The 144179-nt window shown below is 41.1% G+C and overlaps 1 protein-coding gene and 1 non-coding gene across 2 annotated transcripts; both read right to left on the reverse strand.

Annotated features, from left to right (window-relative positions):
• Positions 1 to 46207: 46207 nt before the first annotated feature.
• Positions 46208 to 97406, reverse strand: RRP4 (ribosomal RNA processing 4). The gene is made up of 7 exons (XM_010249610.3): positions 97227 to 97406; positions 96922 to 97023; positions 96667 to 96712; positions 63110 to 63199; positions 48852 to 48917; positions 47764 to 47832; positions 46208 to 46842 (listed from the first exon to the last, which is right to left on the reverse strand). Exons 1-7 carry the CDS (start codon positions 97364 to 97366, stop codon positions 46384 to 46386), a joined length of 972 nt encoding a protein of 323 aa, XP_010247912.1. The 5' UTR covers positions 97367 to 97406; the 3' UTR covers positions 46208 to 46383.
• A 24923-nt stretch (positions 97407 to 122329) lies between these two features.
• Positions 122330 to 122436, reverse strand: LOC148803138 (small nucleolar RNA R71). The gene has a single exon (XR_016081672.1). It is a non-coding gene; the product is annotated as a small nucleolar RNA R71 (small nucleolar RNA).
• Between the last annotated feature and the right edge of the window lie 21743 nt (positions 122437 to 144179).

The raw sequence follows: 144179 nt of genomic DNA on the forward strand, positions 1-144179 counted from the left end.
GTTGCTACATAAGTCCTCGTGGGAAACGATACTCTATTCATCACTTTATTACTTGAGTGTCTAGTGCACTTGCTAGTGTAGCAAATACGCATCAATATCAGTTTTTGGTGAAAACTGATATGAAGTCATGCTCACTCACCCTCCATCGAATTCTTGCTGAAGAGTTTGGTTCTTGCTGAAGAACCACCTGCTGATTCTACTCCACCCTACGTTGTGTCATCTTTAGTGGGAGCAGTCTTTGGCATTTTCCTTGGGCATGAACACCCAGTTATTGTTACTCCGCATCAGGTACATCCCTCTCCTACCTTTTGGTTTCAGATATGGTCTGGTTTAGGATTCAAGATTGATCCTTGAAAATGCAGTTTTCTAAAACAGGGAATGTGATTCCCATATGGGAGAGAGAGAAATTTTTTGAAAATTTTCCCTACCAACCTGCAGGGTTTGGCTATCCATATGATGGATCTCTCATCCCTTCAGTGGTACTAGAGCTAGGTTCAAATCTTGAACCAAAATTGATCAGATTTGAAACTGCGCAAATGGGTAGAAGGCGTTCTACCTGATTTGCGCAGATAATGGTTTTCTTGGGAAATCGGTTCCCAGATTAAGGGTGATTGATCTGAAATTAAATCTTTTTTAAATCTGATATATATTTAGAATTGTTCTTTTTATTTATCTTGATTTATGGGCTGTTCGTATGGTGGAGATCGCATTCTTTAAATGGCACAGGAAAACTGTGATTTGCAGTTCTTTACATTATGGTCTGTAATTATTTTTTTTTTAATTTTCTAGGCTGAATGTATAATAATTCGATTTGATGTAATATTAATAGAAAATAAGGGTTTTTATATTTTATTTTATTCAAGATCGAAGCTAATTGCGCAGAAGGAGGAGATTTCACAGATTAAGGTTTCGCTATCTGCTATTTGCAGTTTGTGAAATTGTAAACTGTAATCTAACATCTATTTTGCAAGTAGCAGATCTGCGAACAACCCTAGTAATGATTCTTGATTGTCTTTAATCAGTAATTTAATTTCAAATCAATTATTGAATTAATTCTTGAATTAAAAATCAAACCCTAGACCCATTCGAACCAGATTGGACCAAACTGGTTAGACCGAATCTGTGGTTCGATGGGGGCTGTTCACAGCCCTAATTTTTCACTCTTGGGTCAACGAATTGATAGTTAATTGCAAGACCTAATTCAGCCCACACCTGTAAAGCCCAGTTTTAATGTGTTAAAACTACTTAAGCCCATTAACTGCATGAAAGCTATATGGGCCGAACTGCTATTTGCTATTCAGCCCATAAACCTAGATAATATTAATCAGTACTATTATGAATTATTTTGGGCTTTAATAATGGTCTTTATAGATATTAATTGATTGGATCAATTTTATCCCTGCATGTGATGTATGGATGTGTGATGTGTAATGTACATGGGCCATAAGTACTTGGCCCATGCTGATACGATAGTGAATCTTGCGCACACCATGGCTGAATGCACATCATTGCCATGGTGTCCTTAAGATCATTGGATGGTCCTCCCTTTGTGGTGGGACCCACACCTCCCCTAAAGAGGAACCGTGTGGAACCCTAGCCGTTTAAGGCCCACCGAAATCTGGCTTTATGAAAATCAGTGAGAGCCACTTTGGTTTGACCAAAATTAAACTAGGGCATAACTTTTGTTCCCTCCTGAAATATGAGTGCATGTGATAGGGAGATTCATATGATGAACTCTCTAAAGGCCTTCCAACATTAGCATGAAGATGGGTCATTCAGTAATGAGGAAACGCACCATAAAATTGGGTTATCCACTTGCTGCTGGATCTGTTGGAATGTTTCATAAGATGATAGGGGCGTCATAGACCGATGTGGGAGGAGCCTATCCTAAAACGGAAGACTCTCTCACGGTACCTTGGCGTTCACGAATATGATGGGTGAGCACTCACTGGATAGAAAGGTTTAACCTAAAATGGTAATGAACCTTGTCTGACAGAGGCCAAAGGGAAAGCTCATACAATGAGTGGATATGATCCTTCACAGAATGGTGGTGGGGTTATGCAGCTGAAACAGTTGGCTCCATGCACCCTATGTGATTTCTCACATATCCAAAGACATAATTCGTAGTCTCCGTCACTGAGATAGGAGGGAAATCTCAAAGATGAATAAATGGAAATGGAACATAGATTAAAAGCCATATCTATGTTGATAACATGAATCAATTTAGGTTGTGGACTAATGTTTGCTTTTTATTAGAAATGGCAAACAGACAATTTGCTAAGCTGTTGGACAACAACAAACTTAAGGGCCCAAACTATGATGACTGGTACCGTAATCTTATGTTGGTTCTGACCTTTGAAAAACTAGATAAAGTAGCTAAAAATCCTGCCCCAGAACGTCCGGGTGATAAGGCTTCTAAGGCCCGTAGGAGGGACTACCAGGAATGGGAAGAGAAAAATTCCCTAGCCCGCTACTATATCATTGCCACCTTAGATAATCCGGTACAGTGATAGTTCGATTAGATCGAATTGTCCAAGGATATCTTGGATAGTTTGAGGATGATGTACGAAGAGCAGAATCGTTCTACTCGACAGAAGGTCTTGAAGCAGTTCATGAACGCGTAGATGTCCAAGAACCAACAGGTTCATGACCATTGTCTTCGGATGATGGGTTACATCAATGAACTTGAGGCTCTTGGATTCGGGTTTGACCATGTCACCAAGGTGGATGCCATCCTAAATTCCTTGCCTCCTTCCTTCAATCAGTTCATCATGAACTACAACATGAATAAGCTAAATGCTAGCATTCAGGAACTCAACAATATGTTGCAGAGGGCCAAGGAACTGATTATGAAGGATGAGCCCATTGCTATGCTTGTTGAAAACAACAAATCGAGCAAAACGAAGAGGAAGGCAAAGAGAAAGCCTCAGAAGAAAGCTGCTAAGTCTAAGAAGCAGAAGAAAGACAAGGCATCAGATGCTTGTCACTTTACCGGCCACTGGAAGAGGAACTGTCCTCAGTACCTGGAATCCAAGAAACAAGGTAATTTCGAATCCTGTGTCATAGAAACCAATATGTTGGTAACTTCTGCTTCCTGGTGTATTGACTTTGGGGCTTTGACTCATGCGTGTAACTCACTGCAAGGGTTCAGGATAAGCAGAAGACTGAGTGACGGAGAAGTAACTCTTTACTTGGGGACTTCTGCAAGTGTTGCAGCTATGACTATAGGAACCGTAGAGTTAATTTTTAGAGAAGGAATAAATGTATTGAAAGATAGTCTTTATGTACAGAATTTGAGAAGAAATTTGATTTCTATTTCAAAATTGTGTGCGAATGGATATTCTGTTCTTTTTAGTAATATGATTACTATTAAAAGAAATAACAAATTCCTCGCATATGGAGAACTTGAAAATGGTCTCTATGTTCTTCATCCATCTCTAGAAACTAACATAGCCGAAACTACATCGGATGACATCCCCAAGAAAAGAACCCGTGATACAGTTAATCACACATGCTTGTGGCATTACCGACTTGGCCATATTAACATAGATCGTATCACAATGTTGGTAAAGGATGGTCCTTTGGATTTTCTAACTGTAGAAGATCTTCCGACTTGTGAACCTTGCCTTCAGGGTAAGATGACGAAATGGCCATTTAACGGTAAGCCTGAAAGATGTACAGACACGCTTGACCTTATACATACTGATGTATGTGGTCCCATGAGTGTTAAGACACGTAACCAACATGTTTATTCTATAACATTCACCGATGACTACTCTTGGTATGGTTACGTGTACCTAATGAGACACAAGTCTGAATCATTTGAAAAGTTTAAAGAGTTCAGACAAGAGGTCAAGAAACAATTAGGGAGAGAAATTAAGACCCTTCGATCGGATTGATGTGGTGAGTATCTCTTTGACGAATTCAGGGACTACTTAAAGGTCAACGAGATAGTATCACAACTAGCTCCTCCTGCTACACCACAACTAAACGGTGTGTCAGAGAGGAGGAACAGGACTTTATTGGTAATGGTCCGATCACTTCTCGTACACTAACAGTTGCCCACATCCTTTTGGGGTTTTGCATTAGAGACTGCGATATACGTGCTGAACCAGGTTCCAACCAAATCAGTTCCGAAGACTCCCTATGAGCTTTAGACCGGAAAGAAACCAAGTGTAAGACACTTGAAGATTTAGGGTTGTTCAGCACATGTTAAAAGAACGAGTGCGGACAAATTGGAATCCAAGACCAGCCATTGCCTATTCGTAGGCTTCCCCAAGGGCTCTGTGGGTTACCTATTCTATGACCCAGGAGAACAGAATGTGTTCTGTAGTCGAAATGCCCATTTCTTGGAGGATGATTACATCCTGAACAATCATCGTCAAGAAGTTGTTCTAGATGAGGAGAGCTTAGGGTCAGTGGGAGATGTCCCACAAGTTCCAGCTAATGACCAACCTAGAAGATCTACCCGGGTTTCCAGGCCTCCAATTCATTTCGGCTATGACCAAGATAATTACCTGGTGGAAGCTATGACCAGTGAGGAGGATCTCGTGACTTATACGGAAGCTATGCTGGACATAGATTCCTTGAAGTGGGTAGAGGTCATGAGAGCTGAGATGGACTTGATGGAGACCAATAGAGTTTGGACTATAGTAGATCCGCCCCTGGGGTAAAAGCAATTGGTTGCAAATGGATTTATAAAAGGAAAAGGGCCCCGATGGTAAGGTTGAGACCTACAAGGTTCATCTTGTGGTGAAAGGGTACACTTAGAAAGAGGGAATCGATTATGAGGAAACCTTTTTCTAGTGGTCATGCTTAAATCCATTAGGATCCTGCTAGCCGTAACAACATACCATGATTATAAGATTTGGCAAATGGATGTCAAAACTGCATTCCTGAATGGATATCTTAGTGAAGATATCTACATAAAGCAACCGCAAGGTTCCATAGCTGTGGGTCAAGAACACATGGTATGTAAATTAAATAGATCCATATATGGACTTAAGCAAGCTTCTAGGAGTTGGAATATTCGGTTTGACTCTACTGTCAAAAAGTTTGACTTTGAGCTGAACCAGGATGAGCCCTATGTTTATAGAAAAGCCAGTGGTGATAAGATTACGTTTCTGATTATGTATGTAGATGACATTCTACTCATTGGGAATGATGTAGGAATGTTGACTACGATGAAAGTGTGGCTTTCACAGCAATTTTCCATGAAAGATCTTGGAGAAGCCTCCTATATACTTCAACTCTATAGAGACAGATCGAAGAGGATAATAGGATTATCCCAATCTGCTTACATTGACAAAATAATCAAGAGATACAACATGGAGAACTACAAGAAAGGAAATGTTCCTTTCAGGCAGGGAGTCACTCTCTCCAAGGGCATGTTTACCGAGACTCCCGAGGAGATTGAGGGCATGAAGGACGTTCCCTATGCCTCAGTCGTAGAGAGCATCATATATGCCATGCTGCGCACTCGTCCTGACATCGCTCAGGCAGTGAGTGTGGTAAGCAGATTTCACGCCAACCTAGGGCAGGAGCATTGAACTGCGGTGAAAAACATACTAAAGTACCTTCGAAGGACAAAAGAGTTTTGTCTGGTATTCGATGGTAGCTCACTACAGATCCAAGGGTATAATGATGCCGACTACCAGTCAGATCTGGATGGTAGAATGTCTACATCTGGTTATATCTTCATGATAGGATCGTGTGTTGTTTGCTGATCAGTAAATAGGGGTCCTAAGTAGTAAGAATAATAGTCCACAACCCGAGCTGAACACATTGCCGTAAGTGAGGCTGCCTAATGAATGAAGGTGTTCATTCTGAAATTTGGAATTCAGCACATCACCCATTCCACTTTTGTGTGACAACACTGGATCTATGAAAGATTGATGTTAAAAGGTAGCATCAGCAAAGAATGTTGCAGACCCATTGACTAAGCCACTGACATAGAAAGTGTTTGAGAAACATGTGGAAAGTCAGAGACTCTGGCTTGTACCAGATTGGACCTAAGTGCAAGTGGGAGCAGTTGGATAGTGTATGCCCTTAGCTCCAATCAGAATGATGTTACTTATGATGTTTAATGTAAATGAATAAAGTACATATTTGATTCATATTATTATGGTGTGTTTCTGTGTAATACTCTTAAACTGGACACATATGAGACTCATGTTAGTTTAAAATCTTCACAGCCGTTGGATAGATCTGGGGAGATTTATCCTGCCAAGGCTAACACTGATGTGCCGCCAAGTTGGTTGGGGTGGCTTGTCTCAGCTTCCAGGGTGAGACCTGAGGTACATGCAGTGTGGGTTTTCTTGAAACCCTGTACAAGACCAGAATTCCAGTATTGCCCTGGACCTTGGAGATTGATGGGCAAAACTGAAATGTTACACCTGACCCCTAGACTCGATTATGATACTACACTAGGTGTCGGATTGGGCTGTCTTTGATACGCCAATAAGTGAGATCCTTAGAGGGGGTCAAAACCTGGGTATGTTGGGGCAGTCTGAGAATTCATCTAAGTGGGTGATCATAGTGACAGGACCAGCCCCTTTGTCGGACAAAGGTAATGATCGGGGATGCACTCTCTCTGATGGAAACCAAAGTTGCCGGCAGCCGATTTCAATCGTTGAAATTTGTTTTGCAAAATATATTTATATAGAGATATACATATATATATATATTAATCTTGCATCTGCCCACAGTCCCTAGATTTTTATAAGGTGGCTTGGCCCAGGAACCACTTAGTGTAAGTGTTGGGCCCATTAAGAGCCCATGGTGATGGGCTCAGGGGTTCACTGTCCATAACAATGAATTCGGCTAGGCCTTGTAACAGAGGCTAGGTTGAACCCATGTGGCTAATGTGTAGATCAATGTTTGGGTCCCACGCCATACAAGGATACCCAACTGGGCAGCAGTTTGGAAGCTGAATGAGCACATGGACTTAATGGGCCTAAAGCCCAAATCGAACTGGTTTAATTTGATTAATTAAAGAGGGTTGGTTCTGGGATTTAGATCAACAGATAGGATAGGGTGTTATCCCTATCCACTCAGAGAGTCCAAATCCAAATAAAGATTTGGATTAGGAAGCTCCTAATAAGATTAGGAGGGCTGATCTTTATCTGTCGATAAGATAAGGGTCTATCCTTATCTCTTAAAGAGAGTCCATATCCAAATGAGATTTGGATTAGGAAACTCCTAATAGGATTAGGAGGAGCTCTCCTTAAGGCTGTAAATAGAGGAGGAGGGTGAACCCCAATTAACCCAAGCTGATTACAGAAACAAGAGAGAAGATAGCCCCAGTAAGACTGACGCCATCTTCTTCTGCTCTTTCCTCCTTCTATTGTTGCCGTCCTTGCCAGTTCGATCTCCACCTGTAGGAGCGATCAAGAAGCGTTCTTGATTTCAGTTTTTGGTGAAGACTGATCTGAAGTCGTGCTCACTCACCCTCCATCGAATTCTTGCTGAAGAGTTCGGTTTTTGCTAAAGAACCACCTGCTGATTCTGCTCCACCCTACGCTATGTCATCTTCAGTGAGAGCAGTCTTTGGCGTTTTCCTTGGGTGTGAACACCTTCATTGGGAGTTACTGTTACTCCGTATTAGGTACATCCCTCTCCTACCTTTTGGTTTCAGATCTGGTCTGGTTTAGGGTTCAAGATTGATCATTGAAAATGCAATTTTCTAAAATAGGGAATGTGATTCCCATATGGGAGAGAGATAAACTTTTTGAAATTTCACCCTACCAACCTTAGGGTTCGGATATCCATATAATGGATCTCTCATCCCTTCAAAACCCACCATAAAATCAACCTCTAAGCTTCCACCAATATGACAAGAAACCTAAGGAATGCTTAGAACTTGGTCACAATGGACCAATTTCAAGCGATCCTCGACCGGCTCGACAACATCACAAAGAGGCTAGACGAGATGTGGCACCCAGTAGGAGGCTTCCCCATTGGGAGCCTGGGGCACCATAATGGATGATAATCTCTAGATCTGCTAGCTTTACTCCTAATCACACCCAACAGGGTCGACCCCTCAAAGTCCAATAGCAACCAACACGCTAGTCAGCCACCAAGGGCCTCCCGACCCCTTAGCCGACGAAGGGCTGAGGATGAAGGCAAGTGATCGGGCCACCACAACTCACCTCTGAGAGCTAAGGGCTGACGTCATGCCTCTCCCTCTCGTGTCTCGGACCACCGAGAGCTCTTGAATGATCGATGGGCCAAAAGGAACCGAAATGCGCCCATGTCGTTATACTTAGGTAACAAGGCCGACCCGTTCCACGTCCAGGAGGACCAGGACGAGGCCCAGGTTTTAATCGACCAAAAGATCATCAACTTATAGGCACAACTCGGCTCCATCAAAGATGAACTCAGCTTGGTTAGGGAGAGGCAAGCCGATGCCTCTGCAAGTCAAAACCTTTCGTCTGGGAAAACGGATGCCTTCACTGCCTATATCACCTCAGAGCCTCTCCCGTTGCATTTCAAAGCATCGACGCTTGAGATGTATGATGGAACTAGTGACCCAGACGACCACCTGGAAAGCTTCAGGGCGCTCATGCTCCTCTATGGGTACTCTGACTTCTTGACGTACCAGGCTTTCTAGGTGACCTTTAAGGGGGTGGCCCACTGATGGTTTTTCGGGCTCCACCCTCGATCCATAAGCTTATGGGATCTATTCGCTAGTCTTTTCCTCACCCACATCATCAGTAGCCAATGGTGCCAGAAGAGCGTCATCTCACTCATGACCGTGCGACAAAAACGTGGCGAGAACCTGCGGTCCTACATCAACCACTTCAAGAAGGAGAAACTCGAGGTCTAGGACCTCAACCCCATGGTCTCCATGCACGCAGCCATCAACGGCCTCCTGTTGGGCTCAACCCTCAAATGCTCCGTTGCCAAGACATCGCCCAAATCCATGGCAGAGTTTTTGAAGAAAGCCCAAAAGTACATTGCTACCGAGGAGGCCTCAGCTGGCGAATGCCAGGAAGGAAGAGGCCAACCATCATCACGGAGGCCCAGAGAAGAAGAGGAGAAATGGAGATAGCCGAAATGACAACAACAACAAGAAGAAAAAGCCACCGGCCTTGGCCTGGCTTATAACAAATACACGCCACTCAACTCCACCCAAACGCAAATCCTCATGCAAGTAGGGAAGGAGGAGTACATGAAGTGGCCTGAGAAGATGAAGAGGAACCCCAAGAGGGGCAACCCGAAGAAGTAATGCAAGTACCACCGTGACACCAACCATGACACCGAGGACTGCTATGACTTGAAGAACGAGATCGAATCCCTCATCCATTGTGGCCACCAGAAAGAGTACATGGGTGGCGAGGCCGGTGCCTCATCCTCGCAACAATAGTAGTAGCTGCAGTAGTTAGCCGATGTCATTGACATCGTCATCAGGGGCACAGCCTTGGGTGGCACCTCAGCCTCGGCTTGAAAAGCCTACTCCAAGCAGCTAAACATCCAAGGGTCGACTCCCAAGAAGTCGAAGCATAATGAAGCCCTCACCTTTACGGATGAGGACTTGAAGGGGATCTCAGTCCCCCAAGACAATGCTGAAGGGATGAGAGATCCATCATATGGATAGCCAAACCATGCAGGAAGGTAGGGCGAAATTTAAAATCTTTCTCTCTCTCCTATGTGGGAATCACATTCCCTGTTTTAGAAAATCTGCATTTTCAATGATCAATCTTGAACCAAAACCGAACCAGATCTGAAACCAAAAGGTAGGAGAGGGATAAAACTGATACGAAGTAATAGTAACTCCCAACGAAGGTGTTCACACCCAAGGAAAACTGCAAAGATTGCTCCCACTGAAGATGACACAGCGTAGGGTGGAGCAGAATCAACAGGTGGTTCTTCACAAGAACCGAATCCTTCAGCAAGAATTTGATGGAGGGTATGTGAGCACGACTTCAGATCAGCTTTTCTCCAAAAACATATATCAAGAACCCTTCTTGATCGCTCCTACAGTGAAGAACGAACTGGCAATGGCGGCAGTAGGAGGAGGGCGCAAGAGCAGAAGATGGCGCAGTCTTACTGTGGCTGTCTTCTCTCTTTCTGTGATCTGAGATCTGAATGTTTTGTTGAATGGTTCACTCCCTCCTCCTTTTATAGCCTTAAAGAGATCAGCTCCGAATCCCATTAGGAGTTTTTTTATTCAAATCCTAATTTGAATCTAAACTCTCTTTAAGATATAAGGATAAGCCCTTATCTTATCTGCAGATTAGATCAACCCTCCTAATCTTATTAGGAGTTTCCAAATCCAAATCTGTATTTGTATCTAGACTCTTTGAGTGGATAAGGATAATCCCTTATCCTATCTACTGATCCAAAATCCCAGATCCGCCCCTCTTTAATTAATCTAATTAAACCAGTTTGAATTGGGCTTTAGGCCCATTAAGTCCATGTGCTCACTGTCCTTCCAAACTCCTGCCCAGTTGGGTTCATTGTATGGTGTGGGACCCAAACATTGATCTACACATCAGCCACATGGTTTCAACCTAGCCTCTGTTACAAGGTCTGGCTGAATTCACTGTTATGGACAATGAACCCCTAAGCCCATCACCATTGGCTCTTAATGGGCCCAACACTTACACTAAGTGGTCTCTGGGCCAAGCCACCTTATAAAAACCCAAGGACTGTGAGCAGATGCAAGATTAGCCCATCAGGTATTACCCTCAGTGGTCTTACACTTAACATCACAGCCCATAATGATCAAACACTGCCCAACAAGAGAGGACCTCTCCCTCGGCTGTAAGGAACAGTGATGCACTCTCTACTCACATGGATCCCGAGAATTAAAACCTTTTGCAAACATTTTGAAACCGTAATATATATATATATATATATATATATATATATCTTTATATAAATATATTTTGCAAAAACAAATTTCAACGATTGAAATCGGCTGTCGGCAGCTTTGGTTTCCATCAGAGAGAGTGCATCCCCGATCATTACCTTTGTCTGACAAAGGGGTTCATCCTGTCACTATGATCACCCACTTAGATGAATTCTCAGACTGTCCCAACATACCCAAGTTTTGACCCCCTCTAAGGATCTCACTGATTGGCATATCAAAGACAACCCAACATCTAGTGTAGTATCATAATCGAGTCTAGGGGTCAGGTGTAACATTCTAGTTTTGCCCATCAATCTCCAAGGTCCAGGGCAATACTGGAATTCTTGTCCGGTTCAAGGTTTCAAGAAAACCAACACTGCCTATACCTCAGGTCTCACCCTGGCAGCTGAGACAAGCCACCCCAACCAACTTGGCGGCACATCAGTGTCAGCCTTGGCAGGATAAATCTTCCCAGATCTATCCAACGGTTGTGAAGATTCTAAACTAACACGAGTCTCATATGTGTCCAGTTTAAGGGTATTACACAGAAACACACCATAATAACATGAATCAAATATGTACTTTATTCATTTACAATAAATGTCATAATGTATATCGTTCTGATTGGAGCTAAGGGCATAAACTGTCTAACAGCTCCCACTTGCACTTAGGTCCAATCTGGTACAAGCTGGAGTCCCAGACTTTCCACGTGTTTCTCAAACACTTTCTATGTCAGTGGCTTAGTCAATGGGTCTACCACATTCTCTATTGATGCTACCTTTTAACATCAATCTCCCATAGATTCAGTGTTGTCACACAATAGCGGAATGGGTGATGTGCGGAATTCCAAATTCCAGAATGAACACCTTCATTCGTTAGGTAGCCTCACTTACGGCAATGTGTTTGGCTTGGGTTGTGAACTATTATTCTTACTACTTTAAATCCCTATTTGCTGCTTTTCCAGCAAACAACACAAGATCCTATCATGTAAACATACCTAGATGTAGACATTCTATCATCTGGATCTGATTGGAAGTCGGCATCAGTACCTAAGCAATGTCAGGTACTTAAGTATGTTTTTCACAGTAGTCCAATGCTCCTGCCCTGGGTTGGCCTGAAATCTGCTTACTACACTCACTGCCTGAGCAATGTCAGGACGAGTGCACAGCATGGCATACATGATGCTCCCTACGGCAGAGGCATAAGGAACGTCTTTCATGCCATCAATCTCCTCAAAAGTCTTGGGAGACATCTTCTTGGAGAGAGTGACTCCGTGCCTGAAAGGAACATTTCCTTTCTTGGAGTTTTCCATGTTGTATCTTTAGACTATTTTGTCAATGTAAGCAGATTGGGATAATCCTATTATCCGCTTCGATCTATCTCTATAGAGTCGAAGACCCAGTATATAGGAGGCTTCTCCAAGATCTTTCATGGAGAATTGCTGCGAAAGCCATACTTTCACCGATGTTAACATTCCTACATCATTCCCAATGAGTAGAATGTCATCTACATACAGAACCAAGAAGGTAACCTTATCCCCACTGTACTTCCTGTAGACACAGGGTTCATCCGGATTTTGCTCGAAGTCAAACGATTTGACAGCAGAGTTAAAACGGATGTTCCAACTTCTAGAAGCTTGCTTAAGCCCATAAATGGATCTGTTAAGTTTACATACCATGTTTTCCTGACCTACAGCAATGAAGCCTTGCGGCTGCTGCATATAGATATCTTCAGTAAGATCTCCATTCAGGAATGCAGTTTTGACATCCATCTGCCAAATCTCATAATCATGGTATGCTGCTACAGCTAGCAGGATCCTAATGGATTTAAGCATGGCCACAGGCGAAAAGGTTTCCTCATAATCGATGCCTTCTTTCTGAGTGTACCCTTTCGCCACTAGACGAGCCTTGAAGGTCTCAATCCTGCCATCGGGGCCCTTCTTCCTCTTGTAAATCCATTTGCAACCGATTGCTTTTACCCCGGAGGGTGGATCTACTAGAGTCCAGACTCCATTGGCCTCCATTGAGTCCATCTCTGCTCTCATGGCCTCCACCCACTTCTGGGAATCTATGTCCAACATAGCTTCCGTGTAAGTCACGGGATCCTCCTCACTAGTCAAGGTTTCCACCAGGTAACTATCCTATTCATAACCATAACGGACTGGTGGCCTGGATGCCCGAGTGGATCTTCTAAGTTGGTCACTACCTGGAACTTGTGGGACATCTCCCACTGCTCCTGAGTTCTCCTCATCAAGAACAACTTCCTGACGATGGGTGTCCAGGATATAGTTGGTTTCCAAGAATTGCGCATTTCGACTGCAGAACACTTTCTGCTCACTTGGGTCATAGAAAAGGTAACCTACAGAGCCTTTTGGGTAGCCTAGAAATAGGCAACGACTGGTCTTGGATTCCAACTTGTCTGCACTCGTTCTTTTAACGTGTGTTGGACAACCCCAAATCTTCAAGTGTCTGACACTTGGTTTCTTTCCGGTCCAAAGTTCATATGGAGTATTCGGAACCGATTTGGTTGGAACCCGATTCAGCACGTAAATCGCAGTCTCTAATGCGTAACCCCAAAAGGATGTGGGTAACTCTGAGTGTATGAGAAGCGACCGGACCATATCTAATAAGGTCCTATTCCTCCTCTCTGAAACACCATTAAGTTGTGGTGTAGCAGGAGGAGCTAATTGTGATACTATCCCATTGTCCTTTAAGTAGTCCCTAAATTCGTCAGAGAGATATTTGCCACCTCGATCTGATCGAAGGGCTTTAATTTCTCTCCCTAACTGTTTCTCGACCTCTTGTCTAAACTCTTTGAACTTTTCAAAGGATTCAGACTTGTGTCTAATTAGGTACACGTAACCATATCGTGAAAAATCATCTATGAAGGTGATGAAATACACGTGTTGATTTCGTGTCCTAACACTCAGGGGACCACATACATCAGTATGTATTAGGTCAAGTGTGCCTGTACATTTTTCATGCTTACCGTTAAATGGCCGTTTCGTCATCTTGCCTTGTAGGCAAGGCTCACAAGTGGGAAGATCTTCTACAGCTAGAAAATCCAAAGGACCATCCTTTACCAACCTTGTGATTCGGTCAACACCGATGTGGCCAAGTCAGTAATGCCACAGACACGTGGGATTAACTGTATCACGGGCTCTCTTCTTGGGGATTTCAGCCGGCGTAGTTTCGGTTATATTAGTTTCTAGAGAAGGATGTAGAACATAGAGACCGTTCTCCAGTTCCCCGTATGCAATGAATCTGTTGTTTCTTTTAATAGTAATCGTATTACTAAAGAAGACAGAATAACCATCTGCACACAGTTTTGAGACAGAAATCAAATTTCTTCTTAAATTTTGTACATAAAGACAATCTTTCAGTACAATTATTCCTTCTCTAAAATATAATTCCATGGTTCCTATGGCCGCGGCTGCAACAGTTGCAGTAGTCCCCAAGTAGAGTGTGACTTCTCCTTCACTCAGCCTTCTGCTTACCTTGAACCCCTGCAGTGAGTTACACGCATGAGTTGAAGCCCTAGAGTCAATACACCAGGACGCAGAAGCTACCAACAAATTGGTTTCTATAACACAAGTTTCGAAATTACCTTTCTTGGATTCCAGGTAGGCAGGACAATTCCTTTTCCAGTGGCCGGTCTTTTTGCAAAAATGGCAGGCATCTGATGCCTTGTCCTTCCTCTGTTTCTTGGGTTTGGCAGCCTTTTTCTGGGGCTTTCTCTTCGCCTTCCTTTTCTTGCCCGATTTGCCAGTTTCAACAAGCATGGCAATGGGCTCATCCTTTTTAATCAATTCTTCGGCCCTCTGCAACATATTGCTGAGTTCCTGCAAGCTGACGTTCAGCTTGTTCATGTTATATTTCATGATGAATGGATTAAAGGATGGAGGCAGAGAGTTGAGAATAGCATCGATTTGACTTGCTAGATCCACCCCGGATCCAAGAGCCTCTAGTTCGTTGATATAGCCCATCATCCGGAGACAATGGTCGTGAACTTGTTGGCCCTTGGTCATTTGCGCGGTCATGAACTGTTTCAAGACCTTCTGCCGAGTAGAACGATTCTGCTCTTCGTACATTGTCCTAAGACTGTCCAATACGTCCTTAGCAAGTTCGATCTGATCGAACTGCCTCTGAATTGGATTGTCTAAGGAGGCAATGATATAGCAGCGGGCAAGGGAGTTTTTCTCCTCCCATTCTTGGTATTCTCTTCTTCGAGCCTCAGAAGCCCTATCCCCCGGACGATCTGGGGCAGGATTCTTGGCTACCTTGTCCAATTTCTCAGAGGTTAAGACCAACATAAGGTTCCTGTACCAGTCAGCATAGTTTGGGCCTTTCAACTTGTTGTCATCAAGTAGCTTTGCAAATGATCCGTTTGCCATTTTCTGATAAAAGAGCAAACATCAGTCCACAACCTAATTTGATTCATGTTCATTTCATAGATATGGATTTTAATCTACGATCCATTTCCATTTATTCGTCTCTGAGATTTCCCTCCTTTCTCAGTGACAGAGACAACGGGTTGTCTCTGGAAATGTGGGAAATCACATAGGGTGCCTGAGGCCAACTGTTTCAGCTGCATAACCCCACCACCTTTCTGTGAAGGATCATATCCACTCATCATATGAGTTTTCCCTTTGGCCTCTGTCAGACAAGTTTCAGAGCCATTTTCAGGTAAACATTTCTGTCCAGTGAGTGCTTACCCATCATATTCGTGAACGCCAAGGTATCGTGAGAGAGTTCCCATTTTCTGGTGAAGCCCCTCCCACATCGGTCTATGATGAAGGGGAGGAGAGATCCATCCTATGGACGCCCAAAGATTGCGGAATAAGGGGCGAATTTCAAAATTTTTTCTCTCCCTTCAACTAGGAATCGTATTCCCTATTTAGAAAATCGTATTTTCAAGGATCAATCTTGAACCATAAACTGAACCAGATCTGAACCAAAAATAATGGGAGAGGATTATACCTGATACAGAGAAGTAATATCTCCCAATGGAGGTGTTCACGCCCAAGGAAGGATCCAAAGACTGCTCCCACTGAAGATGGCGCAGTGCAGGGTGGAGCAGAATCAGCAACGTTCTTCAAAAGAACTTGACCCTTCGTAAGGATCAACTGGACGACTTGAGTACAGCTCCAACCAATCTTTTCACAAAAGATTGAAATCAAGATCCAATCTTGATTGCTCCCTAGAACTAGAGATCGAACTGAAGGAATGGCAATAGCAGGAAGGTGGCGGCAGGAGAGAATTCGCAGTATATAGAATTCTCTCAATCTCTCTTTCTTCAAAGAGAAGAATGCTGTTGATCTTGTTGTGTTTTTAGGCTGCCGCCCCCTTCCCCTTTTATAATCTTAAAGGGATCAGCTCCTAATCAGATTAGGAGCTGCTAATCCAAATCATATTTGGGTTAGAAGTCCCTAAGGGATAACCCTTATCTTATCTGCAGATCAGATCAGCTGTCTCCTAATCTAATTAGGAGGTTTCCAGATCTAAATCTCATTTAGATCTTGGACTCTCTGAGTGGATAGGGTCTAAGCCCAATCCTTTCAGCTGACCCTCTTAAGAATTCGCCCCCTTTAAAAGACTGATCAAATCAGCCTAGTTCGAAATGGGCTTAAGGCCCATTTAAGGTTATGTACTCAAAAGGCTTCCAAATTGCTGCCCAGTTGGGCTTCCTTGTATGGCGTGGGACCCAAGCATTGATCTACACATCAGCCACATGAGTTCGGCCCAGCCTTTGTTACAAGGCCTGGCCGAATACACTGTTAATGACAGTGCACCCCCTGAAACCCATCAAATGGGCTCTATGGGCCCAACACTTACACTAAGTGGTCCCTGGGCCAAGCCACCTTGTAACACCCAGGGACTGTGGGCAGATGCAAGATTAGCCCATCAGGTATTATCCTCAATGGTCTTACACTTAACCTCTCAGCCCATAATGATCATACACTGCCCGACAAGAGATGACCTCTTCCTCGGCTGCAAGGAACAGTGTTGCACTCTCCACTTATATGGATCCCGGGAATTAAAACCTTCTTGCAAACAATTTAGAAACCGTACATATATACTTTTATATCTTATATAAAATATATTTTGCAAAACAAATCTCAACGGTTGAAATCGACTGCCGGCAGTCTTGGTTTCCATCAGTGAGAGTGCATCCCCGATCATTACCTTTGTCCGACAAAGGGGCTGATCCTGTCACTATGATCACCCACTCAGATGAATTCTCGGACTGTCCCAACATACCCAGGTTTTGACCCCCGCTAAGGATCTCACTGATTGGTACATCAAAGACAGCCCAATCCGACACCTAGTGTAGTATCATAATCGAGTCTAGGGGTCGGGTGTAACTTTCCAGTTTTGCCCATCAATCTCCAAGGTCCAGGGCAATACTGGAAATCTGGTCTAGTTCAAAGATTCAATTAATCCTACACTGTATGTGCCTAGGGTCTCACCCTGGCAGCTGAGACAAGCCACCCCAATCGATTTGGTGGCACTACAGTGTCAGCCTTGTCAGGATAGATCTCCCCAGACCGACCCACTGGCTGTGAACATTCTAAACTAACACGAGTCTCATTAAGTGTCCAGTTTAAGGGTATTACACAGAAACATACCAAGGGAACATGAATCAAATATGTATCTTTATTCATTTACAATAAACTCATAAAGTACATCATTCTGAATGAAGCTAAGGGCACACAAAACTGTCTAACATATGACGCCCCTATCATCTTATGAAACACTTAGACAAGCCCAACAGCAAATGGATAGCCGATTTTCTGGTGCGTTTCCTCATTACTGGAGGACCCATCCTCGTGCTAATGATGGAAGGCCTTTAGAGAGTTCATCATATGAATCTCCCTATCACATGCACTCATATCATGTGGAGGGAACAGATAATTACGCCCTAGTTCTATCTTTAGGTCAAACCAAAGTGGCTCCCACTGACTTTCATAAAGCCAGATTTTGGTGGGCCTGAATCGGCTAGGGTTCCGTTCGAGACCTCATGATGAGGTGTGGGGCCCACCACTGAGGGAGGTCATCCAATGACCAAAAGGGACACAATGGCAATGATGTGCATTTAGCCATGGTGTGCGAAAGAGCCACTATCGATTGAGCATGGGCCAAGTACTTATGGCCCATGTACGTAGCACATCACACATCCATACATCACATGCAGGGATAAATTGATCCAATCAATTAATTATCTGTAAAGCCCATTTGAAGCCCATTTTAAATCCATAATATTAACCATTAACATTATCTAGGTATATGGGCCGAATGGTTCAACCCATATAGCTTTTAAGGGTTAGGTGGGCTTTTAGCAGTTTTAACTGTTTAAAACTGGGCCTTTACAGGTTGGGCCGAATTAACCATTTAATTAAATATCAATCCTTAGATCCATTAGTGGGAAAATTAGGGCTGACTTTCAGCCTTGATTAAACCCTAGATTTGGTCCAAACAGTTTGAACCAATCTTGGTTCGAATGGGTCTAGGGTTTGATTTTTAATTAAATCTTTAATTCAAGAAAATAATCTGAAATTAATTACTGATAAAAGAAAAACAAGAATCAGTAAATCAGGGCTGTTCGCACAATCCATCATGCAAAACGGAGGTTAGATCACAGAATGCAGTTTCACAAACTGCAAATCGCAGATCGCGATTCTCCCATCTGCGAAATCTTCTTCTCTGCGAAATCTCCCTTTCTGCACCGCCATCTTCGATCCTATTTCTATTAATAATTACAACAGATCGAATACCTATACATTGAGTCTAGAAAATAAAAAAAATATTTACAGAACAAATGTAATAAATAAATCAAGAAACTGCAAATCTTGCAGGTTCCCCGCGCAAACCAAGATTTCGATCTCCTCTTGTACGAACAGCCAATAAATCAAGAAAATCATAAAGAACAATTCTAAATAATAATCAGATTTATATAAAATTAATTTTAGATTATTCGCCCATTAATTTTGGGAACAAATTTCCCAAAACCCATATCTGCGCAAATCGGGTAGAACACCTTCTGCCATTTGCGCAGGTTTAGATCTGAAACAAACTGGTTCAAGATTTGAATCATAGCTCTGATACCACTGAAGGGATGAGAGATCCATCCTATGGACACCCAAAGATTGCGGAATAAGGGGCGAATTTCAAAAATTTTTCTCTCCCTTCAACTGGGAATCGTATTCCCTATTTAGAAAATCATATTTTCAAGGATCAATCTTGAACCATAAACTGAACCAGATCTGAACCAAAAGGAGTGGGAAGGATTATACCTGATACGGAGAAGTAATATCTCCCAACGAAGGTGTTCATGCCCAAGGAAGGATCCAAAGACTGCTCCCACTGAAGATGGCGCAGTGCAGGTGGAGCAGAATCAGCAGTGTTCTTGTCCAAGAACTCTGTCCTTCGCAAGAATCAGCAAGATGGTACGTGAGCACAGCTTCCTTTCAATCCTTTCTCAAAGGACTGATGTCAAGATCCAATCTTGACTTCTCCCACAAGTGGAGATCGAACTGGCAAACAGGGCGGCAAGAACAGGGAGGTGGCAAGAGAGTATTTGCAGGGAGCAGATTCTCTCTTCTTGATTTCAGCACTAAAGAAAACCTGATGATCTGTGTGTCTAGTGTATCTCTAAAGGCTGCCGCCCCCTTCTTCTTTTATAATCTTAAACGGATCAGCTCCTAATCAGATTAGGAGTTGCTAATCCAAATCATATTTGGGTTAGAAGTCCCTTTAAGTGATAAGGGATAATCCTTATCTTATATGGAGATCAGATCAGCCATCTCCTAATCTGATTAGGAGGTTTCCAGATCTAAATCTTATTTAGATCTTGGACTCTCTAAGTGGATAGGGTCTAAGCCCAATCCTATTAGCTGATCCACTTCAGATTTCGCCCCTTTATTAACTAAATAAACAGCCCTGTTTGAAATGGGCTTTAGGCCCATTAAGCTTATGTGCTCACTTAACCCTCTTAACTGCTGCCCAGTTGGGCTTCCTTGTATGGCGTGGGACCCAAGCATTGATCTACACATCAGCCACATGGGTTCGGCCCAGCCTTTGTTACAAGGCCTGGCCGAATACACTGTTAAAGACAGTGCACCCCCTGAAACCCATCAAATGGGCTCTACGGGCCCAACACTTACCCTAAGAGGTCCCTGGGCCAAGCCACCTTGTAACACCCAGGGACTGTGGGCAGATGCAAGATTAGCCCATCAGGTATTATCCTCAATGGTCTTACACTTAACCTCTCAGCCCATAATGATCATACACTGCCCGACAAGAGAGGACCTCTCCCTCGGCTGCAAGGAACAGTGTTGCACTCTCTACTCATATGGATCCTGGGAATTAAAACCTTCTTGCAAACAATTTAGAAACCATATATATATACTTTTATATCTTATATAAAATATATTTTGCAAAAAAAATCTCAACGGTTGAAATCGGCTGCCGGCAGTCTTGGTTTCCATTAGTGAGAGTGCATCCCCGATCATTACCTTTGTCCGACAAAGGGGCTGATCCTGTCACTATGATCACCCACTCAGATGAATTCTTGGACTGTCCCAACATACCCAGGTTTTGACCCCCGCTAAGGATCTCACTGATTGGTACATCAAAGATAGCCCAATCCGACACCTAGTGCAGTATCATAATCGAGTCTAGGGGTCGGGGTGTAACTTTCCAATTTTGCCCATCAATCTCCAAGGTCCAGGGCAATACTGGAAATCTGGTCTAGTTCAAAGATTCAATTAATCCTACACTGTATGTGCCTAGGGTCTCACCCTGGCAGCTGAGACAAGCCACCCCAACCGACTTGGTGGCACTACAGTGTCAGCCTTGTCAGGATAGGTCTCCCCAGACCGACCCACTGGCTGTGAACATTCTAAACTAACACGAGTCTCATTAAGTGTCCAGTTTAAGGGTATTACACAGAAACATACCAAGGGAACATGAATCAAATATGTATCTTTATTCATTTACAATAAACTCATAAAGTACATCATTCTGATTGAAGCTAAGGGCATACAAAACTGTCTAACAGCTCCCACTTGCACTTAGGTCCAATCAGGTACTAGCCGGAGTCCCATGCTTTCCACGTGTTTCCCAAACACTTTCTGTGATAATGGCTTTGTCAATGGGTCTGCTACATTTTCCGCTGATGCTACCTTCTGAATCAGGACGTCCCCTCTTCCAACAATCTCCCACAGTACGTGGTACTTCCTCTCGATGAGCTTCGACTTCGAGTGGGCTCGTGGCTCCTTAGCCTGAGCAATGGCTCCATTGTTGTCACACAACAATGGGATGGGTGATGTGCTGGACGGAACAACTCCCAACTCGTGAACGAACTTCTTCATCCACACAGCTTCTTTGGCAGCCTCACTTGCGGCAATGTATTCGGCCTCGGTTGTGGAGTCTACAGTGGACCCCTGTTTGCTGCTTTTCCAGCAAACAGCACACGATCCTATCGTGAAAACATATCTAGATGTAGACTTTCTATCATCTGGGTCTGACTAGAAATCGACATCTGTATACCCTTGGATCTGTAGTGAGCTACCGTCGAACACCAGACAAAACTCTTTTGTCCTTCGAAGGTACTTAAGTATGTTTTTCACAGAAGTCCAATGCTCCTGCCCTGGGTTGGCCTGAAATCTGCTTACTACACTCACTGCCTAAGCAATGTCAGGACGAGTGCACAGCATGGCATACATGATGCTCCCTACGGCAGAGGCATAGGGAACGTCTTTCATGCCATCAATCTCCTCAGAAGTCTTGGGAGACATCTTCTTGGAGAGAGTGACTCCGTGCCTGAAAGGAACATTTCCTTTGTTGGAGTTTTCCATGTTGTATCTTTTGACTATTTTGTCAATGTAAGCAGATTGGGATAATCCTATTATCTGCTTCGATCTATCTCTATAGAGTCGAAGACCCAGTATATAGGAGGCTTCTCCAAGATCTTTCATGGAGAATTGCTGCGAAAGCCATACTTTCACCGATGTTAACATTCCTACATCATTCCCAATGAGTAGAATGTCATCTACATACAGACCCAAGAAGGTAACCTTATCCCCACTGTACTTCCTGTAGACACAGGTTTCATCCAGATTTTGCTCGAAGTCAAACGATTTGACAGCAGAGTTAAAACGGATGTTCCAACTTTTAGAAGCTTGCTTAAGCCCATAAATGGATCTGTTAAGTTTACATACCATGTTTTCCTGACCTGCAGCAATGAAGCCTTGCGACTGCTGCATATAGATATCTTCAGTAAGATCTCCATTCAGGAATGCAGTTTTGACATCCATCTGCCAAATCTCATAATCATGGTATGCTGCTACAGCTAGCAGGAAGGTGGCGAACTGCTATTTTCTTCTCTAGGGTTATCTGAGATCCTATCTCAAGAGTGCATAGTCATCTACTAAAACTCCTAGGGTTCGAATTCAAGTAATTCGAAATTAGGGTTTCCTCCTCTTTCTTGGTGATTAAGAAACCTCCAAATCATATTAGGAGTAGCCCTTATCCAAATCTATATTTGGATCAGGACTCCTATTAATCCTATTTACAGATTAGATCAACTTTTGGGCTTAACCAAATCTCGAATCCGCCCCTTTAAGTGACTGATCAAATCAGCCCAGATCAAAATGGGCTTTAGGCCCAATACGTATTAAGTGCTCAATAATCTTCCAACCTGCTGCCCAGTTGGGCTTCTTTGTATGGCGTGGGACCCAAGCATTGGTCTACACATCAGCCACATGGATTTGGCCTAGACTCTGTTACAAGGCCTAGCCGAATTCACTGGAAAGCCCAGTGAACCCCCTGAGCCCATCACATGGAACCTATGGGCCCAACACTTACACTTAGTGATCCCTGGGCCAAGCCATCTTATAAAAACCTAGGGACTGTAGGCAGATGCAAGATTAGCCCATCAGGTATTATCTTAAATGGCCTTACACTTAACCTCTCAGACCATAATGATCAAACACTGCCCGGCAAGAGAGGACCTCTCCCTCGGCTGCAAGGAACAGTGTTGCACTCTCTACTCACATGGATCCCGGGAATTAAAACCATTTGCAAACATTTTGAAAGCATATATAAGTATATATCATATATATAAATTTTGCAAAACAAAATTCCAACGATTGAAATCAACTGCCGGCAGTTTGGTTTCCATCAGAGAGAGTGCATCCCCGATCATTACCTTTGTCCGACAAAGGGGCCGATCCCGTCATTATGATCACCCACTCAGATGAATTCTCAGACTGTCCCAACATACCCAGGTTTTGACCCCCGGTAAGGATCTCATTGATTGGCATATCAAAGACAGCACAATCCGACACCTAGTACAGTACCATAATCGGGTCTAGGGGTCAGGTGTAACTTTCCAAGTTTGCCGATCAATCTCCAAGGTCTAGGGCAATACTGGAAATCTGGTCCGGTTCAAGGGTTCAAGTAATCCTACACTGCGTGTGCCTTGGGTCTCACCCTGGCGGCTGAGACAAGCCACCCCAACATTTGGCAGCACACCAGTGTCAGCCTTGGCAGGATAAATCTGAAGGGATGGGATATCCGTCGCATGGACGCCCAAGTCTTGCGGAATAGACTGGGCGAATTTCGAAAATTTCTCCCATCTTTGCAGAGAATCGATTTCCCTATTTTAGAAAAACATATTTTTCAATGATCAATCTTGAACCATGAACCAAACCAGATCTGAACCAAAAGGAGTAGGAGGGAGGATGTACCTGATACAGAGAATCAGCAATGTTCTTCAAAAGATGGCACAGTGCAGGACGGATCCAAAGACTACTCCCACTAAAGATGGCACAGTGCAGGATGGAGGTGTTCACGTCCAAGGAAGGATCCAAAGACTACTCCCACTAAAGATGGCACAGTGCAGGATGGAGGTGTTCACGTCCAAGGAAGGATCCAAAGACTACTCCCACTAAAGATGGCACAGTGCAGGACGGAGTAGAATCAGCAATGTTCTTCAAAAGAACTTGACCCTTCGCAAGAATCAACTGGATGGCTTGTGAGTACAGCTCCAATTAATCTTTTCCCAAAAGATTGGTATCAAGATCAGATCTTGATTTCTCCCAAGAACTGGAGATCGAACTGAAGGTAATGGCGGCAACAGTAAGGAGGCGGCAAGAGAGTATTCGCAGGGTGCAGAATTCTCTTTTCTTATGATTTCAGCTCTGAAGAGAATTGAACATCAATCAATAAAAGCTGTTGCCCCTTTCTCCTTTCATAATCTTAAAGGGATCAGCTCCAAATCCTATTAGGAGTTGCTGATCCAAATCATATTTGGATTAGAAGTCCCTTTAAGTGATAAGGGAGAACCCTTATCTTATCTGCAGATCAGATCAGCCATCTCCTAATACAATTAGGAGGCTTCCATATCTAAATCTCATTTAGATCTTGGACTCTCTAAGTGTATAGGGTCTAGGCCCAATCCTATCAGCTGATCCATCTCAGAATTCGCCCCCTTAATTGACTGATCAAATCAGCCCATTTCAAAATGGGCTTAAGGCCCATTTAAGGTTATGTACTCACTTAGCCTTCCAAACTGCTGCCCAGTTGGGCTTCCTTGTATGGCGTGGGACCCAAACATTGATCTACACATCAGCCACATGGGTTCAGCCCAGCCTTTGTTACAAGGCCTGGCCGAATACACTATTATGGACAGTGCACCCCGTGAAACCCATCTTATGGGCTCTATGGGCCCAACACTTACCCTAAGTGGTCCCTGGGCCAAGCCACCTTATAACACCCAGGGACTGTGGGCAGATGCAATATTAGCCCATCAGGTATTATCCTCAATGGTCTTACACTTAACCTCTCAGCCCATAATGATCAAACACTACCCGACAAGGGAGGACCTCTCCCTCGACTACAAGGAAAAGTGTTGCACTCTCTGCTTACATGGATCCCAGGAATTAAAACCTTTTGCAAATCATTTCGAAACCATAACATATATATATATATATCTATATATCTTTATATAAATATATTTTACAAAACAAAATCTCAACATTTGAAATCGGCTGCTGGCAGTCTTGGTTTCCATCAGAGAGAGTGCATCCCCGATCATTACCTTTGTTCGACAAAGGGGCTGATCCTGTCACTATGATCACCCACTTAGATGAATTCTCGGACTGTCCCAACATACCCAGGTTTTGACCCCCGCTAAGGAGCTCACTGATTGGTACATCAAAGACAGCCCAATCCGACACCTAGTGTGGTATCATAATCGAGTCTAGGGGTTAGGTGTAACTTTCCAGTTTTGCCCATCTATCTCCAAGGTCCAGGGCAATACTGGAAATCTGGTCCGGTTCAAAGGTTCTATTAATCCTACACTGCATGTGCTTCGGGTCTCACCCTGGTAGCTGAGACAAGCCACCCCAACAGTTGGCAGCACACCAGTGTCAGCCTTGGTAGGATAAATCTCCCCAGACTGACCCAATGGCTGTGAACATTCTAAACTAACACAAGTCTCATTAAGTGTCCAATTTAAGGGTATTACACAGAAACACACCACAGGAACATGAATCAAATGTGTACGTTATTCATTTATAATAAATTCATAATGTACATATTTCTGATTGAAGCTAAGGGCATACAATTGTCTAATGCTCCTGCCCTGGGTTGGCCTGGAACCTGCTTACGACACTCACCGCCTGAGCAATGTCAGGGTGAGTGCATAGCATGGCATACACGATGCTCCCTACGGCTGAGGCATAGGGAACGTCTTTCATGCCCTCAATCTCCTCAGACATCTTGGGGGACATCTTCTTGGAGAGAGTGACTCCATGCCTGAAAGGAACGTTTGTTTTCTTGGAGTTCTCCATGCTGTACCTTTTGACAATTTTGACAATGTAAGCAGCATGGGATGATCCAATTATTCGCTTCGATCTATCTCTATAGAGTTGAAGACCCAGTATATAGGAGGCTTCTTCAAGATCTTTCATGGAGAATTGCTGCGAAAGCCATACCTTGACCGAAGTCAATATTCCTATATCATTCTCAATGACTAGGATATCGTCCACATACAAAACCAAAAGGGTGACCTTATCCCCACTGGCCTTCCTGTAAACACAGGGTTCATCCGGATTCTGCTCAAAATCAAACGATTTGACGGCAGAGTCAAAACGGATGTTCCAACTCCTAGAAGCCTGCTTAAGTCCATATATGGATCTATTAAGTTTACATACCATGTGTTCCTGACCAGCAGCAATGAAGCCTTACGACTGCTGCATGTAGATATCTTCTCCAAGATCTCCATTCAAGAACGCGGTTTTGACATCCATTTGCCAATTCTCGTAGTCATGGTATGCTGCTACAGCTAGTAGGATCCTAATGGATTTAAGCATGGCCACGGGCGAAAAGGTTTCCTCATAGTCAATGCCTTCTTTCTAAGTATACCCTTTCACCACCAAACGAGCTTTGTAGGTCTCAATCTTGCCATCGGGGCCCTTTCGCCAGCATGGCCACATGGGTTCGGCCCAGCCTCTAATACAAGACCTAGCCGAATTCACTGGAAAGCCCAGTGAACCCCCTGAGCCCGTCACATGGACCCTATGGGCCCAACACTTATACTAAGTGGTCCCTAGGCGAAGCCATTTTATAAAAACCCAAGGACTGTGGGCAGATGCAAGATTAGCCCATCAGGTATTATCCTAAATGGCCTTACACTTAATCTCTCAGCCCATAATGATCAAACACTGCCCGACAAGAGAGGACCTCTCCCTCGGCTGCTGCAAGGAACAGTGTTGCATTCTCTACTCACATGGATCCTGGGAATTAAAACCATTTGCAAACATTTTGAAAGCATATAGAAGTATATATCATATATATAAATTTTGCAAAACAAAATTCCAACGATTGAAATCAACTGCCGGCAGTTTGGTTTCCATCAGAGAGAGTGCATCCCCGATCATTACCTTTGTCCGACAAAGGGGTTGATTCCGTCACTATGATCACCCACTCAGATGAATTCTTAGACTATCTCAACATACCCAGGTTTTGACCCCCGCTAAGGATCTCACTGATTGGCATATCAAAGACAGCCCAATCCGACACTTAGTGCAGTACCATAATCGGGTCTAGGGGTCAGGTGTAACTTTCCAATTTTGCCCATCAATCTCCAAGGTCCAGGGCAATACTGGAAATCTGATATAGTTCAAAGGTTCAAGTAATCCTACACTGCGTGTGCCTTGAGTCTTACCCTGGCGGCTGAGACAAGCCACCCTAACATTTGGCAGCACACCAGTGTCAGCCTTGGCAGGATAAATCTCCCCAGACTTATCCAACTACTGTGAACATTTAAAACTAACACGAATCTCATTAAGTGTCCAATTTTAGGGTCTTAAACAGAAGCATACCACACAACATGAATCAAACATGTACTTTATTTATTTACACTAAATATCAAAAGTACATCAAGACTGATTGGAGTTAAGGGCATACAAAACTATCTAACATTCCTGGATGCTAACATTTAGCTTATTCATGTTGTAGTTCATGATGAACTGATTGAAGGAAGGAGGCAGAGAATTCAAGATGGCGTCTACCTTCGTGACATGGTCAAGCCCGCATCCAAGAGCCTCAAGTTCATTAATGTAACCCATCATCCAAAGACAAAGGTCATGAACTTGTTGGTTCTTGGACATCTGTGTAGTCATGAATTGTTTCAGGACCTTCTGATGAGTAGAATGATTCTACTCCTCATACATTGTCCTTAGACTATCCAATATGTTCTTCGACAATTCAATCTAATCGAACTACCTCTGTATTGGATTATCCAAGGAGGCTATGATGTAGCAACGGGCTAGGGAATTCTTTTCTTCCCATTCCTGGTAGTTCCTCTTTCGGGCCTTAGAAGCCCTATCACCCGGATGCTCCATGGCAGGATTCTTTGCTACTTTGTCCAATTTTTCAGAAGTTAAGACCAACATAAGATTATGGTACCAGTCAACATAGTTTGGGCCCTTTAGTTTATTGTCGTCCAACAGTTTAGCGAATTGTCCGTTTGGCATTTCTGGTAAAATCAAACATTAGTCCACAACCTAATTTGATTCATGTTATCTACATAGATATGGCTTTTAATCTATGTTCCATTCCCATTTATTCATCTTCGAGATTTCCCTCCTATCTCGGTGACGGAGGCTGCGATTATGTCTCTGGAAATGTGGGAAATCACATAGTGTGCATGGAGCCAACTGTTTTAGCTGCATAACCCCACCACCTTTCTATGAAGGATCATATCCACTCATCATATGAGATTTCCCTTTGGCCTCTGTCAGACAAGGTTCATTGTCATTTTAGGTTAGACCTTTCTGTCCAGTGAGTGCTCACCCATCATATTCGTGAACTCCAAGGTACCGTGAGAGAGTCTTCCATTTTAGGATAGGCCCCTCCCACATCAGTCTATGACGCCCCTATCATCTTATGAAACATTCCAACAGATCCAGCAGCACTTGGATAGCCCAATGTTATGGTGCGTCTCCTAACAGATGGACTCATCTTCATGCTAATGACGGAAGGCCTTTAGAGATTTCATCATATGAATCTCCCTATCACATGCACTCATATTTCAGTAGGGAACAAAAGTTACGCCCTAGTTTAATTTAGGTCAAACCAAAGTGGCTCCCATTGATTTTCATAAAGCCAGATTTAGGTGGGCCCTAAACGGCTAGGGTTCCGCACGGTTCCTCTTAGGGGAGGTGTGGGGCCCACCACGAAGGGAGATCATCCAATGATCTTTAGGACACCATGGCAATGATGTGCATTCAACCATGGTGTGCGTAAGAGCCATTATCGTATTTGCATGGGCCAAGTCCTTATGGCCCATGTACGTTGCACATCACACATCCATACATCACAATGCAAGGATAGAATTGATTCAGTCAATTAATATCTGTAAAGCCCATAATTATCCATAATATTACTAATTAATATTGTCTAGGTATATGGGATGAATAGCAGTTAGCAGTTCGGCCCATATAGCTTTTCTGCAGTTAGTGGGCTTTAGCAGTTTTAACTCCTTAAAACTAGGCCTTACACGTGTGAGCCGAATTAAGTCTTACAATTAAACATCAATCCCTTGACCCAAGAGTGGGAAATTAGGGCTGAAAACAGCCCCATCGAACCATAGATTTGGTCCAACCAGTTTGGTCCAATCTGGTTCAAATGGGTCTAGGGTTTGATTTTTAATTCAAGAAATTGATTTGAAATTAAATTACTGATTAAAGACAATCAAAAATCAGTGCTAGGGCTGTTCACACATCTTCTACCTGTAAAACAGATGTTAGATCTCAGTTTGTAGTTTCACAAACTGCAAATCGTAGATAGCGATTTCTCCATCTACGAAATCTCCTTCTCCTGCGCATCCAGCTTCGATCTTGAATAAAATAAAATAGAAAAACCCTAATTTTCTATTAATATTACATCAGATCAAATTCCTATACATTTAGTCTAGAAATTAAAAAAAAAATAATTACAGACCAAAAGTTAAAGAACTGCAAAATCGCAGATTTGTTGCGCCAATAAAGACTTTGATCTCCGCCATATGAACAACCCATAAATCAAGACAAATATAAAGAACTATTCTAAATATGATTCAGATTTATAAAGATTTAATTTCAGATCAACAGCCCTTAATCAGGGAACCGATTTCCCAGAAAAATAATTATCTGCGCAAATCGGGTAGAACGCCTTCTGCCCATTTGCGTAGGTTCAGATCTGATCTATTTCGGTTCAAGATTTGAACCATGGCTATGATACCACTGAAGGGATGAGAGATCCATCATATGGATAGCCGAACCCTACAGGAAGGTAGGGCAAAATTTCAAAAATTTCTCTCTCCCATGTGGGAATCACATTCCCTGTTTTAGAAAATCTGCATTTTCAAGGATCAATCTTGAACCAAAACCGAACCAGATCTGAAACCAAAAGGTAGGAGAGGGATAAACCTGATACGAAGTAATAGTAACTCCCAACGAAGATGTTCACACCCAAGGAAAACTGCAAAGACTGCTCCCACTGAATATGACACAGCATAGGGTGGAGCAGAATCAGTAGGTGGTTCTTCACAAGAACTGAATCCTTCAACAAGAATTCGATGGAGGGTATGTGAGCACGACTTCAGATCAGTTTTTCTCCAAAAACTGATATCAAAAACCCTTTTTGATCGCTCCAACAGTGGAGAACGAACTGGCAATGGTGGCACCAGGAGGGCGCAAGAGTAGAAGATGTCACAGTCTTACTGTAGTTGTTTTCTCTCTTTCTGTGATCTGAGATCTGAATGTTTTGTTGAATGGTTTGCCACCTCCTCCTTTTATAGCCTTAAAAAGATCAACTCCTATTTCCCATTAGGAGTTTCCTGGTTCAAATCCTTATTTGAATCTGGACTCTTTTTAAGAGATAAGGATAAGCCCTTATCTTATCTACAGATTAGATCAGCCCTCCTAATCTTATTAGGAGTTTCCAAATCCAAATCTGTATTTGGATCTATACTCTTTGAGTGGAGAAGGATAATCCCTTATCCTATCTGCTAATCCAAAATCCCAGATCCGCCCCTCTTTAATTAATCTAATTAAACTAGTTCGAATTGGGCTTTAGGTCCATTAAGTCCATGTGCTCACTGTCCTTCCAAACTGCTGCCTAGTTGGGTTTCCTTGTATGGTGTGGGACCCAAACATTGATCACATGGGTTTAGCGTTGTCTCTGTTACAAGGCCTGGCCGAATTCACTGTTATGGAACCCCTAAGCCCACCACCATGGACTCTTCATGGGCCCAACACTTGCACTAAGTGGTCCCTGGGCCAAACCACCTTATAAAAACCCAGGGACTGTGGGCAGATGCAAGATTAGCCCATCAGGTATTACCCTCAATGGTCTTACACTATACCTCTTAGTCCATAATGATCAAGCATTGCCTGACAAGAGAGGACCTCTCCCTCGGCTGTAAGGAACAGTGTTGCACTCTCTACTCACTGGATCCCGGGAATTAAAACCTTTTGCAAACATTTTGAAACTGTATAGATATATATATACATCTTTATATAAATATATTTTGCAAAAACAAATTTCAACGATTGAAATCGGTTGCCGGCAGCTTTGGTTTCCATCAGAGAGAGTGCATCCCCAATCATTACCTTTGTCCGACAAAGGGGCTGATCCTGTCACTATGATCACCCACTCAGATGAATTCTCGGACTGTCCCAACATACCCAGGTTTTGACCCCCTCTAAGGATCTCATTGATTGGCATATCAAATACAACCCAATTCAACACCTAGTGCAATATCATAATCGAGTCTAGGGGTCAGGTGTAACATTCCAGTTTTGCCCATCAATCTCCAAGGTCCAGGGCAATACTGGAATTCTGGTCCAGTTCAGGGTTTCAAGAAAACCCACACTGCCTGTACCTCAGGTCTCACCCTGGCAGCTGAGACAAGCCACCCCAACCAACTTGGCAGGATAAATCTCCCCAGATCTATCCAACAGTTGTGAAGATTCTAAACTAACACGAGTCTTATATGTGTCCAGTTTAAGGGTATTACACAGAAACACACCATAATAACATGAATCAAATATATACTTTATTCATTTACAATAAATGTCATAATGTACATCATTCTGATTGGAGCTAAGGGCATACACTATCTAACAAATGCACTGGTAGTATCAATCATCGTCGCAAACTTCATGGTGAAGAGGATACTGGTCAATAGCAGCTCCTCTGTTGTCATCATCTTCTATGACGCCTTTGAGAAGATGAAGCTGGCACCTAAACGCCTCTAGCCCTCTGATGTGCTACTCATCGGCTTCTTCGGGAATGTTGTCAGACTAGAGGGAAGAATCACCTTACTAGTCATAGTAGGGACGAAATTTCAGAGGGAAGAATCCCTCTAAAACACTATCATTGGGCGGACGACCATCCACACACTCGAGACAGCCATTTCCTCCTACCACCTCGCCCTCAAGTTTCTAATTGACGGTGATAGAAGCATCAATACCATTTAGTATGATCACTTGCGAAGCTATGAACTGTTGCTTTCCATGGGACTTGGGCCTAGGTCCAACATGATTTAATCTCAGAGAAAATTGAATGCAAAATCAAAATGAGCGGGTCTTCTGCTCTTCCTTCATTTTTCTTCTCTTTTTTCATTTTTGTTGTCTATTACTATTAGTGATGAAGCTTCTCGATACTCTAACAATGGCGATCTCCATCTCAATTATCTCTTTTTTCTTCACAATTTCTTTTTCACTGCCTTTTGTTTTGAATTACTGGGGTGGAGTTTTCTATTCTGTTAAATTTCCTGATTTCTACAATGGACTTGAGTTCATTTGTCATTGCATGCAATAATTTAGCGAGGATATGCAAATGGCGAGATTGGCGATTGTTTTTCTGTAATATTAGCAGTGAATCCAGTAGGATTATACATGCTATTCTTTGATGGAATGTCTATTTATGTGAAGAGGATTGTTGGCCCATTTGCGAACTTATTTGCTTTGCTAGGGCATTTGCAATTCTTTCTATTCCTTTCTTCTTCCTCATTTATGCAGGATTTTTTACTGCGCATAGTGTGTGAAATAGTTACAACACAAAAGGAAGGGAGTAATCATGGAAGAGGAGGTTTATAACATTTTTTACTTATTTACATTCATGATTTCAGTCTTGCAGGGATGAATTAAGAGCTATATGATTATATATACTCTTTTGAATCTTTGAATTAATCACAGAACAATAAACTTGCAAGTCATTGTGCTAGCGAATGGATCCAATGAACAAGTTTCAGATATATAGTGTTTCTTCCTGTGGAGAGAAGTGTTTGTTGTTCTAAAGGGGAGTCCCCAACACTCTACCTGGACGTAGGCCAAAGGCCTCATAACGTAAATCTGTGCATGCTTTGCTCTTCTTTTCTTCCCTCGCATCATCTTTGGACATTGGTTTGCGTTGTTTTGTGCCATTCGATTCTGTTAGCTTCATGTTTTGTGTAACAAACATCGTGCTTAGTATCATCTCCATGGATGACCCTCATCAAGTCTAGCATTCTATGGTAGGATCTCTGAATTGGATTTCCATGTACAAGAGCGTATGCCCCGACTCTTACATGCCCTATTAGAGTCTGCCATTAAATTAATGCCAAAGTTGTCACGTTTTTCTCTTAATCACAACCCATTGTTATATTATTTACTACACTAATTATTGATTTCACCTATTAATGAGCTAAGTCGGTATCTTCCTTGGTTGACCCCTTTATATGTTGCAGCTCTGGAATGCAAATGGGATGAGGAATTATAGGTGCTAGTAGTAATATCTCGTCCACTAGTGAAAGTGTTAGTAATTACTGTTAGACAGTGTATGCCCTTAGCTCCAATCAAATTGATGTACTTATTGTCATTTATAGTAAATGAATAAAAGTGCATAATTGATTCATGTGATTTGGTGTGTTTCTGTGTAATACCCTTAAGCTGGACACTTATGAGACTTGTGTTAGTTTAGAATCTTTACAGTCATTTGATAGATCTGGGGAGATTTATCCTGCCAAGGTTGACATTGATGTGCCACCAAGTTGGTTGCTGTAGCTTGTCTCAGCTGCCAGGGTGAGACCTGAGGTACATGTAGTGTGGGTTTTCTTGAAACCCTGAACCGGACCAAATTCCAATATTGTTGTGGACCTTAGAGATAGATGGGCAAAACTGGAATGTTACACTTGACCCCTAGACTCGATTATAGTACTGCACTAGGTATCAGATTGTGCTGTCTTTGACATGCCAATCAATGAGATCCTTAGAGGGGGTCAAAACTTGGTATGTTGGGATAATCTGAGAATTCACCTGAGTGGGTGATCATAGTGACAAGATCAACCCCTTTGTTAGACAAAGTGAATGATCAGGGAATGCACTCTCTCGGATGGAAACCTAAACTACTAGCAGTGGATTTTAAATGTGTTTGAAATTTGTTTTGCAAAATATATTTATATAGAGATATACTTACATGATATGGTTTCACAAAATGTTTGCAAAAGGTTTTAATTTTCAGGATCCATGTGAGTAGAGAGTGCAGCATTGTACCTTGTAGCCGAGGGAGATGACCTCTCTTGTCGGGCAGTGCTTGATCATTAAGGGCTAAGAGGTTAAGTGTAAGACAATTTGGGGATAATAAACCTGATGGACTAATCTTACATAAGTCCATAGTCCCTGAGCCTTCATAAGGTGGCTGGACTCAGGGACCATCTAGTGTAGATGTTGGGCCCACTAAGAGCCCATATTGATGGGTTTAGGGGTTTATTCGGCCATACCTTATAACAGCGACTGGGCTGAACCCATGTGGCTTTTGTGGAGATCAATGTTAGGGTCCCACGCCATACAAAAAGAACCAAGTTAGCCAACGGTTAAAGGAAGTGAGCCTGAAAGCTTAATGAGCCTTGTTAGTGTCAAGTATGTAGGTGTTGATGTGTAAGTTTATGTTAGATCTAATGTCCCTAACTTAAGTAGGGGCACATGTGACTTTTCCATAATATTTAAGTAATATAAAACAAATCTAACCGAATGGGAGGGTTGACTTTTCTCTCATTCGAACTAGAGATTTTCCTCCTTGTCCTCTCTTCTACTCTTCTCCTTTTTCTATTTCTCTCTTTCTCTCTTCTCTCTTGTCCTAGATTGTTATCAGTCTAACAGGCAGGCCAAACTCTAATATGGTATCAGAACTAAACTGAGCAAATCAGATCTGCCCAGAATTTTGTTCTCTATGCACCTAGTCTAGGGTTTTCTCTTACTTTCTTCACCATCAGCTAGAGATAAGGGAAAGGGCTGAAAAGGAGTGATTACCCTCTTCCCTTGGAGGTTTCTATGCCTTCTGTTGTGGTGTTCGTGGTCGGTTGCTGCAATTTCTAAGAAGCCCTCCCCTAATCGAAGAATAGAAGAGGGCTGATTCATGTGGTGCAATGGGTGCTTTGGTCTAATTTTCGGGTGTTCAGGTATGAGGTTCTATGCATTTTCTTGGTGTGAATTAAATGATAAGTCTGTTTTAGATGGTGTAGTGGGATTTCAGATTGTACTGTGCTAGGGTTTATAAAGTTTTTAGTGTGATTCGAAGGGGAAGTGTTCCTCAAACAATGTGGTGAATTTCAGGAAGTCGTAAGGTTGGGCTTGTGGGGTAAAGAATGCAGTTTACAACAATAGCAAGTGTTGAAATTAGTGTGTATGTGGTTTAGTGTGCCGAATTTAGCAATACCAGAATTCAGCAATGGGAGAGTGGTGATAGCAAGACTAGTGTGATGTTCCTACTAACTACCTGAATGTTCAAATGACGTCCATTAATCTGAATGGAGAAAACTATGTACCTTGGGGTAAATTTGTAGACGTCTTTCTTAAGGCAAAGAAGAAGGTGAAACATAAGGGATGAATTCATTGTTATGGACAGTGAACCCCTGAGCCCATCACCATGGGCTCTTAATGGGCCCAACACTTACACTAAGTGGTCCCTAGGTCAAGCCACCTTATAAAACCCAGGGACTGTAGGCAAATGCAAGATTACCCCATCAGGTCTTACACTTAACCTCTCAGCCCATAATGATCAAACACTGCCCGACAAGAGAGGACCTCTCCCTCGGCTGCAAGGAACAGTGCTACACTCTCTACTCACATGGATCCTGGGAATTAAAACCTTTTGCAAACATTTTGAAACCATAATAAATATGTATATTTTTATAAAAATATATTTTGCAAAAACAAATTTCAACGATTAAAATCGGTCTTACACTTAACCTCTCAGCCCATAATGATCAAACACTGCCCGACAAGAGATGACCTCTCCCTCGGCTGCAAGGAACAGTGCTACACTCTCTACTCACATGGATCACGGGAATTAAAACATTTTGCAAACATTTTGAAACTGTAATATATATGTATATCTTTATATAAATATATTTTGCAAAAACAAATTTCAACGATTAAAATCGGTTGCCGGTAGCTTTGGTTTCCTTTAGAGAAAGTGCATCCCCGATCATTACCTTTGTCCAACAAAGGGGCTGATCTTGTCACTATGAACACCCACTCAGATGAATTCTCAGACTGTCCCAACATACCCAGGTTTTGACCCTCTCTAAGGATCATACTAATTGGCATATCAAAGACAACCCAATCTGACACCTGGTGCAGTATCATAATCGAGTCTAGGGGTCAGGTGTAACATTCCAGTTTTGCCCATCAATCTCCAAGGTCCAAGGCAATACTAGAATTCTGGTCTGGTTTAGGGTTTCAAGAAAACCCACACTGCATGTACCTCAGGTCTCACCCTGGCAGCTGAGACAAACCACCCCAACCAACTTGGTGACACATCAGTATTAGCCTTGGCAGGATAAATCTCCCCAGATTTATCCAACAGCTGTGAAGATTCTAAACTAACACGAGTTTCATATGTGTCCAGTTGAAGGGTAATACACAGAAACACACCATAATAACATGAATCAAATATGTACTTTATTCATTTACAATAAATGTCATAATGTACATCATTCTGATTGGAGCTAAGGGCATACACTGTCTAATTAATTTAGGGTTTTACAGATGTTTAGATTGATTGGATCAATTTATTTCCTACATCTGATGTATGGATGTGTGATGTGTTGCGTACATGGGCCATAAGCACTTGGCCCATGTTAATTCGATAGTGGCTCTTTCGCACACCATTGCTGAATGCACATCATTGTCATGGTGTCCATAAGATCATTGGATGATCTCCCTACTTGATAGGCCCCACATCAGCTTCCTCCCCAAGAGGAACCGTGCGGAACCCTATCCATTTAGGGCCCATTTAAATCTAACTTTGAGAAAGCCAGTGAGAGACATTTTGGTTTGACCTAAATCAGAACTAGGGCGTAATATTTCGTTTTCTCCAGTAAAATATAAATGCATGTGATAGGGAGATTCATATGATGAACTCTCTAAAGGCCTTCCATCATTAGCATAAAGATGGGTACTTTAGTAATGAGGAGATGCACTATAAAATTGGGTTATCGATTTGTTGTTGGGTCTATTGGATTGTTTCATAAGATGATAGGGGCGTCATAGACTGATGTGGGAGGGGCCTATCCTAAAATGGAAGACTCTCTCACGGTACCTTAGCGTTCACGAATGTGATAGGTAAGCACTTATTGGACAGAAAGGTTTAACCTAAAATGGCAATGAACCTTGCCTGATAGAGGCCAAAGGGAAAGCTCAAAAGATGAGTGGATATGATCCTTCACAGAAGATGGTGGGGTTATGTAGCTAAAATAGTTCGCTCCATGCATTGTATGTGATTTCCCACATTTCCAGAGACATACTTCGGAGTCTCTGTTGTTGAGATGGGAAGGAAATTTCAGAGATGAACAAATGGAAATGAAACATAGATTAAAAGTCATATCTATGTAGTAAACATGAATCAGTTTATGTTGTGGACTAATAATTTGCCTTGCCTTTTATCAAAAATGGCAACGGGTAATTCGCCAAGTTGTAGGACGATAACATACTTAAGGGCCCAAATTATGCTGACTGGTTTCGTAACCATATGCTGGTGTTAACGTCTGATAAATTAGAAACGGTTGCTAAGAACCCTGCTCTGGATCGTCCGGGTGATAGGGCTTCTGAGGCACGTAGGAGAGAGTATCAAGAATGGGAAGATAAGAATTCTCTTGCCCGGTGCTACATCATAGCCTCCTTAGATAACCAGATACAGTGACAGTTCGATCAGATCGAAGTGTCCAAGGATATCTTGGATAGTCTAAGGACCAAGTACTAAGAGCAGAATCGTTCTACTCGCCAAAAGGTCCTAAAGTATTTTATGACCACTCAAATGTCCAAGATTCAGCTAGTTCATGACCATTGTCTTAAGATGATGGGATACATTAATGAATTGGAGGCTCTTGGATCTGGGCTAGATCATATCACCAAAGTTGATGCCATCCTAAACTCTTTGCCTCCTTCCTTCAATCAGTTCATTATGAACTATAATTTGAACAAGCTAAATGTTAGCCTTCAGTAACTCAGTAATATGTTGCAGATGGCCGAAGAGCTGATAAAGAATGATGAGCCCATTGCCATGCTTGTTGAAGGTGGCAAATCGGGCAAGAAGAAGAGGAAGGCAAAGAAGAAACCTTAGAAGAAATTTAGCAAGCCTAAAAAGCAGAAGAAGGACAAGACATCAAATGCCTACCACTTCTGCAAGCAAACCTGCCATTGGAAGAGGAATTGTCCTCAGTACCTGGAGACCAAGAAACAAGGTAATTTCGAATCATTTGTCATAGAGACCAATATGTAGGTCACTTCTGCTTCCTGGTGTATTGACTCCAGGGCTTCTACTCATGCATGTAATACATTGTAGGGGTTCAAGATAAGCAGAAGACTGAGTGACGGAGAAGTGATTTTTTACTTGGGAACTTCTGCAAGTGTTGAAGCAACAACCATAGGAACTATAGAATTGTATTTCAGAGAATGAATTATTACTTTAAAAGATTGTCTATATGTACCCAATTTGAGAAGCTGTTTGATTTTTGTTTCAAAACTGTGTGTGGATGGTTATTCTGTTCTTTTTAGTAATATGATTACTGTCAAAAGAAATAACAAATTCCTCGCATATGAAGAACTTAAGAATGGTCTCTATGTTCTCCATCATTCTCTAGAAACAAACATAACCGAAACTCTGTCGGATAATATCCACAAAAAAAAACTCGTGATACATTTAATCCCATGTGCCTATGGCATTACCGACTTGGCCACATTAACATAGATCGTATCACAAGGTTGGTAAAGGGTGGTCCTTTGGATTTTCTAACTGTAGAAGATCTTTCAACCTGTGAACCTTGCCTTCAGGGTAAGATGACGAAACGGCCATTTACCGGTAAGCCTGAAAGATCAACAAGCACACTTGACCTTATACATACTGATGTATATGGTCCCATGAATGTTAGGACACGTAACCAGCAAGTTTATTTCATAAGATTTACCGATGATCACTCACAATATGATTACGTATACCTAATGAGACACAAGTCTAAATACTTTGAAAAGTTCAAAGAGTTCAAACAAGAGGTCGAGAAAAAGTTAGGGAGACGCACTAAGGCCCTTCGATCAGATCGATGACTGGATCCTCTTGCTACACCACAATTAAATGATGTATCAGAGAGGAGGAACTGGATGTTATTGGATATGGTCCGATTACTTCTCGTCCACTCGAAATTACCTACATCCTTTTGGGGATACGCATTAGAAACTGCAATATACGTGTTGAACCGGGTTCCAACCAAATCCATTTCGAAGACTCCCTATGAGCTTTCGACCAGTAAGAAACCAAGTATGAGACACTTGAAGATTTGGGGTTGTCAAGCACATGTTAAAAGAACAAGTGCTGACAAATTGGAATCCAAAACCAGCCGTTGCCTATTTGTAGGTTACCCTAAAGGCTTTGTAGGGTATTTATTCTATGACCCAAGAGAGTAGAAAGTGTTCTGTAGTCGAAATGCCAATTTCTTAGAGGAAAATTACATCCTAAACAATCATCGTTAGGAAATTGTTCTTAATGAGGAGAGCTCAGGGGTAGTGGGAAATACCTTTGAAGGACAAAGAGCATTGGACCGCTGTGAAAAACATAATGAAATACCTTCAAAGCACAAAAGAGTTTTGTCTGGTATTCGATGATAGTTCACTACAGATCCTTGGGTATACTGATGCCGATTTCCAGTCATACCAAAATGATAGAAAGTCTACATTGGGATACATCTTTACGATGGAGTCCTATGTAGTTAGTTGGAAAAGCAACAAAGAAGGGTCCATTGCAGATTCATCAACCAGCTTTCAACAACCTTGATTTCCCATTTGGAGTTAGGTGATTAAAATCTGAATTAATAGACAAGCAGTTCAGAGTGTTTAAAAGTGAAGACCCTCTTTGTTGTTAGTGGCCTAAAATTCTATGCATATGTTGTTTATGATGAGAGTAGAATTTATCATATTTTTATCCCCAATTATTCTGTATTTTATACTAAATTAGCATCTAATTGGACTCATATCTCTTGTATTTTGGTCTAGGGTATGAAAGAAGGCATCAAGAGCAAAGAAAGACAAATCGGATGATTTTTCACAGTTTCGACATCGTTCAGTGATCTGGGCCTAACTTGCGTTTCCGAACTCCGAATGGGCTGATTCAAGATCCACTGGAAAGATAAGAGAAAAATCCACAACTTTCATGTTTTGGGCTTTCACTGATTCGGCCTGTATCGAAGTCAATTCCCGAAGTCGCGGAAAATTCACAGGAAGGCCCAATCCGCAGCTGAAGCCCAACTCGCAGAAAAGCCTAGCTAAAGCCCAATTCGCAGATGAGGTCTATTACGAATCCAAGAACAAGAAACTAAGAAGAATCCTTCTAGATTTAAATTCTTGATGTAATCTTAGAGTGATAAAAGGATTGAGTTCAAGAGATAAAGAGATAAGATTAAAATTAGGATAAGACTTTCTATTTCTTGTAAAGATCAACTTCAAGAGAAAGTAGGAGACCACCCCCTCCCCTTTAATCTATATACAGGAGGGGACGGACCAGCTTTAGGGATCACTTGATCACTGAATCATTCAATCATTCAACTTCTGATTTGAATCAAGAAGCAAGGAGCAATCAGTCAAGAAGGGTTCAAGAAAGGTTCAAGAATTCAAGAAACTTCAAGAAGAGGAGATCTCAGCACCATGGGCGAATTCAAGAGTTCTTTCTTCCCCTTTGTTTGTTTTAATTCTTCCATCATGAACTGATTTGTTTCTTGTTAGGGCTATGGAAATCCTAACCATGTTAGTGAATATATTTTTATCTTCTTGATTCATCCAAGATTGTGATTTCCATATAGTCTATGAATTATTGTGCTTAATGCAATTAAGAGCTTGGCCACCTCTTAATTGATTTGGGTTATGTGAATGAATTGAGAGAGGAATTCACATAACTGACAGAATAATTCATAGTGTGAATTGAATGGTATATAGAGATATATATACATGATTCATCTGAATTTAATGGTTTTCTTGGACTTAATGCACTTCCATCTTGAGAGCTCTACTCGAGAGATCGAAGGGTTACTTGATGGGTGTAGGTTTAGTATATCTCGAGAAAGAATATTAAATAAATTTATGAAAATCTCAGCTTATGGGAATAACAATTAATCTTGGATAATTGGACCCATCAATATTCATTGCATTGGTTAGGTGAACCAAAAGTCCTAGCGATTCCATCATTTGCATATTCGATTAGTGATTACCCTTGTTTTTATTTTCTTTGTTCTAGTTTTTATTTTCAGTAGTTCTTGTTTCCTTAAATCTAAATTTCGACTGTCCAAATAATTAGGGAAGACTGTGATTCTAATACTTATTTTGTTAAATCCCTGTGGGAATGATATTATTATACTACTTGATAACTAGTGCACTTGCTAGGGTTATATATTTATAGCTATCAGCTTACAGGATTATATGATATGACTGGTTCACATCCTGCAAACTGCAGCTAAGTTGAAGTTCTATTTTTGGGATGATGACTGCTTCCATACACCAAAAGATGAATTGTGATTTATTGTGCCACCTTGTCGAATTGTTTTAGCTGATCTAAAACTTGTGCCATGCACTATTAGATACGGAATGCCATAGACAAAACCCAACATATGAAAATGGACAGGGTGTTCATAGTGAAAAAAGGATAAGAAGAGATGACTAAGATTGCATGATTGGAAGAATCCTACATGAACAAAGTATGTGGAAATGAAAAGAGACCTAAAAGTTTCTTTTTTTTCAATTCCATGCATCTTTTGTTTTGATGTACATACTTAAACTGAAAATTTGATGGCACACTGGCACCTGAATCTTGGGCTTCAATGTGTGTCACCTCATTGTATTACTCTTGACCATTTCCACTTGTTTCCATTTTGGAGCATCTTGTGTTTTATTATGTACTCAAAACAAAGGTCCCTTTTAAGCACAAATCTAGGTAGTGTTACACAATGCATCAGGTTTGTTGTCATCCTATAGTTGGGTTGTTACATTGGTCAAGCTAAAAGCCTAAAACAATTGGGTTGGAAATTTCAGCTGGTGGAACCCTTTCATGGTTTATAGGGCTATAACCCGGTATTGGAAGTATGAAAGTCTTGGTTTTGCAACACAGTAGAGCCTTTTCCTGAAGTTGACATGACAGAGAAGAGGAACACCAAAGTCCTCAAGGAACTTTCCTCGATACCCAGTGACAGTGAGTTTATACATCGTGGCGGGTCTCTCTCACAAAAAGCCTAGCTAGACATACATAACTGCCACCATACCGGGTCCTCAACCAGTGATCCATCCTCAGCCTGTCTCAGGTAAATATGCTTCCACAATGTTCTGCTATTTGTGTTAACGACAATACAGAAGAATCACTGACATTCTTTCACCATTGAATGTTCTTTTCTGGAACTACAATGCAACCGACAACGATAGACATTCACTTGGGAGGCAGCCAGAAAGCATCTATGCTCTGTACTGATGCACGCTTGCACCCCCAAAAATTTATCCACCAAAAGCAAAGCGCCCAACTCAACTATTTGTCATCTTATCCTGTCCTTCCATTTTCCAAGTCAAGATGCTTGTCTGGCCTTAGTCATGCTCTCTCAGCAAACAACTAGATAGCAATGGCGTTTTAATTTGATAAATATAAGAAAACGTTTCAAAATCTGAAATTTGCATCAATCACAGACATGCCCAGCAATAAATAATATAGGATTTAAGAACAGCAAGCTGCTTCAGACGGAGTTCTGCATTACCCCCATCTTTTTGTCCTTTGTTGACATTACAAGCTCAGTCCGAGCCCATGGCGAAGCAACATATCATGAATAAGCGAGTGGGTAGAGGCATCATGCAAGTTTTGGCCCAACTTCCAAATTAGTCCTTTTTGATACAACCTGATATATGAGAACTCACCCCTAAAAACTAGCTGTTAGAGGGAGGGAACCCAAGCACATATATACCTAACAGCATCCCATTCTACCAATGTGGGATACCTCACATTAACATTCCATACTACCAACATGTGGATGGCCGAACCCTGCAAGAAGGTTGGGCGAAATTTCAAAAATTTCTCTCTCCTATTTGGGAATCACATTCCCTATTTTAGAAAACTGCATTGTCAATGATCAATCTTGAAACAAACTGGACCAGACCTAAAACCAAAAGAGAGGAGAGGGATATACTTGATACGGAGTAACAGTAACTCCCAATGAAGGTGTTCACGCCCAAGGAGAAAACCAAAATCTGCTCCCACTGAAGATGACACAGTGTGAGGTAAAGCAGAATCAACAGGACGGCTCTTCAGCAAGAACCGAATTCTTCAGCAAGAATGTAGTAAAGGGCTGATGAGCACAACTTCAGATTGCCTCTTCTAGCAAAAAGCAATATAAAGAACGATTCTTGGTCACTCCCACAGGTGGAGATCAAACTGGGTAGATGCGGCAAGAACAGGAAGAAAAGAGCAGAAGACAGGAGCAGTCAAACTGTGTGTTGTCTTCTCTTTTAATTCAGCAGACTGTGAGTCTGTTTGGATGTCCGCCCTGCTCTCCTATTTATAGCCTTAAAGAGATGTTCTCCTAATTTTATTAGGACTTTCCTAATCCAAATTTTATATTTGGATCTGCACTCTCTTTAAGAGATAAGAATAATCCCTTATCTTATCTGCAAATAAAGAACAACCTTCCTAATCAAATTAGGAGTTTCCTGATCCAAACATTTATTTGGATTTGGACTCTTTGAGTGGATATTGATAATCCCTTATCCTATCAGCTGATCCAAATCCCAGAACCGCCCCTTATTTAATTAATCTCATTAAGCCAGTTCGAATGGGCATTAGGCCCATTAAATCTATGTGCTCACTTAACCTCTTAACCACCTACCCAGTTGGCTATCCTTGTATGGCGTTGGACCCAAACATTAATCTACACATCAGTCACATGGGTTCAGCCCAGCCTTTATTACAAGACCTGGTCGAATTCACTGTAGGAGATAGTGAACCCCTGAGTCCATCACCATGGGCTCTTAACGGGCCCAACATTTATACTAAATGGTCTTTGGGTCCAGCCACCTTATGAAAATCCAAGGACTGTGGGCAAATGCAAGATTAGTCCATCAATTATTACCCCCAATAGTCTTACACTTAACCTCTCAACCCATAATGATCAAACACTATCCGACAAGAGATGACCTCTCCCTCAGCTGCAAGGTGTAGTGCTGCACTCTCTACTCGCAAGGATCCCGAGAATTAAAACATTTTGCAAACATTTTGAAACCATAATATATATATGTATATCTTTATATAAATATATTTTGCAAAACAAATTTCAAGAGTTGAAATCAACTGCCAGCAGTTTAGGTTTCCATCAGAGAGAGTGCATCCCTAATCATTCACTTTGTCCAACAAAGGGGGGCTGATCTTATCACTATGATCACCCACTCAGATGAATTCTCAGATTGTCCCAACATACCCAGGTTTTGACCCCCCTTTGAGGATCTCACTGATTGGCATATCAAAGACAGCCCAATCCGACACATAGTGCAGTATCATAATCGAGTCTAGGGGTTAGGTGTAACATTCCAGTTTTGTCCATCTATCTCCAAGGTCAAGGGTAATACTAGAATTTTGGTTTGATTCAGGGTTTCAAGAAAACTCACACCACATGTACCTCAGGTCTCACCCTAGCAGCTAAGACAAGCTACCCTAACCAACTTGGCGGCACATCAGTGTCAGTCTTGACAAGATAAATCTCCCCAGATCTATCCAATGGCTGTGAAGATTCTAAACTAACACGAATCTCATTAAATGTCTAGTTTAAGGGTATTACACAGAAACACACCACAATGACATGCATCAATTATGTACTTTATTCTTTTACAATAAATGTCAAAAAGGTACATCAATATTATTGGAGCTAAAGGGCATAACTGTCTAACAGCTCCCACTTGCACTTAGGTCCAATTGGGTACGAGCTGGAGTCACATACTTTCCACGTGTTTCTCAAACACTTTCTGTGTTAGTGGCTTAGTCAATGGGTCTACTACATTTTCCGTTGATGCTACCTTCTAAATTAGGACGTCTCATCTTCCAACTCTCTCCCGCAATACATGGTACTTCCTCTCGATGTGGTTCGACTTCGAGTGGGCTCGTGGCTCCTTAGCCTGAGCAATGGCTCCAATGTTGTCACACAACAATGAAATGGGTGATATGCTGGATGGAACTACTCATAATTCCTGAATGAACTTCATTAAAACGGCTTCCTTGGCAGCTTCACTTACGACAATGTATTCGAATTTGGTTGTGGAATCTGCGATGGACCCCTATTTGCTATTTTTCCAACAAACAACACACAATCCTATCGTGAATATATAACCAGACACCTAGTGCAGTATTATAATCGAGTCTAGGGGTCAGGTGTAACATTTCAATTTTGTCCATGTATCTCCAAGGTCCAAGACAATATTTGGCCCGGTTCAGGGTTTCAAGAAAACCCACACTGCATGTACCTCAAATCTCACCCTAGCAGTTGAGACAAACCACTCCAACCAACTTGGCGGCACATCAATGTTAGCTTTGACAAGATAAATCTCCCCAAGTCTATCCAACGGCTGTGAAGATTATAAACTAACACGAGTCTCATTAAGTGTCTAGTTTAAGTGTATTACACAGAAATACACCACAATGACATGAATCAATTATATACTTTATTCATTTACAATAATTGCCAAAAAGGTACATCAATCTGATTGGATCTAAAGGGCATATCTGTCTAACACATGCTTCTGTAGTCCCGATGCCCACGCAGGCTGGCTTTACACAAGACCATCTAGTATCGGCCGAACACTACAATACCACGTCACCACCTGCACCGCACGATTGCAACTAGGAGGCATAGCTTTTAGGGGTGAGTTCTCCTAAGGCACATAACAAATGGTCTCAGAGCCAGACATTCCATCTGGAGAGGAGATATCGAATCTAGAAGAAAGGATAAACTTCCTACAAAGAAACCAGGAGGGAATCATGGCCAAACTGGCAAAGATTTTGGAACGTCTGGGTCCTCCACCTCCGGTAGGAGGGAATCCAAAACTGAACATCAATCAATCTATCTCAGAAGGTGCGGGTGACAGAGGCAAGGAAACGGAAGCTTCTAATAGGACTGGGGAATCGATCGGCATAGGAACATGGAGACCAAAGTTGGAACTCCTCAAGTTCAATAGGAAAAATCTCGATTGTTGGTTGGTGCTATTGCAACAATACTTTTCTCTCCTAAGGCACATATCACAACCCAAATTCCAAAGTCTCAAGAAAAGAAATCTTTTTTTTTTTAACATTTTATGGCATTTTCTCGTAAAAAACAAATCCCATTTGCTAGTTTCCCTAAAAATTTCTCAATCACCTCCGATACAGGAAGTATAAAAACAAACAAAAATACAAATTAGGGCAAGTAACCATACAAAAACCAAATTCTACCAAAGATCATTTCTTTTTTGATATTGAGCTCCTCCGTTTAACCTCTTTCTCTGCAATCTGAACGCAAAACTCTGCTCCAAGCATCTCATGCATATCAAGATTCAGTGAAGTACTAAAATCAACTGTGTCCGAGATCACTTCAACAGTCAGATTGAAGCCCAACGTAGACAAAACTCTAACAGCATTTGCAAACCTACATATGTTCTGCCTTGTTGCCAAAGGAGTGTAAATGCTTTCTTGTTCTTCAAGATTCATGGATCTTTGATTCGACTGGCTTATCTGTTGTTCAGGTTTGTTCTCTTGATCTTCTACCATATTATCCCTGGCTTCTACATGTTCACCTACCCAGATAAATCCATTACATCCAAGAATCAAATCAATTCCGTACTGTTCAAGGTGGTGGAAATGCTGCTTGCGTCTCTTCACTAAATATGGAGGGACAGTCAACAATTGACCCCTTCCCAACTGCATCATCAATCATAGTCGCATTATAAGAAATAAAAAAAAAGAAGAGTTAAAAGCTTTAGATTGCAGAAAAAATACATGTTATCTTTAGGAAACAACTTTTAGAGCTTACTGCTTTAAAGGTGCAAATTTACACCCGAGCCGCAAGGCAAGTGCCTTGTTGAAGCAAAAATACCAAAAAAATCAAAAAATTAAAAAAAAATGCAAAAAATATTAAACATTATATTAATAAAAATATAAACTTGAATTTTAAAATTAATGTTTTAAAAAACTTATTATCTAAAATTAAAATACATAAACATAACATGTAAAGCATATTCAAATGAAAATTTAAAAATAAAATCAAGCATATAAAACATTTTCAAGCATGTAAAACCCACAATCTCTTTTTTACCTTAATCGCATTACTTCAAGTAGCTAATGTGATATAAAACATATTACATTCCCAATTCTATGAGCCACCTCTGTGCCACGCCCCTCGAGGCAAACCCAAACAAGTCCATGTTATGTTCTTAAATTCTTAATTTTTGCACAAGAAATAATGATTTTATAATTTTAATTGCCTTTTAATAAGATATTTTATTAAAATAAATGAATGAACAACATTAGAAAATAGGGGGTTCTCGGCGCTTCAGTGAAAGAGTGAGGCGTGTGCCTAGGACCTGGGCAAGGCACCTACCCAAAAATACACCTCGCCTGTGCGCCTAGGCATGCCTTTAAATCAGTGTTAGAGCTGTAAAAGAGCAAAGCTATTTCTACTCGTTCTTGAGATCAGTTTACATCATCCAAGTGCAAGTCCCACTTTAAGCCTCTTGTTAATTTTCTTTTCTTTTAATATAGAAAAGTTGCAAGTCTCATTTTAACCCCTTCCCTGATGACCTGTAAATTCTTGGTCTGTGCATGTGTACAAACATTAGATACCTTTCCATACTTCTGACTTCTTGCCTGTAGGTGTAAACTGCCATCATGCTGGAAACCACGAACCTCTGCCTGAAAAATGAAAATTGATTGAAGCATTAATTAGTTTTCTGCCTGGTATTAAACAGAATGTAAGGGTGAAACATGATTAGGTTTGGATGATAATGAAGATCAATTAGTTTTCTGCCATTCTACCATGTCATAGACACGTGTAAGCTAAAAAGCGAAGTATCTTTGCTAGAAGTAGTGGCACAATTACCCTGTTTGCCACTTGCCACTGGTTGCAAGATGCAAGTATACACCTTCATGGTTCATGTACTCATCAACATTTTGTTCACATGCTTTTTTCTTAAGAAACTAGTCTTGTTCAAGATTAAGTCTGTATATCAGACTTCATTGGAGTAACCATAAAATCGGGCTGACAAGTCTGGAAATGGCCCACTCTGTGTGGAATAAAAAAGAGCCTTAAGGTTAGGTCAGTATCCAGTCCACCCCTCCAGATTCCAAAGAACCCAGATTAGAGGTGATCATTTCTTGGATTGGGCCCAAAACTTACAGGCCTGGCCTAGCCTGTAGCACTCACATCCAAGGCTTCCAATCCTTATCCCAAAACATAGGCCCAAAGCTCAAACCGGGTCCATACAGATCCAGGCCCAGGGTCCAGACCAGGCCTGGGCTATCTCTCATCATAATTCATAGGTACTAAACCTGGCCCCATCCTGGCCTTTCTGAGTCTCAAAGTTTACAAAACTAAACATAGATATAAACATGTGGTACACTTGTTCTGGTTTGGAAAATAGTTTTAAGTTCAAGATTATGGAACTAAAAGACAAAACCGAGTTGGTTTTGAACTTATGTGGCCATAAGAAAACTTCTTCTGACCCAAACTGAGCCAACCAAATATTTATGACCGAATTGACTTGTCTGGAGATTCAAATAATTACAAACTACAAGAATCAAAGCTTCTGATATTTCAAGGCATTTCATTTGCATCTTAGTGGACATGAATCATCCACTAATTGAACCAAATCTCTGATATGACATCATTCTCTTTATGTTCTTTATTACAGAGAGAGAATCAGTGGACTTACACATATGACATCATTCTCTTCAAAAATACTGCGCATGTTCAGTTCATCAACAGCAGTCCGCCGCCTCTAGCAATCAAAAAGCGAGTGAAACCATGAATAATGAATACAGATAATAGCTTTCATTCACATTAGAAACTTAACCAAGGAATAAGTGAAATTCCAATTCTCCAATACCGAAAATTTAATGCAAAACAATATACAGAAGCTTTTCTGAAGTGGCATTAGGTTCTACTCCCTGGCTAGATTCATGCAGAAAAAAAAAAGTATGAAAATTTGGTTTGTGATCTACTGAAGAACTGGCTCAACATCTAAAGCTATAATTATTTATCAAAAAAAAAAAAATCTAAGTGCTATGATGCCTCAATGCTGGTAAATTAACCAGGATGATAAACATTCACAGCATTAATAATAAATCCATAAAACTCCAGCAAGCTAGCTCCACTATTAAGTAATCAATTCCTGGTTCAAACCAAAGTATTTGAATATGCATTTTCGTTGAATACACTAGCTTCCTGTAAAGGTCACTTTGCTTAACCATTTTTTAATCAGCAATGTGCAAAAATTTTATTGATGTTAGAGGGAATATACAGTTATAAAAGAGGAAATATACAGAAGTTTTATTGATTTGATCAGTATCTTTGACGTTCATCAAATTCTAATAGGAGAGAACATGAAAGATGTGTCAGTAGATTCTATTGTTAGAGGCAGGCAGGTTACTGCAAAGTCTCCACTCCATAGATAGACTGTCTATTCGGGATCAGGTTCCCTTGGATCAATGGACTATTAAACTTAACTTCGATGGTTGTGTGTTTTATATTGCTTAATTGCAAACTTGAGACCCTTGGGAGTTAGTTTGAGTATATAGATGCTAGGGGGAGAGATCATTCCAGTTTATATCTGAACCTATTGACACTGGGAATTCCATTATAGAAAGAAAAGGTAAATTACAAAGGCCCACATGAACTTTCATTTGCAACAAAGACCCCCCTGAATTTTCACTTTTGACAAATACCCCCTTCATTAGAGTTCCATCAGTTAACTTTGAAAAAGATTCTCATTCAGCTGTTTAATATTTTTTAAATCCCAAACCATCCTTTTCTTATTTATTTGAATGATTTATGATTCAATTAGTTTTCTAAATATAATATTGAAGTCCTCTCAGTTGCTCTAATAGATCCTTGCAGATTTCTGGCTGAATTCAATATTCAGATAAAATGGTAGAGGTTTTTATCTGATAGGTATAAATTTAAGGTTTCATTTAGTTTTTCTTGGTTTATTGGAGGTAGGAGTGGATGATTTTTATATTTTAAGATGAAGAGTGGCATTCATGTCAGTGAAATGAAACAAGAATTTAAAGAAACTTGTTTTTCTGTTAATGAAATGACCCTTGTTATTTTAGCTGGTTTCATTTTGAGAAAATGGAGGTATTTTTGGGGTCACTTGGGGTTTAAGAGAAAAGGGTAGGAAAAGAAAATAAGGAAAGTTCAGGTGGGTATTTTGGTAATTTAATGCATTCTGCCATCTGACTTAATGGCCAGGGGTATTTCTTATAATGTGAAAGTTCAGGGGGTCTTTGTCACTGACCCCGTAGAAGAAATGTTGTCCCAACCTCAAAGCCTCAGGTTGACGTGCTCCATGGCATTGTTTTGAGACAGGCTTTGATGATGATGATGATGACAACAACTAATGCTTTTAATTTTCTTAGAACATCTGCAATTTCAAAAAATTTTGTTCTAGTATGTCCAAATGAAAAGGGCAAATTTGATGCAAAACACCCCTAGAGCGAAATTTTATTGGGTGAGTGAAGATGGTTCAAATCACTCTTAATGGTTGGATGATTTGATGCAGTATGATCAGAGAATAGGGTGATAAACAAGAATGGTAGGATATGGAAAGAATTTAGAGTACAAAGAAAGAATGAGCTGAGTCAAACAGCCTTAAACTAGTCTTTGATGCCTCATCTTAAAGCTCCAATTTGAGATTGGAATCTCATTCAGAGTTATTACATCTCTGAGATAGTTGGAGTCAACCACCAAGAAAGTGCATAAAGAAGTTCAAATTCTATTTTCTTAATTGACTACTAAAAGAACTAACAAATTTATATAGCCTAAGCTTTCTTGCTAGTTAATGGAATTAGTATTGAATCTCAATTACAACTTCCAAGCTAATCTTCGTAGAATACAATTTTAATTCCCAAGACATTTCATTTTTTTTTTGAAATCTTAGCTAATTTTTCTCATTTAATATCAGTGTTTTAAAAGCACAAGGCGCAAAAAAAAGCGCAAGGGCCAATTTGCGCCTGAGGCACAAGGCGAGGCGCGCGCCTTTTTAAGAAAGGTGAAAACTACAAAAAAAAAAGCTAAAAAATAAAAAAAAATGTCAAAATTCAAAAAAAAATGCCAAAATTTAAAAAATGCAAAAAAAAATATTAAACATAATGTTAATAACAAGTATAAACATAAATTTTAAAATAAATGTTTTAAAAAACCAATACATAAAAATAACATGCAAAGCGTATTCAAATGAAAATTTAAAAATAAAAGCAAACATATAAAGCATTTTCAAGCATGTAAAATCTCTTTTTTTCCTTAATTGCATTGCTTCAAGTAGCTAATGTGATGTAAAACATATTGCATTCTTGATTCTATGAGTCACCTTTGTACCACGCCCCTCGAGGCAAGCCTGAACAAGTCTATGTTAGGGTTTGAAATTCTTATTTCTCACATGAAAAATAATGATTTTATAACTTTAATTGCCTTTTAAGAAGATATTTTATTGCAATGAATGATTTTACAACTTCGCTTGCTTCGGTGAGCGAGTGAACTGGAGCTTCGAGAACCCCCTATTTGCTAATGTTGTTTGTTCATTCATTGCAATAAAATATCTACTAAAAAGGCAATTAAAGTTATAAAATCATTGTTTTTCATGTGAGAAATAAGAATTTCAAACCCTAACATAGACTTGTTCGGGCTTGCCTCAAGGGGAGTGGTTGGGGGTCCAGGGGGTAGAGCCCCCAACCTAGCCGTTGGCTCAAAAAAAGGCAAAAAGCGCAAAATTTTAAAAAGGTGCACACCTGGGCTGAGGCGCAAGGCACATTAGGCGCACGCCTAGGTGCACCAGGCGTGTGCCTTTTGAAAGGGGTGCGCCTAGGACCTGGGCGAGGCGCATACCCCAAAATGTGCCTCGCCTGTGCGCCTAAGCGCGCCTTTTAAATCATATCTCATTGATTCTTTTCAAACAATTGCCCATGAAAGATACATAATCTCATCCATGAAATGAGAACAGACAAGAACAAGCATCACATATCATCCATATTAACAGATACCCATAAGAGACACACAAAGCAACAAAAGAAAATAAGCCCAACATCCATGGTAGTGACGGTCTCTTGAGAGCATAGACGACATCCATGGCAATGACGGCCTTCTGGCGATTGTGCTCAGTGTAGCTAACGGCATCACGAATGACATTTTCAAGGACTATCTTGAGAACCCCATGAGTCTCCTCATAGATGAGACCACTGATAAGCATGAAACCACCATGTCAAGCCAACCGCCGAATGGTAGGCTTGGTGATACCTTGGATGCTATCCCTCAACACTTAGCAATGCCTCTTCACTCCTCCCTTTGCCAATCCTTTACCTCCTTCCCCTCTTCTTGACATTTTCTCCCTTTGCAAATCTTCTCTCCCAAGACATATCTTAGTAGCTAAGTACTTATCTTTGTAATCTCTAGGTTGGATCTTGTCATCTTCCAAGCTTCATTCAATTCCAAGAAAAACCAATAACAAGGTCCATGCAAGATGCATTCAATTCTTTGTTCAAATTTTTATGATTAATTGGTTGGCTGGTCATGGATCTAAGTTTTGAGTATGGTTCACGGAAGATTTGAACATTGTTATATGGATTATGGGTTTGGATTTGCAGATGGTCATGAAAATGTGCTTGGAATTTGGTACTAGCACAAGCTCGAGTATGGTCATGGGTTTGCACCTGTGGCTTTAGACTTTCATCTTCTTATATTCTTCTCCATCATATTAGAAAGGTTCTAGAGCCTTGACTTCCAAAATAGGCTTTAGAGCCTTGACTTCTTGCACCTGTGGTTTACCTCCCTCCACTTATTTGTAATTTTTCTTAATTGAATTCGATAAAGATTTCATTTATTGATCAACAAAAAAAATCCTAAGGTCTGCTAGCTTCCAGATGGTCTTCTTAGGGGTGGGTTGGGGGAATGATTTGTATTTCTCCAAAACAGTTAGTTATCTTGTCCATTATCTCCTTGTTATTTCTACTTGCTCCATTAAGGTTTCTTAGTTATTCTTTCTGAAGAATAAAAGAAAATATTTATTGATAAAAATAAAAAACCAGATTACAGCACTAACAAGGATTTTAAGATAACACCCGAACCCACTATCAACAACAGCAAGCCTTACAATGATGAAAGACTAACCAAAAGAAAGACCGAGAACACACCCCCCCCCCTTCATACATTCGCTAGTCTTCAGGATCAAACATCTCATCCTGCCCATCATCGTCCTCATCCCAAACTTTTTCTTCTTTTTGTCCCATATTCTTCTTCGTTTTCTCTTCCCTTTTACTCATTTCAAAAGTTCTTCTAGCAAACTCTTCACCTCCCCATAAGAATAGCCCTAAACTCTTGCCAATTCTTACCTCCCCGTCCACCAAGGTCTTAATCTCCACTTTCTCCCCCTCCTCGTCAGCTTGTTGAGACAAGGTAAGACTACTATCACCAGCATGGTCTCCCTCGTCCTTCTTATCCCTTGACTCTTGTCTAACCTCCAGCTCTTCTTTTGTCAGGGTCGACGTTATTTCCCCTTTGGCAACATGAACCCCCCCCCCCTCATCACCCTTTTTCTTAGTTACCCTACATGATTCATTGCAAGGGGTTTGTCTTCTTTTCCTAGTAATAAACTCCTTTTAAGATAACACCCACTATCAACAATAGCTAGGCTTACAATGACGCAAGCAATGATTTAAAAGGCATGCCTAGGCACACAGGCGAAGCGCATTTTAGGGTAGGCGCCTCGCCTAGGTCCTAGGCGCAACCCTTTCAAAAGGCGTGCGCCTAGTGCGCCTTGCGCCTCAGCCCAAGCGTGAGCCTTTTGAAAATTTGATGCTTTTTCCTTTTTTTGAGTCTAGCGGCTAGGCCAAGGGCTCCACCCCCGTGCCACGCCCCTCGAGGCCAGCCCAAACGAGTCCATGTTAGGGTCTTAAATTCTTAGTTTTCACACAAAAAAATAATGATTTTATAGCTTTAATTGCTTTTTAAGAAGATATTTTATTAGGATGAATGAATGGACAACATTACCAAATAGGGGATTCTCGAAGCTCCGGTGAGTGAGTAAAAAGCAATTAAAGCCATAAAATCATTATTTTTTGTGTGAACATGGACTTGGTTGGGCTTCCTCGAAGGGTGTAGCACAAAGGCGGCTCATAGAATTAGGAATGTAATATGTCACATTAGCTACATGAAGTAATGTAATTGAGAAAAAAAGAGATTGTGGGTTTTATATGCTTGAAAATGTTTTATATGTTTGATTTCATTTTTAAATTCTCATTTGATTATGCTTTACATATTATGTTTATGTATTTTAATTTTAGATAAAAGATTTTTTAAAACATTTATTTTAAAATTTAAGTTTATATTTTTATTAATATTATGTTTTATTTTTTTGCATTTCTTTTGATTTTTTTTGGCATATTAGGTTAATGTATTTTTTTTATCAATAACTTTGAAAGAATTTCATTAATTAAGATGCTTTAGGATATAACAAGAAGTTGCAAAAGAAATCAGCTTAGTAAGCTGACCCAGGACAAAATTACAAATGTGCCCAAAACATAAATGTTCTTTGAACCCCTTGCTTTGCTAAGCTATCTGCCAAATTGTTGGCAGATCTCCTAACCCCTCCCACCTGAATTGACATGTTCCTTGACATCCATTTAAATCTTCTGAAATCATTCTTCAACTACCATGTCACCCCTTCCCCTTTCTGCAACCTTTTTATCACAGTTTTTGAGTTTCCCTCGATGATCCGTCTATTAATCCCCAACTCTTTAGCCTTCTCAACCCCATATGTTGTAGCTAGAAACTCTGCCCTTGCCACATCACACTCCTCCATAGGACCGGAGAACGGAGCAATAATGAATCCATTTTCATCTCTAATGGGCCCCCCAATACCTGAAGGGCCTGGGTTACCCACACAACTCCCATCAAAGTTCAGCTTCTTCCAACCATCTGTTAGAGGGGAGTAAGTCTCAAAAAACTATCATCTTGTAGATGATGAAGCAGCAATTAGTCCCCAAACCCTGAAAAAGTCTTTGACCATTAAAAGCTGAAAACAGCTTCAAGCTTTTTACCCAATGTGCCACCCCCAATGTTATTGTTTCAACTAAAGCTTCCTTGCATTTTTCTTTACTTTGAAATATTCTATCATTTCTTTCCTTCCAAATGGTCCAAAGTATTGCTGCTCTAGTACACCTCCAAAAAATCCTTCCCCTCCTTGTCTTACCACTAATATCATTAGGGTTGAATAAACCTTCCACCCTATCAAGAGAGGACCACCTGCACCCAAAAAGGGAAGTAAACCAATTCCAAATAAAACTGACAAAAGGGCAAGATATAAGGTGGAAAACAGTCTCACCACTCAATTTACACAAGACACACCAATTAGGGGACAAGCACCAATTTGGTCTTTTCCTTTGAAGTACACAAAGGTATTAATACAACCATGAAAAACTTCCCAACAAAAAGTACTGATTTTAGGGGGAATAGGAGGGCACTAAATTTCTTTAACCGGAAAATGAAGAGAAGATTGTGTGGCAACCATCGAATGTAGAACGGATTTACAAGAAAAAGACCCATCAGAATTAGGACCCCAAATTCTAGAATCTGATCCACCTTCCCCCAAGAAAACTGAATTCAGCAATCCTAACAACTTGGACACTGCAAGAAATTCAGACTCTCTAAGGTTCCTGTTAAATCCAAAGTTTCAATTCAACCCTGGAAGGTAAGAAGGTTGACTTAGGAAATCTGAAATAGGTTTACCCTTGAATTTGGACAGATTACAAAGAGAAGGAAATTTCTCAACTAAAGGAGTATCTCCAATCCACACATCCTCCCAAAAACTGATTTTGCTACCAGAAGACAAGTCATACCTAATAAAATTTAGGATTTTAGGGAGAATGTCATGGATGGCCCTTGAGGGAGTAGCCATGTTAGTCCTATGGAGACATCCAGCATCCCATCCGTTGCTCGACATGCCATGAATGCATGCAACCACTCGGTGCCATAGTTTCTCATTTTCATTTGAAAACCTCCAAAGCCATTTGCTAAGCAAAGCCTGATTCTTCAGTCTAACATTACCTATTCCCAAGCCCCCTTCCTCTTTCAATTTCCTCACCTTTTCCCATCTAACCAAATGATCCTTCTTTTTTTCCCTGGCTCCCAGAGAAAATCCCTCATGATTATATCAATTTTCCTCACTATCCCTTGTGGCATCCTAAACACTGACATGTAGACACTGGGAGATTTTCTAAAGTGGATTTAATTAGGGTTATTCTCCCCCCCAATGAGATATAGTTCCTTTTCCACGTCACCAAGCGTTTCTCTATCCTTTCCACCATTGGAGACCAAAAACTAGAAGATCTAGGGTTCTCTCCAAGGGGTAAACCCAAGTATTTCATTGGCCACTCACCTTTCTCATAGCCTCGGGAATTTGCCAGAAATCTCACTTCATCCTCTTCAATGCTGACTCCAGCCAATAAGCTCTTTGACCAATTAATCCTCAAATTAGACATCCTTTCAAAGAGTTTCACAACCAACCTCAGATTTTCCACTCCCTCCCTACTTTCTCCATCACAAAAAATAAGAATATCATCTGCAAACTGTAGATGAGTGACTAAAACATTATCCCTCCCAACTGACCAACCCCTAAATAATTGCACACCATTTGCTCTTGAAATCAATTTAAGTAGGGCTTCAACAATCAGAGTAAATAGAAAAAGAGAAAGGGGGTCACCCTGCCTAAGCCCACGGAATCCTTCAAAAAAATCATATATTGTCCCATTAACTATTACTGAAAAGTGACTAGTTTGTAGGCATCCCATGATCCATTTACACCACAAGTTTCCAAATCCAAATCTTCTCATAATTTCAATCAAGAAGTTTCAATCCACCAAGTCATAGGCTTTTTCCAAATCTAGTTTGATAGCCATTTCCTTCCTCTTTAATCTCTTTTGAACCTCCATGCATCCATTGGCAATTAAGATTTGACCAATAATCTGCCTATCCTGCACAAAGGCCCCTTAAGCTTGAGAAACGATTGAGGATATCACCTTTTTAATCCTCAAAGACAGCACCTTGGCTATCACCTTGTAAATATTGGTGACTAGACTTATTGGCCTGAAATCCCCTGGTTGGTTGGCATTATTCTTCTTAGGGATCAGTGCTAAAAAGTAGAGTTCATCCCTGGACTTATCACCCCTCTCCTATAGAATTCATTAAACACTCTAATTAGATCTCCTTTAATTATGTCCCAAAAATCTTGATAGAATGCCATTGTGAAACCATCGGGTCCTGGTGATTTTGATCTATTCATAGAAAAGACTACTTCCTTAATCTCTCCCTCTTCAAACCTTTTTTTTTCCAGAAATTGGACTTGAGCCTCCTCCTATGTCTCCCAATCAATGCCTTCAATCCTCCACCTCTCAATTAGTGGTCTTCTATAAATTGACCTAAAATTGCTCTGAGAATGTTTTAGCAATCTTATCTTGATTCGTGATCTCATTTTCCCCCACCACTAAAGAGGTAATCATGCACTTCCTTCTCCTTCCATTTGCAATGGCATGGAAAAATTTTGTATTTCCATCACCTTCTTTGATCCATCTCTCTCGACTTTTGCTTCTAGCACATTTCCTCTTCGCTATCTATTGCCTCTATCTGAGAAATCAAATCAACTTTCTTCTCCTCCAATCTCCCAAACTTCTCCCTATTCCACTCCTCCAATCTCTCTCAATAAGGTCTCCCCTAGTTCTTTCTTCAAGTTCCATCTCAGCTCCTTTTCACCTTCACCTAAAGTTCCTTCTACCTCTTTGCTATCTATTCCCTTTATCTGAGAAATCAAATCAACTTTCTTCTCCTCCAATCTCCCAAACTTCTCCCAATTCCACTCCTTGATCTCCTTTTTCAACAATTGAAGCTTCTTTAGGAACTTTTGGCCTTCCCACATTGCAGGTGCGGCCAAACTATTCCACCAAACCTTAACTTTCTCTTTAAAATCCAGGTGAGTGAGCCACATATTTTCAAATCTGAATGGACTTGAGCCACCATCACTAATTCACTCAAACAAACAGATGGGCCAATGGTCTGAGGTGATTCTTGGTAGATTTCTCCCAGCAAACCCTGGCCAATGCTCTTCCCAATCAGGTGAAACTAAAAACCTAACAAGCTTGGATAGGATAGGGGATGTTTGAAGGTTTGACCAAGTATAGCAGGATTTCCCTAGAGGAATATCTCTTAGCTCAAAAGCTTCAATAAAGGAGTTGAACTTTCTCATACTCAATGTAGTTTTTTGCCTACCCCCGGTTGTCTCACTCACAAACCTAACTACATTGAAATCTCCCCCTAAACACCAAGGTCCACCCCAGAGTCCCCTAATATCCCCAAGCTCCTCCCACAATTTCTTCCTTTCTTTATATAAGTTTGGCCCATAGACATTCGTGAGAACCCATTCAAATCTTTCCTACACACCCTTCAACTTAATAGAAACTGAGAATCTACCTACCAGTTCTTCCAAACATTGGACTACTTCTCTCCAATTAATATTCCTCTCTCCCCACAAGCTTCTTATCCAATCTTGTCAACTTCCTGAATTTTGGATTCTTGAATTAGAACAAAATCCGGTCTCTCCTTCCTCAATACCTCTTTGACTACTCTTTTTGTGGCACTTCCTTATCCCCTTACATTCCAACTAATAATCTTCATGATCACATCAAATACTGACCCCAGCCCTCATCTAGCCTATAGACCCCCTCTCCTCCCTCCCCTAGCACTGAACTCCTTATCCCCTTCCACATCACTAATGAGCTTTTTTTTTCTCAATAACACAGTTCATTAATTATCAACAATTAGAATTACAAAGAGGAAGACAAACTTTCTTATCTTCTAACTTCAGCTTAAGCCCCAAGAAATGAACAAGAGAGAAGAGAAAAGGGAAAAGGGAAAAGGAAAAAGGAAAAGGAAAAGGAAAAAAAAAAGAAAAAGAAAAAAACAGATTTAAATTACAACTGTGCCCAGAACATTGACTCCTTGTCAACCCCTTGTTTAGCTAACCCATCAGCAAAAGAATTAGCTGATCTTTTTACCCAACTAATTTTAACTTCCATTTCTCAAACCAGCCATATGAATTTCCTTCTCATATTGCTATATCTCCATAAACCACTATCGTCTTTCTTCAGCCACCCTACCACCACCTCCGAGTCCCCTCCAATTATGAGTTTTCTGAGATTCACCTCTCTAGCTTTCTAGACTCCTTCCAAGACTGCATGGATCTCAGCTCTAAGGGAGCCACCCACTCCAATGGGGCCTGAGAACGTGGCAGAAACAACCCCTTTCTCATCCCTAAAAACACCCCCAATCCCTGATTGTCCAGGGTTCCCTTTGCTACTTCCATCAAAGTTTAGTTTTATGAAACCCGTAGGTGGGGGAGTCCAAGACACACTCATTACTGCTTTAGTCTAGGTACAGCTAGCAATCTCACCCCATTTCCTCAGCATGTCATCCACGGTATAGTCTGTGAATAGCTCTAAGGATTTCATCCACTATACAACCCTTGTATGGATCAAGGCCCTCAGATCTTCAGCACTTCTTCTTCAGAGAAGATTCTGGAGTTTCTCTCTTCCCATAAAGATACATCACTAATGAGTTTTTCAACTTCATTTAGCTTCCTTCTCCTCTTGCCCCCTTTTCTTTACTTACTTTCTTTTGAGGTTCCTTTTCTTTGATTTTTTTTCCACTTTCAACCCCATTTTATCAACCAAATCCACCACCGGTCCTTTGCACTCTGATCTTCTTGGCTTCTTTTACTTTCTCCCGCCTCCTTTTCTTTCTTCCCCTTAACTAAATCCCTCCCAACCTCCTCATCACTCTCACCTTCTTGGGATTGAATCCTTTTAGTGGTTCTTTTTCCCCATCTGTATCCATCCCCCTATCAGCCCCTGCTCCTTCCTCAAACTTCTGCCTCCTTTCACCCCCAGCCTCAGACACACCCACCCCTCCTTTCTCTCTGATTATCTCTCTCGCACCAACTTCATTCCCTAATCCCCTACTCATCTCTCCTTCTTCTAGCAGATTCATGGGCAAATCGTGGCCTTGGATAGGATCTGAAGAGACAGTAGGACCAACAAAATACATATTAGCATCAAAACCTAAACCAACAGAGTTGTCGAGGTTACTAGAAGGCTGAGAAGAAAGTATGACATGTGTTTTAGTAACAGGAGTTTCGGTGCCTCTCCAAACCCCCAACTTCAGTTCTAACTAGTTGGGAAGGCTTCGAAGGAGTATTTGACTTGGCCATCTCAGAACTTGTACCCCCACCCAGAATATCCTTTGTAACCTCCTGGTTCCCCTGCTAAAATGCAAACTTATCATCTTGCTCCTGTCTCTCACCTGGAATGAGTTCCCTTGGATACCTCTAATCCCCTCCTGATAAATTGGAAGATCCTTCAAACCACTAACTGGTGTTAGTCACAAATCACCATCTCTGTTCGTAGTTGAGTGAAATACATCTCCACTTTGTGATCTCCTCTTATTAATTGCGGCCTCCTTTTCATCAAAAACGGAGACAATGTGAAGGTCATCCCAACTCTCCACGCTGACCTAAACAGTGTCTTCAGAACTTCTGCTGCTAGAATCATCTTCAGAAGAAAAGTCATTGTCTGATGCTTCACAGTCAACCCACTAATCCTCTACATCGCTGTCCTTCCAATCTGCCTTAGTCCTTTCATAGGGAGGGCTAGGCCTGTTGCGACTTTGCCCACTGCAACTGCGAAGACTCCGAACCAGTTCGACTATCTTGGGTCGATGGGGAAGATGATAGATCGTGAGTACAGTCCCCCATCGCCTTACTAAAGACCTCGCATTAAGTCATCACATGGGAGAGAATTAAAAACTGGTTCAACTTGCTGGTTCGACCCAGGAACAGCATTTGGCCCATCCTTTTTAACCCTGCTTTTTAAGACTTGGTTTAATCTTCAGGCTGACCGACCGGTGAAACTCAAAAACATTTGAATAGCCCATTTTTAATGGAAAATTGGAGCCAAACAGATTAAAGTCCGAAGGTCCACCTTCTAAAACAGAGCCGACATAGCACTACTGGTCTTCCATAATTTCTTGTCCATCTGGCAATCTTTTGGACATGTCACTATCGTCTCCTACCTCCTTATCTTTCTCCCACAGCAACGTTTCAACTTCCATCACTAACCAAACTCTCTGCCACCGCCCGCCGGAGAAGATCTCGACTGATCTTGGTACCGGCTGCAGATTAGAGCCCTTTACCTTGATCTTTGCAACTTAAAGAGAAGACAGGTTCACTGCTATAAGCGACCCTCCACAAAGTACTGCCACTTGGGAGAAAACCTCCTGCTTCCACAGATTGAACGGAAGCCCAATCAGTTTTATTTGAATGGCCTCCACTTCCTCCAACACAAACTCATTGCAGGAAGGGTTCCAGTTCTGCAACAAGGCCCAACCTTCCTGTGTCTGTATTTTTGTTGTGACCTCAAGAGAGCAGCCAAGATCCAAAATGGCTGCCTTCTTCTCAAATGGAATCAGGAATGCTTGTTCTATCTCCGGAAGCGTCTTCATGACATAACTAGAACACCATTCCAGTCTACCACTTCCTCTTTGAATATTATGTTTATGTATTTTAATTTTAGATAGTAGGTTTTTTAAAACATTTAATTTATAATTTAAGTTTATATTTTTTATTAATATTATGTTTAAAATTTTTTTTTTGAATTTTTTGAATTTTTCACTTTTTTTTTGTATTTTTGCGCCTTGCTTAAAATGGCGTGTGCCTCACCTTGCGCCTCAGGTGCAAATTGACCTCTGTGCCTTTTTGGCACCTTGTGCTTTTAAAACACTGGACGCAAGACCAACCAAAAGAAAGACTGAGAACACCACCCCTTCATACATTGGCTAGTCTTCAGGATCAAGCATCTCGTCCTACCCACCATTGTCCTCATCCCAAACTTTTTCCTCTTTTCGTCTCATATTCTTCTTCATTTTCTCCTCCCTTTTACTCATTTCAAATTTTTCAAAAGCTCTTCTAGTGAACTCTCCACCTCCCCATAAGAATAGCCCTAAACTCCCACTAGCATGATCTCCCTCGTCCTTCTTATCCCCCGACCCTGGTCTAACCTCTATCTCTTCTTTTGTCAAGGTCAACATTATTTCCCCTTTGACAACTTGAACCCCACCCCCTCATCACCCTTTTCTTAGTTACCCTGCATGACTCATTGCAAGGGGTTTGTCTTCTTTTCCTAGTAATAAACTCCTTTTTGCTGATCAGGGCACGTGATTATCATCAAATACCATGTAGAATAACATTTGAATATAGTATGGACATTATTTATGGGTAAAGTTTCAGGAACAAATATGCAAGTAACACAAAAGAAGAGCCCCCCCCCCTCCTCCATTCTCTCCTTTTCCACAATTAATCACTTGGAACTATGATGGGAAACCTTCTTATGGTGGTAGTGTTATTGATAGATGAATAGAGGAGCAGAAAGTGTTTATGAAAAGGACAACCACGTGAATAATTAATTTGGAGCAATTGAGGCTTTGATTGATTCCATGTTGATAATTTAAAATCAATAGGAGTTGCCTATGCCTTTTCCATCAGGTAACATGCCCAATTACTTTTTGTGCAAATGGCAATTCTTACGGGTAATATATTTGTGCACAAGTTCTGAAGTATGAAATGATGGTGCAATTATGATAACATAATCCTTCACAAAGATGCTGTCATTTTTTTCTCACTCCCCATCTTGTCAACAAAAAATATGTTCTTTACCAAGCAATAATAGTACAATAACTAGTGCATCTAAGCATGTTCAAGAGTATTATTTGAGTGCCCATTGGCCCTATCCTTTACCAGATGTTTGAGAAGATAGTAAGCAAGACAGAACTATCAGTTGTCACCAGCAATATTACCAAAGAATATGAAAAAGATGTCCTTACCTGGATCCCATCGGGTAGGTTCATCGAAGAAAGCATCAATACTGCATCTTGACTAAAATTTATCTCTATTCTCCATCGCTTTGGAGCAATCTGCATGACAAAGTAATGCACAATCTGATAATAAGATGTAGAATGACATTGCATTTGTTATTCATCTTTTTCTTTTCATATTTTTCTTGTTCTTTTTTTCTCCTTTCTGTTTAAACTTTATTCCAAGTAGAAATTTAAATGTCTAATGCCAACTGTAACTTCATAAAAAGATCAAGTAATAGAAAATGTTAGAATCTATACCCAACAGAAGAACAAATTATTAGCCACCATTTCAAGCCACGGATGATAACACTACCAACTAGGCAATAAGGTGAAATCACTATGGATTATGAGATAGAGGACTCGACAAGATCCTAGATGAATTTTCTGAATGAGTAAGAGAACAGCATACAGAACATAAGCATAAAATTGGGCATTGATAACCAAGATAATGTCCCAGACCATTTACTGCTAAGAAAATGAACAAAAATCAAAAAACAATAGACCAAGATGCACTATCTGGACAACAATCCAAAGAAAAAAATCACTGTTATTAAGATATGCAGCAGTAGGATAATTACACAATAAACTATTTCAGTAACTGAAACTTAGAAACTAGAAAATATCATATTAAAACATGTGCAATGACATAAGGATCCTTTGTCATTTAATATCATAGTGGAAAAGATACTGGTGGTTATGATCTACTGAAGGTACGATTAATCTGCTTTGGCATTTTTGCTGCCTAGCTGTCAGTCCAGACTGGTACTTCTATGGCTCTATGTTTAGTTGTTTACAGAAAACATCAATAGAGATTTGAGATTTCATTGCTACAAGTTACAAGATCTCAAACCAATGCACACACTAGGCTTTGAGAAGGATAAAGGTGGAGGATTCCCATGCTATCATAAACTAGATGCAAGATGGCACAGATGGCTCATGGTAGGGATTATCATGGGCCGGTCCTGGTAGGCCAGACTTAGCACCTATTTTAAGGGTATAGCCTAGGCCCGGGCCCGGCCCAGGCTGGACTGTGGGGCCTATGGCATTAAATGACAATTTAATTATTTATGAAATTTTAAACTATATGATATGTAATACATGAAAAAATCAGTGTTTTAAAAGGCATGGGAGGGCCTCCAGGCGAGGCGCTCCCAAAACGCACCTGAGGCGTACGCCTCTTGCGCTTTTTTTTCTGTACACCTCATGCACATCTTATATAAAAAGACAGAAAAAAAAGTAAAGGAAAGGAAAGGAAAAGAAAGGGAAGGGAAAGAAAAAGAAAGAGAAGGAAAAAAAGAGAAAAGAAAGAAAAGAAAAGGAGATCCCCCCTTACTCTTCATCCTCCTCCTAACCCCCCTCCTCTTAAGGAGGTGTGCCTCCTTGTGTTCGGGAGGCTTACGCCTCTTGCGTTATGAACTACGCCTCACGCCTCTAGGTAGTGGACCACTTCACATAACGCCTCCGCTTTTTAAAACATTGGAAAAAATATTACATAGGCCCAAGTTGGGCTTGGCTTGGCTTAGTTTTGGGCCTAAGACACAAAAAAATAGGGTATTTGCTTCAACATATGGTTGTCTCTCCTTATATAGGTGAAGGCAAGGCCACTTCACATTCAACTTTGATTTTAGCAGCCTAGGCAATCCGGGACCCTCCAGTATTGGGGGAGTGTTTAGAAATGCAAAGGGATTCATCACTTTTTTCTCTGGCCCTATAGCAGTAGGGGATTCAGTTAATGCAGAAATTCAGGCAGTGTTACAAGGAGCTCAATTTTCCAAAGAACTGAACTGTGCAGCTCTTAATTGAAGGTGATTCCAAGCTGGTGATCCAGTGGTTAAAAGAGCCAGAAACAGCAGCCTGGTCCTACGAGGGGATTTTATGAAGATTCAGATGGCTAACGACAAACATGTCTGTCTAATTCCAACGTTAAAGAAAATCTGCAAATGGATCAGCAGACTCACTAGCTAAACAAGGAGTGCATAGGAAGCAGATGTTTCGGGCCAAGCTGTAATTCTCTACTTCGATCTGGCTGCATCTCACGCCTCCTTTTGGGAACCTTCTCTGTTTATCTCTTATAACTCTATTAATAAAACTTCTCAGTATTCATCAAAAAAAAAATAGTGAGTGTAGTTCCAAGTGCCACATTGCTTAGGATTTAGAATGAAGGCCTTGCCTTCATCTATATAAGGAGAGACAACCCTAGAGAACAAGTTATTCTCTCATGTGTGAGCTGACTCGTGAGTTGATTCACATGTCAATTCATAAATGTTTATATTATATATTAAAATTTTTATATAAAATATTTAACATAAGATAAAATAAAATGTGTAAATATATAATAGTAAAAATGATATGTATATTATAATATAAATGTATGTATGCACTGTGGGACAGATCAGGCCTGGCTAGGCTTCAAGTGTTGGGCCCAAGCTCAGCCTAGGTCAAGAATGATTGCTCCTTGCCCATTGAGTCTGAGGTATCAGTAAAAATCACCGAAGTTTTAGATAAATTCCTTGTGAAGAGAAAGAAGTAGGTGAAGAGCTTCAGTAGTAAAGAAGAAGATAGGAGAAGAAAAGGAGTGGGATGTCGCCCATAATTGAATTAGTTCTGGCCGCCAACCCCTCTTTGTATTATATACTCAAGTTAAAAGAATAAGAGATTACAAGAATGCCCTTAGTAGGGCGGCTACTAAAGTAGTTGAACAGTCACAACTTAAAAAACATAAACAAATGGGCCTAAAGCCCAATAACTTCCTAACTTAACAACTTAAAAATAAAAGATAAATAGCTGAGCCCAATAACTAGAATTCGGCCCAACTCAACACTCCCCCTCAAGTTGGGAGTAAATGTCACACATTCCCAACTTGCGTAGGTCATGCTCCAACTTGTTCTTTGTAACACCTTTTGTGAGAACATCGGCAAGTTGCAAGTCGGAAGCAATGTATGAGAGACAAACTTCCCCAGAAGTCACCCTTTCTCTGATGAAATGTCTATCAACTTCAATGTGCTTTGTCCAGTCATGTTGAACTGGATTATGGGCAACATTAATTGCTGCCTGATTATCATAGTACAGCATCATAGGTTCTTTTGCCTTTACACCAATCTCTCCTAACAAGGAACGGATCCAGAGAAGTTCTAAAACTCCATGTGCCATAGCCCTATATTCAGCTTCTGCACTTGATCTTGCCACCACTATCTGTTTCTTACTTTTCCACGAGACTAGGTTACCCCCAACAAGGTGCAAACTCCTGAAGTAGATCTCCTGTCGTCAAAGCATCCTAGCCAATCAGCATCTATATAAGCCTCTAGCTTCAAATGTCCATGGTCAGCAAATAGTATGCCTCTGCCTGGGTGTCCCTTCAGATAAGCAAGAATCCTGTCAACAGCCTCCCAATGTTGGACTCGCGGGGCATGCATGTATTGACTCACCACACTCACTGCATAGGAGATGTCTAGTCTTGTCATACACAAATATAGCAGCCGCTCCACAAGTCTCTGATATCTGCCAATGTCCTTTACCAGCTCACCTTCTGATGCATTAATTCTGTGATTCTGATCAATAAGAGTATTGATTGCCTTTGTTCCAAGCTTCCATGTTTCTTGTAGAAGATCCAAAACATACTTCCTCTGAGAAATAAAGATTTCATGTTTTGATCTTGCAACTTCAATGCCCAAGAAGTAACTAAGCTCCCCAAGATCCTTAATTTCAAATTCTCTGTGAAGATTCTTCTTCAAACGGTCAATCTCACTTAGGTCATTTCTTGAGACAACAATATCATCCACATAAACAATTAGGACTAACACCAAGGATCCCCTCTGCTTCACAAATAATTATGGTCAGATTGAGTCTAAGTGTAGCCAAAAGCAACCAAGACCTTCCTGAACCTGTCAAACCATGCTTTGGGAGAATGCTTTAAACCATAAAGTGACTTCTTGAGTTTGCATACCTTCCCCTTTTCAGCATCACTGTAGAAACCAACAGGAAGATCCATATACACTTCCCCTTTGCACATCAGGTTGAAACAGGGGCCAAGAGTATATAGCAGCAAGAGAAAGAGGTATCCGAACAGAAGTCATCTTTGCAACTAGTGCAAAGGTCTCTAAGTAATCAATGTCATAAGTCTATGTGTACCCTTTTGCAACAAGTCTGGCCTTATACCTTTCTATACTTTCATCTGCCTTATATTTGACTGTATAAACCCATCTGCATCCAACAGTCTCCTTGCCCTCTAGTAGATCCACAATCTCCCATGTCTGATTCTTAATTAAGGTTTTCATCTCTTCTTACATAGTTGTCTTCCACTCAGGTTTGGAGAGAGCCTCAATGACACTCTTGGGTATAGACACAGAGTCAAGAGAGGAAAGGAAAGCATAGTAGGAAGGAAAAAGTCCACTGTAGGATAGGTACTGTGAAATACAATGAGCAATACACTTTCTCTTCCCTTTTCTGAGAGCAATAGGAAGGTCCAGGTTATCTGTAATGGGGTTAATAGAATCAATGGGAACTGAAACAGTAGAGGGATCAAGAGGAATACCTTTATTCGTATCCCAAACTGTGTTAGCACCATCTAATGAAATTGTTGAACCAATAATGGTACTTCATCTCAAGATCTCATTAAGTAAATCCAGGAATATCGAAAAAATCATCCATAAATAAGAGAAAATATCAATAGCCACCTATAGAAGGAACATGATATGGTCCCCACACATCAGAATGAATAACATCAAAAGGAGATGAACATCTTTTATTACTAACTTTAAAGGAATTTCTACAATGCTTTCCAAGCTGGCAACCTTCACACTCCAGACTGGACAAATTAACAGACTCAAAAAACTTTGGAAATAAGAAACTCAAAGAAGAAAAAGACAAATGACCCAAATGCCAAAGCATAATCTGACTCACAGACCTTGACTCACTATCCCTACTGACATGATAACCCTGATGATGAGGAGGCACATCCAGGAGGTAGATTCCATTCACTTCACGACCACTCCCAATCGTCCTCTTTGAATCCAGATCCTACAAGACACAATGACCAGGAGAAAAAATTATTGAGCAATTCAAATTCTTTGTCGAACTACTAATAGATAACAGGTTAGTACTCAATCTGGGAACATGAAGGACAGAGGGAAGGGAAATGGAATCATTAATCTTGACAGACCCTTTTCTAGCAATGGGAACATGAGATCCATCAGCTGTGGAGACTGTCTCTGCCAGAACAGAGCTAGTAAGAAGAAAAAATAGTGGAACTCTGGGTCATGTGTTTTGAGGCTCCATAATCTATAATGCAAGGTCCCTCCTTACCTATAGTAGAGACATAATTTATAGTGGCATGTGAACTAACTGTGTGAACATAGGAAGTTGAATGTGTTCCACCAGAACCACCTGTTACTGAATTAGGACTGATTGTATCCTACTGATTCAGGAACTGCCCATATCTCTCAAGTTCGGCCCTCACTGCAGTAGTTGTAGTAGGAGGGGTCGATATGTCACCTGTGATTGCCATGTGAGCATTTCCCTTCTTGTTTTTTAGTCTATTCAGCACAAGATGAGGATGAAGCTTCCAGCAGGTATCTCTTGTGTGTTTAGGCTTCCTACAGTGGTCACAAATCAAGTCATTGTCTTCCTTCCTAATTTCACTGCCACCCGGGTCTCCACCTTGTTTAGGTTTCACAATGCTAACCATGGTTGATTGATCAAAACCAAAATTTTTCATCATCCCATTTCTCTTGCTCTCTTCCCTTGATACAAAGGCATATGCTTGAGAGAGAGTAACACTGTCCCTAGAAAGTATGTGTTGTCTTGGAATATCATACTCGAGATTAAGGCCAGCAAGAAATTCAAAAACCATATACTTCTCTAGGAGCTTCTGGTAGGCAACTACATCCTTAGTGGTTTCCCACACAACTGTCTCTAGATGGTCAATCTCCTGCCACAGGGTTTTAAGGGCTGAAAAATAAACAACAATAGGTCTATCTCCCTGCCTTGTAGCAATAATCTGATTCCTCAACTGATAGGTCCTAACAACATTCTCACTTTGTGAGGTTTCTGCAACCCCATCCCATATTTCCTTAGTTGTATTTGCCCACAAAAAATTTTTACTTATATGGGGCAACATCGAATTATAGCCAAGTCATCACCATATAATTTTCCTGTACCCACCGGGAGCTGTTAGTTTCGGGTTTCACTTCCTTACCAGTGATATACCCCAACTTCCCGCGAGCACCAATGGCCATCTTTGCAGCTTGTGACCATTCTAAGTAATTTGAACCATCCAACTTAACTGTAGTAATGGTCCCAACCCCGAAAAAGTCTCTGACACCTCCTCTCACTGGTCTCATTTCACTCTTGGGTTTGTTTTCAACTCCGTTACCCTCCAAAATTCTCAAAAAAGGGTTAGAAAGTTACGATAAGATGAAAGAATGTCAAATAAATCACTTATGCTACCACCGACAACCTTCTGATGTCCTAGATGATCCTTTTACAAAAGATTCCTTTTCTATGAAACGAAAGAAAAGAGAGAAGAGGCAGCCGCTCTCTCCAAAAACCTCCAAAACAGGCAAAACTTGAACCGCCCCTTCAGAAAACTCCAAGGAACCCTAAAAAATTAGGGTGCCACTTCCTAGGTCAAAATTGAAGAGTCCAACAAAAACAGGACTCTCCCCCTTTCACCAGTTTTTCCTGAATTTGATGGGAAACCCTAGACCAGCTACAGGGCAAAAAAGATCCACCAAAAAATCCAAAAACTTGGCTTACCTAAGATCTTCGATCAGCCTCTCAAATCACCATACAGTCGGCCGATCTAGGGCTGCATGATAGAACAACTCAAGGAACCTTAAGCCTGCTCTGATATCAAGTAGAAATCACTAATTGCAGTTTTAAATGAATTCCTTGTAAAGAGAAAGAAGGTGAAGAGCTTCAGAAGTAGAGAAGAAGAGAGGAGAAGAAAAGGAGTGGGATGTCGCCCATAATTGAATTAGTTCTGGCCACCAACCCATTTGATATACTCAAGTTAAAAGAATAAGAGATTACAAGAATGCCCTTAGTAGGGCGGCTACTAAAGTAGCTGAACAGTCACAACTTAAAAAACATAAACAATTGGGCCTAAAGCCCAATAACTTCCTAACTTAACAACCTAAAAATAACAGATAAATAACTGGGCCCAATAACTAGAATTCGGCCCAACTCAACAGTATCGTAGTAGCAATGAAACAGCTTTGGCAATCCAAAGTAAACATCTTATTTAGATGGATCCCAAGGTCTGCCCAATCGTAAACAAACTAGCAAAGGAGGGTTTAAGGGGTCTACCTTTTTTTGAATAAAAGGTAACTTTAAATGCAAGGCAAAAAGGGCGGAAGGGATGTATATGAGAGGATGTACAATCAATTTCAAAAAACAAAAAGCACCCAGAATTTACTAAGGCAAAAAATTGGCACTGTATAAAAAATGTACTATAAAAAAGACCCCATCCACCCCAAATTTAGCTAAAGCATCTGCCAAAAAATTCAGCTCTTGAGGAATCTATCCGAAAGACAGTTCAAGGAGTCCACAATCTCATGGATCTCATTAAGGAAGTGAGCAAATCTCCAAGGGCTAGAACCTCTATTAGAAGCCCATCCTATTGCATCTTAGTGTCCCCTTGAAAAGCAAGAGATCTGGCTTGGATAGAGATAGCAATCCTCGAGCCAGTCAAAATGCAAAAGTGCTCTAACTTCATCCTCCGAGGCGTCAACCAACTTTCTGGCCCATTGAATGCCCAAATAACACTGCCATCACCTCTAAGGATCAAACCCCCTATACCAGCTAGCCCCAAATGATCTGAAACACTTCTGCAGCTGCCATCAAACTCCAAAATGAAATCAGAGGCTGGCCTTGGGTGAAGGACAGAACTGGCATGGGGAACAGAATAGGATAAGTGAAGCACCTCCAAGAGATTTCTATCCAAATTACCATAGGTTATCCCTTTGAACTGCTTGCAAGATAGAATCCAAAAATATAAACATGACAAAACTCTCCCTCTAAGACCTTCCAAGGAGATGGATCTATTCTCAAAAATTCTCCTATTGCACTATTCCAAACGCACCACATTACTGAATGGGGAACAGTTTTCAGAAATACTCTTCCCCTAGATCCCAGCTTGCATGCCGGCCTTTGAATAAAATAATCAGCAATGGAATTAAGGGGGACCAAATAAAATCCGCCTTGATAGATGAGATTTAAGGAAGTCAGGTCAACTGGTTAAGAAGATCTGCAAACCATTTGGCAGATGGGCTGGTTAAGCAAGGGGTTCAGAGACAGTCTATGTATTGGGTTCACTTGTAATTTTCTGGGTTAAATATGTATTCTTGAGTCTGTTATATCTTTTTCACAACTTCTTGTTGCACCTAAGTTATCTAATTTTAATGAATCCTTTGCCGTGTTGCTGATAAAAAAAAAAAAAAAAAGATGAGATTTAAGGAAGAATTGCCATAAGTGATGAGCAATCCTACAATTAATAAGGAGATGGCTAATGGATTCCCCATCCTTCATGCAAGACCTTTTCTTTTCCTTTCTGTAAAATTTCACAAGTATTTATTCAACCCCAAGCTGCCTCCCAAATAAAAAAGTTTACCTTAAGAGGGAATTGAGAAAAGCCAAAGTCCTCTTCAGAAGATGATACAGTGCAGGAGGAAGTTAACAAGTTCTATGAAAGATGGGACTGACCACTCCAAGATACATAAGAAGTGGATGACATCACAACCTATCTGAGTATGCAGTTACAAAGTTGGCTCTGATAACCCATCTCAGCAAGCATTTACCAAGTTGACTCCAATGACCCATCTTAGTCGCATTTACCAATTAAGTATGGTAGCAAAATTTCTGAATTTGGTTGTAAATAGAACTGTCTTTTTTGTAGAGATTTAGTTGGTTTCTAACAAGGAGTAACAAGCTAGATTATGAAACTTTCTTATAAGAGGCATAAGGGTGTAAACGTAGTCTATATAAGGAGTAGATAATTGCTAGAAAAGTTGTTGAATTGAATTTCTCTTAGTAATTATTCAGTGAAGCATATGGATTTGTTTGAGATTCAGTTCTGCTTTCCAAAAAATTTGGAAGATATACTTTGGTGTTGGCAGCTAAAAGGCTTAACAAAAGGGGGAAAGGGTGGTATGGAGAGTTGCACCAGGAACAGTGAAATGGACTATTTGGACGGAAGAAACAAAAGACTTTTTGAAGATAAGTATGGTGCAGAAGAGAATCTATTGAAAGGTTTTTGGGGCAGATTATATTCTTGGGTAGGAATACACAAATGTTTCAAGGATAAACCATATCATTCTTTTTTTTTTGTTTCTAACTCGGTTTTTGCACCTATGCATACAGGAATCGATGTATAGAAAGGGCATGGGCATGGGCTTGCACAGTGTCTTGTTGTGCAGGGTTTTTGCACATCTTATTTGATACATTGAACTCAATACTTTACCCTTGTTCTCAAAAAAAAAAAGTAATTATTCAGTGAAGAACTATTCTTCTTCTTATTTTGGCTTAAGTTCTTTTCTTTGTAATTTCTCTAAATGTGAATTGTTTTAAAACCTACACCAGTTGGTATTACAACACAACTTTGATCCGTCCTATGGGCTATGTCTCCTAAGAAGAGACAACCACAAGACACAAGAAGAAGTGGTAATGTTGAAAAGACAAGTTGATGCACCTTGCTCAAGACAAATTGAGTTGAATTTCTCTTAGTAATTATTCAGTGAAGAACTATTCTTCTTATTCTGACTTAAGCTCTTTTCTTTCTAACTTCTTTAAAGATGAGTTGTTTTTGACCTACACCAATTGGTATCAAAGCAGAAATTTGATCCCTTCCTTGGACTATGCCTCCTAAGAAGGGACAAGTAAGAAGTAACTTGCATCATGAAACAGGAAACCAACAAGACACAAGAATTGGTGATGTTGAGAAAACAAGTTGATGCACCTACTCAAGAGCTGAAATCGCTATATTCTCTCTTTGGAATATGAGCTAGCAACTCCAATGCAAATGTCCCCTCATTCCTTATAATCATGAAGGCAAGCAACCAAAATCAGCTGTAGTTGTGAGTTGTGACTAGAGATGGTGGGAAACATGTCTCAAGATTCAGATCCCAAAGTTCTATGGAGGCATGACCTCAGAAGAATTCATAGATTGGTTGTTTGTGATTGAGAAAGTCCTTGAATACAAAGAATTTCCTGAAAACACCACTGTTGTTGATTGCTCCAAATACAAGATGATCACTCTTATTGAAGAGGACATAGAAGATGAGGTCATGGAAGAATCACAATCTTCAAGGAGTTGGCAATTCCAAAGTTTAAAGGTAAAACCAAATCTAATAAGTTTATTGATTAGTTTAAGACTATTGAGGATTGCAATGAAAATCTTATGTGGTCATTTCCATCAACAATATATGTTGAAGAAAAATATGTTGTTTGGAATAGTCTTCCAATCATTGATGAAGAGCCCATTGCTTATGGAGATAATACTTATCATATTGGAGGTTTTGACCACATTGTCTTCATACAAGTTTACAAGGATTTTTATTAGTAAACATTTTCGCAAAGTTTAGAATGGTCATTAAAGGAAACTTTTAGCTTATTTGAAGTGCAAGAAATATCTTTCAAAAGCTAGGAGATGAGATGGTTTTTCAGAAGCTAGGCCATCCAAGTGTATTTTTTGAATTTAGTTTTCTGTTTGTAAGGAATGGATAGTTTTTTGTTTTTGTTTGGGGGGATTAAGGCTATATTGGGATGAGATGGTTTATTGTATATCCTTTGTTCATTTCTCTGTGTGGGGGATTTCTGTAGTTGATTTTATTAATGAATCACTTTACTTTACAGTTTTCAAAAAAAAAAAAAAATTATCATATTGGAGATAATAATTATCATATTTGAAGTGCAAGAAATGTCTTCCAAAAGCTAGGACATAATACTTATCATATTGGAGGTTTTGACCACATTGTCTTCATACAAGTTTACAACGATCTTTATTGGAAAACATTTTTGCAAAGTTTAGAATGGTCATTAAAGGAATTTTTGGCTCATTTGAAGTGCAAGAAATATCTTTCAAAAGCTAGGAGATATAACGAAGAAAGTCAAATTCATGTTGGAGGTTTACACCACCAATTATCTATAAAAAAAAAAGTTAGAAACAGAGAAGCACAACAGAAATGTGGTACCATATGTTGACAACCTCTTAAACAATGACATGTATCCGAGGTCAGATCTCTCCAACCCAAAGAGGATGATGCAGAACAGGAGGAATCTAGCAAATTCTATGAAAGAGGGGACTACTCCGAGACTTATAAGAAGTGGGGATGAGACCACCGACCCATCTGAGTACACATTTACCAAGTTGGCTCTGATGACTCATCTTAGTATGCATTTACCAAACTGGCTCCGATGACCTGTCTTAACTACACACTTAACAATTTACTGTGGTAGAGGGATCTCTGAATTTGATTTTAAATAGGATTATCCTTTTTGTAGAGATTTAGTTGGTTTCTAATGAGTAGCAAGTTAGATTAGGATACTTTGTTATAGGAGGCATAAGGGTGTAAACGTAGGCTATATAAGGAGTAGACCATTGCTAGAAAAGTTGCTGAATTGAATTTCTCTTAGTAATTATTTAGTAAAGAACTATTCTTCTTCTTACTTTGGCTTATGTTCTTTTTTTTTTTTTTGTAGATTCTCTGAACATGAATTGTTTTCAACCTATGCCAGAAGGGCAAGAGATGTGTGGATCCAACTATGAGATGAAGGAATTAAGATTTAGTGGACAAAAACCATGAGATGTTAAGGACCAGATGTGCTTATCAAGAAAATTCGGGAAGAAAAAAGCATTATTAAGGACCAATTTTGGGAGGACCCCTGGATAGGTTAATATCAACTGAAGGTCCAATTTCCTATGCTTTATCCACTCTCCAACTACAAATCTAAACCCATCTCTAAATTTGTGGGTTTCTCTGCATCAGGCTTAAATTGGGATTTTGATTTCAGAGGGGGATTTTAGATAAATGTAATGTGAATCTCTCTATTCATCTTTTGGCCTTACTCGACTCGGTCTTTTTGGACCAGAAAGTAGAAGACACTAGGGTTTGGCCAATCACCTCGAATGGCTATTTTACCTGTGCTTCTTTCTTTAATATTTCAATACAGCCTACTACCTTGGGGGTGAACTTCCCAATGAAGGAGATTTGGAGTAAGCCAATACCTCCTAAAATTCAAGCACTTTGTTGGGAGGACTTCCTTGGAAAGCTTAATGTGCTATAGAAAAGAAGGCCAAACAAGTGTCTATCCCTTCAAATTTGCTTCCTTTGCAAAGATAGTAGTGAATCTTTTCTCATAATTTTATATCCTGTTCTTTTGTTATTTGTATTTAGGAGCATCTTTGTTCTCTCTCTGGGCGCAGGTGGACTCCTCCTCAAGATGTATTGGATCCCTTTGACCCAAACTTCTTGAGACAACCAAAGAAGAGGGGAAGGTTACTATGGAAAGCAACAAGGATGGCTTTGATTTGGACTATTTGGGAAGAAAGAAATGGTGCTAAGCAATTTGGATGAAATTAGAGGTGGAAGGGAATTCTTAAGTGGTCATTTCTTGGACAAATTACAGTAAACAAATCTTTGGATCTATAGACATGCCCTTGGGAAATTGAAAACATAATAAGGGAACTAACAGCTACTCTTAAATGGGTGAGAAGAACATCAAATGGGATGGTGGATACTCTAGCCAGAAACTTCAAGCAAATGACCTAATCACAATCTTCTTCCCTTCTTAGATGAGCAGACGACCCTCCAATTAACCAAAAGATCCCTTCTCTCACCACCACCCTCCCAAAGAAAATCATGTTGCAACTTCTCTATATGATTCTCACCTTAAATAAAGAAAGGAAGTAAGTAGGCAAGTTGGAGAAGGTTGCCTTCATGAGAGTGAGAATTCCACCTTTAGAGAAATAGTTCCTCTTCCATGGATTCAATCTTCTCTAACGTAGAATCCCAGAAAATAATAGTATTGGGATTTCTACCCAAGGGAGACCAAAATACTTACAAGCCACTTTTCCACCTTACACCCCAAGACTTCTTTAGATCCTTCAATTTCCTCTGAGGGATGTAAACACCCACATTACTGCTTTAAACTAGTTTAATTTTCAAACCCATAATAGCTTCAAATTTACAAGGTATTTTTCTCCCCTTAAGAAAGAGAATAGTGTTACTCCATGAAGATAATATGAGCATTATCTCTATCCACCATAAACCCCCTAATGTGATTAATATTTAAGGCTTCCAAGATGAATTCAAGGATGTCAACAATCACAGCAAAGAGAAGGGGGAGAGAGGACATGTTTAGACTTATAGTACTCTAGAAGCTTTAAAAACCCCATAGGAAGAGCCATTTAATTAAAATTGAGAACCAGGCTGATTTGATAAATCTTTGCATCCCCATAATCCAACAATCACCAAAGCCTTTTTTTAATGAATAACAAACACCAAAGCCTTTAAGCTTTAGAATATTCCACAAGCAGTTCCAATCAACTCTATGGTAGGCTTTTTTGAGATCCATTGGGGCCCATCTTTTTAGGGCCTCATGCAATTGTTTTGCATTTTCCTATTATTTAATTTCTGCTTTGATTTCTAGCTGAAAACGTATCCCACTTACCTGACTTATGTAGCACTGTAGCAGGTACTAGTACTCCCTTTCCCATTCATTATCAATGAAGTTTGTTACTGATTCTAGAGAAATGAGAAAAGAAACAAAATTTGGCATGTTTATTGACGAGGATAATTTAGGGCATGCATCACACAGACAAAAAAAAAGGTTCATGGGAAAACATCATGACACCCATCAAAGGGCAAGAAACAGACTGAGTTACTAGGGGCAAACTTACTCACAGTCTACAAGATATTAAATTAGATACAAGCCTATAACCAACCACTTAAAACAGTTGGCTCCATCAAAAGAGTTCCTTTATAATAGGTTTCACCATCGATACAAAATAATGAAATATCCACTTTTCACCAAACCTGATATAGAGGGTGTTAGGGAGATCTCTCCCACGTCATCAACCATTACATAACTAGTTCTGTCATGCAACATTTATGTAACTTCACAAACCAATACCTATATCGTGTATCTACAAAGAATAACTGCTTTACAACTGTATATATATATATATATATATATATTTTACAACAGAATACAATAACAATTTGCGTTTGTTTTTGATCCAGTTGATTTCTTTTCTGTGAGTTAACGTGGTATCAGAACCATGGCGCAGGACTATGAAATTTCCGATCAAAAATTTCCAATTCTTAGTGAAGAGCCCCCTCCCATTACACTTCTCTGGCAATATATCCCATCATTTTCCAATCGAATTGTCTAGACCTAATTATATGGTCTGGAGAGCTCAATTTTTACCTATTTTTCGAGCCCATGGTCTTATTGGTTTTATTGATGGAACCAAAAAGCCTCCACCAAAATTTCTTTCTGAAGTAGATCATGAGGATGAAGAAGATGATTTCATTGCATTTGCTCCAGTCAACAAGACTTGTCAAGCATGGTATCAACAGGATCAGATTATTCTCAGTTGGATTATTGCCTCACTTATAGAAGCTGTCCTTTCACACATGGTTAGTGCTACTACTTCACATGAGGCTTGGACCATTCTACAAAGAACTTTCTCATCAAATTCTCATATGCGAGTTCAACAACTTCAAAATCAGTTAAGTACACTCAAGAAAGGCTCTTCCTCCATCACAAAGTATATTCAACACATTTGCCCTATAGCGGATTCTTTGGCTACCATCGACAAACCACTGTCCAATGATGACCTTGTTCTTGCTGCTCTAACTGGTTTAGGATCTGAATACACTCCTTTTGTTACAGTTATAAATACCAAAACTAAGGCGGTCTCTTTTGAGGATTTTCATGGCTTACTATTAAGCCAAGAAATTCATCTCATAGATGTTTCTCCTCCCTCAGAATTGCAAGCTCTTGTTGCAAATGTTGCAACTAAACATGACTCTTCACAAGGCAGAGGTTCCCATCAAAACAAAGGCAATTATAACTTTGTTCACAGAGGTGGATCTTCAAACAGAGGTACTTTCTTCCATAGGACGTGGACGCGGTAAAGGACCCACTCATTCCAACAACAACGAGAATTCACATTTTCAGCCTCAAATTTCCTGTCAGTTATGTTCACAGCCCAGTCACAAAGCCATTCAGTGCCCACAACATTTCAATCACTCCTTTACAGGTTCTATGACTGCTAACCATAGTTTTCAAGGCGTCAAGGTGAGGCTAGGCAACAGGGGGGTGCCTTGTTGCCTAGTCGCCTAGGCGATGGATTTTTTATGTTAAAAACATAGATCCTGGGGTAGTTCCCTGGGTACCATAACCATATTTCCTTAATAATTATTCATAATTTTCATAAGAAAAGTATAAAGTTCATATTAAAGTATAGAAAATCAACAAATTCATGAGAAGAAAAAGAAGGAAAATATAATTCAAAAAATATAGGGGCTGAACCCTTATTTTTGTTATAGGAAAAGAAGAAAAGAAAAGGTATTGGTTGTGGTAGTAATAGTAGTAGAAGAAGTGAAGAATATATGGAAGAAGAAAATGTGCTGATTAGATAAAATTAAATTATTCCTTACTTATTGGTTCAGGTTTTGAAGTCTTTGAGGGCTCAATACAGCATTTAGCAATGTTTGTGTTGATTAAACCCTAATGAATAAGAAAATAATAAAAAGAAATTAGTATATAAACACACAAAATGATTATTTTAGTTTAATAATGTCTTTTATAATTATAATCTCAAAAAAGAATGAACAAAAAAGTATTTTATAATAGGAAGTAAAAAACTACTTGGCAATTAGGTGAGGCAAGCCTCAAAAGGCACCTTGTCACCTAGGCGTCGCCTTGACAACTATGCTGCTAACGTGGCTAATTCACACCCACCTTAATTTCAGCACAGTATCTAGTATCCTGATTCTGGTGCATCCAATCATTTGACAGTAGACCTCTCTAACTTGTCTCTTTATTCTGAATACACCAGACCAAAACAAATTATTGTTGTTGAAGGCATAGGTTTGCCAATTTCCCACATTGGATCCTCTACATTTCTTGTTAACAGTTCTCCTCTACAGATGAATGATATATTACATGTTCCAGCAATTAAAATGAATTTATTGTCTATTCACCAACTAACTCGAGACAATAACATCTTTGTAGAATTATTTCCCGATTGTTTTCTTGTGAAGGACCAAAAGACCAGAATTCCTCTATTTCACAGCCGGAGTAGACATGGCCTCTATGAGATGTTCGTAGATAGAGTGCTTGCAAAGACTGAACAACCTGCATATGCATATGTTGGAGAGCGCACCAACATACATGGTTGGCACCATAGACTGGGACATCCAAATATGTGATTAGTTCAACAAGTGCTCATGCATCATAATTTACTAATGTCCACTACTAGATCTTCTACCTTACTTTGTGATGCATGTCAACAAGGAAAGATGCAATGCCTCTCATTGCCTACTTCAACTTTTATCAGTCAAGCACCACTTGATCTTCTCTTTGTTGATGTGTGGGGTCCATCTTCATCTCCATCACTTGAAGTTGAAGGTTTTCGATATTATGTACTGTTCCTTGATGATTTTAGTAAAGTTATTTCCTATGACTCTCAAATCTGATGTGGGGTCCATCTTCAACTTCATTGATTTCAAGCACACAATTGAAACATATTTTGGGAGGCAAATTAAGTTCATTCAATCTAATTGGGGAGGGGAATTCCAGACTCTCTCCAAAACTGTTAACAACATATGGGGTATTACACATAGGGTGTCATGTGCTCACACTCATGAACAAAATGGCACTGTTGAGAGACACTATCGTCATGGCTTTTTTTTGATAAATAAATGAACCTTTTATTAATTTGGAAATATTAGCACATACAAGCAGTCCTTGGAGAGGTGCGAGCTATGATCTCTCCACTACAGAAGAAAACAAAAGCAATAAGTTACAGTTGTGCCCAATACAAAACTTCCCTAGTTGCCCCTTGCTTGGCTAGAAAGTCCACCATAGCATTTGCTGATCTCCCCGCCCATTGTATTCTTAGGTCCATATTGAAGGGATGAGAGATCCATCCTATGGACGCCCAAAGATTGCGGAATAAGGGGCGAATTTCAAAAATTTTATCTCTCCCTTCAACTAGGAATCGTATTCCCCATTTAGAAAATCATATTTTCAAGGATCAATCTTGAACCATAAACTGAACCAGATCTGAACCAAAAGGAGTGGGAGAGGATTATACCTGATACGGAGAAATACTATCTCCCAATGGAGGTGTTCACGCCCAAGGAAGGATCCAAAATCTGCTCCCACTGAAGATGGCGCAGTGCAGGGTGGAGCAGAATCAGCAACGTTCTTCAAAAGAACTTGATCCTTCGTAAGGATCAACTGGACGACTTGAGTACAGCTCCAACCAATATTTTCCCTAAAAGATTGAAATCAAGATCCAATCTTGATTGCTCCCAAGAACTGGAGATCGAACTGAAGGAATGGCAAAAGCAGGAAGGTGGCGGCAGGAGAGAATTCGCAGTATGCAGGAAATCTCTCAATCTCTCTTTCTTCAAAGAGAAGAATGCTATGGATGTAGTTGTCTAGTAGGCTGCCGCCCCCTTCCCCTTTTATAATCTCAAAAGGGATCAGCTCCTAATCAGATTAGGAGCTGCTAATCCAAATCATATTTGGGTTAGAAGTCCCTTAGTGATAAGGGATAACCCTTATCTTATCTGCAGATAAGATCAGCTGTCTCCTAATCTAATTAGGAGGTTTCCAGATCTAAATCCCATTTAGATCTTGGACTCTCTGAGTGGATAGGGTCTAAGCCCAATCCTTTTCAGCTGACCCTCTTTAGAGTTCGCCCCCTTTAAATGACTGATCAAATCAGCCCAGTTCGAAATGGGCTTAAGGCCCATTTAAGGTTATGTACTCAAAAGGCTTCCAAATTGCTGCCCAGTTGGGCTTCCTTGTATGGCGTGGGACCCAAGCATTGATCTACACATCAGCCACATGGGTTCGGCCCAGCCTTTGTTGCAAGGCCTGGCCGAATACACTGTTAATGACAGTGCACCCCCTGAAACCCATCAAATGGGCTCTATGGGCCCAACACTTACACTAAGTGGTCCCTGGGCCAAGCCACCTTGTAACACCTAGGGACTGTGGGCAGATGCAAGATTAGCCCATCAGGTATTATCCTCAATGGTCTTACACTTAACCTCTCAGCCCATAATGATCATACACTGCCCGACAAGAGAGGACCTCTCCCTCGGCTACAAGGAACAGTGTTGCACTCTCCACTTATATGGATCCCGGGAATTAAAACCTTCTTGCAAACAATTTAGAAACCATACATATATACTTTTATATCTTATATAAAATATGTTTTGCAAAACAAATCTCAACGGTTGAAATCGGCTGCCGGCAGTCTTGGTTTCCATCAGTGAGAGTGCATCCCCAATCATTACCTTTGTCCGACAAAGGGGCTGATCCTGTCACTATGATCACCCACTCAGATGAATTCTCGGACTGTCCCAACATACCCAGGTTTTGACCCCCGCTAAGGATCTCACTGATTGGCACATCAAAGACAGCCCAATCCGACACCTAGTGTAGTATCATAATCGAGTCTAGGGGTCGGGTGTAACTTTCCAGTTTTGCCCATCAATCTCCAAGGTCCAGGGCAATACTGGAAATCTGGTCCAGTTCAAAGATTCAATTAATCCTACACTATATGTGCCTAGGGTCTCACCCTGGCAGCTGAGACAGGCCACCCCAACCGACTTGGTGGCACCACAGTGTCAGCCTTGTCAGGATAGGTCTCCCCAGACCGACCCACTGGCTGTGAACATTCTAAACTAACACGAGTCTCATTAAGTGTCCAGTTTAAGGGTATTACACAGAAACATACCAAGGGAACATGAATCAAATATGTATCTTTATTCATTTACAATAAACTCATAAAGTACATCATTCTGATTGAAGCTAAGGGCATACAAAACTGTCTAACACATATTTCTTGTCAGCATCTTAAACTTTTTAGTTTCATTCCTGAAGCACCAAACTACTGACTCTGGGTCTTACAACCAGCTTATTACAACCTTTGAGTCACCTTCAACTATTAGTTGTTCCACCCCTAATTGAGCTGCAAACTGTACACCTTGCAGGGCAGCAAGCATTTCTGCTCTAGTAGAGTCTCCCACTCCTAAAGGACCTAAGAAGATAAGTATCACATTCCCAACTTCATTCCTCAATACCCACCTAACCCAGAAGGGCTTGGGTTTCCTAGACTGCTTCCATCAAAATTCAACTTCAAGAAATATGCAGGAGGTGATGACCAGCTTGTTCTCACTTTAGTCTTGGAAGTGGAACAACTTGCCACTGCTGCCCAATTCTTCCAAATGTCATTAAAGGAGAATTGGTGGAACAAGTCCAAAAATTTCAGCCAATGAATCACCCTAGCCAAGACAGTCCTTAATCTCTTGAAGGTTCCTTTCCTTCTCCAAAAAAGTTCTAGCATTACTTTCTTCCCAAATTGTCCATATCAATGCAACTCTTGCAGACCTCCACATGATTTTACCCCTTTTCTGCTGCCAAACAAAAGTAGAGGGATCAAAAGGCAATCTTAAATCTGCTGGCAAGTTCCAACTGCTCCCAAACAAAGTGAGAAGCCAATCCCATAAGTCTGCAGTAAAGGGACAAGAAATTAGCAAATGATAACAGTCCTTGCTCTGAGATCTACAAAGGATGCACCAGTTGGGGGAAATACAAAGAAAAGGTCTTCTCTTTTGCAGATTGTCCAAGGTATTTACTTTCCCATAGCACACTTGCCAGCAAAAAGCCAAAATCTTCGGGGGAACAAGTCTACACCAAACTTCCTTAACAGGGAAGACCTGCTGAGGGTTGGAACAGCAAAGGGATTTGAAAAAAGAAGCACAAGAGAAAAATCCTTTCGAACGAGGTGTCCAGATTCTTTTGTCAGGTAAAAAGGGGTTGAAACAAACTTTCTCGAGAAGGCAAAGTAAACTGACTAAGTGCCCAATCTCTTCATCCCTTCAGCCTCCTCTACGGAACCCAAAATCCCAAGTAGGAGCCCAAGGGGTTTCCAATGAGGAGCAAAATTTGGAAACAACTTCTTGGTACCAAGAAACAGAGAACGAGGGGAAAAGGGTTTTCAAGGGGACATCTCCAGCCCAAATGTCCTCCCAAAAGAGGACAGAGTTGCCCTTACACACATCATACCTAATATGACTGAGGAACTGAGGAAGAATATTGTGCACTGCCTTCTAGGGGGTTGCCAAAGTTGCCATCCTTGATACACCAGCATCCCATCTATTCTCTAAGCATCCATGTATGCTTCCAATCACCTTGTGCCACAATCTGACTCTCTCTAAAGGCCACCTCCACAGCCACATCCCTAGTAAGGCTGTATTTTTCTGAATTAAGCTCCATAATCCCAAGCCCCCTTCCTCTTTACTCCTACACACCACCTCCCACTTAATTAAATGATCTTTCCTATTTTCTCCCAGTTCCCGAAGAAAGTATCTCATTAATTTTTCCAACTTCTTAGCTTCCCTAGTTGGGATCCTAAAGACAGAGAGATAGTATGTTGGAAGGTTTGCAAGTGTAGTTCTTAATAAGGTGATTCTTCCCCCCAAAAAAATGTAGTTCTTTTTCCATGAAGCCAATCCCTTCTCAAACTTCTCTACAACTGGGCACCAGAACCTACTCTCCTAAGCATTTGCTCCTAGAGGAAGCCCTAAATAGGTCAAAGGACAAGTAGAGAGCACTCTAAGCATTCTGCAGACTGCAATAGCCTCCACTATTAAATCCAAATTAACCCCTACAATGCAACTCTTTTTTTTTATCAGTGAATGATTTTATTAAAAAAGAGAATATTAGTACAGAGAATGGGTAGCCTCGGCTACCCCAATGTCCAAAGACATTCCACCTAAAATTTGCTTTTAGACTTACAACAGAGCCCAAAAACAATGTTCCCTGTTAGCCCCTTGCTTTGCTAGCTGATCCGCAAACCCATTTGCTGCTCTTGGAGTCCACTGAAATAAAACCTGCATATCCTTTGTGGAGTGATTAATTTTCTTAATCTCATTTCTGAATACCCATGGAGCTTTTCCATCCTGCTTCAGCCAGCTTATCACCACTTTGGAGTCGCCTTCTACAACCAACTTCCTTACACCTATTTCCAAGGCCTTTTGTATACCAAAAACCAGATCTTTTAGTTCAGCTGTAATGGAGTCTCCCCACCCATAGGGCCGGAAAACAGCCCCACTACATTCCCCCTGTAATCTCTAATGACCCCACCAATACCAGCCATGCCCTGGTTGCCAAAACTGCTCCCATCAAAGTTTAATTTGAGGAATCCCGTTTCAGGAGGATTCCAGCTTCTTACTACCTTCTTTTTAGCAGATGACGAGGAAGCTACAGTCCTCCAGCTCCTGATTATATCATTCACAGTAAAGTTTGAGAATGACTCCATTGATTTTACCCATGAAGTCACTTTTAACATAATCCCCTCTATCAGTAATTCCTTACACCTTTTCTTCCCTTAAAAAATCCTCAGATTTCTTTCCTCCCATAGCATCCAAAGTATTGCTGCCCGTGTGCATCTCCATAAGGTTTTCCCCCTTCTCTTTGGCCACCTGAAAGTGGAGGATTCAAGCAAACTCCCCAGGCTCGCCGGGGTATCCCACCTGCAACCAAAGAGAGAAAAGAACCACTCCCATATGCTGGCTACAAAACAGAAAACAAAAATATGAAGAGCAGTTTCACCATTAGATTCACACAAACAACACCAATTAGGTGAAAGGCACCAGCCAAGCCTCCTCCTCTGCATCAGATCACAAGTGTTAATTGCACCATGGTAAACTTCCCAACAAAAGGCACCCACTTTAGGGGGAATAGGGCGACATCAGACTTCAAGGAATGGAAAATGGACCCCAGGTTGAAAAGAAGTCAAAGCTTTGAAGGACGCACAACTGAACTCACCATGGGGGTTACGAATCCAAATTCTAGTGTCTTGCTTGGTAGAATCTATACAAATTCCATCAAGCAACTGAATAATAGCAGACACCAAATCCAACTTCGAGTGACACATTTCTGCGGAGACCCAGGTTCCAAGCATACCCAAATTGCAAGGGAGAGGGGACAGGAAATCAGCAACCAATTTTCCTTTAAAGTGGGACAGAGCAAAAACTGAAGGGAATAAAGTCTTTAAAGAAGAGTCACCCACCCAACATCTTCCCAAAATTTGACTTTGTTACCTGAGTTGAGATCAAACATGACATGATTGAGGAACAATGGGAGGAGTTTGTGAATCGCTTTCCACGTTAAGCAATGGAAACCCTGTAAGACACTCCAGCATCCCAACCATTTTCAAAGAGCCCATGAATACTAGTCACAATTTTGTGCCACAACCTATTTGTTTCTTGTGGGAACCTCCATAACCACTTTCCTAGTAGAGCCTCATTCTTTTCCTTCAACCTTCCTAACCCCAATCCTCCAAATTCTTTCCTCCTAGTTACAAGATCCCATCTTACTAAATGATCTTTCTTCTTCTCACCCGGTTCCCACGAGAAATCCCTCATTATTCTCTCTAATTTCTTTCTCACAGTTTGAGGCAAACTAAACACCGAGAGGTAGTAAACTAGAAGGTTTGCTAGGATAGACTTGATAACCCCCCAGCGAGATATAATTCATCTTCCACACTGCAAGTTTCTTTTCAAACCTCTCCACAACTGGATTCCAAAAATCTATGCTTTTGGGATTTGCACCAAGGGGGATACCTAAATACTTGAGTGGCCACTCACTACTTAAACATCCTAGTTCCTCGGCCCAAACATTAATCTCTTATGTTGCTAAATTGATCCTTGCCACCTGGCTCTTGTGGAGATTCACTCTTAGATTTGTCACTTTTTCAAAGAGTTTTACCAACATTCTCGGATTTCTTGCCCCTAACTCATCACCAGCCTCACAGAAGATAATGATGTCATCCGCAAATTGTAGATGAGTTAGCACCACCCTCTCCCTTCCTACTTTCCAACCCCTTAACAATCCTACCTCCGTTGCCTTTGAGATTAATTTGCTAAAGACCTCAGCTAAAATGGTGAAGAGGAAAGGGGACAAAGGGTCCCCTTGTCTCACACCTCTTAGTGCACCAAAGAAGTCCTTAACTGCACCATTCACCAACACCGAAAAATGGGAAGATTGAAGACATCCTTTAATCCATTTACACCATCTTGCCCCAAAACCACACATCCTCAAAGCTTCAACTAAGAACTCCCAATCCACCAAGTCATAGGCTTTCTCTAGATACAGCTTACACACAATGACCTTCCTTCTTGCTACCTTGAAATCCTCCACACACTCATTGGCAATGAGTATTTGATCTGAAATTTGTCTATCTTGGATGAAGGCCCCTTGAAAATGAGATATGATTGACGGGAGGGCCTTTTTTAACTGAATAGAGAGGGCTTTTCCAAGGATTTTATAATGACTTGTCACCAGGCTGATTGGCCTAAAATCCTTGGGGTGGCAGGCACCAGATTTCATGGGAACCAACACAATAAAAGTGGCATTTACCCCTTTACTAACAATCCCGCTATCATAAAACTCCACAAAGACTCGCATCAAATCATCCTTTAGCCATTCCCAACAATCCTAGTAGAAAGCCATAGTGAATCCATCGGGCTCGGGAGCTTTAGAGCAGTCCATGGAAAAAACTGCTTCCTTCACCTTATCTAATTCAAATTTTCTCTCCAGACTCCTACTAACGGCAGCTTCTAGGACTGGCCAATCAAAACCTTCTAGCGTCCATCTTTCTGAGATAGGCCTTCTTAAGATTGATTTAAAATGATCCACCAAAGCCTCTGCAATCTCGTCATGATTAGTTAAAGTGTGACCCTCCAATTCTAACATAGAGATCAAATTCTTCCTTTTTCTCCCATTCACAACCATGTGAAAATATTTTGTATTCCCATCCCATTCTTTGATCCAGCGCACTCTTGATTTCTGCCTCCAAGTCATTTCTTCTCTAAGGAGTGTAGAATCCAGCTCTTTTCTTAAATTAAATCTCTCCTCTCTTTCCCCTACACCCAATGAGCCGAATACCTCTTTTTTATTTAATTCTTCAATCATGTTTATAAGAGCAGCCTTCCTCTCTTCTATCCTCTTGAACTTATTCAGATTCCACTCCTTGAATTTTGCTTTTAAATTCCGAAGCTTCCTTCGGAATCTAATCCCTTCCCACAGAACTTGGGGGTTATCTTCCTTCCACCACTCCTCAACCTTAAGCATAAACTCCAAGACCGTTAACCACATGTTCTCAAATCTAAAAGGCGTCGGCCCTTCGCCGTTCAACCCTTGTCCAATACATATCGGTCAGTGATCTAAGGTGACCCTAGGCAGCGTCCTGCCCACCATGTTACTCCAATGTTCCTCCCAGTCCAAAGACACAAGAAACCTATCCAGCTTTGAGCACATCGGGTTCTCTTGACAGTTAGTCCAGGTATCTATATTGTCCAGTCCCGCTTTCCTTCAGTTCAAATGTGTCTATAAAATTATTAAATATTTTCATACTAGTGGTTATCCTTTGTCTCGAATTGTTCAACTCGGAAATATGTCTTATCACATTAAAATCCCCCCACCAAGCACCACGGGCCTTGCCACAAACCTCTCACATCTGCCAATTCTTCCCACATCTCATTCCTTTCCCTATACGAATTACGCCCATAAAAATTCGTCAACACCCAGTTAAAATTATCAACTAAATTCTGCAATTTTAGCGACACTGAGAACCTACCTATTAGTTCCTCCAAACATTCCACCGTATTCTCATTCCACATAGCGACTATTCCTCCTAATGCACCACACGACGAGGCCATTGTCCAACCTACCTCCCCAAACACTTCTTACCCACCTTCTATCAATCTCTTGTGCCTTAGACTCTTGGAACATCACCACATTTGGTTTTTCTCTCCTTAACACTTCCTTTACGATTCTTCTTTTCGCTACCCTCCCCAACCCTCTAACATTCCAGCTTAAGATCTTCATATCATCATCACAGCATTTACCCCAACTTGTCTTTAATCTTCATCCTGTCCTTCCACCTATCCCACCACCCCTCACCCTCTTACCACACCCTCCTCTCTGTTTTTTCAAATCCCTTACCCGCCTCTTGTCTAGTTTTTCCTTTTCAATCAGCCCCTTCTTCTGAGACTTGTCTAGGCCTAAATGCGAAATTTTCAACCCCAACTTCTCAGCCCACTTCCTTAGCGTTAACTCCTCATCATATTCACCCTCCCCCTGATCCTCAACTTCTTTCTCTCTATCTTCTACCATCCTTGTTTTCCTGCCATCATCCTCTCTGCTATCCCCCACAACATCAGTTGTTGCAACCTCCCCCACCACATCCCTAGCTCCCCCGGCAGCCTGGGCACCTACAATGCAACTCTTTTCAAAATTGATTTTCAAATTAGAAACACTTTCAAAATTTCTAATCAGCACCTTTAACCTTCTCACCTTCTCAATCTCCACCCTCTAACTACACCTTCTCTATCAGCCTTAGAGATTAAACGACTAAGCACATCAGCAACTAAGGTGAAAAGAAAAGGTGAGAGAGGGTCCCCCTGCCTAATACCCTTGGTAGCTGAGAAGAAATCCTTCACCACTTCGTTCACCAGGATTGAATAGTGATAGGAACTAACACAACCTAAGGTCCAATTACACCACTTTTCACCAAACCCACAGTTTCTAAAGACTTCACCAAGGAACTTCCGGTCCACCATGTCATAAGCCTTTTCAATATCCAACTTACACACAAAGCCTTTCCTATTAGATCTCCGCAAATCCTCCACACTTTCATTGGCAATCAAAATTTGGTCAATTATTTGTCTTCCTTGTACAAAGGCCCCTTGGGCTTGGCTGACTAAGGAGGGGATAACTTCTTTAAGCCTCAGAGATAAAACCTTAGCTAGAATTTTGTAGACGCTCGTCACCAAGCTAATTGGTCTGAAATCCTTCAGATGACTAGCATCAACTTTCTTAGGGACTAGGGCCAAGAAAGTGGCATTGACACCCCTGCTAACTATGTGATTGTCTACAAATTCCTTAAAAAACCTCAACCAAATCATTCTTCAGTACTTCCCAACAATCTTGGTAAAATGCCATTGTAAATCCATCCAATCCGGGTGCCTTAGATCTATCCACCCGAAACACTGCCTTCTTGATTTCAGCTTCTTTAAATGTTCTTTCCAACCACCTCACCTTCTCCTCTCCCAAAGATGGCTAATCCAACCTTTCCATAGACAACCCTTCATTCAAAGACCTTCTATAAATGGATTTAAAGTGGGTCACAAAGGTTGTGGCTATTTCATAAAGTTTTTCCACATTCCTCCACTTGCCAAATCATGGAAGAATTTAGTGTTTCCATCACCTTCCTTAATTCACTGGTGTCTTGACTTTTGTCTCCAACAAATCTCCTCTCTAAGTAAGACATCATCGTCATGTTGTAAAAACGAGACTCTCTTTAATGGCTGATGCAAGTGCTCCTATCTCCTTTTGGGCTCATGCCTTTTAAACGGCAGTGTATCTCCTTAATCGGCATCCAAGGGCTCATCATAACTATGAATCGCCATACTCTTACCTCTTTCATGAAGTACCTGATTACACCTTTTTATGAGCTTTTGGAAGTGTCTGCTACCCATGGATACACCCATACAATAAGCACAAAATCCAATACCGTTCAAAATGTTGCATATTTATTGGGTATGGCACCTGTCACAAAGGGCATCTATGGTTTTTTCTTATAAGTTTTTGAAAAATGTACTTAATAATTTGGAAGTAACAACCACCAGATCTCCCCAATGCCAAAAACCAAGTTGATAATGAGTTAATGACCATAACCATCTGATGGAGGGATTGTTTCAAACTGTAAAACAGGTTTAAGCAACCCTCTAAAGGAAGAATCAGAGAGATTTCAATGATTACAATCATCCTTTGATGTAGATGATCACATTGATGGGACCAAAGTAGCAACCAGTCCCACATCCCTCACACAATTGAAAATGTCTAAAATGCTTTTATGTTTCTCATCGGAAGCCATGAACCACCCTAGGTCCTGAGACCCTAAGCAACCAGGGCTAGGTTATAGGAGCATGTGTGATATTAAAGTAGGCATGAAGCCATAATCTAAGGGTATGTTTGGTTTGCAGGAATAGGGGCCCGGAACCGGAATCGGAATGGTTGGGTGGAATCAGAATCCGCTTCCCATTTCGGGCAGAAAGGCAATCCCCCATTTGAGGGAATGGCCATTCCCGACCCACCCCCCCAAAATCAGAATCTCATTCCCGCTATTTAATATAAGAAAAAACCAAAATGACAAAAAACCCCTCAAATCTCTATCTACTCGAATCCAACTTTATAACCCTCACTCATCCTTTCGTCACTCCCTCCTCCGGCAGAAGTTCGAATACTGATCTGAATCGAAACTCCGGCGACAGTGACGACGAGGTAAATCACCGTTATTTTTTTTCTCTCCTCTTTCCTATTCTTCTTCTTCCTCCTCCTCTCCTTCTCTCTCTCACTTTATTTTTTCATTCCTCTCTAGTTTTTCTGCTGCAGACCAGGCCAGACCAAACCACAACAAGGTATGCTTTCCTTGATTTTCCTTTGTATGAAATGCATGTTAAATTTAGCATCTCTTCTTTCAAATATTTAAATGTGCTTTAATTTTTTTCCCAATTTCAGTTTGGAATGCATCCTTATGTGAGTAGAGTTATTTGGTTGTTAGTTTTGTATGGTGTTAGAATTTTTCTACGTTTATTTTGTTGTTTGCCTGATTTAGCTCTATCTTTGTAGCTAATAAGTCTTAAAGATCTCTATCAAGTTGATTAGAGTACAATAACATTCTAATCTAATTTCAAATTAGATAGAAGTCTGATTAAACATGAATAGTGACAATAGAAAGCAAGAGTTTGAAATCAACAAATCAGAAACAATAGCAAGAGTTTTATAAACAAAATCTCATGTACTAGAGTCCAGTAATGAGCTTTCTTCAGAGAAAATATCAAAGAAAAAAAACAAAGAAAAAGAAATCAGGACCTTTTAGACTATGCTCATGCTGTGCATTGCCAATGGCAAGCAAGCACAGATCGGAGGGGATCATGTCAAATTGGGTGTTGGTTGAAAAAATTCTGCCAAATCCCTTCATATAAGTGCTGATTTGGAGTTTGAAATCCAAGCAAACTCAGTAGTCTTATGTTGCCAACCCTAAAGAGTTGTTAGAAGGTACTAGTGAGAATGACAAGAAAGATGACCAGCAGTCATCTGAGAGAAATATAAAAAAGAACAAGAAAAAAAAAAATCCATTACCACCCACTTGCACCTCCACTCTTTAGATCAACACACACCAACAACCAATTATAGCAACCATTTGAAAGCAAAACCCAAACTCCACTCCAAGTCCCAGCATTATAACATTCTTTCAAAATCTGTTAGTAGTTATTACATCCATCAACAAGATTGAAATTGATACAACCAATAGAATAGTTGATTCTTACCACAAACCAACAACTCGGGAGTTGGGTCAAATTACAGATAGTGAGTATCTGAGTGATATGTTTCTTTGCATGCATTAAAGCCCAAATAAGCTTTTAGTTCAGATCACAGAAGTTAATTGGGCCTTCAACCAACAAAGGTGATCTGTTTCTTTTGTGCCTCCCCAATATTTTCTAAGGATGGTAGGATCCTTAGAACTAGTGTTTATAGATTCAGGTGTTGAACATTGAATATGCAAAGAGCATTTGTGCCATCAAAGATCTAGGCATACCCATGATTTCCCATTATTGTGGTCATGCTGCTTTGATATGATGGATCACCTTATTTGCTATAAATTTTCATTTGAGGGCCTGCATTTTCAATCTACAGTATGGTGGGTTGACTACTTGGATGAAAGAGTTTCCATGTTTTCAGACATTTCTGCCAAGGCTTATATTGCTTTCTTGGCATTGGGATTTCTCTCAACTTTATCTGAAGTGGCAAAAATAGAGGAGCAGGACAAAAGGTAGAAATCCAAACTTTGTATCAGGTAGGAAGGGATGCAAATTTTAAAGTTGTCATGACAATCATGATTAGGCATCACAAACCATAAATTTTTGGAACAATTGCTCTTGAGCCTTGGTTTTTTCTGACCAATCCTCTAAACCAACCCAAGCCTAACTAACCAACTCCAGTTCCAAGGCTTCAACCTAAATCAAATCAGCTTGTAGTGGTTATAGTGATTTTACCTGAAACTTGAGTTTACTTGGCTTAGCAGGGCTTATCTAGATTGCTTCCTTCCCTCTACCGAAATTCTCATATATGCACATGTCTAAGGACAATAAATCAACATTATTTAAGATTTTTTTCAGTAAATCAACATAGTTGATATAAGAGACACTCAAAAAACATTAGCTCAAAATGAGTGACTGTAGTTTTCAGGATATAGCATTTCTAATAGAAAACCAAGCTAGGCTCTTCCTCTCTTGAGAGGCTCCTCAGTGCTTGGTTCAAATTCCAGTCTTTTACATTTTCTCCACTTCCACCTGTATGGTTTTACTTTCCACCAATGGGTCCTCTAATTGAAAGAACCTCACAAATTGACAGGTGTCAATGGAGACATACTTAAATTTTGATTCAATTTTTGTATAAATGTTTGTGCCATATTTCTTATCAGGTTTCTACATATTATTGGTGCAACTGAATTAATAAAAAATGCTACTACAATTAAAGATGAGATGTTGTAACTAGAGGAAGTCAGAAGGTTTCACATTTCCTTGTATTCACAAGTAAGAACTTGTACCTTCTTTGCCAATTGAAACCTAGCCTCTTTTTTATTCACTAGAAAGTAAGTACATTTACCATTACAGGGTAATCAAGTATCAGCTAGAGTGCATTTACTATTTACCAATGTTTTCATGTAGTTCACATTATTGGCATTCAGTGAAAGTTAATATCTTTTGACTTTAAATGGACATGCTGCTAATATGTAGGTCTGTATCGTTTATTGGACTTTGAGGTGATCTCTCTTTTTATTGTTCTCTTGTTCAAAATAGTTCTTCTGACTGATTACACATCACTCGGATCCTATAACTTTCCTATTAGTTCTATCCTATATTGTAGCTTCCAGCGGAAAGGATTTTTCAGTTCTAGTCTCCAAGACCAAGGACACAACAGTAGCAGAAACAATGGACTACACTGACCTTCCACACTCTCAGATAAGAAAAGTAATCACCTTAGCTTATTTATTGCATATGTTAATAGGAATACAGAGACCTAACATGGTGAAATGGAAACTTTATCATCTCTTTTACCCTGTTTTTGACAGGTCACAGTCACAGCTTCACGCTTGCTACTTTCAAAACAAACTATTCCTCATTACTAATTGACAGTGGACACATGTGTTGACAAACTTATGGAGTAAGTTGTTATCTTCCACTTCTTGAAATATAAAATAATTATGATCTCAATGTTTCTGATAAGAAAAAGAAATTGGTCTGAACTGCTTGTGATGGTAATCTTCACGTACAACTTATGGAGGGATCTCTACAATTTTCTGGACCTATACAAGTAGAGCTGGCCTCTATAATTCAAGACATGAAACTATGCTTTGCTTTGTGATTGGAAAATGTACAAGTTGTGAGGATGAACTTGGGTGCATAGGGCACACCATTAGAGAAGTAGGGTACCAGGTGTACGGAATAAACTGCTTGTTCATCTGGTTTTCAAGGTCTGCCAATGCCTTAATGCCCTTGACAGAAATATAGAAATCCTAGTTATTGAATAGGGAGCCATATATCTTTGGGGGAACCATCGAGTTTGGCTGACTGTTCTCTTTGATCTATTGCTGATATCAATAGGCCTTCATCCAAATGTTGACATGGATTATGGGTAAGATTTAATGAAGGTTGACTTGGAAGAGTCAGTGTGACTTGTGTAGGAGTCAAAGGAATCGTTGGAATCAAACACTTGATTGATTCAGGTACAAACCGTATGCTTGAGACTGGAATCAACTAGGGAGGGAGTTGCACAACACAGACAAATAAGACTGGCATATTCCAACTTTTTTCTAACATACAACTTCATTTACCTATTATGCAGGTTCATCCAAGTGTGTGCAAGGGAGCTTATGTGTCCAGCTTATCATGAACTATGTAACTCCATATCAGAACCATATCTTGAATTATGTAAGTTCAGTCCTTATTTCTTCTTTTTTTTTAATTTCTGCAAAATATTTGAACCATTAATCCAATAATTATATAGTAGATTAAAAACATGAAACATCAATTTTTCCTTTTTAAGTTGAGATGGGGTTTGAAACTATCTAACTCTAAAATTTTTCTAGTCAACTAATACATGTCTTATATCTATCTCATAGGGACCATTATAAATGGAAGCAATTAATCCCTGCAATTGGCTCCTATACCAATATGTCTCATATCCAAGCAACAGTTATTTGTTCTAGAAAAGCAGGCCTACAACTTAGTGTCCGAAGTGGTGGCCACGACTAAGAGGGACTTTCATATGCATCTGAAGTTCCATTCATCATTGTTGACCTGCTAAATTTTTTATCTATTGGCGTTGATATAGAAGATAACAGTGCATGGATTCAAGTTGGATCAATTCTTGGGGATGTTTATTATAGAGTTGCAGAGATTTTTGTTTGTTCATGTATTTTTCTTTTCATTTTTTATGGTGGAGAATGATTTTTTTATTGTGATTTTTGTTTGTTTATGTGTTTTTCTTTTCATTTTTTTTCATGTTTTCTCCATATATGCACTTCTTAGCAGGTTGCCAATGTGTGTATATGTTGAAAATATGTAATGAGCGGCTGTTTTTGAGGTTTTTTTAATAAGGGCAGAATTGGAAATTTTAGCTGATTCCGATTCTAGCTTATAGTTGAACCAAACAGTAACAATCAGAATCTGATTCCGATTCCTGACTGAACCAAACAGGTGCCAGAAATAGGTGATTCCGATTCCAATTCCTGGGGATTCTGATTCCGATTCCAATTCCGATCCTGTTCATGAACCAAACGCACCCTAAATGTAGCACCTTCTGAATTAGGTAGTCATCTGAACATGATTTTCAACCAGGTAGTCACCTAGTTTGGAATCATATAAAGAAGCTAATGAGTAGCTAATTTTCCAAGTTGATACTACTTGCATATTACCATGTTATGGGAAATAAAATATGCAAGTATATAAATAGTGTTTTTTATATGTAATTTAAGAAAAAAAAATTCAAAAGACTTGAATGAGGAAAACGAGGACCAAAAAATGAAAACAGGAGTAGCCCACTGCCTGATCTCCACAATATTATGCATCCCTCTAAGTACCATTATCGTCTAGGGATTCCATGTCTCCACCAAATCAATTGTTGACCATGACACAAGGGAGAAGTAGATGTTCATAGGTATGGTCAAGTTGGAGATTTTTCTATTGATCCAAGAAAACTTCAATGAGCAACTGATGCTTAATTGATAACATTGCATGAATCACTCTCAACCACAAATTTCCAAATTCAAACCCCTAGTAAAAACAAATGATTGAAAAATTAATATACTTATCATTACCAAGGAAAAAAAATAATACATTCATATGCATACGCACATTGTCACCATGATAGCTATTACATGCTTGCATCATTCCTGTAAAGAGTGTATTTGCTGGAGCATAATTTCTATTACATGGCTCAAAGATGTTTGTCTAGAGTAATCCATTTGAAAGCATGCAAATGTCATATTGTTGCAGATAACTCTATTTGGCTTGAAGAACAATCCATATTTTCAAAGGAGAACTTAAACCTAACAAACTGACCATTATTTAGATTCCTTCTTCAAGTATGCCAATGTGTGAAAAAATGATGCAATAATTTTAGAAATAAAGCATCCAAATTGGGTACCAAAAAAATTTAAAAAAAGAAGCATCCAAATTAACTTATGGGTTGTAATTTGTATTCTTTAGGAGGAAAGTTAGGTCACCTTTCTAAAATTTTTGTCCTGAAATTTCTAGTTGAGAGGCTACTAAAATAAAACCAGTTTTGCAGCTAAATATATGGGCCTATTTCTGTACACCATTCTTAGATTCATCTAGCTGCATTCATATGAAATACAAATCTAGCAATGGAACCTCGAGGCATGCCATCAACCCTGTGGCATTAATGTCTCAATCAAATATTTACTTCATGGAAGTGACCATCATGCTCAACTTAAACTAGCCTAACACATATAGGTTCATAACCCGGTTCATATATCACAGTTTTGAAAAAGAAAAAGAGAAGAGAAGGTCACTTTGCCATTCGAAGTAGCATTCCAGTAACAAACAGTATGGCATTTTCCACAGCTACATCGAAGTCAAGCATTATATGAACTAAAAGTTAGTTAAACATTTGGCTTGTACCTCGATGACACGCCCAACAATAATGTCTCCAACTTCTGGCTTGTACCTGAGATTATTTCATTTTTATAATTCCAGACGAGAGTGAAGAAAGACAGGAAAATCAAATTTTTATAAGCACCATTTATGTATGAAATTTCTTCTTTAGTTGTACAGTAATACACCACACAACCTCTGTCGTGTTCAGGCGGGAAGAAACAAAACAGGAATAAGAAAAAAGAAATGAGAAATAGTGCCGAGCAAGGAATAAAAATTCACCTAGCCCTTAAAGTACGGACATAGACCAGCTTGTTAACGCGCTCGACTACTCCACATAGAGTCGCAACCACTTCACCATCAAGCTCAATAGTTCCATGCCCCCTTAATCAAATAACATAAAATGTTAACTCGGAGACTATTTATGGTTGAAAAAACAATTAGAGAAGAGTTCACAATTACCGGGATGAGATCAAACAGATAAATAACAAGCATAGGAGGAATAGAAATGAGGATTTGGAATTTGAAAGAAAATGGAGTTGGATATTGCAATTAAGAAAGAAAAATTAGGGTTTATTGGTTGATACTTGAGAACGCCGTCTTCCTGGTTTACAGGGATGGTGTCAGAAACTGTAACAGAAGCAGCAGAGGAGTCCTGAAGTTGTTGCAGAGCCGCCTGTAGTCTAACCTTCTGTGTCTGATTCAGTGGAAGCTGCACCTCTCTCATCTTTCTCCTCTTTCTCTCGGAGGGGGGAAGGAACAGCAGAGCAGGGAGCAAAAAATTGAAGTATAAACCAATGTTCTGAGAACCGGACCGGACATCGACCCGGTAAAGGCAGAGGTTCACAGGTTAGAGGTTCGACCGGGGTTGAACTGTAGGTCAAACCGTGCTGATGTAATAAACAATATATATAATTCAAAAAATACTGATATAAAGTAAAATTAATCCAGAATAATCCAATATAGAAATAAAATAGCAATTCAAACTTTCGAAGTTTAAGACAATATGTCCACAATGAAAACAAATAGATCAACAAACAAAGTTTAAGACTCAACTCTAACAAATTAAATAGTATAAAATTATAAATTAAACACAATTATTTATCCTAATTCCTAAATCATAATATTTAATTATTTAATTTATTTTTACAAAATTCAAAACTATGATATCAATTTACTGAAGTTTAAATTTCACTATTTCAGTGATTCTGTTCCAAGCTTTGAAAGTGGCTAAGGCTAACCTAGAACTGAACAAGTAGGTGGGTTGTGTTGTTTATTGTGTAAGAATTTGGTGGACTGAAAGCCTAAAACAAAGATCAATCGAATTTGAGCAAACCTGTAAACAAAACTTATGAATGTTAACAAATTTTCAAATTCAGAAATTAAAAAATAAATATTTAAAAATTAAAATAAAATAAATTGTTGGAGATTGCAAAAACAAGCGTCAGGTGGTGGGAGGAGGAGGGGAAGAAGGAGAAGAGGGGAACCACTGTCACGTAAGTGGCGGTGAACACACCACCATCGAAGAAGAAAAAGGAGGAGGAGAAAGAGAAAGAGGAGGAGAACAAACGACCAACGGAGTTGAAGGGACATGGTGAACAGACCACCGGCGGGAAGAAGAAGAAGAAGAAGAAGAAGAAGAAGAAGAAGAAGAAGAAGAAGAAGAAGGAGGAGGAGGAAGCGGAGGAAGATGAGCAGAGAGAATACCTAGCGTCGTCAGCTATTGCTTGAGGCGGTCGACAGCAATGCAACGAGTCGCGACTATTGCTAGCGGTGGAGGAGGCGATGTTCGGTGATGGCTGGAGTTCGAACGGAAGAGAAAGAGGTTACGAGGGTTTTGAGGATTTTGATTTGACTTGGTGGGTGTTTGGCATCTATGCGGTTCTCTCACTTTTCTGAGAAAACGACACCAAAATGGTGTTTCAGACAATGCCATGTTGTTTGATATCATTTTTTAGAAAAAAATGTTGTTTCATATAAAGTATTTATGGAGCAATGCCAAATTCAATATTTCCTCAAAAAATATGCACTGCTACCAATGGTGCTAGTACCACATCATTAGATAATATAGATCAATGCTGAAAACGTTATTGCCAGTGGTACCAAACAAAACTAATACTATTTTATTAAAAAACGCCTATGTGGCAACACCGATTCCAAACAAAAAATAATCATTATTTTCTCATAAAACAATGCTTACAATTCCACATCCCAACATCATCTTTATGAGAAAACAATGTGATGTTCCCAGCACCGATGCTAAACACCTACTTAGGTTAGTAAATTAAGACTTAAGTTTTGTTTGGTTCAACTATGCATTATTTTTGTCTCTATGTGATAAAAGTTGGGGTGTAACAAGACCAGCCAATTATGCAAAACCAAGACTAGTTCACCATTTCCTAGGTTGAACTGGATGGTTCCTAGGTTGAACCAGTGAGAGGTCTAAAGGGAAGGGAGATCCATCATATGGACCGAACCATGCAGGGTGGATGGTTAAAATTTCAAAAATTTATTTCTCTCTTCCGAGAATCATATTCCTTGATTTAGAAAAATTGCATTTTTCAAGGTTCGTTCATTAAACAAACTGGACCAAATCTGAAACCAAGAATAAGGGAGGGTTATACCTGATATTGAATCCATGCAAGTAGCTCCCAACATAGGTGTTCATGCCCAAAGAGGGTACTGTTCGGGTCATGGCTGAGCTGGCTCTACGAGACACATGGCTGCTTAACTATCGCCCTGCCACATCATTCCAACTCGGCCACGTTGGGCTAGCTCGGCCAAGCTACGCTATTACTGTGGCACCCCATCTTATCCTTCTAGCCACATCAACTACACGTTATATGGATGAGCACGACTACAGATAAAGAGGAATAAGGAAGACGACTCCACTGGGGAATGGGACTCTATCCCGAATACCTCGACAGCTAACTCCATCCCAACAACCCCGGAAGCCCAATCCGATCAGGACACGGATCTTTGGTTATAAAAAGGTACTCCGTGCTCAAGGTAAGGGATCCAACTTCTGAGACCGACACCGCTACTTAGCTCGAACCGGCATCCTTATAGCTCGGACCGACCATCCTACCACCTCCAACTGACTTGAGCGTCAGAGTTCTTACCTGGGGATAACTCCTCAGGCCTCTAGCTTCTGTTTCCTTGATCATAGGTCTTGAAGCGTAGACTCATCCTTGTAACTCGGCCCCGCCCTACCAGCAAGGACTATCTAGTTGCTCTCCTTAGTTCGTGCACCACCTCGGATTGAACAGCATCAGATTGGCATCATCTGTGGGAATGACACAGAATGCCTTTCTCAAAAATCTTCATCGCCACGCAATCAAGGAAGCGATTAAGATGCCTAAAAACCAGTCTAAGCGAGCAACTGTCCATACCCCATCTTGGGAGAACCAAGAAGTTCCGCAACCTTCAGCCGTAGTTGATCCAACGCAATTCCGAGCCATGCAGGAAAAGGTTGATAAGATCTTTGAATTCATGCAAACACTAGGGTCTGCCGCGCCACCCAACTGGGCTGACCCCCCTCATGCCCCGATGTGCACGAAGGACGATCATCAGACCGAGGACCCCAAAGTGCGCCGGTCAAACGCAAGGGGAGAGCGGTCTGAGCGCAAGAGGCAAGACACGACCTGAAGGCCTGCCGCCACTGCCCATTCCCGATGACAGGACTACCATAACCAAACATACCAATCAGCGCACATCCTCGCCAAAGAAAGGCTCGACAAAAGGATGCCTTCCTTCGTAGTCTTAGTCGCCGAGTCAAGCTTGGTCAAGGATCTACCCCACATGACCCAAAAGGAAGGCCATAAATACTACAACCCCAGACAATAAAGATGTCGAAATTAAAGAGCTCCGGCAACGTTTGGAAGAGTTTGAGCGCAATTCACATCGTAAACCAACCTGTGCAAGCCACCACACATATCACTAAGGAGCCACCCTTCATCCAGAACATAGTGGACGAGGTACCCCCTGTCGAATGGCGAGCCCCCCAATTCGACAAGTACAACAGGAACTCCGACCCTTTCGACCAGTCACGGCACTCAAAGCCCAGATGATGCTACATGGTGCGTCAGAGGGACGGATGTGCAAAGCCCTTGTAACCACGCTACAAGGCCCAGCCTTGGCATGGTACTCCTCCCTGCTACCGAGAGTATCTAAAATTATTAGTGGGAATGGAGTCCTATTGAAACCAAGAAATATAGGCCTGCCTGCCATCCACACCAGAATAGATGGAGTTTTCCGAAAAAACCTGCTAGTGGAGGAAGACCTCCTAGGGATAAGAGACATAGGGCTGAAGAGAGAGCCAAAAAAGGATCTTTCCTTGCTCAAACCAATAAATAGAGCTGAGGTTATAGTTGAAGCTGCCAGTAGAAAACCGAAATAACTAGTTAGAGTAGGCATGAAGGAACTAAATGAGATGCGTTCTTTTTCTACATATGTTTATAAAACACTTACCTAAGTTTCTATTTTTCAAGATACGGGGATAAGGAAAATTACCAATTGATAGAATAAGTTCAAATTGAAAGTTTTTGATTCATCAGTCATTACATTATCATTATAGACGCACTAACAAAGATAGAGCAGCAGAAGTAGATCTAGTCCGAATATATGGACTGTGTTGAAGATTCAAAATCCATTTTCTTTTTATATTTTATAAAAAAAAGATGAAATAATTCCAATGGATTTAAAACTTATTCCTAGGTAAATCAATTGCGAAATGCTTTTGTAGAATATCCAATATCTGTTTTACATCTTCTATCTGAAAATGGAACATTTTCATAAGATCTTCTTGACTGTTATTCAAAAGGTCCAAGAAATATAGCCATCCCTACCCCCTCACGTCAATCCCACGAGCCGCTTATCCATTCTCATTCGATCACGGCAGGGGAGCAAGTCAAAATAGAAAAACTCACATTGGGTTTAGGGATAATCAGGCTCGAACTGATGACTTCCACCATGTCAAGGTGACACTCTACCGCTGAGTTATATCCCTTCGATTCATCCTCTTCTTCCAAGGGTTTCATAATTGGATGTTGAGTTATCATTCTAAAAGGATTGAGCCGAATAAAAAATGGGGAATGGCGGAAGCATATGACCTGCGTGACGAAATAAATGTGCAGCGCGACCAACCTATGGAAGACCTTGTCCAAGTCCCCCTATTTGAGGAAGACCCCGAAAAGACGGTCCAAGTTGGCTCATTGCTAGGCGACCACCTCCGAGAGGAACTTGTCCGACTACTGCAGAATAATGCCGACGTATTTGCTTGGTCGGCAGAGGACATGCTTGGAATTGATCCTGAAGTCATCACACATTGGCTGAATGTCGACCCCTGTTACCAACCTGTGAAGCATAAGAAGAGAAATTTCGCCATAGAGCGGTGGCAAGTGATCGCGGAGGAAGTACAAAAGTTGCTCAACACCAACTTCATTAGGGAAGTCAAATACCCCGATTGGTCGGCCAACATAGTAATGGTGAAGAAGGCCAACAGAAAGTGGAGAATCTGCATCGACTTCACTGACCTAAATAAGGCCTGTCCCAAGACATCTTTCCCCTTCTTCAGATTGACCATCTCGTCGATGCAACAGCAGGACATGAGCTCCTAAGCTTCTTGGACGCCTTCTCAGGCTATAATCAGATCCGGATGGACTCGGACGACCAAGAGCGAATGGCCTTTATCACTAATCGCGCCCAGTACTACTATAAGGTAAAACCCTTTGGCCTCAAAAACGCTGGCGCTACCTATCAGTGGCTGGTGAACGAGGTATTCAAAGAGAAGCTCAGAAAGAACGTGGAGACGTACGTCGATGATATGCTCGTGAAGCGCAAAAAGGACGAACAACACCTGGCCGACCTCCACGAAGTCTTTGACACTCTTAGAAAGTACAAGATGAAGTTAAACCCAACCAAGTGTGCCTTCAGGGTTGGCTTTGGAAAGTTTATGGGGTTTATGATAACACAGAGAGGAATCGAAGCAAATCCGGAGAAGATAAAAACCATTCTTCACATGCCATGCCCCCGGACCCACAAAGAAATGCAACGACTCACTAGGAGAATAGCCGCCCTTGGCATGTTTATGTCCAAGTCCACGCACCAGTGCCTCCCCTTTTTCAAAGCACTCAAAAGGCCAAAGGACTTCCATTGGACAGAAAAGTGTGAGCAGTCTTTCCAGGAACTAAAGTAGTACTTGAGCTTGCCACCCCTCCAGACTAAGCCGAGCCCAGGAGACGAGCTATTGCTCTACCTTTCGGCCGGGGATGAGGTTGTCAGCTCAATATTGGTCAAGGAAGAGGACCGAGTATAGAGGTCGATCTACTACACCAGGAAGGTACTCGTCACCGCAGCCAGAAAACTCAGACCCTACTTCCAGGCCCACAGCGTTCGAGTACTCACCAGCCAGCCCCTCAAGCTGGTGCTATAGAGACCAGAGGTGTCGGGCCGCCTAGTCAAGTGGAGCGTGGAGCTGAGTGAATTTGACATCAAGTACGCACCCCGACCGGCGATCAAAGCCCCGACCTTGGCAGATTTCATCGCAGAGTGTACATTTTTCATGGAGGAATTGGCCCCACTACCCCCAGTATGGACCCTCCATGTTGATGGCTCATTGAACCAGCAGGGCAACGACACTAGCCTTATCCTCCTTGGCCTAGACGATGTAGTGTTAGAACACGCCCTCAGGTTCGAGTTCAAAGCGTCCAACAATGAGGCTGAGTATGAGACCCTGATTGCTGGGCTCCGCCTTGCTTTAGACCTTGGGGCACGACGGATTGAGGCCTTCAGCGACTCTCAGCTCGTGGTCAACCAAATCCATGGTCAGTTCGAGGCTTGGACTCCCTTTATGGCGAGCTACCTACAGAAGGTGCAGGAGCTCATTCAGCAGCTCGAGCACTTCGACATCCAGCAAATCCCTCGAGCCAACGCTCTTTCAAAGCTCGCCAGCTTGCCAAAGACCGACCTTGACTCAACTGTCCGGCTAGACACGCTGGCCCAGCCGAGCATCGCACCATCAGCTGTCCTCATCCTTCCAGTGCAACATGGCTCATCTTGGATGAACCCCATAATCGAGTATCTTCGAGAGGGCACCTCCCCGGTGTTAGACAGTTTTGTATGCCCTTAGCTTCAATCAGAATGATGTACTTTATGAGTTTATTGTAAATGAATAAAGATACATATTTGATTCATGTTCCCTTGGTATGTTTCTGTGTAATACCCTTAAACTGGACACTTAATGAGACTCGTGTTAGTTTAGAATGTTCACAGCCAGTGGGTCGGTCTGGGGAGACCTATCCTGACAAGGCTGACACTGTAGTGCCACCAAGTCGGTTGGGGTGGCTTGTCTCAGCTGCCAGGGTGAGACCCTAGGCACATACAGTGTAGGCTTAATTGAATCTTTGAACTGGACCAGATTTCCAGTATTGCCCTGGACCTTGGAGATTGATGGGCAAAACTGGAAAGTTACACCCGACCCCTAAACTCGATTATGATACTGCACTAGGTGTCGGATTGGGCTATCTTTGATGTACCAATCAGTGAGATCCTTAGCGGGGGTCAAAACCTGGGTATGTTGGGACAGTCCGAGAATTCATCTGAGTGGGTGATCATAGTGACAGGATCAGCCCCTTTGTCGGACAAAGGTAATGATCGGGGATGCACTCTCACTGATGGAAACCAAGACTGCCGGCAGCCGATTTCAACCGTTGAGATTTGTTTTGCAAAATATATTTTATATAAGATATAAAAGTATATATATATGGTTTCTAAATTGTTTGCAAAATGTTTTAATTCCCGGGATCCATATAAGTGGAGAGTGCAACACTGTTCCTTGTAGCCGAGGGAGAGGTCCTCTCTTGTCGGGCAGTGTATGATCATTATGGGCTGAGAGGTTAAGTGTAAGACCATTGAGGATAATGCCTGATGGGCTAATCTTGCATCTGCCCACAGTCCCTGGGTGTTACAAGGTGGCTTGGCCCAGGGACCACTTAGTGTAAGTGTTGGGCCCATAGAGCTCATTTGATGGGTTTCAGCAGTGCATTCGGCCAGGCCTTGTAACAAAGGCTGGGCTGAACCCATGTGGCTGATGTGTAGATCAATGCTTGGGTCCCACGCCATACAAGGAAGCCCAACTGGGCAGCAATTTGGAAGGTTTTTGAGTACATAACCTTAATGGGCCTTAAGCCCATTTCGAACTGGGCTGATTTGATCAGTCATTTAAAGGGGGCGAATTCTGAAGTGGGTCAGCTAAAAGGATTGGGCTTAGACCCTATCCACTCAGAGAGTCCAAGATCTAAATATGATTTAGATCTGGAAACCTCCTAATTAGATTTGGAGACAGCTGATCTGATTTGCAGATAAGATAAGGATTATCCCTTATCACTAAGGGACTTCTAACCCAAATATGATTTGGATTAGCAACTCCTAATCTGATTAGGAGCTGATCCCTTTGAGATTATAAAAGGGGAAGGGGCGACAGCCTTAAAAAGGACAACATCATCAACAACATTCTTCTCTTAAAGAAAGAGAGATTGAGAGATTTCCTGCATACTGCGAATTCTCTCCTGTCGCCACCTTCCTGCCATTGCCATTCCTTCAGTTCGATCTCCAGTTCTTGGGAGCAATCAAGATTGGATCTTGATTTCAATCTTTTGGGAAAAGATTGATTGGAGCTGTACTCACAAACCGTCCAGTTGATTCTTGGGAAGGGTCAAGTTCTTTTGAAGAACATTGCTGATTCTGCTCCATCCTTCACTGCGCCATCTTTAGTGGGAGCAGATTTTGGATCCTTCCTTGGGCGTGAACACCTCCATTGGGAGATAGTATTTCTCTGTATCAGGTATAATCCTCTCCCACTCCTTTTGGTTCAGATCTGGTTCAGTTTATGGTTCAGAATTGATCCTCGAAAATATGATTTTCTAAATGGGGAATACGATTCCCAGTTGAAGGGAGAGTAAAATTTTTGAAATTCGCCCCTTATTCCGCAATCTTTTGGGCGTCCATAGGATGGATCTCTCATCCCTTCACCCGGAGGTTCGGGCAGAAGCAAGAAGACTCCAACATAGAGTAGCTAGGTATTGCCTCATACAGGGTCAACTCTACCATCGTTCCCACACACTTCCCTACTTGAGGTGCCTCCCCCCAGCTGATGCAAATTACGTCCTTAGGGAAATACATGAGGGCATTTGCCGAGATCACCCTGGCGCGCGCACACTAGCCCATAAGACGCTCCGACAGGGGTATTTCTGGCCAATGATGTAGGATACCGCCCAGTTAGTCCGGAAGTACGATAGTGGGCCGTTTGCCCAATGGGGAATGAACATCCTCAACCCCTTCCCCACCGTGGTCGCACAAAAGAAGTTCCTTCTCGTAGTAGTGGATTACTTCACGAAGTGGGTAGAAGCCAAAGCCCTGGCGCGCATCACCGTCCACAATGCTCGGAACTTCCTTTGGCAGGGTATCATCTGCCATTTCGGTATCCCGCGTGTGCTCATTATAGACAACGGAACACAGTTCACTGACAAGAAGTTTGAGGCCCTCTATGCCGACCTCAGGATCGATCACCGGACTACCGCAGTACACCAGCCACATGTGTTCGGCCTAACCATTATTACAAGGCCCAGCCGAATACACTGAAAAAACTTAGTAAACCCCTGAGCCCATCACATAGACCCTATGGGCCCAACACTTACATTAAGTGGTCCCTGGGCCAAGCCATCTTATAAAAACCCAGGGACTGTGGGTAGGTGCATGATTAGCCCATCAGGTATTATCCTAAATGGTCTTACACTTAACCTCTCAGCCCTTAATGATCAAGCACTTCCCGACAACAGAGGACCTCTCCCTCGACTGCAAGGAACAGTGCCGCACTCTTTACTCACATGGATCCCGGGAATTAAAACCATTTGCAAACATTTCGAAACCGTACATATACATATATATATATATATATACTAATTTTGCAAAACAAAATTCCAATGATTGAAATCAACTGCCGACAGTTTGGTTTCCATCAGAGAGAGTGCATTCCCGATCATTACCCTTGTCCGACAAAGGGGTTGATCCTGTCACTATGATCACCCACTCAGATGAATTCTCAGACTGTCCCAACATACCCAGGTTTTGATCCCCATCTAAGGATCTCACTGATTGGCATATCAAAGACAGCCCGATCCGGCACCTAGTGAAGTGTCATAATCGAGTTTAGGGGTCAGGTGTAACTTTCTAGTTTTGCCCATCTGTCTCCAAGGTCCAGGGCAATACTGGAAATCTGGTCCGGTTCAAGGATTCGAGTAATTCCGTACTACATGTGCCTTGGGTCTTACCCTGGTGGCCGAGACAGGCCATCCCAACACTTGGTGGCACACTAGTATCAGCCTTGGCAGGATAAATCTCCCCAGACTTATCTAATGGCTGTGAACATTTAAAACTAACACGAGTCTCTATAAGTGCCCAATTTTAGGGTCTTACACAGAATCATACCAATCAACATGAATCAAACATGCACTTTATTTATTTACACTAAATGTCAAAAGTACATCAAATCGGATTGAAGCTAAGGGCATACAAAACTGTCTAATAGCTTTCCACGTGTTTCTTAAACATTTTCTGTGTTAGTGGCTTAGTCAATGGGTCTGCCAGATTATCCGCTGATGCTACCTTCTGAATTAGGACGTCCCCTCTACCAACGATCTCCTGTAGCACGTGGTATTTCCTCTCGATGTGCTTTGACCTCGAGTGGACCGAGGCTCTTTTGCCTGGGCGATCGCTCCATTGTTGTCACACAACAATGGGATGGGTGATGTGCTGGCCGGAATCACTCCCAATTCGTGTATGAATTTCTTCATCCACACGGCTTTCTTGGCAGTTTCACTTGCGGCAATGTACTCAGCCTCGGTTGTGGAATCTGCAGTGGACCCCTGTTTGCTGCTTTTCCAGCAAACAACACATGATCCTATCGTGAAAACATACCCAGATGTAGACTTTCTATCATCTGGATCCGACTGGAAATCGGCATCAGTATACCTTAGAACTTGTAGTGAACTACCATCGAATACCAGACAAAACTCTTTTGTCCTTCGAAGGTATTTGAGTATGTTCTTCGTAGCAGTCCAATGCTCCTGCCCTGGGTTGGCCTGGAATCTGCTTACCACACTCACCGCTTGAGCAATGTCCGGGCGAGTGCACAGCATGGCATACATGATGCTCCCTACGGCTGAGGCATAGGGAACGTCTCTCATGCCCTCAATCTCCTTAGAAGTCTTTGGAGACATTTTCTTGGAGAGTGTGACTCCATGCCTGAAAGGAACATTTCCTTTCTTGGAGTTCTCCATGCTGTATCTTTTGACAATTTTGTCAATGTAAGCAGCTTGGGATAATCCAATTATCCGCTTCGATCTATTTCTATAGAGTCGAAGACCCAGTATATATGAAGTTTCTCCAAGATCTTTCATGGAAAACTGCTGTGATAGCCATACCTTGACCGAAGTAAACATCCTACATCATTCCCAATGAGTAGGATATCGTCCACGTACAACACCAAAAAGGTGATCTTATCCCCACTGGACTTCCTGTAAACACAGGGCTCATCCGGATTCTGCTCAAAGTCAAACATTTTGACTGCTGAATCAAAGCGGATGTTCCAACTTCTAGAAGCCTGCTTAAGTCCATATATGGATCTATTAAGTTTACATACCATGTGTTCCTGACCAGCAGCAATGAAGCCTTGCGGCTGCTGCATGTAGATATCTTCACTAAGATCTCCATTCAGGAACGCAGTTTTGACATCCATTTGCCAAATCTCGTAGTCATGGTATGCTGCTACGACTAGCAGGATCCTTATGGATTTGAGCATGGCCACGGGCGAGAAGGTTTCCTCATAATCGATGCCTTCTTTATGAGTATACCCTTTCGCCACCAAACGAGCTTTGTAAGTCTCAATCTTGCCATCGGGGCCCTTCTTTCTCTTGTAGATCCATTTGCAACCAATTGCTTTTACCTCGGAGGGTGGATCTACTAGAGTCCAGACTCCATTGGTCTCCATCGAGTCCATCTCAGCTCTCATGGGCTCCACCCACTTCTGGGAATCTATGTCTAACATAGCTTCCGCGTAAGTTTCGGGATCCTCCTCACTAGTCAAGGCTTCCACCAGGTAACTATCCTGGTCATGACCATATCGAACTGGTGGTCTGGATACCCGAGTGGATCTTCTAGGTTGGTCACTACCTAGGACTTGTAGGACATCTCCCACTACTCCTGAGCTCTCTTCATCAAGAACTATTTCCTGATGATGGGTGTCCAGGATGTATTCGGTTTCAAAGAATTGGGCGTTTCGACTGCAGAACACTTTCTGCTCACTTGGGTCATAGAATAGATAACCCACCGAATCTTTTGGATAGCCTACAAATAGGCAATGACTGGTTTTAGAGTCCAACTTGTTCGCACTTGTTCTTTTAACGTGTGCAGGACAACCCCAAATCTTCAAGTGTTTTACACTTGGCTTCCTTCCAGTCCAAAGTTCATATGGAGTTTTCGGAACTGATTTGGTTGGAACCCGATTCAGCACGTAGATAACAGTCTCTAATGCGTATCCCCAAAAGAATGTGGGTAATTCTGAGCGTACGAGAAGTGACCGGACCATGTCCAACAAGGTCCTATTCCTCCTCTCTGAAACACCGTTGAGTTGAGGTGTAGCAGGAGTTGCTAGTTGTGACACTCTCCAACTCCTTCTAGGAGATTAACTTCAAGTCCTGATCTGTTTTGAACTAATCCTATCCTATCTCTTATCTAGTGGTCTAATCCAATCTTCTTATCTTTATAAGATTACCTTCAAAGTTTAAATCTAATAAGACTCTTTTTCTAGAGGTTACATTCGAAATTGGGACTGTAGGCTCTTGAATTCGAGTTGGGCTGCCTTAATATCTTGGGCTGCTACAAGGCTCTTCTGCGAATTGGGCTTCAACTGTGAAATGGGCTTTGCTGCTAACTTTCTCCGACTTAGGGCCCGGTTTCGTCTTTGATACGGACCGAATCTGTCAAAACCCTAAACATAAAAGTTTTGGGCCTTTCTTTCATCTTTCTGATGCCTCTTGAATTATCCAATTCAGAGTCAGGAATCGAGAGTTATGCCCAGATTACTGATTGTTGCCGAAACTGTGCCAAATCATCCGAATTGCCTTGTTTTTTTTCCAATTGCCTTTTGCTTGCCCTGAATCGAAATACAAGAGTAATGAGACCAATTAAGTGATAAATTAATGAAAAAGAGTGAATATTTGGGGATAAAAATAGGGTAATTTTTAGTCTCATCACACATGCTGAATAACCATTTACAAGTGTTAAAGACACTAGGCTATATAGATTTTTACAACAATTTGTAAATCTCCAATTAAAAAAAAAATCTAGAAATTCTATTAGAGCATATCTATACTACTATAAAAAGTATGAATAACCTCTAAATTTCTGGAATTTTTCTTGACTAAAATACCCCAATTTTGAAATATGATCCCTCTATTGTGAGGGTAGAAAATATATTTAAATGTTATTATTCAATGCATTCAATTCCCTTTCATAAATCACACATTGAAGGTATTAAATCCCATTCACCCTCATTGAATCATATATTTAAAGCATCTTTATTTATTCTCATCACTAAATTCCACTAATTAAAATCCATAGCTAATAAATTAATAATTCCAATAACATAAAAACTTATACTTTTAAAATCTACATGGAAAAAATAGTATTTTCATCTAGGTGGTGGTAAGAAATTAAACCATTTTGGGTCAAATGGGACAACTCATGTTGCCACAATTATCCACATGTTGAAAAGTTAGTGTGTTGTGTTAAAAACCAAAAATAATGTTGCCACAATTAAATAATATCAAATTCAAAAATAGGTAAAATGAAAAAAATAAAAATAAAAACAAAAGTAAATTTTGAAATACTTTGAACATCATATATTTGACATATTAAACAATAATAAGCATGGCAATTAATAATTATTTTAATTAATGATGGAAAGGGAATATAAATTATATATTTTAATAACAATAATAATAATAATAATAATAATAATAATAATAATAATTATAATAACAACAATAATAACTGTGATTTAAAATTTCCACGTGAAATCAACATGAAGTTGAATTTTTTTGTCTATATTTAGTTTTTATTTTATAGGGTCATTTACTATAACACCCCCTATAGTTTCATAAATTTACTTAAACTTACCCTATAGTTTGCATTTTACTAAAACACCCCTTATAGTTTGCAACCTATTTACTTAATCGACCTTTCATTAAGAAATATTTGTTTTGCCATTTGAATATAGTAACATAATCACCTAAACTAAGTAGAAAATGTTCATCCATGGTTGTTTATTCCAAAAACACCCCTAAACCGAGTGGAAAATGTTCATGGATACGGATCCATGGTTGTTTATTCTAAAAGTACCCTTAACACTTTTGCATAGAAAACAAAATTTATCAAATAGAGAAGAATAAAGTGGTTGTCCATGTTTTACTAGGGGCAAAAATGGCATTTTTGCTTTTAGTTTCTTTTCATTAAATTTATTTGAATGGTTTTAGGGTTAAATTTGTTATTTTCCACTTTCAACTATAATGGAAGGTCTGCCAAGTACATTGATTGCAAACTATAGGGGGTGTTTTGGTAAATGACTATATATATGAACTTTCTGTTTTACTAAACTACTCCTATTTTTTGAATTTAGTTCTTCTTTAATTCCAAGGGCTAATAATAATATAATATCCCTTACAAAATTTCACCTTATTTAATTCCCTTCTCATTAAGCCTTATGTTTAAGTAACTTATTCATATTCTCTCATATTAAATTTTGTATTTAATAAGGTATTTTTTATTTAATAAATTCTAATAATTAGATCTTTATCAAATACTTTTTAACAATATGAAACCCATGTTTTTAAAGGATAAAATGCTAAAACCCCCTTTAATGTTTATGACCATTGCTGAAACTTCTCCTAAAATTTGGTAATTACCATCACCTCCCTTGAACTTTTTAACACAGTTGCAAGTAGACCCCTTCTCTCATAATCCTCTATCAAGAGGCATTTGATTTATTTTATAAATTTTTCCCTTCATATGAATCCCTCAAAAAGTTACAATTTTAAACTTTATCTTTTTGTTGTTCATAAAGTTTGCATTATGCTATGCAAAAACTAGCATTAATGGTAACTGCATGCGTATTTTGGACATTTGTGTGCCTCTTGTTAGAGAATTCTAAGAGAGAGGGTTTACTTGCAACTGTATTAGAAAGTTCAAGGGAAGCGATTGCAATTACCAAACACAAGGGGAGATTTCAGAAACGGTCAGAAAACTTCAAGGTAGGTTTCAACAATTTATCATTTTCTAAAATTAAAAAAAAAATGAAAATGAAACCATCCTTCCATCAAAGTGGTGGCTAAGCCAATTCGACCATATAGGGTCAATTGGGTAAATCCATGTGGGTCATTTCTCTAATATTTTATATTAATCCTAATAAACTAAAATAAGTGTCATAAACAAGAATTGTTGATATTGATAATGGAAATGAAACACAAATTTCAAAACCAACCAAAAAATGAAATTGATTCCCTATTTGGTCCAGATCAATAGTTCAACTTTAAATTCAAATGTGCCAATATTTGATATCATAATTAAATAATAAAAATAAAAAAATAAAACTGAAAAAATACATAAATTTTGCAAAAAAAGAAAAAAACATTTGGGTGCATCTCTAATATTGTTGTAGGTACATGATCACCACATCTGCAATAATGCAGATGGTGCTAAACTGATGCCACAGAGACGCCCGTGATGAGTTCGTGACTTAAGACACACTTGTGATGAGCTCAAAGCCTAAAATGAGCTTTCGATGAGCTCATGGTCACTACGAACCTGCAGAAGACCGAAAGTAAGGGAACCGAAAAGGAATCCGAAGTTTCTAGGGATCTGCGATGAGCACAAAGACATCGTGAGCTTGCGATGAGCTCGGAGCCATCGTGAAGTCTGTGATGAGCTTAGAGCCATCACGAATTTGCGATGAGCTCACAACCATTGCAGGTCAGAGACGAACGAAGAAACACAATGACTGACCGACGTCATTCGTGACAGAAGGCCTAATAAGATTAGAAAAGACACGTAAAATTAGTATTGACATCGTCTACGCCCCATCAATTGAAAGATTTGCATAAAGGATGTTGCATACGTGTATTATGAGAATTCTCAGATGAAAGAAAACCTCGTCTTGTAGAGATCTCATAAGACACGTGGTGAAACCCTAGCGGTGTCCCCTAATAACTGACAACGAATCAAAGATTCCCTTTGCTAGTTGGAAGGAAACACTTTTGGCTCCTTCATTTATGGAGGCCTGGCTCATAACGAGAACATCATTCTATCAACTAGAGTCTTTAACCTACCCTTTGCCCTTAGACTTCCTTTGTCCCTCAAAGAGACCCCCAAATGTAGCCTTACCACCACACTCACATTAGAATCTCTGGTTTATTCCTTAATCACGGAGGATGGTCACCTATAGAACTAACCTTTCTCCTATCCTTGAAGAACAAACCAATGAGCTAGAGAACATCAACCCGAAGATCGAAGACCAAGCCGGACAAGAGTTAGTCAAGTAGGTCAACATCAAAATCCTCTTCAATAAGGTGTATGAGTTCGAGACTCATTTCGACTGTAAAGAGCATATGCAGGCCGAGATGCGAAGCACCTTGTAACTACTCCTCCAACAGTTGTCTACAACTGAACATTCCCCATTCACCCTTGCCGGCCCTTCCGCATATATCTCTGCTAACCACTCTACAATCCAGAACCCCGTCATGAACAAATATCCTCCTAGAGCCAACCTTGTGCCTGCAGAAGCTATGGCACAAAGAATCCACTTTTCTACTACTGAATTACCTCGTGTGACCCCACAAAACAACACAATGACAGAAGCATCCATCATCCGCAATAAACTGAAAGAGTATGTCTAGGGCATGATGGAGGAGAGCCAAAACAGGGCATAGTTCGCACTTGTCCTTCAAAAACCCAACTCTAACTACATCTTATACAAGCCATACCCCTCCGTTTACGCCCCACCGTAGTAGTGGATGTAGTATGATGGGCAAAAAGGAGTCCTACAAGAGCATGTGAACAAGTTCGAGGATGCCTTGGGGTCGTTCACTCTGGACAGAGTCCTGAGAGTCAAGGAATTCTCAAAATCCCTAAATGGACCTATGTACACTTGGTTTGTCAATATGACTTGGGTAGTATAGACTCGTGGGAAGAATTGGCAAAAAGATTCTTGTCCAAGTGGTTCACAAAGTAGCACACTTGCAAGGACCTCTTGGCCTATGTCACGAGGTTCCATAAGTTGACACACTTAGTCTTTGATGAACACACCACTAAAAAGAGCTTTGTTGAACAGTGCGTGCAAGGGATGCCCCTAATCTACAGGATTGGCATCGAGAATATTGAAGTTGAAAATTTTAGTTAGTTGTGGAAGTGTGTGGAGTAGATGACGTGCACTATCAAGAGTACCACATGCCAGTCTATGCCAACAACATCGTAGTTTGGAAGGAACGAAGCATATGCCGTCGATCGAAGGCCTTAGAACGCCAAGGGGCCTAAACAGGGGCCCTATTATAGTGGCGGCAACCAAAGCCAGCGGAACAGCTTGCTACCTCCACCCTCCTCCTTTTGCCTGCAACAAGGATGAGGTAATAGTGATAATGAACAAATTGGTAGAAGATCATGTGATCAACCTGCCACCACCACCACCAGGGGTCAACCCGAAGAAAGAGAGGCATGGGGAGAGGTGGTGCAATTTCCACCAGTCGCCAAACCGCAATCTAATGGATTGCTTCACACTTGGGTGGCTATTCGTGCAGAAGGTAAAGTTGGACGGCTTTGTTAAAAGAAAGCCAGACCAGGTAGAGACCAATCCCCTCCCCGCACATACCCGAGGAGGCAGCGTTAATGTGGTAGGACCACCAAGTCAAGATCTCCTTGATATGCTGATCTAATGGTTCGAGTAGTGCCGGAACCTCCAACAGTTCTTCGATAAATAGGTAGCCAGCACTGCAATAAGGCGATTCGCCATTAGGGCATTGGCAGAAGCATTCAGAACGTTACTCGAACCCATCGATTTGACAAGTCTGATGTGGAGTTCACTCTAGACGACATGCTGGTTACTGACCCCCACCACAATCGGCCTCTATACATCATGACCATGATAGGGGGCTATGAAATGCGATGATCAATGATTGACCAAGGAAGTTTTGTGAACCTGATCTTTGTTCACACACTAAAGTTGATGAACATATAGAAGGAGACTGTTAAAGGGTTTCCTGTGGAAGTAATAGACTTTAATGATAATGCATCTATCATGGAGGGGTCCATTGAGCTGCCGGTTGCCATTGGTCCGTTAACCATCAACGAGGAGTTCTAGGTTATTTTGGCATGGACAACATATCATGCCTTGTTTGGGCAACTGTTGATACATGGTCTGGCCTTGGTCCCTTTCACATACCACCAGGGCATCAAGGCCAAACACAGAGGTTGTGTAGTGAGAATCCCGGCTACTCGAATCCTGTTCGACAAAATCGAGACCCACCTAGAGGACGTAATCTACTACATAAAGCTAACCAAAGAAGGAGAGACTAGAGTGGCTAAAGTGGAGAGTGTACAGTTGCAAAACCTGGTAAGTGAGCCTCTTTCAGCGTCTGAGGTTGTGTATGGGTCGCCAATGAGAATGGGGAAAAATTTTACACGACCATGGAGGAATATGAGGATGCCGACACACCAGCCACGAAGAAGGTCAGCCCTGTGATATGATGAGTTATGGGCTCATTGCAGACCAACGTCAGCTTGCGTGTCGCCATGGATGTTTCTGTGGTTTTGATTTGATACCTTCGTTGGAATCATAGTTGTGGTGAATGACATGTCTTACAGTTAGCCCCCTGCTTATTGGTAAGGGTAGGCTTATCAATAGTCATTTGTGTCATCAACACGTTTTAAAAGGCAATAATGGGCTGAGAAATTTGTTTTGAGTTCAGGGATTTTTAATATAATGTGATTGCGAGTTCACAGATTTTAACATGATGCGATTAGTCTATATTCACTATGTGGTTTGACTTGGTTTTTGCGTTATTAGCCCCTTGTTTCTTGGTTGGAAGGCTTCTGTCGAAAGTCATAGGTGTCATTGTTAGACAATTTTGTATGCCCTTAGCTCCAATCAGTTTTGATGTACTTTTGATATTTAATGTAAATAAATAAAGTACATGTTTGAATCATGTTGTGTGGTTTGTTTCAGTGTAAGAGGATAAGTGAGCACATGGACTTGATGGGCCTAAAGTCCAATTTGAACTGGGTTAAATAAATTAATTAAAGAGGGGCGGTTCTGGGATTTAGATCAGCAGATAGGATAAGGGATTGTTCATATCCACTCAGAGAGTCCAGATCCAAATAAAGATTTGGATCAGGAAACTCCTAATTAGATTAGTAGGGCTGATATTTATCTGCAGATAAGATAAGGGATTATCCTTATCTCTTAAAGAGAGTCCAGATCCAAATACAAGATTTGGATTAGGAAACTCCTAATGAGATTAGGAGATGTTCTCTTTAAGGCTATAAATAGAGGTGGAGGGCGAACCTCCAGTTCATCCTTTAGTGTTATTGATTCAAGAGAGAAGACAACATATATGTTGGACTGACGCCATCTTCTGCTCTTGCCTTCTCCTGCTATTGCCGCCATTACAAATTCAATCTCCACCTGTAGGAGTGATCAAGAAAGGGTTCTTGATATCACCTTTTGGTAGAGAAGGTGATCTGAAGTCGTGCTCACTCGCCCTCCATCAGATTCTTGGTGAAGAATCAGGTTCTTGCTGAAGAGCCATCCTGCTGATTCTGCTCCACCCTACGCTATGTCGTTTTTCAGTGAGAGTAGTCTTTGGTAATCTCCTTGGGTGTGAACACCTTCGTTGGGAGTTACTGTTACTCTGTATCAGGTACATCCCTCACCTACCTTTTGGTTTTAGATCTGGTTCGGTTTAGGTTCAAGATTGATCCTTGAAAACGCAGTTTTCTAAAATAGGGAATGTGATTCCCACATGGGAGAGAGAGAAATTTTTGAAATTTCGCCAAACCACCTACAGGGTTCGGCCATCCATATGATGGATCTCTCATCCCTTTAGTGGTATCAGAGCCTGGTTCAAATCTTGAACCAAAATTGGCCAGATTTGAAACTGCGCAAATGGGCAGAAGGCGTTCTACCCAATTTGCGAAGATTGTTGATTTTTTAGGAAATCGGTTCCCAGATTAAGGGCGATTGATCTGAAATGAAATCTTTTAAATCTGATATATATTTAGAATTGTTCTTTATATTTATCTTGATTTATGGGGTGTTTTTATGGTGGAGATCGTAATCTTGATTGGCACAAGAAATCTGCGTTTTGCAGTTCTTTTACATTTTTGTCCATAATTAATTTTTTTAATTTTTAGACTGAATGTATAGGATTTCGATTTGATGTAATATTAATAGAAATTAGGGTTTTCTATTTTTATTCCATTCAAATTTGAAGTTGATTGCGCAGAAGGAAGGAGTTTCGCAGATTAGGGTTCGACTATCTGCGGTTTGCAGTTTGAGAAATATCTGGCTACATAAAGAACAAAAGCTGTTGCTAAACATCAACTACCATGGCTCGTGGTGGACTATGCACCTGGCTCGTGACGTTGTAAGTTCTAGTTGTTGCTAAACATCAACTACCATTGGCGTTGGTGTTTCTTGGCTATCTGAATGATCAGATGAACGACACAGTCCATCCAATTATGGACCTTGGATGTACACGCCGGTCCTTATATGTATTTTTCCCATTTCTATTCATGTTTCTTTGTGAACATTTTGATTTGGATGTCATGCCTTGCGAGCTTGCTTCCTTCCTTGTGCATGTCACTATTCTGGATGAAGTAGAATCATGTCATGTTTCCTTTGACATCTGTTGAGGAAAGCGATAGTTTAACACAAAAGGGGCATCAACAAAATAAAAGCTCAATTTGCTAGTTTTGACAGTTTTGTGGCTCGCCCTTATGTTAACTATGTGCCACATTCAATGCCTTTCTACATCGAAATGGATGTTGCTAAAGGGGGTGATTAGTAGGGTGCTGTTGGTGTCGATAACCTTTTGGTCAGGGCTTCTCGTCTGGTTCTATGGCCTATGGTCCTTTGTTATTTGGACAGGTCAGGGAAGGCCCAGTCTAACATTTACTGTCTAGATTGCCTCTTACAGCTATTCAGATATGACAGACTGGGCTCGAAGTTCCTTAGACAATGACTTTGCTGTTGCTGGCATTTCATGTTTCCCATTGGCAGGGTATAAGTGCTTTAAAGTTTGTAGCTCACTCCTCGCTGGTATCTTGGTGCATTGCTTGGAGGATTTCAGATGTTCATAGTGGTGGAACCCCACCTGAGACATGTAATGGCTCCACCACTGGGTCATGTTGTAGAATAGGTCGAGGTGGGTTTGTCCGATATGCAGAGTCTACTGCTCGCATCTGCTCCAATTGCCTTAATTGACATGGAAGTGTGACTTCACATAGGAAAGCGATCCATGATCGAGGAAGGGGAGAGAAGCCGACCTCCTATCAGTAAGAAGCCTTGTACGGTTGGTCAGACCTGCCCTGCTTTATTATCATTTTGGTGGCAGGTCCTCGACTTGGAGTGTAGGACCCTGTTCATGAATCCGACACTTTGGATGTGAAGGGGTGAAAGATCCATCATATGGGTGGCCGAACCCTACAGGAAGGTTCAGCAAAATTTCAAAAATTTCTCTCTCTCCCATCTAGGAATCACATTCCCTGTTTTAAAAAACTTCATTTTCAATGATCAATCTTGAAACAAACTGGACAAGATCTGAAACCAAAAGGGAGGAGAGGGATATACCTGATACAGAGTAACAATAACTCCCAACGAAGGTGTTCATGCCCAAGGAGAAAACGAAAATCTTCTCCCACTAAAGATGACACAGTGTGATGTGAAGCAGAAACAGAGGGATGACTCTTTAGCAAGAACCGAATTCTTTAGCAAGAATATAGTAAATGGCTAGTGAGCACAACTTCAGATTGCCTCTTCTAGCAATAAGCAATATCAAGAATGGTTATTGATCACTCCCACTAGTGGAGATTGAAATGGGTAGGGGCGGCAAGAACAGGAAGAAAAGAGCAGAAGACAGGAGCAGTCTAACTGTGTGTTGTCTTCTCTATTAATTAAGTAGACTGTGAGTGTGTTTGGAGGTCTACCCTACTTTCCTATTTATAGCCTTAAAGAGAAGTTCTCCTAATCCTATTAGGAGTTTCCTAATCCAAATCTTATATTTGGATCTGGACTCTCTTTAAGAGATAAGGATAATCCTTATCTTATCTGCAAATAAAGATCCGCCTTCCTAATCAAATTAGGAGTTTCCTGATCCAAATCTTTATTTGGATTTGGACTGTTTGAGTGGATAGGGATAATCCCTTATCCTATCAGCTGATCCAAAATCCTAGAACCACCCCTTATTTAATTAATCTTATTAAGCCAGTTCGAATGGGATTTAGGCCCATTAAGTCTATGTGCTCACTAGCCCTCTTAACCTGCTACACAATTGGCTATCCTTGTATGGCGTGGGACCCAAACATTGATCTACACATCATCCACATGGGTTCAGCCTAGCCTTTGTTACGAGGCCTGGCCGAATTCACTGTAGGAGACAGTGAACCCTTGAGTCCATCACCATGGGCTCTTAATGGGCCCAACATTTACACTAAATGGTCCTTGGGTCTAGTCACCTTATGAAAACCCAAGGACTGTGGGCAGATGCAAGATTATCCCATCAGGTATTACCCTCAATGGTCTTACACTTAACCTCTCAGCCCATAATGATCAAACACTGCCCGACAAAAGAGGACCTCTCCCTTGGCTGCAAGGTACAGTGTTGCACTCTCTACTCACATGGATCCCGAGAACTAAAACCTTTTGCAAACATTTTGAAACCATAATGTATATACATATATCTTTATATAAATATATTTTTCAAAACAAATTTCAATGGTTGAAATCAATTGCCGACAGTTTAGGTTTCCATCAAAGAGAGTGCATCCCCGACCATTCACTTTGTCCGACAATGGGGCTGATCCTGTCACTATGATCACCCACTGAGATGAATTCTTGGACTGTCCCAACATAGCCTGGTTTTGACTCCCTCTAAGGATCTCATTGATTGGCATATCAAAGACAGTCCAATCTGAGACCTAGTGCAGTATCATAATCGAGTGTAGGGGTCAAGTGTAACATTCCAGTTTTGTCCATCTATCTCCAAGGTCCAAGGCAATGCTGGAATTTTGGTCCGGTTCAGGGTTTCAAGAAAACCACACTGCATGTACCTCATGTCTCACCCTGGCAGCTAAAACCTGCCACCCCAACCAACTTGGCGGTATATCAGTGTCAGCCTTGTCAGGATTAATTTCCCTAGATCTATCGAACGACTGTAAAGATTCTAAACTAACACGAGTTTAGTTTAGAATATATATCTGTGTGTGTGTGCATATATGTATATATATATATATATTCCTTTAGTTCATTATGTACACAACCTTTGTTGAGGAAAATTAATGAAAACGGCATTGTCACCCCTTCTGATACCTCTTTGTTTATATGTATTTTGCCATGTCGTATTGCTAAGCAAGTCACTGCAGCACAGAGCAGCCCTGTGATGGTACTTAGCTCTATGGGTAAACATCCATAGGTGCGATTACAAATTTAGAAGGTCATATTAAGCCTACGGTATGTGATGTATGCGCATGCTACACATTATTTTTATTGCTTTATACATGGTTTTGATGATGATTTTCAATGGTTTTTACCCTAATTGAGCAGAATTTCAGGAAACTAGGAGTTTGGGACAGTTTAGGGTGAAGAGAGCGTGAAGACATTTTGATTTGGCGGAAAGGGAAGCACTTCGGCCCATCAAGAAGAAAGGCCCAGCCAAAACCCTATGGGAGAACACTTCGGCCCACCAAGGAGAGAGGCCTAATAGCAGCCCAACCGCAACCCTAAGGGAGGCTCCAAAAGGTGGCTGACTTTAGAGAATTGAAAAAAGAGAGGGGGGAAGAGTATAAAAAGAAAAGAAGGAGAGGAAATTAGGGTTTGGACCCCTGAAGACAAAATCAAAGAGGAGAAGTGCTAGAGAAGGAGAGAAGGCTGCTGAATGCGAATTGAAGAGGAGATCGAAGATTGATGCAAAAATCCTAGGTTGTCTTCTTCTTTGATTCTGCGAATTCGGTAACCTAGATTCAATTAGGGTTTCATGGTTTTTCTTTGTTGAATCTTTCCTTCTTTCTGTTCTTTGAACCATGATGGATGTTAATTCAGATTTGTAATTAATATTTTAATCAGATCCTATTGATTGTGATTCATTCTTGGGATTTTTTGATTAGGGTTTTCAATTATAAGAGTAATCTTGGCTGAATTATTCTTGTTTCTTGGATTATTTGAATTGCTTAAGAAAGGGTTTAGGTAATCAGATCAACTAATCAAGAAAACGGATTGAATGTATCTTAGAGATAATATTCATGATTCATTGGCATTCATTCAGCAAGAACTGATTTCCTACGAATTCTTTGTTCTTAATGCATCTATGGCGATTAAATTGTTGATAGAAATATAGGAATTGTTGCTCATAGATAGAGTGGGTTGTGCTCGAGAGAGGCTGCTCATACAATTAGGAATTAGCCAACCCAAGACTGAATTCACTTCGGTTGGACAACTTAATGATTTAATTGCTAATCCGGTTCTGCTAGTATTTGCATGCAGTAATTCTTCTCATCATTAAAGGTGGTTTGATCTGAGAATACTTAGGGTAGTTTGCTAATTAGGAGTTAGGTTTTTCTTTATTTATTCTTTTGGATTATCAGATAACAAAAGGCTGATTCAGTACTGGTAGTTGTTGGATCAATCCCCGTGGGAACGGTACTTTACTCATCATTATATTACTTGATCGGCTAGTGCACTTGCTAGTGTCTTCTAAATGCATCAAGTTTTTGGCGCCGTTGCCGGGGATTATCACAACAATATTAGGAACCATCTACTATTGTTAATCTGATTTTGTGCCATATGTTCATGATATGTGTGTATTAGTATCTTTATGACTTTGACTTGTACAGTTTATGACACGCAGAAGTGAAAAGGAGAGCATTATTTACGATCCAGAGATTGAACGAACTCTCCGCCGTCGCATTATGGCAAGAGAAAGCTGAATGTACAAAGATGGCCGAGCAAAGGACCATGATGGACTATGCCAAACCAACCCTCACTGGAGCAGCCTCGAGCATTGTGAGATCAGCAATAGCTGCTAACAACTTCGAGATCAAACCAGCAATCATTCAGATGATCCAGAACACAGTTCAGTTCTGCGGCCTAGCTAATGAAGATCCGAACACTCACATCGCCAACTTCTTGGAGATATGTGACACATTCAAGCACAACGGAGTTAGTGATGATGCAGTGAGGCTCAGATTATTTCCGTTCTCATTGAAGGACAAGGTTAAGACTTGGCTAAACTCTCTACCAACTGGATCAATCTCTACTTGGGATGAAATGGTTAGCCGCTTCCTATCCAAGTATTTCCCTCTGTCTAAGACTGCAAAGATGCGGAATGATATCACCACCTTCTCTCAGCAAGACGGGGAGTCATTGTATGAGTCATGGGAGCGTTACAAGGAATTACTGAGGAAGGTCCCTCATCATGGACTTCCCGTATGGCTCCAAGTTCAGACGTTGTACAACGGATTGACTGAAGCAAATAAGACTATTAGGAACGCTGCGGCTGGAGGATCCATTAATAACAAGACCCCTGAAGTTGCCCATGCACTCATTGAGGAGATGGCTGCAAACAACTACCAGTGGCATTTCGAGAGAGCCCAAGTTAGGAGACAACCCAGTCTTCACGATGTAGACACCTATACAACACTATCTGCACAAATTGGCGCCGTCAGCAAGAAGATAGATGAAATGCAGTTGGCAGCCATGCATGTTCAAACCGTAGTCTATGAATGGTGTGAGGGAGGTCATATCAGCACTGAATGTCAAGTTGGAAATCAGTTCATGCAGTCCCCTAAGCAAGTAGATTTCGTAGGGAATTTGCAAAGGTAGCAAGGTAATCTGTACCCTCGTGCATTCAACCCCGGATGGAGGAATCACCCCAATCTGTCTTGGTCAAATCAAAATGCAGTGAAATCCTTCCATCAAAATTTCACTCAGCCAGAAAAGAAATCTAATCTAGAGGAGCTGATGACCAAGTTCATATCAAGTGCGAAAATGAGATTTCAGAACCAGGAGGCATCGATCAAGAACTTGGAAACTCAAGTGGGGCAATTGGCACAGATGATATCTTCTAGAGCTCAAGGTACTTTACCCAACAATACCAAAGCAAATCCAAGAGAGCAGGTGCAAGCCATTACCTTGAGGAGTGGTTAGGAGCTGCAAGAGGTGGAGAAGAAAGCAAAGGAAGATGATAAGATGGGCGCAACCCTAGAAACCGAAAAGAAGAAGGAAGAGCAGTCTGATTCAAAGAAAGAGACAAGTCAACAGCCGCAAGTACCATTTCCCAATAGGCTTAATCGACACAAAATGGAAAAGGAATTTGGTAAGTTTCTTGAAATTTTCAATAGTTTACATATTAACATTCCTTTTGCAAATGCCTTAGCTCAGATGCCGCACTATGCAAAGTTCTTGAAGGAAATCTTGGCGAACAAAAGGAAACTGGGAGACGTGGCTTAGTTACATTGAATGAAGAATGCTCAGCAATCCTTCTCAACAAGCTGCCTTAGAAACTAAAGGATTTAGGGAGTTTTACTATTCCTTGGATAATAGGCAGCTTAAAGATTAATAAGGCATTGTGTGATTTATGAGCCCGTATAAATCTGATGCCCTTTTCGGTTTTTAAGAAATTAGGGTTGGGTGAACCCCAACCCACTAGAGTTGCATTGCAATTAGCTAATAGGTCCATAAAGCATCCTAGGGGAATCATAGAAGATGTGCTTGTTAAGGTTGACAATTCATTTTTCCAGTAGATTTCATAGTGTAAGACATGCAAGAGGACGTTGATGTCCCACTTATCTTAGGGTGACCCTTCCTAGCTACAGGAAAGGCAATGATTGATGTCCAACAAGGGCAACTCAGCCTTAGGATTCAAGATGAGGAAGTAACTTTTAAAATGTCTGATGCTATGAAACATGCACCTTCTAGTGATGATTCATTTTATATGATATATGTCATTGATTATGCGGTTGGTGGCTTTTTTCATTTTAACAGGTCGGCCGATCCCCTTGAGCTATGCATACAAGAAGGAGAAGCCATGATGGGAGAAAACGAAGAAATTCAAAGCATGGTGGCATACCTGAATGCCAATCTGTAGTTTCAAGGGAAGGGGTTCATCAAGTTGGAGAGCTTGGATAGACCCTCGATGCCCGAAAGCAAGCCTTCAATCGAAGAGCCGCCCACCCTTGAGCTGAAGTAACTCCCACCGCATCTGGAGTATGCTTTCTTAGAAGAACCATTAGCCCTACCAGTGTTCATATCAGCAGCCTTGAACCCTTTGTAGAAGAAAAAAATTGTTGCGGCTATTATGGGAACACAAGACAGCTCTGGCTTGGAAGATAGCAGATATCAAGGGTATCAACCCATCCATATGCACTCACGAAATTCTGATGGAAGATGGAAGTAAGCCCATGGTTCAGCCCCAAAGACGCCTGAACCCGAACATGAAGGATGTGGTGAAGGCAGAAGTCATCAAGCTGTTAGACACAGGTATCATTTATCCGATTTCCGACAGCTCATGGGTAAGCCCCGTCCAAGTAGTGCCGAAGAAAGGAGGCATGACTGTGGTACCGAACGCGAAGAATGAACTCATACCGACTAGGACGGTTACCGGGTGGCGAGTGCACATTGATTACAGAAGATTAAATGAAGCCATATGCAAGGATCATTTCCCTCTACCCTTCATTGATCAAATGCTAGAGAGGCTAGCCGGACATGAGTTCTATTGTTTCTTAGATGGTTACTGGGGCTATAATCAGATTCTGATTTTACCGGAAGATCAGGAGACGACCACCTTCACATGTCCCTACGGTACCTTTGCTTACAGGAGGATGCCATTCAGTTTATGCAATGCTCCAACAAAATTTCAGAGGTGCATGATGACTATATTTTCTGATATGGTTGAGAAGTTCATGGAGATTTTCATGGATGACTTTTCAGTCTTTGGCTCTTCCTTCGACGCATGTTTACATAACTTGGAAAAGGTACTCACGCGTTGCAAGGAAACCATTCTAGTGCTGAACTAGGAGAAATGTCACTTCATGGTGCAAGAAGGTATCGTACTTGGGCATAAGGTTTCATAGAGAGGGATTGAGGTCGATAGAGCCAAGGTGGAGACAATTGAGAAGTTGCCACCACCAACATTCGTCTGGTCTGTGAGAAACTTCTTGGGACATGCAGGATTCTATAGAAGGTTCATCAAGGATTTCTCCAAAATAATTAAGCCATTGTCTAATTTGCTGCAAAAGGATGTGCCCTTCAAGTTCACAAAGGAATGCCTAGAAGCATTCACCATCTTGTAGGACAAGCTTATTAATGCCCTGATCATAATAGCACCGGATTGGACACTCCCTTTTGAGTTGATGTGCAATGCGAGTGACTCAGCAGTTGGAGCTGTTCTAGGACAAAGGGTGAACAAACATTTTCAGCCAATTTACTATGCTAGCAGGACCTTGAATGGAGCTCAATAGAATTACACAACAACGGAAAAGGAACTACTGGCGGTAATTTTTGCTTTTGATAAATTTCGTTCATATCTGATTTTGTCCAAGGTTATTGTGTATACAGATCATTCGACACTCAGACATGTACTTGCAAAGAAGGATGCAAAGCCAAGGCTGATCAGGTGGATCCTGTTGCTGCAAGAGTTTGATGTTGAAATCCATGACAAAAAGGGTACCGAGAACCTAGCCGCAGATCATCTTTCCCAGTTAGAGAATGCAGATTTGGAAGGGAAGATAACTAGCACCCTCCGAGATGAGTTTCTGGATGAGCAGCTCTATTCCATTCAGGTAGATACATCCCTTGGTATGCTGATTTTGCCAATTATCTTGCTGGAAACGTTCTCCCTCCTAATCTTTCATATCAGCAAAGGAAGAAATTCTTCTCTGATGTGAAACACTATTTGTGGGAGGACCCCTTTCTATATAAACTTTGTGCAGATCAGATCATTCAGAGGTGTGTCCCCGATGAGGAGATGGAGTCGGTACTTCGATATTGCCTTGATCGGGAAGCAGGAGGCCATTTTGGAGCCAACCACACTATAACCAAGGTGTTACAATCAGGTTTCTATTGGCCCACCTTGTTCAAGGATGCTCACAGGTATGTGTCCATATGTGACCAATGCCAGAGGACAGGTAACATCTCTCGAGAGAATGAAATGCCTCTTACAAATATATTAATCTGTGAAATCTTTGATGTATGGGGTATTGACTTCATGGGACCCTTCCCAAATTCTTTTGGAAATAAATACATCCTAGTTGCTGTTGACTATATGTCCAAATGGGTGGAAGCCATGGCTTTACCCACAAATGACTCTAGGAGAGTAGTGTACTTCCTCAAAAATCTATTCACTCGATTTGGCACACCTTGCGCCATAATTAGTGATAGGGGAACTCATTTCTACAATACCCAATTTGAGCGGCTGATGCGAAAATATGGTGTCACGCATAAATTAGCAACCCCATATCACCCTCAAACAAGTGGCCAAGTCGAATTAGCTAATAGGGAACTAAAAAGTATTTCGGAGAAGACGGTAGACTCGTCAAGGAAGGACTAGTCAGTCAAGCTAGATGATGCATTGTAGGCATATATGACTGCATACAAAACACCCATCAGCATGTCTCCATATAGGTTGGTTTTTGGAAAATCATGTCATTTACCTGTTGAACTTGAGCATAAAGCATATTGGTATCTGAAGCTATTAAATTTTGATTTATAGGCCGTAGGAGCACAGAGACGAATGCAGCTAAATGAGATGGATGAATTCAGACTTGCAGCCTATGAGAATGCCAAGATCTACAAGGAAAGAACCAAACAATGGCATGACAAGAATTTATTGAGGCGTGACTTTCAGGTGGACAACAAGTATTCTTGTATAATTCATGCCTCCGCTTGTTCCCAGGCAAGATGAAATCAAGGTGGTCTGGACCTTTCACTATTTCACAAGTTTTCCATCATGGAGCTATCGAGGTCACTCACCCGATACAAGGCACATTTAAGGTCAATGGTCAGCGCCTCAAACCATATATAGTGGATGGAAAGTTGCCTACCCCATCCACCATGTACCTAGACGATCATTGATCCTACTAGAAGGTTGAGCTTCAGACAGAAAACAAGTGCCTATTGGGAGGTAACCCAATTTTGCTTTTCTTTTTCTGTACAATTCGAGTTTTCTTTTCTAGGGTCTTGATTTCATAGATTGCTGATCACCCCTAGTGTTTCTCATTCTCTCCTCCTAGTTTCTTTTGATCCTTAGCAGCTAGAGGGTCCAAACAAATGAGTCATTCCAGATTTCAGAATGCTCTTCAGGGAAGTCCTCTAAACCTCTTCAAATGCTTGAAGTCCCACTGTTCACATTGCTGAATTCATCTTCACACTCTATCTATATGAACATTGAGGACAATGTTCATGATAAGTGTGGGGGAGGCTATAGCTATGCACCTCAATCACCCCAATACATAAATACATTGATAGACCGCATAAACTGGAAATCGCCTCAAAATTATTGCTGTCTATAAGGTGAAATCTAAGAGGGAATACGATGAAGTCGAAGGAAATCACTGTAAGTGCTAGAATTTGTTCCTGTGAATTATCTAATTTTATCACAATACATGAGGATGAGGAAGTCGAATAAGACTTTCATCATGACTAGCACTAACTCTACTCATGTGTATAGTGCACTTGATTGAAATCTTAATAAACATTCGAGCTACTAGTGCACATCATGGATTGTTAATGCATGAATTTCAACAATTGCAAAAGAAAAAAGAACAAAAAAGAAGAGAAGAAGAGAAAGGGACAAAGTCCGAATTACTCCGTTGTCATGAATTGAATAGTAAAACTAGCAGTTCATGATATGAGTTCAGTCCCAACTCCGCTATTCCAAGTTGAATAGTAAAACTAGCAACTTGGAATATGAGTATTGTTATCTGCCTTTAGCCTGTGACCCGTGTGAGGTGGAGCATAAAATGCACTCACACCAAAAAAAAAAGAAAAAAAGAAAGAAAAAAATTCGATGACGGCTGAGGTTCAAGGGGACAAAAATATAGTTGGAATTTCAATTTAGTGCATTGACAGGATTTGAGACCAAGCTCGAGGTGATGGTTAATTATGGCAGTCAAGGAGCTGCTATACATATTGAATGGACTTGAGTGTTGGAGCATGAAGAATCTCATGTTCTCTCTTTCCTTTGTTCTTATGTTTGTGGTAAGAGTGGCCAATCATGGGGAGGAATCAGAATGTTTATGCAGGATTTCTAATCACTTAACGCATTCTCATCCTAAAATTCTTTTGATAGATGGAAATAATCTGGGGAATGATAAGTTTATGGGTAATATCTTTGCTTGAGGACAAGAAAAAGCTTAAGTGTGGGGGTATTTGATGTGTGCGCATGCTACACATTATTTTTATTGCTTTATACATGGTTTTGATGATGATTTTCAACGGTTTTTACCCTAATTGAGTAGAATTTCAGGAAACTAGGAGTTTGGGACACTCTAGGATGAAGAGAGCGTGAAGACATTTTGATATGGCGGAAAGAGAAGCACTTTGGCCCATCAAGAAGAAAGGCCCAGCCAAAACCCTATGGGAGAACACTTTGGCCCACCAAGGAGAGAGGCCCAACAACAGCCCAACGCAGCCCTAGGGAGGCTCCAAAAGGCGGCTGACTTTAGAGAACTGAAAAAAGAGAGGGGGGAAGAGTACAAAAAGAAAAGAAGGAGAGGAAATTATGGTTTGGACCCTTGAAGACAAAATCAAAGAGGAGAAGTGCTAGAGAAGGAGAGAAGGCTGCTGAATGCGAATTGAAGAGGAGATCGAAGATTGATGCAGAAATCCTAGGTTGTCTTCTTCTTTGATTCTGTGAATTCGGTAACCTAGATTCAATTAGGGTTTCATGGTTTTTCTTTGTTGAATCTTTCCTTCTTTCTATTGTTTGAACCATGATGGATGTTAATTCAGATTTGTAATTAATATTTTAAGAAGATCCGATTGATCGTGATTCATTCTTGGGATTTCTTGATTAGGGTTTTCGATTATAAGAGTAATCTTGGCCGAATTATTCTTTTTTCTTGGATTACTTGAATTGCTTGAGAAAGGGTTTAGGTAACTAGATCAACTAATCAAGAAAATGAATTGAATGTATCTTAGAGATAATATGCATGAATCATTGGCATTCATTCAGCAAGAATTGATTTCCTATGAATTCTTTGTTCTTAATGCATCTATGGCGATTAAATTCTTGATAGAAATATAGAAATTGTTGCTCATAGATAGAGTGGGTTGTGCTCGAGAGAGGCTGCTCATACAATTAGGAATTAGCCAACCCAAGACTGAATTCACTTCGGTTGGACAACTTAATGATTTAATTACTAAACCGGTTCTGCTAGTATTTGCATGTAGTAATTCTTCTCATCATTAAAGGCGGTTTGATCTGAGAATACTTAGGGTAATTTGCTAATTAGGAGTTACGTTTATCTTTGTTTAATCTTTCGGATTATCAGATAACAAAAGGCTGATTTAGTACTAGTAGTTGTTGGATCAATTCCCGTGGGAACGATACTTCACTCATCATTATATTATTTGATCGGCTAGTGCACTTGCTAGTGTCTTCTAAACACATAAAGACACTTGCTAGGGCCTTCCTAGGGTTGTTGGGTTTACTTAAAATCGCACTTGGGGCTGTCAGGGCCTTCCTGAGGTTGCCAGGGTATTGTGAGATTGCGTTTGGAGTTTCCAAGGTTTTCCTGGGGTTGCCAAGGTAATGTAAGATTGCGCTTGGGGTTTCTAGGGCCTTCCTGGGGTTTCTAGGGTTATATTAAATTGCGCCTGGGGCTGCCACAACCTTCTTGGGGTTTCTAGGATATATGAGATCGCACTTGGGTTTGCCAAGGAATATGAGGTTGCGCCTGGGGTTGCTAGGGCCTTCCAGGGGTTGCTAGGGAATATGAAATCGCCTGGGGTTGTTAGTGAATATGAGATCATTCTACTAGTTCAATCACAAAGGGTGGTTAGTAAATCCCAATAATCTGTAGTGAAATCGCATGAGTAGTAGGCATGAATTAAATAGTCGCTAAAGGAAACATAATTAATACAGATTTGAAGCACAAGAAGAGATTTTGTTAATATATACATATCAAATACAAGTATCATTGCCATTCATTGTACAATTTCATCCAATTTCTCATTGTTTCATCTTGTTTGTTTGTGTTTATATCCCATAACACGTAATAGCCGGTTGGGTGTGCTTTCTTAATAGTGTACGGTTTAACCCATTTAGGAGAGAATTTGCTAGTTGATTTCCCTTGTCACACATGTAGTGCTGTCTTCAACACCTTGTCCCCTTCTTTGAATTTGTGAGGTTTTACCAACTTATTGAAGTTAGAAGCCTTAAGTTGTTTGTATTTTATCTACCTCTGCAATGATTCCTTTCTAGCTTCTTCTATGCTTTCTAGTTTATCGTTGAGTAATTGATCCATGTCTCCTGTTTGGAAATGCTTTCCCATTGCATAAGCTACCCTAGCGGATACTATTTGTATTTCTACCAATAAGACTACTTCTTGGCCATAAACTTGGGAATATGGAGTCGCCTATGTACTTTTCCTAATTGACATGCAATAGGCCTAGAGTATTTTAGATAACTTTTCAGCCCAGTGTCTTTGGTTTTTGGCCACCATCTTGCTCAACATCCTCAACAGAGTTTTGTTAGTCACCTCTGCTTGCCCATTCCCTTGCGGGTAGTATGTCGTCAATGTCCCCAACCGCGCTCCATATTGCCCCAGTAAATCTCAGACTTTTTGATTCTTGATAGATAGTCCATTGTCCGTAAGAATCTTCATCAAGACCGAAATCGTTGGACTATGTGTTCCTCAAGAGTTTTCTATGTTTTTTATGCAGATCATCCGTGATCAAGGGTGCAATAAGAGATTCTAATATAAGTGGCATGGTAAGGCCAAGTGTGGTGGTTTCCATGAAGGATGAAGAAATGCTAAGGGTTTCAGGTAACAGAGATGGGAAAGGATCTTCTTTTGATAGAATCGTGTTTTTGTTATAGTCTATGCCCCTTTTTATAAGGGGAGATCCCATGGCTCCAATGGGAAGCAGCCGAAAGGGATTTGACTCCTATTTGGGTATTCAGTCCAAGGATTCTCATAGTGCACGTGTGCTACTTCCTTTCATGGGTCCCCTATGTTGACATGGAGTGGGTGACGTCGAAGCTAATCTAACGTGTTGGTCCACTTGCTTCGTCATCGACTGGTTGTTTTGTCGTGAGCAGTTTTGGCTTGTTGTAAACACACGAAGATTCTTAAGTGTATTGTAGGTCTGTGATGTCCTTGAGCTCATCGCAGGTCTGTAACAAATTATGGCCTCATTGCAGATCCGTGTTGGCCTACATGTCACCATGGCTGTTTCCGTGGTTTCAATTTGATACCTTCATTGCAATCACAATCGTGGTGAACGACATGTACTTATAGATGGATCAGGACCTCCACCTTGTCGTAGAGGACGATTAAGAGGAGACCATCTATAGAAACAAAACTATATGCCAGTAGGAACCAGACAAGATATCTTAATAGCTGATGAAGTTCAAAATGGTACCTTTGAAGGGATGAGAGATCCATCCTATGGATGCCCAAAGATTGCGGAATAAGGGGCGAATTTCAAAAATTTTTTCTCTCCCTTCAACTGGGAATCGTATTCCCTATTTAGAAAATCATATTTTCAAGGATCAATCTTGAACCATAAACTGAACCAGATCTGAACCAAAGAGGAGTGGGAAGGATTATACCTGATATGGAGAAGTAATATCTCCCAACGAAGGTGTTCACGCCCAAGGAAGGATCCAAAGACTGCTCCCACTGAAGATGGCGCAGTGCAGGTGGAGCAGAATCAGCAGTGTTCTTCTCCAAGAACTCTGTCCTTCGCAAGAATCAGCAAGATGGTACGTGAGCACAGCTTCCTTTCAATCCTTTCTCAAAGAACTGATGTCAAGATCCAATCTTGACTTCTCCCACAATTGGAGATCGAACTAGCAAACAGGGCGGCAAGAACAGGGAGGCGGCAAGAGAGTATTTGCAGGGAGCAGAATTCTATCTTCTTGATTTCAGCACTAAAGAAAACCTGATGATCTGTGTGTATAGTGTATCTCTAAAGGCTGCCGCCTCCTTCTTTTATAATCTTAAAGGGATCAGCTCCTAATCAGATTAGGAGTTGCTAATCCAAATCATATTTGGGTTAGAAGTCCCTTTAAGTGATAAGGGATAATCCTTATCTTATCTGGAGATCAGATCAGCCATCTCCTAATCTGATTAGGAGGTTTCCAGAGCTAAATCTTATTTAGATCTTGGACTCTCTAAGTGGATAGGGTCTAAGCCCAATCCTATTAGCTGATCCACTTCAGATTTCGCCCCTTTATTAACTAAATAAACAACCCAGTTTGAAATTGGCTTTAGGCCCATTAAGCTTATGTGCTCACTTAACCCTCTTAACTGCTGCCCAGTTGGGATTCCTTGTATGGTGTGGGACCCAAGCATTGATCTACACATCAGCCACATGGGTTCGACCCAGCCTTTGTTACAAGGCCTGGCCGAATACACTGTTAAAGACAGTGCACCCCCTGAAACCCATCAAATGGGCTCTACGGGCCCAACACTTACCCTAAGAGGTCCCTGGGCCAAGCCACCTTGTAACACCCAGGGACTGTGGGCAGATGCAAGATTAGCCCATCAGGTATTATCCTCAATGGTCTTACACTTAACCTCTCAGCCCATAATGATCATACACTGCCCGACAAGAGAGGACCTCTCCCTCGGCTGCAAGGAATAGTGTTGCACTCTCCACTCACATGGATCCCGGGAATTAAAACCTTTTGCAAACATTTTAGAAACCATAAATATACTTTTATATCTTATATAAAATATATTTTGCAAAACAAATCTCAACGGTTGAAATCGGCTGCCGGCAGTCTTGGTTTCCATTAGTGAGAGTGCATCCCCGATCATTACCTTTGTCCGACAAAGGGGCTGATCCTGTCACTATGATCACCCACTCAGATGAATTCTCGGACTGTCCCAACATACCCAGGTTTTGACCCCCGCTAAGGATCTCACTGATTGGTAAATCAAAGATAGCCCAATCCGACACCTAGTGCAGTATCATAATCAAGTCTAGGGGTCGGGTGTAACTTTCCAGTTTTGCCCATCAATCTCCAAGGTCCAGGGCAATACTGGAAATCTGGTCCAGTTCAAAGATTCAATTAATCCTACACTGTATGTGCCTAGGGTCTCACCCTGGCAGCTGAGACAAGCCACCCAAACCGACTTGGTGGCACTACAGTGTCAGCCTTGTCAGGATAGGTCTACCCAGACCGACCCACCGGCTGTGAACATTCTAAACTAACACAAGTCTCATTAAGTGTCCAGTTTAAGGGTATTACACAGAAATATACCAAGGGAACATGAATCAAATATGTATCTTTATTCATTTACAATAAACTCATAAAGTACATCATTCTGATTGAAGCTAAGGGCATACAAAACTGTCTAACAGCTCCCACTTGCACTTAGGTCCAATCAGGTACTAGCCGGAGTCCCATGCTTTCCACGTGTTTCTCAAATACTTTTTGTGATAGTGGCTTTGTCAATGGGTCAGCTACATTTTCCGCTGACGCTACCTTCTGAATCAGGACGTCCCCTCTACCAACAATCTCCCACAGTACGTGGTACTTCCTCTCGATTTGCTTCGACTTCGAGTGGGCTCGTGGCTCCTTAGCCTGAGCAATGGCTCCATTGTTGTCACACAACAATGGGATGGGTGATGTGCTGGACGGAACAACTCCCAACTCATGAACGAACTTCTTCATCCACACAACTTCTTTGGCAGCCTCATTTGCGGCAATGTATTCGGCCTCGGTCGTGGAGTCTGCAGTGGACCCCTGTTTGCTGCTTTTCCAGGAAACAGCACACGATCCTATCGTGAAAACATGTCCAGATGTAGACTTTCTATCATCTGGGTCTGACTGGAAATCGGCATCTGTATACCCTTGGATCTGTAGTGAGCTACCGTCGAACACCAGACAAAACTCTTTTGTCCTTCGAAGGTACTTAAGTATGTTTTTCACAGCAGTCCAATGCTCCTGCCCTGGGTTGGCCTGAAATTTGCTTACTACACTCACTGCCTGAGCAATGTCAGGACGAGTGCACAGCATGGCATACATGATGCTCCCTACGGCAGAGGCATAGGGAACGTCTTTCATGCCATCAATCTCCTCAGAAGTCTTGGGAGACATCTTCTTGGAGAGAGTGACTCCGTGCCTGAAAGGAACATTTCCTTTCTTGGAGTTTTCCATGCTGTATCTTTTGACTATTTTGTCAATGTAAGTAGATTGGGATAATCCTATTTTCTGCTTCGATCTATCTCTATAGAGTCGAAGACCCAGTATATAGGTGGCTTCTCCAAGATCTTTCATGGAGAATTGCTGCGAAAGCCATACTTTCACCGTAGTTAACATTCCTACATCATTCCCAATGAGTAGAATGTCATCTACATACAGAACCAAGAAGGTAACCTTATCCCCACTGTACTTCCTGTAGACACAGGGTTCATCCGGATTCTGCTCGAAGTCAAACGATTTGACAGCAGAGTTAAAACGGATGTTCCAACTTCTAGAAGCTTGCTTAAGCCCATATATGGATCTGTTAAGTTTACATACCATGTTTTCCTGACCTGCAGCAATGAAGCCTTGCGGCTGCTGCATATAGATATCTTCAGTAAGATCTCCATTCAGGAATGCAGTTTTGACATCCATCTGCCAAATCTCATAATCATGGTATGCTGCTACAGCTAGCAGGATCCTAATGGATTTAAGCATGGCCACAGGCGAAAAGGTTTCCTCATAATCGATGCCCTCTTTCTGAGTGTACCCTTTCGCCACCAGATGAGCCTTGAAGGTCTCAAATTTACCATCGGGGCCCTTCTTCCTCTTGTAAATCCATTTGCAACCTTTTGCCTTTAACCCGGAGGGCGGATCTACTAGAGTCCAGACTCCATTGGTCTCCATTGAGTCCATCTTTGCCCTCATGGCCTCCACCCACTTCTGGGAATCTATGTCCAACATAGCTTCCGCGTAAGTCACGGGATCCTCCTCACTAGTCAAGGTTTCCACCAGGTAACTATCTTGGTCATAACCATAATGGACTGGTGGTTTGGATACCCGAGTGGATCTTCTAGGTTGGTCACTACCTGGAACTTGTGGGACATCTCCCACTGCTCCTGACCTCTCCTCATCAAGAACAACTTCCTGACGATGGGTGTGCAGGATATAGTGGGTTTCCAAGAATTGCGCATTTTGACTACAGAACACTTTCTGCTCACTTGGGTCATAGAAAAGGTAACCTACAGAGCCTTTTGGGTAGCCTACAAATAGGCAACGACTGGTCTTGGATTCCAACTTGTCTGCAATCGTTCTTTTAACGTGTGCTGGACAACCCCAAATCTTCAAGTGTCTGACACTTGGTTTCTTTCCGGTCCAAAGTTCATATGGAGTATTCGGAACCGATTTGGTTGGAACCCGATTCAGCACGTAAATCGCAATCTCTAATGCATAACCCCAAAAGGATGTGGGTAACTCTGAGTGTATGAGAAGCGACCGGACCATATCTAATAAGGTCCTATTCCTCTTCTCTGAAACACCGTTAAGTTGTGGTGTAGTAGGAGGAGCTAATTGTGATACTATCCCATTGTCCTTTACGTAGTCCCTGAATTCGTCAGAGAGATATTCGCCACCTCGATCGGATCGAAGGGCTTTAATTTCTCTCCCTAACTGTTTCTCGACCTCTTGTCTAAACTCTTTGAACTTTTCAAAGGATTCAGACTTGTGTCTCATTAGGTACACGTAACCATATCGTTAAAAATCATCTGTGAAGGTGATGAAATACACGTGTTGATTTCGTGTCCTAACACTCAGGGGACCACATACATCAGTATGTATTAGGTCAAGTGTGCCTGTACATCTTTCAGGCTTACCGTTAAATGGCCGTTTCGTCATCTTGCCTTGTAGGCAAGGCTCACAAGTGGAAAGATCTTCTACAGCTAGAAAATCCAAAGGACCATCCTTTACCAACCTTGTGATTCGGTCAACACCGATGTGGCCAAGTCGGTAATGCCACAGACACGTGGGATTAACTGTATCATGGGCTCTCTTCTTGGGGTTTTCATCCGACGTAGTTTCGGTTATGTTAGTTTCTAGAGAAGGATGTAGAACATAGAGACCGTTCTCCAGTTCCCCGTATGCGATGAATCTGTTATTTCTTTTAATAGTAATCGTATTACTAAAGAAGACAGAATAACCATTTGCACACAGTTTTGAGACAAAAATCAAATTTCTTCTTAAATTTTGTACATAAAGACAATCTTTCAGTACAATCATTCCTTCTCTAAAATATAATTCCACGGTTCCTATGGCCGCGGCTGCAACAGTTGCACTAGTCCCCAAGTAGAGTGTGACTTCTCCTTCACTCAGCCTTCTGCTTACCTTGAACCCCTGCAGTGAGTTACACGCAAGAGTTGAAGCCCCGGAGTCAATACACCAGGACGCAGAAGCTACCAATAAATTGGTTTCTATAACACAAGTTTCGAAGTTACTTTTCTTGGATTCCAGGTAGGCAGGACAATTCCTTTTCCAGTGGCCGGTCTTCTTGCAGAAGTGACAGGCATCCGATGCTTTGTCTTTCTTCTGCTTCTTGCTTTTAGTGGCTTTGTTCTGAGGCTTCTTTGCCTTCCTCTTTCTCTTGCCTGTCTTGCCACCTTCAACAAGCATGGCTACAGGCTCATCCTTTTTAATCAGTTCTTCAGCTCTTTGCAACATATTGCTGAGCTCTTGTAAGCTGACATTCAGCTTGTTCATGTTATAGTTCATGATGAACGGATTAAAGGAAGGAGGCAAAGAGTTAAGGATAGCATCTATCTGGGTTGCAAGGTCCAGCCCGGATCCAAGAGCCTCCAGTTCGTTGATGTATCCCATCATCCGAAGACAATGGTCGTGAACTTGTTGACTCTTGGACATCTGCGCGGTCATGAACTGTTTCAAGACCTTCTGCCGAGTTGAACGATTCTGCTCTTCGTACATTGTCCTAAGACTGTCCAATACGTCCTTAGCAAGTTCGATCTGATCGAACTGCCTCTGAATTGGATTGTCTAAGGAGGCAATGATATAGCAGCGGGCAAGGGAGTTTTTCTCCTCCCATTTTTGGTATTCTCTTCTTCGGGCCTCAGAAGCCCTATCCCCCGGACGATCCGGGGCAGGATTCTTGGCTACCTTGTCCTATTTCTCAGAGGTTAAGACCAACATAAGGTTCCTATACCAGTCAGCATAGTTTGGGCCTTTCAATTTGTTGTCATCAAGTAGCTTTGCAAATGATCCGTTTGCCATTTTCTGATAAAAGAACAAACATCAGTCCACAACCTAATTTGATTCATGTTCATTTCATAGATATGGATTTTAATCTACGATCCATTTCCATTTATTCGTCTCTGAGATTTCCCTCCTTTCTCAATGACGGAGACTACGGGTTGTCTCTGGAAATGTGGGAAATCACATAGGGTGCATGAGGCCAACTGTTTCAGCTACAAAACCCACCACCTTTCTGTGAAGGATCATATCCACTCATCATATGAGTTTTCCCTTTGGCCTCTGTCAGACAAGGTTCAGAGCCGTTTTCAGGTAAACCTTTCTGTCCAGTGAGTGCTTACCCATCATATTCGTGAACGCCAAGGTACCGTGAGAAAGTTCCCATTTTCTGGTGAAGCCCCTCCCACATCGGTCTATGACGCCCCTATCATCTTATGAAACATTTAGACAAGCCCAACAGCAAATGGATAGCCCATTTTCTGGTGCGTTTCCTCATTACTAAAGGACCCATCCTCGTGCTAATGATGGAAGGCCTTTAGAGAGTTCATCATATGAATCTCCCTATCACATGCACTCATATCATCTGGAGGGAACAGATAATCTCCCTATCACTCGCACTGACTTTCATAAAGCCAGATTTTGGTGGGCCTAAATCGGCTAGGGTTCCGCACGAGACCTCATGATGAAGTGTGGGGCCCACCACTGAGGGAGGTCATCCAATGACCAAAAGGGACACCATGGCAATGATGTGCATTCATCCATGGTGTGCGAAAGAGCCACTGTCGATTGAGCATGGGCCAAGTACTTATGGCCCATGTACGTAGCACATCACACATCCATACATCACATGCAGGGAAAAATTGATCCAATCAATTAATTATCTGTAAAGCCCATTTGAAGCCCATTTTAAATCCATAATATTAACCATTAATATTATTCAGGTATATGGGCCGAATGGTTCAACCCATATAGCTTTAAGGGTTAAGTGGGCTTTTAGCAGTTTTAACTGTTTAAAACTGGGCCTTTACAGGTTGGGCCGAATTAACCATTTAATTAAATATCAATCCTTATGCCCATTAGTGGGAAATTAGGGCTGACTTTCAGCCTTGATTAAACCCTAGATTCGGTCCAAACAGTTTGAACCAATCTTGGTTCGATCGGGTCTAGGGTTTGATCTTTAATTAAATCTTTAATTCAAGAAAATAATCTGAAATTAATCACTGATAAAAGAAAAACAACAATCAGTAAATCAGGGCTGTTCGCACAATCCATCCTGCAAAACAAAGGTTAGATCACAGAATGCAGTTTCACAAACTGCAAATCGCAGATGGCGATTCTCCCATCTACGAAATCTTCTTCTCTGCGAAATCTCCCTTTCTGTGCCGCCATCTTCGATCCATAATTAAAATAAATAGAAATCCTATTTCTGTTAACAATTACAATAGATCGAATACCTATACATTGAGTCTAGAAAATAAAAAAAATTATTTACAGACCAAATGTAATAAATAAAGCCAGAAACTGCAAATCTTGCAGGTTCCCTGCGCAAACCAAGATTTCGATCTCCTCTTGTACGAACAACCCGTAAATCAAGAAAATCATAAAGAACAATTCTAAATATCAATCAGATTTATATAAAATTAATTTCAGATTATTTGCCCATTAATTTTGGGAACAAATTTCCCAAAACCCATATCTGCGCAAATTGGGTAGAACACCTTCTGCCCAATTGCGCAGGTTCAGATCTGAAACAAACTGGTTCAAGATTTGAACCATGGCTCTGATACCACTGAAGGGATGAGAGATCCATCCTATGGACGCCCAAAGATTGTGGAATAAGGGGCGAATTTCAAAAATTTTTTCTCTCCCTTCAACTGGGAATCGTATTCCCTATTTAGAAAATCATATTTTCAAGGATCAATCTTGAACCATAAACTGAACCAGATCTGAACCAAAAAGGAGTGGGAAGGATTATACCTAATACGAAGAAGTAATATCTCCCAACGAAGGTGTTTACGCCCAAGGAAGGAGCCAAAGACTGCTCCCACTGAAGATGGCGCAGTGCAGGTGGAGCAGAATCAGTAGTGTTCTTCTCCAAGAACTCTGTCCTTCGCAAGAATCAGCAAGATGGTACGTGAGCACAGCTTCCTTTCAATCCTTTCTCAAAGGACTGATGTCAAGATCCAATCTTGACTTCTCCCACAACTGGAGATCGAACTAGCAAACAGGGCGGCAAGAGAGTATTTGCAGGGAGCAGAATTCTCTCTTCTTGATTTCAGCACTAAAGAAAACCTGATGATCTGTGTGTATAGTGCATCTCAAAAGGCTGCCGCCTCCTTCTTTTATAATCTTAAAGGGATCAGCTCCTAATCAGATTAGGAGTTTCTAATCCAAATCATATTTGGGTAAGAAGTCCCTTTAAGTGATAAGGGATAATCCTTATCTTATCTGGAGATCAGATCAGCCATCTCCTAATCTGATTAGGAGGTTTCCAGATCTAAATCTTATTTAGATCTTGGACTCTCTAAGTGGATAGGGTCTAAGCCCAATCCTATTAGCTGATCCACTTTAGATTTCGCCCCTTTGTAAACTAAATAAACAACCCAGTTCGAAATGGGCTTTAGGCCCATTAAGCTTATGTGCTCACTTAACCCTCTTAACTGCTGCCCAGTTGGGCTTCCTTGTATGGCGTGGGACCCAAGCATTGATCTACACATCTGCCACATGGGTTCGGCCCAGCCTTTGTTACAAGGCCTGGCCGAATACACTGTTAAAGACAGTGCACCCCCTGAAACCCATCAAATGGGCTCTACGGGCCCAACACTTACCCTAAGAGGTCCCTGGGCCAAGCCACCTTGTAACACCCAGGGACTGTGGGCAGATGCAAGATTAGCCCATCAGGTATTATCCTCAATGGTCTTACACTTACCTCTCAGCCCATAATGATCATACATTGCCCAACAAGAGAGGACCTCTCCCTCGGCTGCAAGGAACAGTGTTGCACTCTCCACTCACATGGATCCCGGGAATTTAAACCTTTTGCAAACATTTTAGAAACCAAATATATACTTTTATATCTTATATAATATATATTTTGCAAAACAAATCTCAACGGTTGAAATCGGCTGCTAGCAGTCTTGGTTTCCATTAGTGAGAGTGCATCCCCGATCATTACCTTTGTCCGACAAAGGGGCTGATCCTGTCACTATGATCACCCACTCAGATGAATTCTCGGACTGTCCCAACAGACCCAGGTTTTGACCCTCGCTAAGGATCTCACTGATTGGTACATCAAAGATAGCCCAATCCGACACCTAGTGCAGTATTATAATCAAGTCTAGGGGTCGGGTGTAAGTTTCCAGTTTTGCCCATCAATCTCTAAGGTCCAGGGCAATACTGGAAATCTGGTCCAGTTCAAAGATTCAATTAATCCTACACTGTTTGTGCCTAGGGTCTCACCCTGGCAGCTGAGACAAGCCACCCCAACCGACTTGGTGGCACTACAGTGTCAGCCTTGTCAGGATAGGTCTCCCCAGACCGACCCACCGGCTGTGAACATTCTAAACTAACACGAGTCTCATTAAGTGTCCAGTTTAAGGGTATTACACAGAAACATACCAAGGGAACATGAATCAAATATGTATCTTTATTCATTTACAATAAACTCATAAAATACATCATTCTGATTGAAGCTAAGGGCATACAAAACTGTCTAACAACCTCGGCCGCCTTATCCAGTAGGTTGTTCCAAACCAAGTTAACAGAGCACTAGGTCCATGACTAATGATCACCAGGAAGCACCATCCCTTTGGTGAGATGCTAGCCGATGCTAGTTTTCGACAAGGAATCCCCTTCCCTATCATTCCAGGTTGGCCGATAGACCCGATGAGCAGTTAGAGGCTCGTAATCCTGAGTGTCAAAGGAGTGTGGTGCAACTAAATGAGATCCGCCAGGAGTCCTCTCAGCCTGACACTCCCCCACTTGAAGCTTCTTGGTGGTTCCTTCAATTGGGAACTTTTGTGCAATTGCTTTCTTTTGGGTCGTCTTAGTCTTGGCCCTCATCTTGGTTGTACCTTCCTTCGACTGCCTTCGGGGCATACTCTCGGTTGCACCCTTTTTTGTGGTCCTCTTCTCCACGACTGCCTCCATTAGCAATATGGCCTTCATGTTGCCCTCAATCTATGAAAAAATGAATTAGGAACACGTTAGAAAACTACATCAAGGCTCGATCGAAGTAGTAATTAATAAGAGGAGTGTCTATTCCAAAGGGGGTAGGACTAAGGCCAGCCATCACCAAGGTTTCCTCCCTCACTAAGGATCCCACGTGAATCATTCTACCTAGCCGAAGCCGATTCATCACGTCCTTCTCCATGTTACTACTACGTGGTGCAATCCTCTCAGCCTGTGTATTTGGGCTCCCCTAATCGATTTGGAAGGACCAACCCTCGGGACAACTAATTAAGAAGAATTTCTTTTTCCAATTATGTTGGGTGATGGGTTGTCGACTAATTTTCCCTGTTGGCCTTGGAAGTACCATATGCCCTCAACATCAGGGTGTTTTATCAAGGCAAACAGGTCCCTGAATATATTCATTATTATGGAAAACCCTTGGAGATGAGCTGTCTCCAAGACAACCACTACTGTCCTGACAGCATTGGGAGCAAGTTGGCTAAGGGTTAACTTGGAATGGTTCATCAACTCGAGGATTAAAGTGTGCATAGGAAAACAAAACCCAAAATGCAAATAATACTCGTGGGCACACACCTCTCCTTCGGGGCTGTGCCGTGACCTATCACCAACACAAGTGACTCTAATCCTATAGTCCCCTGGAATAAAATACTTCTTGGACAAGGCCTTGATCTGCTCCTTGCTGAGAATACTGTCTAGGTCAAAATGAGGATAATGCTCCAGTCTGACACCTTTGCCCTCGGCCTTAGCCTCCTCATCAGCTATCGGCCCCTCGACCTCCTCAACTTCTACAATCTGAAGAAGCGCTAATGCATTCCCTATGGCGTCTCCCCTTGGAGACCTAGAAAAACAATGCGCAAGGACGCTATTCGTTAGCCTCGTTGACCTAGTGCTCTCATCAATGGAGCTAGTACTTTGTTGATTACGCTTAGCCTCATGAGACGTGACCCTCTCCCAAAGGACTTCCATCCTAGATGTTTGAGTGGTGCCCTTAGAGCTGCTACTATCACTCCCACTACTACTTGAAGTAGGGGAACTACTCATATCACTCCAATTGGGAATATATTTGGCCTCATGGTCGGAACCGAAAGTGGACATTGCAGAAGACATGGCCATACCAAAACAAGAGTTTGTTGGAAAAAGGACTAGGGAAAAGTCTAATGGGAGCCAAGGTGGTATGGGAAACTCCAAGAAAGTGCATTGTGAGTAAATGGTGGAGCCTCTTCTATCTCCCCCCTCTTTTTAAAGAAAAATGAACGGTAGAGATTCGCTCCATCAGACGACCATAAGCAAACTGCCTCACCAGCCTGTGCCGACAACCTCCATGTGGCATCGACCTCAAGAGATGAAATGACGCTGGAGCCCAAAGCCATTTTTTCCATCATCTTTCCTTAACATACACCAAACCGGTGCAACCATTCAGACATCTATCCTAAACATGATCTTTGAGCAACAGAAGACAGGCCTGGCCCGAACATGACTCTTCGATCAATAAACTCAATTCTTGTCCTGGATATGGATGTTGGGAACAAGGAATCTATATGGGACACAATGACTCAACCACGATCACATCAATCAGTTCCAATTGCGGTCCATGAATGTAAAGCTCAACAAGACTATAAGCTACTCTCATTGGCCAAGACCGAGGCCTCAATATAAATCACTTGTAGTCACAACCTCAGTTTTGAGAGTGGGGGAAAGTGATATAGGTATATTTGGCCAGCCCATCGGACCATGATACGTGGCATCGGCCAAGGGTATTCTCGACTAATGACAATTTTCTAAGGGAATTTGGATAATTCCTACCCTTAGCGATTGGAGAGCACTTAATGTGGGTGCACGTTCTGGGCACATTTACTCTTGAGCCAATGGCATGGGGTCATGGTTGGCCAACGCCTCCCTAGGTTCCCTACACGACTGCGATATACGGGATGGTTACAAATCATGCTTTACTCCCCACTTGGGATACTCCTACTATAAAAGGGACACTACAACCAAAGGTACGCAAACATACCTAAGCTATCACTTACACTCTCGTGGTGACCTTTGCTTCTTTTGAGCTCTCAGCTAACTTGACTATCAGAGTCTTCGCTCCTAGGAACACTCCCGGGGCTCTGACCTTGGACCTCGGAAATTACTCTGCTACCCTTGGCTCCAAATTTAGTAACATAAAAAATAATAATCTAAACAACTAAACAAAAATCTCATATCAACAACCTTAGCCTTTCTTTTCTATCCTTTAATTATTTCAAAGTAGAAAACAAAAATTTAAACTTGATTTGGAAAAAAAGGCAAAAATTAGATGATGAAATTAATGGTACATAGAAAGATTAACTTACATACATATACAAGCATGGATGGGGCTGGGGGGTCCTTATTACAAGATCCTTTAACCTTTCTTCTCTTCCTCACAATCCTACCCACCTCTTATAATCCCATTTATCAACCATTCCTAACCATTCCTAGACCTCTTAACCATCCTTCAATGGCTGCTCTTCCTCTTCTTTTCTGAAATTTCCAATTCATTAATCAAGGTAGGAGGACCTTCCAAAGATCAATCCCTTCTCCACTCCTTGGCCTCCT

Source organism: Nelumbo nucifera, chromosome 1, assembly GCF_055504915.1.
Source record: "Nelumbo nucifera cultivar China Antique chromosome 1, China Antique-T2T, whole genome shotgun sequence".
NCBI lineage: Eukaryota > Viridiplantae > Streptophyta > Magnoliopsida > Proteales > Nelumbonaceae > Nelumbo > Nelumbo nucifera.

Excerpts from the sequence above, each read along its gene's own strand:
- RRP4 (XM_010249610.3), bottom strand. The coding sequence starts at position 97,366 with ATGAGAGAGGTGCAGCTTCCACTGAATCAGACACAGAAGGTTAGACTA. Across the intron at positions 96,713-96,921 it reads GTCCGTACTTTAAGGGCTAG|GTACAAGCCAGAAGTTGGAG; the intron begins GTGAATTTTTAT and ends AAATAATCTCAG. Across the intron at positions 48,918-63,109 it reads ACCTACCCGATGGGATCCAG|AGGCGGCGGACTGCTGTTGA; the intron begins GTAAGGACATCT and ends TTTGATTGCTAG.